This window comes from Sander lucioperca, chromosome 4, assembly GCF_008315115.2.
Source record: "Sander lucioperca isolate FBNREF2018 chromosome 4, SLUC_FBN_1.2, whole genome shotgun sequence".
Taxonomy (NCBI): Eukaryota; Metazoa; Chordata; class Actinopteri; order Perciformes; family Percidae; genus Sander; species Sander lucioperca.
This window is the reverse complement of record NC_050176.1, coordinates 20,202,797-20,346,975: the sequence shown is the minus strand read 5'-3', so window position 1 is coordinate 20,346,975 and position 144,179 is coordinate 20,202,797. Positions and strand designations below refer to the sequence as shown.

The 144,179-nt window shown below is 40.8% G+C and overlaps 4 protein-coding genes across 24 annotated transcripts; 2 read left to right on the top strand and 2 right to left on the bottom strand.

The window, feature by feature from the left end:
• Nucleotides 1-26,193: 26,193 nt before the first annotated feature.
• On the bottom strand, nucleotides 26,194-35,072 carry LOC116051748 (cytochrome P450 4V2). Its single transcript, XM_031302320.2, has 11 exons — nucleotides 34,816-35,072; nucleotides 34,573-34,685; nucleotides 33,662-33,747; nucleotides 31,300-31,490; nucleotides 31,099-31,168; nucleotides 30,873-30,999; nucleotides 30,593-30,766; nucleotides 29,041-29,143; nucleotides 28,170-28,304; nucleotides 26,858-27,037; nucleotides 26,194-26,707 (listed from the first exon to the last, which is right to left on the bottom strand). The coding sequence occupies exons 1-11, from the start codon at nucleotides 35,003-35,005 to the stop codon at nucleotides 26,529-26,531; spliced, it is 1,548 nt and encodes a 515-aa protein (XP_031158180.1). The 5' UTR covers nucleotides 35,006-35,072; the 3' UTR covers nucleotides 26,194-26,528.
• A 3,496-nt stretch (nucleotides 35,073-38,568) lies between these two features.
• On the bottom strand, nucleotides 38,569-45,300 carry tlr3 (toll-like receptor 3). Of its 4 annotated transcripts, XM_031302318.2 has the most exons (6): nucleotides 45,012-45,298; nucleotides 44,737-44,860; nucleotides 41,863-42,327; nucleotides 41,529-41,720; nucleotides 39,524-41,373; nucleotides 38,569-39,312 (listed from the first exon to the last, which is right to left on the bottom strand). In XM_031302318.2, exons 2-6 carry the CDS (start codon nucleotides 44,752-44,754, stop codon nucleotides 39,081-39,083), a joined length of 2,757 nt encoding a protein of 918 aa, XP_031158178.1. In that variant the 5' UTR covers nucleotides 44,755-44,860; nucleotides 45,012-45,298; the 3' UTR covers nucleotides 38,569-39,080. The 4 variants fall into 4 exon arrangements, with proteins under 4 accessions (XP_031158178.1, XP_031158177.1, XP_031158179.1 ...); XM_031302317.2 differs by lacking the exon at nucleotides 44,737-44,860 and having other exon boundaries at nucleotides 45,016-45,300; XM_031302319.2 differs by lacking the exon at nucleotides 44,737-44,860 and having other exon boundaries at nucleotides 45,012-45,299.
• Nucleotides 45,301-50,207: 4,907 nt separating this feature from the next.
• Nucleotides 50,208-117,815, top strand: sorbs2a (sorbin and SH3 domain containing 2a). Of its 18 annotated transcripts, XM_036000951.1 has the most exons (31): nucleotides 51,975-51,988; nucleotides 65,895-66,269; nucleotides 73,164-73,348; nucleotides 85,771-85,826; nucleotides 86,848-86,937; nucleotides 89,103-89,129; nucleotides 89,270-89,394; nucleotides 89,656-90,315; nucleotides 91,054-91,467; nucleotides 93,495-93,615; nucleotides 94,276-94,451; nucleotides 97,258-97,324; nucleotides 98,206-98,256; nucleotides 98,385-98,601; nucleotides 99,834-99,948; nucleotides 102,762-102,833; nucleotides 104,547-104,603; nucleotides 105,290-105,339; nucleotides 106,243-106,418; nucleotides 106,798-108,630; nucleotides 109,642-109,721; nucleotides 110,003-110,100; nucleotides 110,478-110,592; nucleotides 110,719-110,847; nucleotides 111,208-111,402; nucleotides 111,872-112,888; nucleotides 113,824-114,522; nucleotides 115,229-115,309; nucleotides 115,554-115,591; nucleotides 115,909-116,015; nucleotides 116,506-117,815. In XM_036000951.1, exons 4-31 carry the CDS (start codon nucleotides 85,817-85,819, stop codon nucleotides 116,565-116,567), a joined length of 6,882 nt encoding a protein of 2,293 aa, XP_035856844.1. In that variant the 5' UTR covers nucleotides 51,975-51,988; nucleotides 65,895-66,269; nucleotides 73,164-73,348; nucleotides 85,771-85,816; the 3' UTR covers nucleotides 116,568-117,815. The 18 variants fall into 18 exon arrangements, with proteins under 18 accessions (XP_035856845.1, XP_035856844.1, XP_035856848.1 ...); XM_036000952.1 differs by lacking the exons at nucleotides 51,975-51,988; nucleotides 65,895-66,269 and adding an exon at nucleotides 50,208-50,719; XM_036000955.1 differs by lacking the exon at nucleotides 51,975-51,988 and having other exon boundaries at nucleotides 65,743-66,269; nucleotides 110,054-110,100.
• Nucleotides 117,816-122,297: 4,482 nt separating this feature from the next.
• On the top strand, nucleotides 122,298-143,584 carry LOC116051756 (PDZ and LIM domain protein 3). Its single transcript, XM_031302342.2, has 7 exons — nucleotides 122,298-122,559; nucleotides 132,242-132,393; nucleotides 133,663-133,747; nucleotides 133,869-134,056; nucleotides 138,001-138,128; nucleotides 140,743-140,854; nucleotides 143,102-143,584. The coding sequence occupies exons 1-7, from the start codon at nucleotides 122,467-122,469 to the stop codon at nucleotides 143,289-143,291; spliced, it is 948 nt and encodes a 315-aa protein (XP_031158202.1). The 5' UTR covers nucleotides 122,298-122,466; the 3' UTR covers nucleotides 143,292-143,584.
• The last annotated feature ends 595 nt before the right edge of the window (nucleotides 143,585-144,179 follow it).

The window sequence follows — 144,179 nt, the reverse complement described above, 5'->3', positions numbered from 1 at the left end:
TCTTCTTCTGAGGAAAATCATTGCAGTTCAAGGAATGATTGGTTTTGAAACACTGTGTGTGTGTGTGTGTGTGTGTGTGTGTGTGTGTGTGTGTGTGTGTGTGTGTGTGTGTGTGTGTGTGTGTGTGTGTGTGAGTGAGAGAGAGAATCAATGATTAAGCCAGTTTGAATTGCACCTGGGTTGTAGGTCCTCACAAACCAACAAGTTAAATTTAATGCCACAAGAGGGAAACCACAGTTTACACTAAACAAGATCTTGTGGTGCTAAAGAAAGTTGTAGAAAAAAGTAAAAAGCTTTGGTAAAAGAAAATACATATGAAAACCGGGAGAAAATGCAATAAATTAATATATTTAAACAAGCATTTCCAGGCAAAATAGAATAGGAAGAGATGTATGTGTCATTTTGACATAAATACATATTAATAAATGATGATTTTGATGTTTGAAAGTCTAAGTTTTGACATAAATGCAGATATAAATGTAATTTTATTTTTATTATTTATATTTTATTATTAAATATTCTGTAGCCTATTTTGCCGTCAATACTGCCGACGTTGCCTTTGCTGTAATCAAATCAGTCTATATTTATGTTTAACATTAAGTATACTACTGCTTGAGTGCAGTTTATCAATGGGAAACATACATGTGTACAGACAAGGCTAGCAGCAGCAGCTCCGCGTCAGACACGTTTCTGGTGTGAAAAGACAGAAAAATCCACGCAGCCGCCACGCAGCTGACACGCAACAGAAATGCCACGCTCACGCCACGCAGGCAGTGTGAAACGGCCCTTAAAGTCTACAGCCATGCTAGCGGCTCTGTGACGCTGCATGTGCTACATGCTAACATCAGCTTGCTAACTTACTCACAATGACAATGTTAACCTGCTGATATTTAGCAGGTGCTATACAACATTGGCTATGTTCACCATCTTAGTTTGGCGTTTTAGCATTTTGCATAGTAATAAACATAAAACCGTTGAGGCTGATGGGAATGTTACAGGTGTTACAATAGAAGTATTTGACTAATTGGGAACTTAAAAGCCATGGAATTACCAAAGTCATACATCAAATGTTAGCAATGTACATCCAGTTCCCACATGCAGTTCAAAACCAGAATGTCTCATATCAGTATGGCTATTTGAGGGGGGGGGGTCGTCCCCCTGTTTAAAATGAACAAATCGCCTGGTAGGATGTGGTTTAGGTTGAGTCGTTCAATAAACCTGCCGTTCTCAAATCTAATCTCCTGCTTTGAAACACAAGAAAAGATTGATGTGTTTATATTTCTCTCCTTAGCACCTTCCACAGGCATCTCTCACTTTTCCCTGAGGATTTTGTGACCTACTTTGAGAAGAAGGTGTCAAGGCTGTTTTAAATGCCTAGTCTCTGATATGAACACTCACTACCTTCTCCTTTAATCCTACAGGATTTGACATAGTGTCATTCAATAACCATGATTTAAAAAAAAACACAAATAAAAAAAAAAACCATGTCCTAATTTCCCCCAGCATGCTTTCTGTCTGTTCCCTCAGTCATCTCTGCTCCTCAGATAGCTGCCTGTGATGCTCCCACTGTTCCCTGCTTGTTGCCAAATGCACCGGTCCAACATGGCAAGCACAAGCTGTGATACATCTTCCCACACAGTCAGCAAGTACATAAAATGATACAGAAATTCCTCAAACATATTTTTGGATGTATACAATCTTGTATCTTTGCTTTGATCCTTTTTGCCTCTAATAAAAATGAAAATAAATATGCTCTACTGCCACCCTCATTACAGGTAGGTCTTGATAAGAGCAATAGATGCCTGCTAATTAACTGCCTAATTAAAGAAGCCTAATTATCTTAGCTACTACTGCAAAACTGCTGAGTAGAAAAGTATAATGTTTAAAAAAAAACACCGTGTGCAGTTCTCTGGTCTAGTTCATTCTTTTCTGCGGCCTTGACATTGTTGCAGCGCCGTTTTTCAAATTACACACTGACTCTAGTTTACCTTTTCGGAAAAGTTATTTCAACCAAGGAAAAAAAAAAAAAAAAAAAGCGAGTCCGAGCCGAGGAAGGAAATGTGAATAAAACAGAGGAGTGAGGACAAAGTGGAAACTAGAACAGGGACACAAGAGAGAACAGATCAGGAAAGATATGCCACTAGAAAGACTAAAATGTCTCGGAACTAGCAAAGGGTATTTGTCTGTCTGAGTAGTCCAAAGCTCTGAAGGGTGTCCTTTTCAGAAGAAGAGTATGAGCATGTACGTTCCGGACAGCACAGCAACCAACTGACAGGATGTACTGGCAGACGCTGCACATCTGGTGTCTCATTAGTATTAATGACACGTACGTGTGCAGCACTATATGTGCTGTTGTGATATATTGATGTATTTTGCATGCACTCATTGCCTTTATTATTTTGACCTGTCACAATATGTCGTCCTTATAGGACTGAATTCCAATTCTGCTGCTTGAGTAATGGCTGTGGCACTCAAAGGGGCGCTATGCAGTTTTGGCAATTTCTTCGCTGTTTTCTCGCTTTTTGCTCTTTGGAATAGATATTTGGCAACACTGTTGTAAAAACTTGTTGGTGACTCTCCCCCCTCCCATCTTCTCCCTCTGGTCATGTGCATTTGTTTTCAAAGAAGCCGGCGAACGCACGGAGCCATGTCTACTGAGGTAGACAGCTAGTAAGCCCATAACAGACAGCGATCATAATAAAAAACCTTTACAGACAATAGCAAACATCCTGAGGTCACAATAACAAGAAATACAAAGATTAAACAGAGTTTATCCCAAAGATACTTACAAGTGCAACAGCAAGAACGCCAGGTCAGTTTGCCGTTTCCTCTCTGTTCCTCCGACAATGCTTTCCTAGCTTTCTGCTTCTTTTTTGCCGGCTCAGCCATGACGATAGTGTGAAAAACTCAGACTGTATATAAGAATGGACCAACAGATCCCGTTGCTCTGGACGGAGACCAGTCAAGGCCTTTAGAAGCACTTTTCCGGTGAGCGCTGAGCGTTACTGCGCAGCCTCCAACTGAGAGAAACAACGTAAATGTGACGTGAGCAACGTGTCTGAAAGTTGGAAGTCTTCTGGTAGCTGTGCCAAGAGAAATCTCAATCATTCCCAATCTTGCAGAGAAGGAGAGCGTAGGTATATGTAAGGAGATAACATGGACACAGGCTAATTATTGCTAACTAAAATGCTAGTTAACATAAGTAATTAAACAGCTAATGTACAAACTGCCTGCAAGCTTCTCCTGTACTATACGGTAATTCCTCTACTCTGCGACAGTAAGTCGCATGGTTATGACACAATCGTTAACCTATTTTTACAAAAACGTATACTACGGAGCCATAACGTGAGATACAAGGTAATGGAGCCTTTTATACATTGTTGTGTTTCTTTAGAAATAAACAATGGTCAAATAAAGTCTTTAAACGCTTCAGATGTAAAGTTATTCGCTGTCAAAGTGACGTCAAAATGAATGACAGTCAATGGAATGCTAACGGGGGGTGATCGCTTTGTAGCATCAAAATGGCGCCATAGGAGATTTGAGCTCTGAAGCGAAGCTTACCCCCTTGGAAAAACTCCATGGCTACCTTGTTCTTATAGCTAGCCGGTTCCTGAATGGGCGTATGTGTGCAGTGCCGTAAAGCAACTCGTTGCATCGCGATACCTGATATCACGTGATACTTCCTGATGATGAGCAGTGTTGGGCAAGTTACTTCCAAAATGTAATACATTATAGATTACTAGTTACTGTCATTTGAGAGTAATTAGTTATATTACAATATCACTGTCTCTGAATTGTAATGCGTTACACTACTTTTGCATTACTTTTGAGTTACTTTTACCAAAATAACAGGGGAAGTTTGATTTGGCAGCTAGCTTGTTAATTTCACCACCGGATCAATAAAGTCTCCTTTTTATCCACTTTAATACATCAAAGATTATTCATATTTTGTATAATTAATATAAATATGCAAAGTAACTAAATCTATAAAAAAAGTAAAATGTATAATAGGCAAGTAGGAGAAAAATGAAAATACTCAATTAAAAGTACGGCATTGTTGTAAAATGTTTGTTTATAGCACTTGAATAAGAAATTCATGTTTAGTTTAAAACACTAAAGGAAATGTTCAATTATAGTGTGATTAAAACTCACTATTAACATTATTTACAGTACTTCATTTACAGCTGATTTGTGAAAAGGTAGCCTACACAACTTTATTTAACTAAATTTAGTTTTACTGCGAACCGTCAGAGGAAGTGCTTTTATTTTGAAGTAGGCTACACGGAAGTTGTCTGTTGTGTAGCCTACTCTTGCTAGCTTACTGAGATGCAACATGTCCGTCAGGCTCCAGTTGTTCACTTTCTTGTTTGTAAAACTGCAACATATTGAACAGTAAATGGTCACAGTAAAAGACAAGCGCTTTTGGTCGTCATTCGAAGCCATTCCACTAACAGGCATAGTTACTCTCCACGGCTGATAAAATGCAATGATATTTACGTGTAGCAAGCCTCAACATTAATTCCCGACATGTTTATATCTGTCAGCCGCTGATGTACCGTCACCTGTTGGGACATACATGCTGTCTGTACCGTCTCTGGTTCTGACCACGGGAACAGAAACAGGACAGCTCACTTCAACGCAGCGTAATAACTCCTGAAAATAATATCCATCTCGCAAATGTATTTGTCTCTGCAGTCATCTCAACCATCGAATACAGCGACAGGAAAATAATACGGCTTTTTTTTCCTGTGAAGAAATGTGTCGCGGTGTTGGTGAATTCTTAAAAAAAAAACAATGCACCACTAAATGTTGCGTTAAAATGCATTGTAACTCGCGTTACTGAGATTGTAACGAGTATAATATTACCGAAATTTAATTAGTAATGCGTTAAATTACTGCATTACAGCAAAAAGGAATACATTACTGTAATTGTGTTACTTTTGTAACACGTTACTCCCAACACTGATGATGAGGCCAGCAGCTCACCGGCCCAAAGTGGCAAGGGTGGTTTTTCCGCTCACAGGCGCTAGGGCGGAGCGAGACAACCATTCAACCCGAAAAAAGTCAACCATTCCAATGACTCCGAAGCTGTTTAGTTAAGGTAAATTAAGCTAAATAAAACCTGCATAATTCCCCGTTAAAACACGGCAAAGAGTCTAGATTATTGTTGGTTCATTGCTCCAAGCTCTCACTAAATCTAAACTAACTGAATGGAGTAATCCGTGTAACTACTGATAGTTGAGGAATGAGTGTGTCGTTAATCCCAATCAATTACTCAACAAAAACTACATAGGAAGTGATTAATTACATTCAAATTTAAAACCTTGCATAAAAGGAGTACAATGAAAATTAGATGTGATGATCAAACAGTAAACAAACAAGGTTGAATATACCCAAATAAGGTGGATATGTTTCCTTTTTTACATCTGTTTACAGTGTCTTGACACTTTGGAGTGTATTTTTGTATCATAAAATGGATGTTGCCCCAAGCAGCAATATTGTTGTTATGATTACCTGGAAGTTTCATAGATCTGTGCACCACTTTAGAGTGGTGGTTTTACTTAAGCCCCTAGGAACCATGCTGGGCTTTTGTCAAATTGTAGGTCGCACACTGGGCGAAAAATACTTTCCCCCCTGACATAACCATCACAAAAGAAACAGCTGCAAAGACTAATGTCCATAATCTAGGGGCTCAAAAAATCAAACGTCCCAGGATTTAAAAAACAAAAAAACGTTTATGGTACGCGCACACCGAGCAAATGTTATCGGCATAAATCGAGCTCATCTTTGAATGTCCAGTTCTCTTAAGACATCTATGTATTAAACTGTTGACCAGGTTATTGTTTGGGGTGGTCTGTTATATCATTTTAACGTACATCTGCCAGCTAATCAGAAACAAAGTGGTATTCACCATGATATGTCTTTAATAGTCTTTAAACAATGAACAAATGAATGATTTTTTTGTTCAATTGGATCACAAAATACATTCCACAGTAGAATGAATGTTTCCTGCTTTAATGATGGATGTGCTAAAAGGCCAACAGGTTCTCACTCCCATCTTGTAAAATACGGACGCATGGTCAGGTGCCTTTGTCATTGTTATTGACGCTAAAAGTCTCCTTTAGTGTCATATAACACGCTTTAACTAAACGTGCTTGGTCGGGACTATTGGCGTCCCTTTTGACGCAGTTATGTTAAGGAAAAGGTCATGGGTGGGCTTACATTTCCGTGACACGTGGGAATGGGAAGGTTGGGTTTAGGGAAAGGTCGTGGGTGTGCTTACGCTTCTGTGACACGCGGGACTAATGGGATGATTAAAAAAGAAAGCGACTTTAGGAATCGTGACAAGCAGGATACGAACCCTGGTCTCCTGGGTGAAAGTACTGTGTTTGACCCACCTGCCACCCCAACCAACCTCATTATGCAGAATTTCGGCCTTACGTACTACTCACTAAACCCTGTGTAGCTGCCTGCTCTCCCGGTACGTTATACAAACATGCTGAAGGACGCCTTTTTCGTCGCTTCAGGCGCTGACAGCCACTATCCAAACATCCGCATTTTACGAGTTCGGAGTGAGAATGGGTTGAAAAGACGTGTAATTTTGATCCATTATGAGACTGCCATCTAGCATACTGAGAGATAATCATCAGATAATATCTGCAGTTTGTTGTTGGGCAGGGAGCGTACAGTGGGTTTATATGAGCTTTTTAGATGAAAACAGTTGCATACTAAAAACAAAAAATTAGCTAAATGTCAGGGTTGAAGGCTTGGACCCAAATGCAGGAAGGCGAGGAGAGTGCAGCAGTTTGAAATAATAGAAATTAAATGAAAACACAAGGAGACTTACAAACTTATAAGCAGGGCAGGTGAGTAAATCCAGAAACACAGGAACAAGGAAGAAACGGGTAAAAATCCAGGAGCACAAAAACACAGCAGCATACAAAACAGAACTCCACACCAAAGACTGACGACGAAAAGCAAATGACAATCCACCAACAACAGACACAGAAAGCACAGGGACTAAATACACAGGGTAATGAGGAAACGAGGGACAGGTGACAATCACAAGGGCGGGAAAACCAAAAGATAGGAAGTAAATCAGACAAGACTAGGGAGAAAAGACAGACTTCAAATTAAAACAGGAAATGGGAAAACCAACAGAAAACATGAAACCAACTAAACATGAAACCAACTAAACAAAGAAACTTGACACAGGGACTAGACGTGACACTGAAAAAGACACCAAAAATGTCTGGTGATGATTCTCTATGAATTAGTCAGTGTAACCGACACATTTCACATTACACATAGTAATTTATGCCATTGTATAAAAAAATTATTTATATAACAGCATTAACACAGTGACCACTTTTAAACTGAGAGGCTTTTCTTGGGGTTTTATTTCAAAAGTATCAACACAGCCAATGCCCTTTTGTTTTATATTTTTGCTGTACTGAAAACACATAACACACTAGATGGTTAAAATTGTTATGCAAATGTTTGCTGATGTCTAAAAATGCATTTTAAAAGCTTTCTGAAATGGTTCCCACTTAATATTGCTAATTGTTTAAGGATGCGAGAATTGTGATCATAAACCTAACCCCAATTTCCATACTGACTGTGGTTATATCTGTTAATTAGGTGAAGAACAATGTCACATATTTCTGCAAGACCATATTCCCAGTGGTGAAAGGGAATTCACATCAAGGCTGATGTTGTTTGTGACAAGCTTTTTGTAGGTGTGATTTGATACGGGCTAAAATGTGTGGGACTACTTCTACTACAATTAGACTTTTTTTTTTTTTTATTTTTTTTTTTTTTCTCTTGTCTTAGGTTTTGTCCTCACAACTATTCATATTCTAATGCAGTTTAATTTGTAAAAAGAGTTAATCTCATTCCTGAGATACAAAATGTGTTGTGTGTGCAAATATATTTATTTGTTGTCGCATTTGACAGCAACATATATTCCTGGGCCAACCCGTTCTCACTTCAAACTCGTAAAATACGGACGTTTGGGCAGTGGCTGTCAGCGTCAGATACGACGAAAAAAGCGACCTTCAGCATGTGTGTAGAACGAAACGGGGAGCGACCACGGTAGCGAGTAGTATGAAAGGCTGAAAATCCGCGTAGGGAGGTTGGTTGGGGGGGTGGATGGGTCAAACAATACAGGACTTTCACCCAGGAGACTGGGGATCGTGTCCCGCGTGTCACGTTTCCTAAACCCAACCGTCACACATAAACTTTAAATGTTGGACAGCCTCAGGCCCATGAACAGGTGTTTCTGCATCTGAGGAATTTGAAAAGGGAGTGAGAGGAATGTGACTGATCACTTTGTGCACCTTGTTTTTGAGTGTCATGAAGAGGTGGTGGCCGCTAATGATCTTAAATGTTGTGCATTCAGCTCTGTCCAACTTTCTCTCCTGGGTGATTAAATTGCCATAAAACACTAACTGAAAAGGTGAGAACACTGAAAACGAAAAAGTGTGCACAAGCAGTGTAGTGGGGTTCATATTTGCATTAGTTATTTCACTCTACAGCTATTCAAGTCATAACTCCTCCACATAATCCTTTCATGTTATGAAAATTTGCCCATTTCACAAAACATATTCCAATGCAGTCACTGTTTAGTAAAATTAAAAACTTATAAGGAAAGGGTGCTCCGGAACTTCAATGACACAACTCTGTCTTGACTCTCTTTATACAGTACTTTCAAAGGCTTTATTGTTTTTAAAATTCCTCAAACTTTTAAGCAAATCAAAAAGAAAATCCTATCCACACATATGTATGTCAGTACATCTTGAAGCCTGTGCGTTGTTTATGTATTTAGTGCAGGAGAACTGGAGGAGCAATCTGTTGTGTTGCTAATTTTAGGCTCTCCCAAAGTCTCACTTCATCAAAGCACACAGATCAAAGCAGCCAGCTGTCTAATTCACATTTTTTGAATACATTGCTTCTCCATGACTCTCTTCAGAGATTATCGACACTATAAAGTAAGTGCTGAATAACAGCGGTTGAATAGTTTCGTAATCCGGTATCCCATTAGGATTTATTGTTGTTGAGTCTGAGCATCTGTGTTTGCTTAACACTTGCTTTTAATTCTGCGTATGAAACATAATAGTTGTAGTGTGTTCTCAGTATGGGAGGAATGGCTGACCTTGAAGCACAACACTCTGACTGACTGGCTGGCTGGCTGACTGTGGAGATGCGTATCACGTATGATTTCTGTGGGCCCTGCAGTCTTATTGGAAAGTGAGATCATCCTGAGTAAAGATCATCTGCTTCATCAAAACTATTGACTTCCTATGTGGTAAATCACATATGTGCTCATGCATTTAACCCTGAAGTGATCAATGTGGGGTCATGTGACAGCGGCTTGTGTCTCACCTCCCTAGAAAACATTATATTACAACCAGCACATGATGTTATGTACATGTGAGTGCATTTTAATTTCAGGTGCAAATGTGCAATCATTCATTCTACTTATTCAGTCTACTTTCACTTTGCACTTTATATTCTGTCTGTAGTCATATACTGTAAATAACAGAGGCTTAGCAATGCATATCCATGGCACTGTGTACATTAAAACAGCAGTGAACTTGTTTTTCGGTGTTGTCCGTGTTTTAAATCTTGAACTTTGACCCTCTCACTGTGTTTTTCACTCCGTCAAAGTTAAGAGACTTGCTTCAGATGGGTTAAAAATCGTCTACTTTCCCCCTTTAGCGTTAAGCTTAGGGCAGCGCCATGGCAACCATAAACAACGCTGGCTTGGCTGTGTCATCCTCCCCAGCTCCAACCCCCTCATCAAAAATGGTCACATCCGGTTGCAAAAAACCAAGACGGCGACGACCGTATCGCCAAACTCAAGGCTTCAAAATGACTGTTGTTGAATAGGATTGAAGTAGAGCTGGGCGATATGGAGAAAATCAAATATCACGATATTGTAAAACAAATACCTCAATGTCGACATTGTGACGATATTGTAGGGTTGACAAATGGTGCTTTAACAAAATATCCTCACAATTAGATTTAAGATAAATAGCCATCACTAATGTGGACATAATGAATAAGTGGGTAAAGGCAAATAATAGAAAGCTAGAAGTAAAGTCAGAAAATTACATCACTTTACTGTCATGTAGCCTTTAAAAACCAGGAAAAGACAACACTTAAGCCCTATTACGATATTACATTGGGTAAGCAAGGCCCTACTTTTGGATTATCGTATTACAATCGTAATTACGACATCCAAAATCTAAGATGCTATTTAGTCTCAAATCACAATATCAATATAATATCGATATATTGCCCAGCCCTAGATTGAAGTATAGTACCTACGTTCATGGTAACGAAGGAGGTCCTTGGTGTATATTATGTATGTAATGTATATTAAATATCTTTAAAGCAGCCATATTATGCTCATTTTCAGGTTCATAATTGTATTTTAAGGTTGTACCAGAATAGGTTTACATGGTTTAATTTTCAAAAAACACCATATTTTTGTTGTACTGCACCGCTCTCTCTCACTGCTGCAGCTCTTATTTTCAGCTGGTCTCTGTTTTAGCTACAGAGTGAGACCTCTTTTCTTCTTCTTCTTCTGTACTATCTTTGATTGCACTCGCACATGCGCAGTAGCTCAGATGTAGATCATGTCAGCTAGCTAGCTCCATAGACAGTAAAAGAAAGGATGTTTCTACAACTTCGGTCAGTTACAAGGCAGGATTAGCTGGAAGACTTCTAAATGAGGGCGCACATGGAAGTAGTTCTTTTGTAGATTATGGTGAACTTGTGTGTGTTGTAGCAGTGTGCTATTGAAAACGAGGTAGCATGCTAGCGTCAGCATGCTAGCATTAGCGTTAGCATGCTAACGCTACGAGCTAATGGTTGCGGTTAACCTGCTCGTTTTGGCTTGTGACGTCACAAGCCGTGCCGATTTTGAACAGCTCACCCGGAGACTGAAGGCAGGACACATTCAGAAACCGTATCTCACTCTAAACAGCATGGATGGATTTTTTTCAAAGTTTGTATGTGTGTGGAAGCACCAGAGACACAACATAACACCCCAAATCCCAGAAAGTGATTTTTTTCATAATATGGGCACTTTAATTAAGGCAATAGCAAGATCTTAAAGTGGCCATATTATGCTCATTTTCAGGTTCATAATCAGGTTACATCATAATTGTACCAGAATACATTTTCAAAAAACACCATATTTTTGTTGTACTGCACATTGCTGCAGCTCCTCTTTTCACCCTGTGTGTTCAGGTCTCTGTTTTAGCTACAGAGTGAGACATCTCACTGCTGTAACATCTTTGTTGGCAGTCACACATGCGCAGTAGCTAGGTAAGGATCACATCATCTAGCTGTTTGTTTCTACAACTTCAGTAGTACAAGGCAGGATTAGCCAGGAGACTTCTTCTAAACGAGGGCACACTTCCAACTTTGCGTGGAATACCTGCAGAACAGGGACACAGTAAGTAGTTCTTTTGTAGATTATGGTGAACAAGTGTGTGTTGTAGCAGTGTTTTGCCATTCAGAAAGAGCTAGCATGCTAGCACTAGCATGCTACTGTTAGCCACCTCGTTTCGGCTAGTGACGTAGAAAGCCGTGCAGATTTTGAACAGCTCACCCGGAGACTGAAGGCAGGACACATTCAGAAACTCGCATCTCACTCAAAACAGCATGGATGTTTGTATGCGTGTGGAAGCACCAGAGACACAAAATAACACTCCATATCCCAGAAAAAGTGATTTCTTTTCATAATATGGGCACAAAATCTGAAAAGATTATGGAATAATTCTGAGCGTGTCTATGATTAAAGCAGAAGGGCATAAAGAGATTATGCAGTTAAGTAGAGTGGACAAAAACAATCAATGAAAAATATATGGGAGCATTAATGTGTCATGACATAGTTAAATTATGACAGTCAAAAAATCAAAACATAGTCAGGGTGAAATGATTATAATAAATATAAATAGGGGAAGTTCACCATGAAGCCACACTAGGAAGACCGATATATTTAGAATAATAGAATAACTCAAGACTGCACAGAATTAATGGGACATAATGTGGCTTAACATGCATGACTCAGAGTTGGAATTGAATTTTAATAATATCAGGAATACATATGAGGTCAGCATGAGGCTATACTATGATTATAACAGCATAAGGAATGAGTTTAGGTCTTGTGTGATGCGTTTTTAACCTGGTCCCAGCAGGTGAAAAACATCAGTCAAGACACCCTGATCATATTTGACCAAGTAGTATCTTGTGTCCTTCACACATCCTTGTTGTTGGTCTCTTTGTGTGGTTTCTGTTTTGCTGCCACACAGCATTCCGGGATAGGAGAAAAATGTGCAACAGAAAACTCAGATTGGACAGATAGTCGAGCTAGCTGGATTTACCCTGCAGAGATTTGAGGAGCAGTTTACCATAGTCCTCAGAAATCCACCAGTTTAAAATTCCAACACAAATTCAACACAAAAAAAGAGTGAAATCCGGCGGAATTTCCGGCAGCAACGGAGCAGAGCATGTGGGCGGAGTGGAGCAGGAGCGAGCAGGGAGCGCGAGCGGGCGGGTCTTAGACAGAGCGCAGAGCGGCATTTTTAAAAGGACGGAGCGTCGCTTTATTTCACGCTCCAATTTCGCTCCGCTCACACCACGAGTCTGAAGCATGCTCAGTCAAGCCTGACCCAGAATCCATCTGTCTTGTGGTCTAAGCTAAAAGTGATATACATGTAGATTTTTTCCTTTTTTGGAGCGAGCGGGGGGGATTTGAGTGGAGCGCGAAGCAAACTGCATTGAGCGCTGAGCGATTATGAGTGGAGCGGCCTGATGTAGCTTTGAGCGGGGGAGCGGAGGGGTGAACAGTTCCGTGAGCGATGAGCTGAGATTCTCACCGCTCCACTCCGCTCATATGCTCTGCAACGGAGCAATATGAGCAAGTGGAAGGTCTTGGATATATTATAGATTATCTTTTTACATATTGCTCTAGAAAAAAAATGAGTTTGTTCTGAACATTTTGATATGAAACATATGGGGATCATTTATATGCAAATACCTTTAAAAAGGTAAATGAGGTAAAGACCTCAGAGGGTTAATATGTAATAATATGTATAATGAATGACTGTGATTCAGTATAAATTGTTGCCTTTTATAGGAAGGTGGAGCACTGGAGAGCTGGAATGAGAATTGGAGATGGGCATGGGTTAGGAATGGGGTAATTTAACTTAATTTAATTTAATATTTATTTAGTTGGCACATGCAGGATGATGTGTGTGGAGGTTTTACTTACCCGGCTTATCCTTTCAAATACAGGCAAGAAAAACACAATGGATTCAGTGACTTAGTAGAAGTACCACGGAACCTTTCCGAGGTCCAACACAGACTGGCAATAATGTAAGTAAGCTAAACAGACAGTGAAAGAGCTGGAGGACAAGAAGTCTAACATGATGGGAGCGGACCAATTATTCTAATTCAAGCTCTGTGATTAAAGAAAAACAAAGTGCTCGGCAGAAAAACAAAGTCACTGGTTAGAACGACCCTGAAGCTAAAGTTTTAGATATCCATCTTTGGAGAACATATTCATCTTTTGGACAAGAATGTGTTGGAGGGAAGAGGAGTGGAGTTTTTCTTTGTGATACTTGAACGATCACTTCAAGTTTTCCTCATATATGGAGCTGGAGCTGCTAAGGATTGAGTCCTGCTTTAACCTTGGTCCTCTTGTGCGTGTCAAGCCCCGCTAATGATTAGGACACTTTGCTTCTTTGAACTAACTCCCCTGCCCTCAAAATGGTAATTACACAATTGCTCTCCAGTTCAGGGATATTAATGCAGCACTATCCATTTTGCATGCAGTTCATCCCTTTCTTTCCCTCTTTCTTTAGCCTGCTGGGCACCCCGGGGAATTGTGGAGAAGCCAGTCATGCAGAGTTTGATAAGGAGCAGACTTTGGGAAGCATGTACAAACCTTCCCTACTTTACTGGAAGACAGAAACAGACAGAGGTCACTTATCAGATGTCCCTCTGTATTTGTCCTAATCTGTATTCAGCGGAATAGTTGGTTTATCTGATGGCTACACTGAGCTTTTGTAGCACTACTGGGACGACATTTTAAACACAGATCTGATTACTTTTTTTTTTCACATGCCATCGCACAGTTAAACTAGACTTGACATCCCACTAGCAGTCCTGTACATACCTGTACGATAAGCCTGCATTGCGCTGTGGCTGTACACACCATCACATACTGTATAATATACATTTATGTCTAGCAAGAGATGTACAGACAGTTTATTAGCCACCCAACCAGACAGGTGACACAACTGAAACCTGAACAAATGAGCAGAAAATCACAGTGAATGTAGATGTTTCCATACAAGACACGGGGGGGGGGGGGGGTCACTGAATGGTTTGATTAGTATGAAAATGATAGAATCATATGATATGGTCTTCACAGCAAAGGTCTGTCTGTGGGGAGGGGCGTAAAAATGTAGAAGGGCACCAGCTGCACGCAGTGGGGCACCAGCGCACAGAATGTTTTCCAGCATGTCGGGCCGCCTGTGTGTGTGTGTGTGTGTGTGTGTGTGTGTGTGTGTGTGTGTGTGTGTGTGAGAGAGAATGGGAGAATGAGAGGCATAAATTGTAAAGAGCTTTGGATGGATTTGTAGCTTTGCTATCTTGATGTATGCTTTTTCTTTTAACGCTTTGAAAGATTCAGAGCTACTGAGAACTCGAATCAAATTCCTTGTATGGGCATACTGTACTTGCCAAATAAACTTGATTCCGAATCTTCTTTTGGTTCCATGTTTAATCTGAGAATACTGAAATCATGACAGCCGACACCACAGCTCCAGACTTACTAGCTGCTCCATCCTCTTGTAATGTGTCTGTGACTTTAAAAGCAGCAATCGATTCAGTTCAAGTCACAGGAATGGACTTCAGATGTTATCATTGTACACTGCACATCCTTTTCATCAGGAGCTTCAACAAATTGTTTTTACCCCAATCTAACACCTTTGTTTCCCTGCGGCTACTTATAATTGAAAGGTAATACGAAGCATGTCCGGACGCTCTTCTTAATGAGAAACGTCTGTAGAAAAATTATACTGAAGTCAAGGTGCAAGAGGGACTAAGCACTGATATACTGAGCTGTGTCTGCTTTTTAAGTCTTACCCCTACTGTAGTAAAATTGGAGCCACGACCTACATTTCAAACAATTTAGCTGTGAGATTAAGTATCGGTATACTTCAAAGGAAGTGAAGTATGCGTGGCCTTGGCGCCTTGAGCAATGCACACCCTTCCACCTCAAAGTGTGTGGCCAACTGGCTCACATGTTTCTATGGGAACAGTAAGGATGGCAGGCAAATGGGTTTATTTTAACCCTGAGAAATAATTTGTTTGCTGTGACTGTTTATCTTCAGCTGATTTTATAGCTTTTATATTATCTGGTTTGTGTGATCATTGCGTTTCACTGATTCGTCCTTCCTTCAGACTTCGGCTCTCATGCTTTTCACTCCGCCTGATACCCTCATTTGCTTTGCCTCTATCTAATCTCAGTCACTTTCTTTTTGACTCTTTCTTTTTCTATTTCTCCTTCACTCTCTCCATCCACATCTCAATGCCTCCTTCCATATTGGATGACACAATTCTGATTTGAGTTTGGTATCTAATAGGGGCATTAATTTGATGTGAAAATAGACTGAATCAAGGCTGGCGGAGAGAGGAGAGCAAAAGGGAGAGGGGCTCAAAACGAGTGGGCGGTTTAACTAGGAGTGCGTGTATGCATGTGTGCAACCAATAGCAACCAATAGCAACCAATAGAGATAGCAATGTGTTGTGAAGCTCCAGCATGGTGCTCAGTCAGATCCAGAGATACTGTCACATCCTTTCTTCCTCAGCACTGGTCTCTGTGCTCTGTGGGCCAGCGAGGTCTATAAGACATCACAGAGATGTAGATATAAATACTACTGGCCTAACTACACCTTCATCTAGTCTCCTGGGGAAGCTTCCACCTACTCTATTAATCTTAATGGGTCATTAACAGGGATTGTTGGAATATTTATGCTGACAAACAAGACTGGACTTTAAAGAACAATTAAAAAAACATTTATTTTTTGAATAATATACCCTACAAGAAAACACCAGTTTTTTTTTTTTTTGTTGATCAGGTGATATCAGGTATATCATTATAGAGGACTTTCATTTCCGTTTTAAAATTGCCATTTCAAGATATCCATTTGTCATTTCAATATCCAATTCCCAAATATAGCTTAATTATCCCTGCACTACAGTAAATTAATGAATTAGCCTAGTTTTTTCTTTTAAAGGACAAGGCTGGAGTCTTCATTGTCAACAAAATCCCATTAAAAGACCATGTAAAACTAGGGGCGCCTAGGTGGCTCACCTGGTAGAGTGTGCGCCCCATGTACAGAGGCTCAGTCCTCGCCGCAGCGGCTGCAGGTTTATTTCCGACCTGTGGCCCTCTGCTGCATGTCATTTCCCCTCTCTGTCCCCTTTCATGTCTAAGCTGTCCTATCAAATTAAGGCTTAAAATGCAACAACAAAAACGTAATTTCTTCAAATAAATTAGTAGTGAAAGTGAATTAAAACAGCGCCCCATGTGCCCTTTTGACCATAAGTCAAACTATTTCAAACAATCTGTTGCACTTAAAGACCATAAAGTTTGAATATTAGATTTTTTTTTTTTTTTTCAAATTTCTTGTGTCTGTTCATTTCATTTTTTTTTTTTTGTCTTTTCATGGGTTTTCAACAATACAAAAAATTTAGAAAATCACCAGCTTTATCTGATTTGTAATATTTGTATTTGAGTTCGTAGGATGTGAGAAAATAAAACCTTATTTTTATGGGGCATGAATTAATTCTGTAAAGCTTTATTATAAACTTGAGAAAATCTCACAACTTGAAACTGCTGCTGATAACGGGCGAATCTCAACAAAGCTAAAAGTTGACGTCAACTCCTCAACTCCTACCTTATTTGGCTCTACCTTCTATCTTTGTAACGCCCCAAAATTGACATAGGCCACTGACTGATCTGGGACCGGTTTGTTTTGTGAATCTAGATCGCACAGATCTCAGAAATTGTATACATTGTTCGTCTGCTATTTCATCACTAAATTCACTTTATGTGAGAAATCAACTATGTAGAGGTCAAATATGGGCCGTTTTCCGAAAATTGATGGCTAATTGCAAATTTTGTCCGTGTGTGTCGGTGGCCGGAGCTGCCTGGGTTGCTGCCTCGCCGCCCGGCCTGTCCCCCTTCACAGACCCCAGCCCGCTGTGAGCTAGATGGAGCTCCGTCATGGCTGGCAGCCCGCGGCACTCCATACCCGCTCAAAGTCACCGTTTCTGGGTTACTGGACTACTAAATGCAGAGGCCCTGATGAAGCTCCAGGGCCTGCAGCTCGCTGCTCTCCCTCCCCTCCTCCTGCTAAATGGCCGGTGTGTGTGAGTGAGTGCGGTCAGTGAGCTTGTTACGCCCGCAATCTCTTACCACAGGTTCCAGTTAATCTTATAATGGATATGTGTGTTGAGTTATTTAAACAAACGATGGGGGAAATAAGCGCCTCTTGTCCGCGAGTCTCATTGATAGAGTTTGCGGTGAGCTGGATGGAGCTCTATCAATGAGAGCTAGCTAGCCTCCTCCTAACACGACCCCTCAAATTCACAGATTTGCATTGAATTGAAATCGGACAAAAGTGTTAACTTTGTAAGACCTTAGGGTAGCTGTGATATAAATGACGTGACGAAAGGCAGCCGTTGCCGGCCAGCTCCACGGAACTCTGTGGAGCCCCGAGCCCCGGTAGTCCAGTAACCCAGAAACAGTGACTTTGTCCTGGTATGGAGCGCAGCGGCTGCCGCTGTCTCGTCAGACTGTGTGGAGCTCCTGAAGTCCGACACGTCTTACCATATTTGCAATTAGCCATCAATTTTCATAAAACAGCCCATATTTGACCTTTATATAGTTGATTTCTTGCATAAAAAAGTCTCAGAAGTGAATTTCGTAACGAAATAGCAGCCAAACAATGTATAACATTGCAGTGTCTGAAAAATGAGACCTGTAGGCTCTACCACCTGGGCCATTTCCAGCCCAACCAATGTTACATACCCTATTAGGAGACCTTAAGGAACAGTGTGAAATACCCTATATAATCATTCTCTCACCCCTTTAAATTAACCATGTTTAAAGGAACATTGCACATTTATCATGTGTCATTCAAGTGTCAAAACACTGAACATCTAAGACTCACAGGCTATAAACTGTACACATGCTGAATACAGCTGTCACTCACATCAACATGTAGCTGCCGGGCATTCAAACAGAAAAAAAAAAAACTGCAGATATGTTCTGCTGTTTGTGCTGTTCTTCCACCCCCCACACTCACTGTTTAACACACACACACACACACACACACACACACACACACACACACACACACACACACACACACACCCACCCACCCACACACACACACACACACATCCTCTCCTTGCACACATAGAAAAGCATACACTGCTGCCTCTCTCTGGAAATCAGTTTAAACTACACCTTATTTAAAAGCAGAACAGTTTTATTGGTCATTTTATAACCTAGTGCTACTTACTCTCTCGTATGCCAAGACTTTATGGTGTCCTTAGAGCATATGGTTTATTTATTTGTCTCTCTGTGGAGTCACAATATTTCACAATTACAATCAACAACATTTTAATTTTGAAAGTGCAATGGGAAATATATCTTCATTTGACACCTTAAAGTAGTTTCATCTAATTTCATCACAGAGCCCAAGGACGAATGTGTGTCTCGGATGGAACTAGCTGACACCGATTGAAGTCTTTAGCAGAAAAGCAACAGCGGTGGGTGTATGGGTAACACTATTATGACATGAATTTATCTTTGAATTTATCTTTTTTTAAATATTCTTTTACATTTCAATATGTTTTTTTTTCATATGAACCTTACAATTAACAGAACAATAACTGCTTTTATACCATCACTTCACTAAATGAATGATTTAAGCATGAAAAAATATCCAAATTACAAGATTTTTATCTCGGGTGGAGGATCTGCTTGGAATTATGACCTCATTTAAAATATATATATATATATATATATATATATATATATATATATATATATATATATATATATATACTGCATATCTTGGCTAGGAATCAGTCTGTGAGTTTAGTGATTTCCCTTCCCAAACGTTTTCATTTGAATGATTTTAATATGGATATATAGAAAAAACTATTGAGGATTATTCAATAATAAAGTGACAGTTAATGAATTGTTAGTGAATTGTTAGTGAATTGTGACTTTAAAAATAAATGTTGTATGGCAATAATATGTTTGTTTTTCATTTCTTGAAAATCAGCCGATGACCCAGTGGGAACCAGTGCTTCAGTGCTTCATACAGTATTTGTTTTGGAATCTGAAAGTGAACACAGACTTTGAACAGGCTGCAAACTTTCCTTAGCATTCCTGCCAACTGCTAAATCTGCGCTGATTAAAGTGTCACAATTGCAAACGATCTGATGCCTTGTACTATGTTAAACAATTCTCTTTGTGAAATACTATTGTCTTCTTTTTTGTAACTTTAGAAATTATACCAAACAGTTACATAACTGCAATACACAGTAAAATGAAACCGCCAGGCTTGGGAGAGTTGAGGGACCTTCCGCAGACCAATTGGAGCCAGTCTTGTGCACCCTCAGCTTTTTTTTCAATTTGTTGTTTTTTATCCATAAAAAATATTCATAAAACAAACAGTTGACCCTCAAAGATGGCACGCGAGTAAAAACGAAATCCACTGTGTCTACAACATTTGCCAGTCATAAGTGACTGACAAACTACACTAGAAAATAAAAACAATCATTAAATATTTACTCTAAAATGTGGATATTCAACTAACACGGGAAAATAATTCTGGTACCATCCACCATCCACTGTTTTATAGGTAATGTCACTCACTGTCAGATCATTGGCACTATGAACATTTTACTAAGTACTTTGTCGAAATTAATGCTTTATCATTAGAAACTATCTAAGCACATAATGTCCTGAATTTAACCTACTGTAGCCGCAGAATAGGAGCAATTTTTTTATCCGTATTAGAGATCCTCGGATAAATGAACTCTTCCTTCTTCATTTGGAGCTCAGGCGCCTCATTGATTAGAGATGTGCTCGATAATTCAAATAATAGCATTAGAGAAGGGCACCCAACTCATCATCAGTCATGTCATTGTGGGCAATGACCCCTGCAGCCATCCATCCATCCATCCATCCATCTTTGTCCCCTTATCCGGGGTTGGGTCGCAGGGGCAGCAGCTCCATCAGCATTTGTAACTGTGTCATGCTATGATTACTAATTTGCTACAATGGATCCTTCTGACCTCAATGTGATTCAGTGGCTAAATAGTTTTGCTCATTATTATCATAAACCTGAATGGATTCTCATAAGAGTTCCATCCTGCAGGGGGATGAGAGGTCAGTTTTACCAAAAAGTTTTTTTTAAATAAATAAAAGCAATATTTGACAATCATCAGAGTTGTGTGAGTACTTTTGTTCCTTAAACAAACACATCTTTTCGACCTTAAAAGAAATGTTGAATTTCAAACTTGCACTGACGGTGTACTCCAACATTATGATGAAGATCAGAATACTTGTCATGAAGAGAACTACTCGGCCTGTGAAAACGTTTGTACAGTATAATGTCTTTTGTGGCTCTGGAGGAGCCTCATCAAGTCTTAGAAAGTCAAGTCTATATATATATATATATATATATATATATATATATATATATATATATATTAGTGCTGTCAGTTAAACGCGTTATTAACAGCGTTAACGCAAACCCATTTTAACGGCATCAATTTTTTTATCGCGAGATTAACGTTCTTTTTGGCCAAGCAAACTTAGTAGTTCTTTTCACATGGTGTTGCAACAACTACCTCTCCGGGAACCATCACCTTATCGTGGTGGAGAGGTTTGTGTGTCCCTATGAACCTGAGGGCTGTGTTGTCTGGAGCTTTGTGCTCCTGGTAGGGTATCCCAAGGCAAAGTGGTCTCAGGTGAGGGGCCAGAAAAAGAATGGTTCAAAAACCCTATGAAAAAACGAGGAAGAGATAGAGTGACCCTGCCCGGAGGAAGCCCGGGGCCCCCGTCTGAGCCAGGCCCAGATGGAGGGCTCGTCAGCGAGCGCCTGGTGGCCGGGTTTGCCACGGAGCCCAGCCGGGCACAGCCCGAAAAAGCTACGTAGCGCCTATCTCTCCATTCCATGGACCCACCACCTGTGGGAGGAACCGCTGGGGTCGGGTGCGCTGCCACACGGGTAGCAGTGAAGGTCTGGGGCCTCGACGGACCAGACCCGGGCAGCAGACGCTGGCTCTGGGGACGTGGTGCAGGAGGTGGCGCACTACCGGTTAGATCTGGTGGGGCTTACCTCTACACACAGTCTCGGTTCTGGAACCATGCTCGTGGATAGGGGTTGGACTCTTTTCTTCTCCGGAGTTGCCCAGGGTGTGAGGCGCCGGGCGGGTGTGGGGATACTCACAAGCCCCCGGCTGAGCGCCGCTACGTTGGAGTTTACCCCGGTGGACGAGAGGGTCGCCTCCCTACGCCTGCGGGTTGTGGGGGGGGGAAAACTCTGACTGTTGTTTGTGCATATGCACCAAATAAGAGTTCGGCGTATTCGGCCTTCTTGGAGACCGTGAATGGAGTCCTGCATGGGGCTCCAATGGAGGACTCCATAGTCCTGCTGGGGGACTTCAACGCGCACATGGGCAATGATGGACACACATGGAGAGGCGTGATTGGGAGGAACGGCCTCCCTGATCTAAACCAGAGTGGTTGTTTGTTGTTGGACTTCTGTGCTAGTCATGGATTGTCTATAACGAACACCATGTTCGAACATAGGGATGCTCATAAGTGTACTTGGTACCAGAGCACCCTAGGCCAAAGGTCGAATGATCGATTTTATAATTGTTTCATCTGATCTGAGGCCGTATGTTTTGGACACTCGGGTCAAGAGAGGAGCGGAGCTGTCAACCGATCACCATCTGGTAGTGAGTTGGGTCAGGGGGTGGGGGAAGACTTTGGACAGACCTGGTAAGCCCAAACGGGTAGTGCGGGTAAATTGGGAACGTCTGGAGGAGGCCACTGTCCGACAGACTTTCAACTCACACCTCGGCCGGAGCTTTTCGTGCATCCCTGTGGAGGCTGGGGGCATTGAACCCGAGTGGACAATGTTCAAAGTTTCCATTGCTGAAGCTGCAGCGAGGAGCTGTGGTCTTAGGGTCTTAGGTGCCTAAAGGGGCGGTAAACCACGAACACCGTGGTAGACACCAGTGGTCAGGGAAGCTGTCCGACTGAAGAAGGAGTCTTTCCAGGATATGTTATCCCAGAGGACTCCAGAGGCAGTTGCAAGGTACCGAAGGGCCCGAAGGGCTGCAGCCTCTGCCGTGAAAGAGGCAAAGCAGCGGGTGTGGGAGAAGTTTGGAGAAGACATGGAGAAGGACTTTCGGTCAGCACCAAGGTGCTTCTGGAAAACCGTTCGCCACCTCAGGAGGGGGAAGCGGGGAACCACCCGCGCTGTACAGTAAGGATGGGACGCTGTTAGGGCTGAACGATTTTTGAAAATAATCTAATTGCAATTTTTTTCCCAAATATTGCGATTGCAATACGATTTTTTTTTTAAGCTTTGTCTTCTGTATTATTCAACAAAGACAAACAATAAATCATTTTATAGTATGAACAACACACGATTACACACTAGACAGTTAAAAAAGTAAAAATATAGTATATGCACACACACACACACACACACACACACACACACACAAAACAGTAATTTTTTACAGTGCACAGAGAGGATCTGCCTCCAGCCCCTCCCCCTCGTGAAGTTGCGTGCTGCCGTGTGCACTTGCTCAGAGAGGCTATCGTTACGTTAGCTAGTTGCTGGTGTTCTTGCCATGGGATTAACTGTACTAATAAAACCGTTGAAACACCGCGGCCACGCTGCTGTGAAAGCTCCCCGAACGTCATTTATCAGAGTCTGGTTGTTACCCCTCTCAGTGGCAGCTCCTCCACTCCATATCTTTATAACGGAGCTAACCGCTAACCGGAGCTAACAGCTAATCAGAGCTAGTTGCCAACCGAGCCTTCAGTTCTGCGTTCCTGTATCCATTAACTGCACGTATGGACTCGAACCAGAATAAAACCCTTCATTTTATTAAAATGGCTGTAAAAGTTTTAAACTACAACTCAGAGTTGTTTGAATGACAGAAATCAGCTCAAGGTACAGTGTAGCGTTAGCGTGCTAGTTGATGCTTTCTCTGCGGAGTGCAGACTGATTTGCTCTCGCGAGTCATGTGACCAAATCGCAGCCTTTGCGATTAGGAAATCGCGTTTTAACATATCGCGATATTATCGCAAATGCAATTAATCGTTCAGCCCTAGACGCTGTTGACCTCAACTGAGGAGGTAATAGGGCGGTGGAAGGAGCACTTTGAGGAACTCCTGAATCCGACTGATACGCCCTCTATGTTAGAGGCAGACCTGGAGGATGATGGGGGATTGTTGTCAATTTCCCAGGCGGAAGTCACTAATGTAGTCAAACAACTCCACAGTGGCAAAGCCCCAGCGATTGATGAGATCCGTCCAGAAATGCTCAAGGCTCTGGGTGTGGAGGGGCTGTCTTGGTTGACAGGCCTCTTCAACATTGCGTGGAAGTCTGGGACAGTGCCAAAGGAGTGGCAGACTGGGGTGGTGGTTCCCCTTTTCAAAAAGGGGGACCAGAGGGTGTGTGCCAATTATTATTGTGTCCGGGTTCTCGGCAGTAAGTCGGACTCGTTTCAGGTGAGGGTTGGCCTCCACCAGGGCTGCGATTTGTCACCAATCCTGTTTGTAATATTTATGGGCAGGATATCAAGGTGTAGTCGGGGTGGAGAGGGGTTGCAGTTCGGTGGGCTGGGAATCTCATCGCTGCTTTTTGCGGATGATGTGGTCCTGATGGCATCATCGGCCTATGACCTTCAGCACTCACTGGATCGGTTCGCAGCCGAGTGTGAAGCGGCTGGGATGAGGATCAGCACCTCTAAATCTGAGGCCATGGTTCTCAGCAGGAAACCGATGGAGTGCCTTCTCCAGGTAGGGAATGAGTCCTTACCCCAAGTGAAGGATTTCAAATACCTTGGGGTCTTGTTCGCGAGTGAGGGGACAATGGAGCGGGAGATTGGTCTGAGAATCGGCGCAGCGGGTGCGGTATTACATTCAATTTATCGCACTGTTGTGACGAAAAGAGAGCTGAGCCAGAAGGCAAAGCTCTCGATCTACCGGTCAGTTTTCGTTCCTACCCTCACCTATGGTCGTGAAGGCTGGGTCATGACCGAAAGAACGAGATCCAGGGTACAAGCGGCCGAAATGGGTTTCCTCAGGAGGGTGGCTGGCGTCTCCCTTAGAGATAGGGTGAGAAGCTCAGTCATCCGTGAGGAGCTCGGAGTAGAGCCACTGCTCCTTTGCATCGAAAGGAGCCAGTTGAGGTGGTTCGGGCATCTGGTAAGGATGCCCCATGGGCGCCTCCCTAGGGAGGTGTTCCAGGCACGTCCAGCTGGGAGGAGGCCTCGGGGAAGACCCAGGACTAGGTGGAGGGATTATATCTCCAACCTGGCCTGGGATCCCCCAGTCGGAGCTGGTTAATGTTGCTCGGGAAAGGGAAGTTTGGGGTCCCCTGCTGGAGCTGCTCCCCCCGCGACCCAATACCGGATAAGCGGACGAAGATGGATGGATGGATGTTGCAACAACTAGTTAAAAGTTAAAACGTTAGAAAAACTACAACACCACACCGGATCTAACTAGACCGAAAGCAAAACAACAGGCACGCCTGCACTTATTTGGGCTTGTGAGCCGGCCAAAGAGTAGTAGGCTAACGTTATGTTTTGAGTGGATGGCGAGCGCGAGACGCAGAAATGGATGCCAATAACATTCTGAATAGAAAGTTTACTTTTAAAAAGTTGTCGAGGGGGACAGTAGTTTCACGCATACACAACCTGTACGACACGGAGAAAGCAGCCCAACTGGAACTGCTGCAGAGTGCTGCAAACGCTGTCTCATTAACCGGTGATCACTGGACGTCAGTGAGTAATCAACATTATTTAGAAGTTACTGCACACTATATTGACTATGTACATATCAGCATACGGTTTTAGGACTGTGTTGTTTGTATTGTTTTTTGACTGTTTTTGTCATTTGGGACATTGTCCACCCCCTTTTCTGTCCAGGAGAATTGTTACATTCCTTATTAGAAAAATGTAAAGGTTACAAATGTCCTGCTGTGGCAACCGGTTTTTGGACCAATTTGTTTGTACTGTATAAGCAAAGTGTTAGTGTTACTTCTCAGTTAGGTTAGGTACTTGGAGAAATTGTGCAATAATGACTCACACGTTTCTTACAGTAAATAAAAAATAAACAAATACAAATCTTAAAGTCAAGTTCAAAAAGTAACTTTCTTTGCATTAATTTGATTCCCAGTTATGATACACTGGTAAGAATTGCTTTCCATTGTTAATATGTACTTAAAATTGCAAAATAATAGAATTTTATTCATGTGATAAAACATGCGATTAATCGTGATTAACTATAGACATTTGGCGATTAATCGCGATTAAAAAAATGTATCGTTTGACAGCCCTAATATACATATATTTTTGTATATATATATATGTTTTTTTCAACATCACATTCCTTCAGTTACACAAATTGTCCTTCCCAGTTGGACTTACACAAGAAAAAAACAGAGAGATACACAGTACTGTACGTAGATGATCTATCAAACATACATTCATGAGGTCATACTCTACAAACAAAAACTGTAGCTAGATGTTTGAAAATGAACATTCAGAGGAAATTCTGCACAAATGAAAGGCTTGTCTTTCTTGTGGAGTTTGTAACTGTAATGAATACTGTATGTAAAATTGTTTGTTATTAAGCCCTGCTCTGCTCAAAATGTGTCTCATATTCATCCATATACCATACACTCTTTCTTCAAATTAAAAAATAAAACATTTTAAGGCATTGCAATGAATGAAAGTAACACCATTCATGTCACTAATGAGTTTTAAAATGACCAGGTCGTTTTATTAAGCTAACACACACTTACTCTGCAAATGCTATATTTTTAAGGCTTTTTATTTGATACCCAAATGCTATCATTATCGTTTAAAGCATTTCATTACTTAAACTAAATAACATATTTGCACAGTTTATTTCAAAATTCAAAGGATCTCAATTTATTTTCATGTGGTTCAGTTTTTGTAATGATGTTATTATTTTGTAATTATGATCATAATGATGAGTAGATTCTAAAGTTTAAACACCATGGTCACTCACTACTCTCCCTAAGGGTATTTAGAAACATCCACAGTATCCACCACCATTAGAATTGGGCAGGATTTTCTGTAAATAAAGGCCACGAGGGAAGGGGAATTTAGAAAATAGCTTCTATGAACCAGAGCAGCTGCTAGTTTGATGAAGTCGGGGGTTTCCTCTTTTCCAGTTTGATCACGATGCCCTTCTCTGGTCGCAGGATGAGCTCTCCTAACGGCCGCAGCTCTTCACGTGTCTGACAAGCTTCAACGCTAAAGTTACGTAGAATGGACGCCAAGATCACCTTTTCTTCCATAAGTGCAAACCGTTGACCTGTGGCAGATTATACACACACACACACACACACACACACACACACACACACACACAGAGGTTATCTGGAGAGTGTCTTTAAAGAAACTCAGGAAAGTATGCATGGAGACAGATCAGTTAAACTACAAATGAAACCTGTCCCGTTCTCACCGATACAGTTGCGGAGTCCAGCGGAGAAGGGGATATACGCATACGGAGGCCTTCCCACTGAATTCTCAGGCAGGAAGCGTTCAGGCCTGAACTCCTCGGGCTCAGGGAAGTACCGCGGGTCACGGTGGAGAGAGTAGGTAATGATGATGGCATTGGCACCTTTGGGCACCTTGAAACCATCTACAGTTACAAGAAAAAAACAGTTACTGTCAGAAGAAATGGTCTCTGCCCATCACTAAACAGGTTTTGTTTTACATAAAATCATTATGAATTTCACTGCCTCAGCTTAAGCCGTTAGAAAACATGACAGACAGATAGGAGGCGTTCAAGTACTAAAACAAAAGGCTTAATTTTAAGATAATATCTAGTGTATTATACTTTTATCTCTTATTATTGTACTTTGGCCATCATTTCATTATCACAAGGATTCAGATAACATTATAATCACCAAATTATTTGTTGTGGTCTGGGTTAAAGGTGAATCACCACTACAAAGTCCAATGTCCAAAACAATACATGTTTCAGACTCCTGGTACCAAGATACCAAGAACTCACTCAGAGAGTTCACTGTTACGTAATATTTTCTGAATTACAGCCAGAACTATGAAATAACACCTAAGGTGTAATAAACCTGAAATGTCCTTTAATATGATGCTTGTGTTGGACTCAAAATATGTATGCAAAAAGAGTCCCTTTGCTTAGTAAACAAGTACAATTTAGTGTCAATGGTAGTTTTTTCACAAAAACTGCAAATCAACAGCAGCTAGATGTATGGATTAACAAACGCATGGTAGATGCTATTAGCAAGACTAGAAAACATGCTAACACTCATTTCCGCAAAGTTGCTAACTGGCTAAGATTTGATTAGTGTGATTTCAGGTGTCTTTGCTTCACAATTTATTTCCAGAATCCTAATTGCTATACTTTACTCCCACACTAGCTCCCATACTGTACTCCTATTCTAACTCTACTTCTTTTTAAATCAAAAAACTTCTTCTTGGCTTTTTATTACCAGACTTAAGATCATCTCTCGCACAGTGCTATTCACTCTTTTAGCACACAAACTGACTCTCTACCATATATTACAATCCTAAGGGGCCTTGTTTTATCATTTTGAAGACACTCGGGAAAGAGGTGGCTCCAACAACACCCTACAATAAATGTTATATGTTTATATATATTCAAAGGAAAATGACAGAGGAAGCCTGGCCTCCCTTGGCTGCTTATAACAAACACCACTGCCTTGAGGGATTTGCACTTAGCAAAAAAATTTCACACTTCATTCAAGTGTCATCGCTCATCTGTAACTCACTGATGTGGCAGTCTTCACCGATGCTGCGGGCAAAGAAAGGCACAGAGGGAAACAGTCGCAGCGCCTCCTTGATCACACACTCCAGGTATTTGAGCTTCTTCAGGTCCTCGATGTTTACGGGCCGGTCAGATGTACCTTAGCCCATTAAACAGGAAACACTGTTAAACTCTTCAGCACAAAATACAGATGAAGTCAGTTGACAGTTGTTAATGAGATTGTGCTGCAGTTTCCTGCTGTTGCACTTTCACCTACTTCTATATCATTGACATAGTCTCTACTTGGCAACCTCCTATAGTAGATAAGCTTCGGATAGTACTGTATTGTTTAAAAGTGGCACACCCAATGGATGTGTTGCGTGTATTCGTTAAGACATAAGGTCAAGGGTCTATACTGCAATCATTTTAATAGGCGATCAAGAATTAATAAAAAAAATATTAACAGAAGAAATTCATGATTTAACTAGGTGAAGTAAGGTAATGTCATTAAAGATTTCACATTGAAAAGGAAATGCTGAGAGTATATCACAAACTGAATGCTTCTATGCTTAAGGACAAGTTTGGATCCTTAAACCGGTGCAAACTTAGCATGATTCTTAAACCAGTGTAAACTTAGCATGTGTTGTTGCTACAAGGCCATCTAGTTCCATCATGGAAAAAAAAATGCACGGTAAATCCAATAATTCAATTTTTCTCTATGTATTTTGGCAAGGATTTTCACAGCTATTATCCCTGTGTAAGCTCATCTTGGCTTGGAAAGAACAAATGAATCTGAGCAAAAAGATGAGTCTAAAAGGCCTTCGGGCAGCAAAACAAATGATGTCATGAAAGTGAGAAGGCGTGTGGTGACAGGGGAGAGGGCATGTTACAGTTACCGAAGACCTCCTGAAGCTCTTGTTGAACTTTCCTGTGCGCCTCAGGGTGGGAGCCCAGCAGATGTATGGTCCAGTTCATAGAGGCTGCTGTAGTATCATGTCCCTGCATACAGTAACGAGGGCAGTTAAATACAGAAAAACAACACATATTTACAACGGTAAAGCTGCATTAATTGTTATAGGGGTTTTGGGGCCACTTTGGGGCAGAGGAAAAAGCTTCAAACTCAAAAATGAGAGAACGTTATTAAGTTATTATGGTGAATATGCAAATGTTTGCCTATTTGCAATACACATTCAGCAGACACAGAGCAATATTAGCATTGATTTGGTGTTGGGTTTCTGGATACCCAGCAAATGTAAGTCTAATATATTTTGGCCTCCACCAACTCCTGAGAGAAATATCTGGCTCCTTAGCAGTTAAATGCTCCACTATGTTATGTTAAAAATATTGAATAGTGCAGCTTTAAGTATTTTTTTACTCATACACTGCGAGTTGTATTTTTTTTCTTTTTTCTCAGTGTGACATAGTACAAACCGGTGACAAATAGGTGTAACACAATATACAGACATTAACACAAGACATGAAACAGTCAGTTATGATGTAAATATAAAAGTTTTTGTTATTTTTGTTAGTATTGTACAAATTGTATGAAATAGACTGTCCTCCCCACAAAAAAGCCCAATAAGTTGTTTGTTCAACTATCAATAATGACTCACATTTGCTTTTATTGTTAGGCGGCACCCTCTAGTGACCATAGTAATTATGACAGGAACAAGCCAGAAGTATGAGAGCACAAAACTCAGTTTAAGGGGTTGAGGCTTAAAGGGATACAGCTACGACGACGACAGTTAAGTTTAGGCACCAAAATGACTAGTTAGGTTTAGGGTTAGGGTAGTATATATCCACGACGTTCCACTTCCGGGATTGCTCTCGTTCTGCCGGATATTCCGTCGGATGTCACTCTTTTTGAATGTCCGTTTTCGGATGTCCATTACCTTCCACTTTCTTTGTGTTGGCATTCTAAACTAAACGGTCAATTTATGAGGACTATAGTTAACTGCTCCTCAGATCTCTGCAGGGTGTCCAATCTGAGTTTTCTGTTGCACGACTAACAACTAACAACTTTTGAACGTACACATGTTCCACCAAAACAAGTTCCTTCCCGAGGCTATTTTGTAGCAGCACCGTGGCTCCACTTGGTGCTTAGCGCCACCCAAGATGATTGTGATTGGTTTAAAGAAATGCCAATAAACCAGAGCACGTTTTTCTCCCATCCTGGAATGTTGTGTGGACTAGCCAGACCCTCCTCAGCAGCGCTTTGGAGGAAGGGAGGAAGGTCTGGCAAAGAGAGACTAGGGTTAGGGTTACTTAAGTTTAGATATGAGGACGGAAAACGCTCCTGTGGGTCGTATTTCCTGCCACCGCTAGGGGCGCTAATTTATGAAATGCTGCTATGGGTCGTAATACCAGAGGAATGTGCAGGTATGTGTGAGGAGGAGGAGAAATAAATAACTGATTGTGAGTTGTATTTCTACAACTCTCATTACCAACCTCAAACATAAAGGTGTCCACTTCTTCCTGAACGTCCTGATGGCTCATTTTGCTGCCATCCTCATATGTGGTCTTCAAGAGCATGTCCAGAAATGCTCGTCTTTTCTTCGTGTCCTTGTCAGAGTCACTGTCTGATTCATTATAGGAAATGTTCTCCATTCTTTCGTGGATCACCTGAGACGAAAGCAAAGTTAAAGCTGATTGTGGATTCTGCTTCATTTTAATGTAATAAACGCTGAGGACATCCACTGATTTTAAAACCACTGGCTCCTTTACTCACTTTGTATGTAAAGGAGTGCAGGATCTTGAGGGTCTTGTCATGCTTCCGACCCTCACCAAAGTAGCTGTACACAAAGTCAGGCCAAAACCAAGGAGTCCTCTGTCTGCGGCTGACAATGTCACTCATTCTAGGGACAAAAAAAAACAAAACATGAAATAATTGTTCAGATAGTTATTCCGGTATTACTGTATTTGTGTGATTAAAAAAGAAAATTAAAAGAACTCACTTGTACACGCACTTAACATACTCTGAGTCAGAATTACTCTGGGCATAGATTTTTTTCCCCATTGCAGTTTCTGAAAAAACACATTGTTTGTTGGACATCTTTCAATACAGATAAGTTAACATTTGCTATGCCCAAACATGGGTACAGTAAATGGTTCATCCATTCATGCACAAGTTCACATTCAATGGACATAATACTCACCACAGATGATGTCCAGGGCACACAGGGTTATGTGGCTGAAGCAATCAAATGGACCCTTCCCCACCTGCTTCTCCAGCTTCTCCACCAGGATATCTGCCTGCTCGTTCATCACTTCCAAGAAGTCCGTCAGGATGGAGAAGTGGAAGGTGGGTGTCAACATCTTTCGCCGCTGACGCCACTTAAGGCCAGTGCTAACCAAAAGAAGAAGGCATGAAAGAGAGTTAAAGGGTGAGAGAGAACACAAGACCAATGAACATATTCTTCATACGAAATGTAATCACCAATTCTTAATTCAATAATCAGGTCAAGATTTTTCCTTTGACATTTCGGAAACACTTTGGTCCGTAATAAGGTACTTTGCCGGCTAGGGCTGCACAATATATGGGTTTTTTTAATCGTCATCGCAATATTAACTGCCGCAATACACATATAGCGAAAGGCTGCAACATATCGCAAAAGACACTCAGAGAATTTGTATCAGTGGAAAACTGCATTTTAAAATGTAACTGTCATTTTTTTTTACTGTTGCCTTTTGTGTTCAATGTTCAATTTGTTCAATAAAAGAATGTTGGAAATTAAATTCCCTTCATTTGTTTTAAATTCAACAAGCATTTATTATATTTTAGCAGAATACTGAAAGCAGCGGAAATGCAGAACTGAGTATACTTTAACATGTCTATTTATCGCAAGTAATATCGTTATTGCAATATTCAACAACATTTTTTTTCCTCATATTAGGCAGCCCTAGTGCCGGCCCACCCATCTGGGTGGAGACTGGCTGGGTCGTCAGAGCACCTGGCTGCACCTGAGAGGTGGGAGTGGCAAAGGGCACAACAAGGCTGCTCTCCCAGGCTCAGTTCTCTCTGGCTGGGCATCCTCAACATGTCCTCATGGCATCCACACCTTTGCTGTTTAATTTAGGTTTTTACACATGTTACAAACAACCAGCCATACACCACTAACCACTCCCATATCCCCTCACCCCATCTTATTTTTCTTATTAATAAAATACATTAATTTGTCTTTTGAAACCATTGTGTGTGAACTCCCTATTGTTACAAGCCAGTCTATATTGACGACGTTTCATTTCTGGGATTGTTCAGGTGCCGCCGGAGGTTCCGTCGGATGTCCCTCATTTTCGGCCGGATGTCCCTTACCTTCCATTTTCTTTGTGTTGGCATTCTAAACTCCTGCCGATTTATGAGGACTATGGTTAACTGCTCCTCAGATCTCTGCAGGGTAAATCCAGACAGCTAGCTAGACTATCTGTCCAATCTGAGTTTTCTGTTGCACGACTAAAACAACTTTTGAACGTACACATGTTCCACCAAAACAAGTTCCTTCCTGAGGCTATTTTGCAGCGGCACCGTTGCTCCGCCCGGCGCTTAGCACCGCCCAAGACGATTGTGATTGGTTTAAAGAAATACCAATAAACCAGAGCACGTTGTTCTCCCATCCCAGAATGCTGTGTGGACTAGCCAGACCTTCCTCCGCAGCACTGTGGAGGTCTGGCAAAGCGAGTTACAAGCCTGAGCCTAGTTTGTAACAGTATCTTAAAAACCGATTAACAGGTTAAAAGCAAACTAAAGAGCTACCTTTTTAATCTGGCTTTTGTATCTGTATCTGTCTATTTATGCATGTTAGTCTGTTTTACTTATCGGTGTATGTTTTAATATACAATGTTGGAGTTTGTATCTATTTATAATCCTGCTTCTGGTATTTCCTCACTGTAAAGATGAGATGATGAGATTTATGAGAGCGTTTCCTCAGCTACTACTTATTATTTTTTATTTTTAGTGAATGGTGTTATTATTGAGTGTTTTATTAGTTACAAAGCCACGTTATGTGTTGGTGACCCCCAGGCCTTTCCACTGAACTCGTCCATCAGCCCAGTTTTTTCCACTGCAACTGATTGAGAGTTTACTGAACACATCTAAGACCCAGACGGTGATCCCTTTCCTTCTCAGACACTCAGGCGTGCTTTCCTATTCTACCACCTTGAGGTTGAATAAGGAACTGATTGCACAAGATTCCCTGGGAATAAACCATATTGATTGTTATCCACCCTCAGGCCAAAATTTCCACTTGCATGTAAAATACTTAGAAATCAAGCGACATATTACCATGAAATGAATTGTTGCAGTAATTTTTTCAGTGTGAAAATACTACAAACTAGTATGCATCTGGGACATAGCTATGATCTTTTTGTTTGTTTTTTCAAAAAACCCACAGTTGTCTGAGTTTGTATGCCTGGACTATGTTTTTTTTCTTCTTTTTCTCTCGCTTTTAAAAAAAAAAAATCTTTTCAGATCAACACTAACATCCTTTTAAGATTAAGCAGAGGAGAGCAACAAGTAAATACCTAGTAAGAAGGCCAGTTCCAAGCCAAGGGTGGAGGAATTTGTACGCATAGGATTTCTCCATGTGAACAGCGTTGGTCAGAACCGTCTACAAACAATAGCAAAACAAAAATGTACGAAAGAGCCAGCAATTGAACAGCAAAGTTCTAGCTAGAATGGTGACAAGTAATGTAGCAGAACAGTGGCAGTGTGTAAACATGCAATGCACAGGTATCCTAAATACTGCAGGTCACATACTGTAACGAAAAACAAGGTTAAGCAAACTTGAGTTGTTTGGCTAAGTTTAGCTGCAGTGCAGCAGCCTCTGAATCAATGTGTGAGTCGGTTTACATGCATGAAAGTGCTTCAATGCTTGAGTGTTATATCTGTAGCCTACAGACACTTTGACTGTTGAAATTTTTTTTTTTTTTTTTTTTTTACTTCTTTTCGGTTGCTGAGATTACATATTACAAGAAAAGGCATGTGCATACAAGTGTAAGTAAGTAAATGAATCTATTTGGCAGGTTCATACATCAGTGTTTCCAATTCGTTTCAAATAATGCCAAACATATGTTTCCCTATTCATTTTCAGCAACGCACCGCCGTGATGAACAAGTCAGGTGTCTGTGGTTAGTTCACGTGTCTGAAATAACAGCAGGACAGCCGAGCTTCAGTTTTCTAAACTGGTAAAGTCAGTTGAACAGGTGATCCGTCATCTGATCGATTACAAACATGCTCTGTGACGAGCTGCGGAGCTCGTCACAGAGAATATTCGGTTAAAACAAAATGGTGGTTCGGTTCTGCCCTTCATTGTTCTCCGTTCTCTGTGCGTCACTCCACATAAAACACTTCCAAATATATGCTTTAAATTCTTGCCACCACCTGCCGTAATATGGTAATTTAGGAGGTAATGTGTCAGTCACTGTAACGTTACCTCAACTGTTTCAGGATGAAATAGGATCACAAATGGGATTGGTCCAATCCAGAGTTTAAATAGCGGAGCATTCGCGAAGTCACGGGTAAAGTCCATAATTTGCTGAAAGAAATCTGAAACAAAGAAAAGACATCAAAGTAATGCCGCATTAAGTAGACAATACATTCATTCATTCATTTAAGGCATATAAAATGCTCCTGTAGCATAATGTTGGTTGTTGTTTTTTTGTTTGTTTTTTTTTACCTCCTGCATTGTATTTGAACTGGAATGCATTTCCAATAAAGAGATATGTTCCGTCGGCCTGAGGAATAGGCTTCATCGTGAACCATTTGTGCAGGTAACCGCTGAGCAGCTTGTAGGTGATGTAGGTCAGAATAGCTATGAAGATGCTGATTCCAAGTAAAGGTGCGGAGTAACTCCCGAGTACAGCCATGTTTTTGTTGTATGTACAATATCTGTGGGTGCAGCATAGACTGTGCAGTGGCCTACCAGGCTGTCCTTATGAATGGGTGCAGTTTGCTCCTCCTTTGCTCTGCAGTCAATCCAGTGACAGCTTGCTGGGTAAAGGGGCCCACTCTGTTTAGTGTTATTTATTGCTGTTGGGCATGGTATACTAGGAGATCCATAAAAAAGGGGCGATAGGAGACAGATTCACAATTACTGGAATGTGGGGGAAAGGTATTGAGGTAAATGGTATAAATTAGCCTATAGGCTATAATAAATATGTTAAATATTTACCTTATTATATTGACTGAAACTGACTAAGGCCTTATTCTCTCCTTGTCTGGTAATTGTTAACATATTTCATGTCAGCTCCAGTCTGATTGGTTAATAAATAACAGCCTAATCTTTGTGCTGATAAAAACAGGTTTCCCTGTTGTAATGAATGTAAATAATATTGCATACAGTTTAACATAAAGCTCTCTTTGCAGAGGCATTTTGGTCTTGATTTGAATGAGATGACGTTTTTATCTCATGAGGACATTTAGAACATTTATTTTACAGTAAAGTTTTACTATTTCAAATTGTCATTTTATACATTCATCATGAATACTAAATTACTAAATTATTATTTATTTGTAAATTCATTATGTGTGTGCTTTTCATTGTCATTATTTTACAAGCTGATTCTAGTATTTTTGAACACAATACGTTTGAATTTTACGCCAACAAAATATTAAAAATGTCAGCATTCCTTCGCGATAATTATCTCCCTGGCATTGTGGAGAAGACTTTAAAAAAAAATTCAGACATTTATGATGATGAAATTGCTGAATCTGAAAAATGTTCTGAATATGAAAAATGTGTATATTATGACAACGATAGAGAATGTTTTGGCCAGACTCATGATATCAGTATTTTGAAAATCTTGACAAAGATACCTTCAAGGGTGGGGCTCTGACCTTGATCTCTTCTTTATCTTGCAGACTGAGCAGGGTACAGGGAGGCTTTGCCCAATGTTGTAAAACATGGAATATTTTGTAAAATATAGAAACTTTATATTAGGCTACATTTGTGTGGTGTCACTCTGTTGTGTTGTGATTGGTGTGTCTATTTTTCTATTACATTTAAAACACAGGAATGTAAGAAACTGTAAGATACTGTAATCTTAGTAATTAAAGTAGATCTGAGTAATGGAGGCGGAAATGAATTCATAAAATGAATGTTATTCTGATGTGTGTATGCATTTGTCAGCCATAGGCAGTGCTAGGGAGGGGCTTGGGGGTGCTGTATAGCTACCCCTAGGATAGCCATAGCACCCACGAGCACCCCAAGGAAATGTATGTGGTTTATTTATCATTTTTAACGTGTGAATACTATCATTTCTAATTTGAAAAAAAATAATAAATATATTTATTAAACTAACAGATTATTTTTTTACTAACAAACAAAGCCATAACAGGTGATCTGATTCGTCCAAAGGGTGCAGCACACATTGAAATTTGGACCTTTCACTTCCTGTTAGCCAGAGCAAAATGTTTTGGAAACTTAGCATTAACAAAGCATGTGGAGACCATAGGTGGGGACTCAATCCAAACCTGGGCACCAAAGTGATTGTGAACCTTATAGGGTTAATACAGGTGATGTTAATAGGTGTCATGAAGGTGTAGACACAAAGCTAGTCACTGACCAGAACCCCTGGACATGAGGAAGGGGGCCTGCCCATGATTGCTGCTGACGATGCTAGCATTGTAGTAGATTATATTAGCATTGTTTTGTTAAGAATATATCTAACGACAAGTGCATGATGTGTTTTTTTTTCCTGTTGCCTATTAAACATTTAATGCATTTGGTGGTTGAGGGGCACAAATTCTGATTCCTTATAGTTATCTATAACACGATGCTCATTCGTTTAACATTAGGTCTATGGAATGGAATACTGTTGATTCATTAGCCGAGGTGTTGGTATACCTGGTGGCATGAGATTGTGATCTTAGAATGAGGTTGAAATGTGCACAAACGTATCTCTGTTGCTTGCTCCTTGTGTGCAAGCCCTGCCTTTGGCATATTTGTGTGAAATGTTATATGGCAGACTTTTGAACCTTACATCTGTATCTCTTGAGCTGAATGGCTCGCTTTGTGTTTAACACAAAACAGTCTATATCAACGATTTCCGGGATTGTTCAGGTGCCGCCGGAGGTTCTGCCGGATGTGTCTCACGTTCCGCATTCTTTGTGTTGGCATTCTAAACCCCGGTGGATTTATGAGGACTATGGTTAACTGCTCCTCAGATCTCTGCAGGGTAAATCCAGACATCTGTCCAATCTGAGTTTTCTGTTGCACGACTAAAACAATTTTTGAACTTCCCGAGGCTATATTGCAACAGCACTGTGGCTCTGTCCGGCACTAAGCGACCAAGACAATTGTGATTGGTTTAAAGAAATGCCAATAAACCAGAGCATGTTTTTCTCACATCCCAGAAGGCTTTGTGGACTAGCCAGACCCTTCTCCACAGCGCTGTGAAGGAAGGTCTGGTAATGCAAGACTAAACACAGAATGACATTGTAACTGTCACGGAGTGGGTACTGCATATGTGCATGTGTGTACGTGTTAGGGGTGTTGCAGTAGAAATGAAACTGTGGCAACCAGTACAATAATGAGAAACCTTAAATTTCAGAGCACCCTCACTGAAAAGTTGAGCAACCCCATAGCAACAGCAAAAGCAAATCTCTGGTGCCGCCACTTGTTAGGATAATTATTTATCAAAGAATGGACAAAATCACTGGAGTTCTCTCAAAAGTTTACTTGCAGCAAGTAGAGTCAGTTTACAGCACTTCAGCATAAGTACAAAAAGTGACTAATGATAGTCTTTAACAGCAGCTTTTTATAGAGGAAAATGGAGTAGCCTAATATTACAAAGAGATACTGTCTTCTATCTCCGGTCAGGGCCGGCGTCTCCTCCACATGTGCTCTGCCCTCAGGGGCTCTCATGATTATCTCAGACTTCATGTAAATAGTTTAACACTAAAATGAAGCAACGACTATAGCAAACATAACTTTTCTAACACCACTGGTGTCAAAAAGGTCTGGACAGGCTTGAGTCAGTGTAAAGCCTTAAGAAAACTAGAAGCACATGGCTTAACTTCAGACGACAACAAGTTGCTCACTGATATTCAGAAGCTTAGAAAAGCAAATGTGTAACAAATTGTCTATATGCTTTTTAAGAATATCTATCTGACAATTGTGACCAAATAAAATACTAAAAATATTCTACTTCATTATGTGCACATGGTCAGATCACTAATGGAAGATGTGTTTAGTATTTGAAGCATATAAATGGTGTAGTTCATTACTATAACCACTAGATGACATGATGACACAAATTATCATTTTATTTTTCAAAACTGATTTATGCAATAATATGATCACTATACATAGAAATAGACTAATAATTGCAACATGTTTTTTTTTTTTTTTAGCTAAATTATACATTTAAAAGTCATGGTCTGCTATTACATATCAAGACAGATATATAACCTCAAATAATGTTAAAACTGCACTTAAAATAGCTTTCTTTTTAATTTTAGATATTTTATACTGTACATTACAAAACATACAGAGTAAATGACTAAATAAGAAGTGTCAAAATGTAACAGTTCAGCTGGAGTTTGTTTAAAACAACATCGGAGAACATGATGAGTTTTCTACCTTGTAGGACTTGTAGCGAAATGAAAAGAAATCACACAAAACATAAGATAGCTAGCTAGATAGCGATCTGTGTATGCAGAAACACGCACACAATCACTCATTACCATTAGAAAAAAACAGACCTTTGTTGTTTTATTGGAATTTTTGTTGACGTAAAGCTGCAATGCAATGTAAATACAATATGACAGGTCAGTATACAGTGTGTGTGTGTGTGTGTGTGTGTGTGTGTATATAGTAAGCATGACATTCACACAGAGAGCAAAATAATCTGCAATTGGTTGCAATTAGTAAAAATGGAACATACATTGGAAGTTATTACACAGGAAATTCCCCCATTACTACCAATGGGATAGGGTTACTCAATTTTGCAAACGATTAGTCATGCCAAGTGCTATGAGGAGTTTCTGGTGAAAGGCCGGCACCCTCTCCTTATGGACAGGCCAGTCCAGGATGCAGCAAGGACGCAACATGCCCCTGCGGAGTAAGAGTGAGTGAGATAACTTGTAGTCGTGAACGTCCTGCAGGAAGACCAGAACCACAGAGTCCCTGCTGGCTTCAATGACCTGGTGAAGTGCATGATGGGCTTTAAATCTGGATAAGGAGAGAGATAAGGGTAGGAGGGTTGAGAGACAACTGTGAGAACTCACTCTGTCACACATATATAACACAAGTACCTACAGTATGTAACCCTGACTAAATATACTATACCTCACAAAATTCTAAATGACATATTTTGATTTTTACTTAACCTGATGTAGAATCTATAATAATGTTTAAATGAAGCAGTGTATGTTTGATTTACCGTCTACACCAGGGATCTTTGAGAAGAGTTTCAGTGACGACAAACAAGATTTTTCTGGAATTTCTCATATTTTCCACAATGGATTGAAGCTGTGACGTGCCAGGGACTGCATCTCGATCCTCCAAACAAAACTTGCACTGGTCATTCTCTAAGGGGACCATCCTTCTTTCCACCCAGCTGCTGTCTTCCTCTGCATGTATGATGTAAGCATCATACTCAAATTCCCTGCCCTCTTCAACTGTGGCGTCGCTGAATCCTAATGTGCGATTGATCAATATGTTCCAATAAAACTGGATCCTCCAGCCTTGGAACCGCACCAGAAGCGCAGTTACTATGAGCGTGATGACAGCTGTGCTGCTTAGTATGTAAAGAGCCTGAAATGGGGTCATATCTTTGCAAGAAAGGCCGTCAAAATCCATGATGGAGCGGTTGAAATACCCTAGTGGAGTGTTGCACATGTACTGGTCCCTGAGACCTGGCACACTGGTCACATTTGTGTCATTCAACCATGTCACGAACCACAGCATGCTCTCACACGTGCAGTCAAATGGATTTTTGTCTATGACAAGCAGCCTGAGGTTGCTTAGAGGAGTTTTGAACACCTCAGGCCTCACAGCCGTAATCAGATTCTTCTGCAAATTTAAAACCTGCAGTGAGTTCAGGTCATCAAAAATTGAGTCCTTAAGCCTATTGATGAGGTTGTTGGCCAGGCTGAGTTGACGAAGGTCACTCAACCCTCTCAGAGCCTCTGCTGGGATCTCATCCAGCCCGTTACTATCCATCTCTAAGGTTGTCAACCTCAGTGTGTGTTTGAGAAACAACACCGGCCCACCAAGGTTGGCACTCTTCCACAAACGGGCAAAGTTGTTGTGTTGGAGCTTCAGCACCTTCAGGTTCACAAGCCCCTCCAACATATTCTCTCTGATGTTAGCAATATTGTTGTTGCTGAGATCCAGGAAGGTGAGGTTGGGCAGGGGACGGAATGGAGAGGGATTCAGGTTCACGGCTTCGGCTCTAAGACTTCTTGCCAAAGTCAGGAACCTAAGTTTGGGCACATTAACGAACGACATGGAGCCTAGATTGACTGTCTGGTGGTTATTGGACATGTGAATCTCTTCAACCTGGCCCAGGCCTTCAAACTCTTTGCCAGTGATATTTTGCTTGATAAAGTTGAAATCTAGAAGAAGAGTGGTGAGATTTCTCAAAACGGAGAAGCATCCAGGATTAATCTGTGCTATAGCTGTTCCTGTTAGATTTAGCTTTCTGAGAGGTGATCCCGCGAGTGAGACTAAGGTCTTTTTGGTGATGTTTCTGAGTGAGTCATATCTACTCCAGCTCATATCGAGTTCTTTAAGACTTGTCAAGCCTGTAAATGTGTACTCTGTGATTGCATGAACTGCAGTTCTCTGTAATATCAAACTTTCCAGAGCACTTAATGGTTGGAAGGAGAAATCCTTGATAACTGGTGTGGGATGACCGCCCACAAGAGCTTTTGTCAATTGGAGTTTTTTCAAACTTTTGAGCCCCTGAAATGTGTCCATGGTCAGGAGCTTGATGTTGTTGTCTGTCAAAATTAGAGTCAGAAGTCTGGACAGCCACTGAAATGAGCCTGGTTCAATTGTAACCATGCCATTACGGGACAGATCCAGAAAGGTTAGATTTGTTTTCTGTAGCCCTTTGAAGGTGTTGTTTGAGAGCGTGATCAGCTTCATCTTCCGAAGAAACAGAACATCAATGGATGACCCTGACAGCTCCGAGCAGAGTTTAGAAATAACCAGTGTGCCCATATTGCTTCCATCCATGATCAAAGTACGGAGGCTTGAAATGGGCGTAAAGCAACCAGGCTCCAACTGCAACAAAACATCACAAAGAGGCCTTGCAGTAAGACAAAAAAAGGGGAACGAAATAGACAACTGAAAGCAAGGTGCCATTTTAGATATGTTCTAGCGTTGGTTCCAATTGTGACAGTGTCATTTCATTTCCCATTTCTAGGTTAGTTTCTTACCGTTTTTAGGGGCACAGATGACATGTTGAGGACTTGTAGAAACGATTGGTTAAGAAATGAAAAGTCATCTTTCTTGAGAGTGGTGAAGACATTGAATGCCAGACTGAGGCTCACGAGGCTGGGCAGCTGAGGCTGAGAACTGAGCTTAGCTGACTGCAGTTTGTTCATGGAAACATCAAGAACTTTCAGGCTCTGTGAATGATGAAAGGAGAATAAAAAGAATGCAATGCACTAGAGGCATATCAAACAATTGTGGGTAAAATGAAGGGGGGGGGCATCAGTTTCTTGCCAGCTAATTACAAATTCAACTCATCGGTGTAACTGACATCTGTACCTGTAGTGCAGAGAAGGGCTCTCCTTGTAGCTTTAGCTTATTACTAGCCATAATCAACCGTGTTAGATTAGTGCAATGGCTCATGTCCTCCGTCTTCAGCACATACACTTGATTGTGCTCCATGTTCAGTGTCTGCAGCAGGGGCAGAGTCTGGCACAAACCCGGGTCCAGCTTGGTGATACTGTTGTACCCGATATTGAGGTGGAGTAGTCCTGGGTATGGGGTTAGTGTCGCAGGGGGGATCCCCTTTAATCGGTTGTGAGACATATCCAGGCTGGTGATGTTCCTGGGAAGGTCTGGAGGGACCGCACTGAGGCTGAGGTGGCGACAGTCAGCTCTGCCGTCTTGCACATAGCAAGAAGTCTTCTTCGGGATTGCCACGCAATTGTGCGGTCCCGCCATTAAATAACATATGGTGATCACCACCGGGAGAAGGGAACAAGGGGCACGCATCATTTCAAAAACCTTTAAAAAAAGAGAGACAGATTCAAATTAACCCTTGAAACTTTTTTGGGCAACTTGGGGGCAGCACAACAAGAATGACACTGACATATCATATTCTAAAGGTAATATGGCAAACACGTTTGCAAACAGTTACACATTCTACAGGAAAAAAGCAACAATAGGAAATATTTCGAGTTGTGTTTCTAACAAAATGCAAGTCCAATATTATAATAGTGTCTGTTGTAGACTCGACCAACTGCTGAAGGGATTCAAATGTCTGGCTGTTCAGCCACTAAATGCTCCATATTTGCATCAGCTAGTTGCTAGCTTTGTCTGTCTGCTGTTTGGTGCTGTCTGTTAGTTGCCACTATGGAATGCCATTTTATTCAATATTGAATCAATTAAAAAATACTTTGATACATATGCCTATGAAATCCAACCTGAAATAAATAAATGAGGAAACAAATATGTAAATATATAAATAAATGTGAAAGCGATCTTTTCAGTTAAACAGCAGAGAAAAGGTGACAAGCCGGGTTCAAAGCACCGTGAGGTCCCAGTCTTTTCAGCTGCCGTTGTAGTTGAGTTTCGCCAACAGAAGGTGACTGTCAGCCAGGCACCGAGCACCATGAGGTCACTTCATTTTAGAGGTCACTGCAGTTAAATTTAGCCGACAAAAGGCGACAGTCCTGCGGCGACAATGTCACATTATGAAATAAAAGTGCCCTGAAATAAATAAATGTGTACTTATAATATAAAAGTCCCCTGAAATAAATAAAAGTAAAACCTATTTATTTATTGAACTATATTGACTACCTTATAAATTTATATTTACATTTATTTATTTATTGCCTCATTAATCTATTTCAGGAAGTATTTCATAGTAGTGCTGGGCGATATGGAAAAAATCTAATATCACGATATTGTTGACCAAATACCTCAATATCGATATTGTGGTGATATTGTAGGGTTGACAATTGGTGCTTACAAAAAAAATTTACACAATGAGATTTTTGATAAATAATCATCATTAATGTGTATACAATAACTAAGTGGGTAAAGGCAAATAATAGAAAATCTAGAACAGTCTGGTAAATTCAAAAAATGACATCACTTTACTGTAATCCAGCCATTCAAACCAGGGACAGACAACACTCGTGTCATATCACGATATTATGATATCCAAAATCTAAGACAATATCCAGTCTCATATCACGATATCGATATAATATCGATATATTGCCCAGCCCTATTTAATAGGCATATTTATTTATCTATGTATTCATTTATTTATTTAATGTTGAATAAAATGGCATTCCATATCGTGCTGCTACTAAGAGTGAATCCTAGCAGTAAAATGGGGGAACAACAATGAGCTTAAATCATCATATGAGCATATTTTACCTTGACCGTCAATTGCTTTATTGTTAATTTAAAATATTGATTAGTGCTTAGAGCTGGGCGATATGGAAAAAAATCAAATATCACAATATCTTTTACAAAATACCTCAATGTCGATATTGTGGCGATAGTGTAGTGTGTAGTGTGACTATTGATGCTTTCACAAAATATTAACACAATGAGTTTTGATAAATAATCACCAGATAATGTGGATACAATGACTAAGTGGGTAAAGGCAAATAATAGAAAAGTTAGAACAGTCTAGTAAGTTCAGAAAATGACATCACTTTACTGTAATGCAGCCTCTAAAACAAGGAAAAGACCACTTGTGTCATATCACGATATTACGATATCCAAAATGTAAGACAACATCTAGTGCAGGGGTCACCAACACGGGCACCAGGTAGCCCCCAAGGACCACATGAGTAGCCCTCAGGCCTGTTCTAAAAATGAAAATTGAATATTGATATTATCTGTTTCCCACCTTGTTAAGTCATTGCTGGTAATATTGATAATGAGAAATCATTAACGTGATCAGTGTCTTCACATAGATGAGTATCATTAATCATTAATAATCATATATAACTAAAGGCAAACTGAGCAAATTAGTTATTTCAGAAGAGCGTATCAAACTGGTAGCCCTTTGTATGACTCAGTACCCATGAGGTAGCTCTCAGTTTCTAAAAGGTTGGTGACCCCTGGTCTAGTGTCATATATCAATGTGATATAATATTGATATATTGCCCAGCCCTATTAGTGCTGCTTTAATATACAGATATTGCCACATTACTAAATAGTGAGGAAAAAAAATTCGAATTACGTTCTATTCCTGACATTACAACAGTATATTCAGAAACAGAAATTTTGAAAGTGTCTACAGAAATCTCTCTTCCAAAAACATACAGATTTGTTATTAGGCTAGGCTACTATCAACAATTGTATGATAATCATAGCACTGAGTGTCACATTGACAATCCACACACCCCAAGAAGGCTAATATTTGGGATATAAAACTTGCAGAGCTCTTACCAGAGTTTGCCTTTGCATATTATCTTTTGCATCTAGACGTCAACTTTAAACCGAAGGCGATCACTTCCAGCACCATATCTGTTCTTCGTCTCAGTATACGCTTATGAAGCGCACACTGACAAAGCTAGATATTAAGGAAATGAGAGGCGGCAACTCCGGTTTCACTTCCACATCACTGTCTAGATCCACAACAGAATTTAACTGTTTCATGCAGGTGGATAAACACAAGTAGGTTAGGTAGCCTATTGGAAAGTTTGAATGAAATTCAAACTTACTTACTTCAAAGACTGGACCCAGTGTGAAGGACTTGAGATTACTAAACATTCACAGTGGCTGATGTAGGCTAATATAACCAGGCTCAAGAAACCGATAACGCTTAAATTGTTTAGTAAGGTGTGGCGTAAACAAACAGGCCAAGTCGTGTTTTCGTTGTCACGCACAGTCTGACATGGGTTAGTGACGTTACCTAAAAAGAAAAACCCTGTTTCTACGCCGTAATGTAGGCTTTGAGGCTCGGTTGTTAATCGCGTGTAAAAAAAAACTAATCTTTAAATCTGTTTTAGCAACTAGCTTATATAAAAGATTAGTTTACGACATGAATTCTATTCTATTCTATCTACAAGGTCACATTCGTGTTGATTTGAGAAAGTGATGGAAGAACTGTTGCGACACTCACCACTGTGTGGGATACATACCGTAAGTAAATGAGTAGACGTGCAAGACAACTATTGTGGAGGAGCGAAGCTGCAAGCTTGCTGTAAATTGTGTTAGCTATAAAGCCTCTGATAAGTTTGAAAGAACACGTTTAAGATATCTGTGTATATGTATGTGCTGTCTGATAGACTACATGTATTGTAGGCTATTTTTAGATTTGTATGAAATTATTTCAAACTTTTCAGGCGATGAATCATTTGAAAACAGAGCATGATCCACACCTACAGCACTGTATTGCATTGTCACTGTAGATGACAATGCTTAAACTTGTCTACAGTCCATGATGTGTCACCCTTTCTGGAAAACCAGTCTTGTTCTGGAATGCCAGATACTACCTCCAATCCACTTATCAAACATTATATTTGAAATATGATCAGATATTTCCAGGACTGAATTCAAATAAGTAAATACATGTGTAAATTGCACAAAAGATATTTGGCTCTGTAACTGAAATGAATTAACAGCTCAACAGCTACCTTATTCAGGATCGGTACGTGCAATTATGGTTTCATTTTATTTGTTAAGCCCAAAGTTCAACTATGAGATGACACTGATAATACACACCCTTGCAATCATGCATGAGCAGCTGAACAATCCAAAAAAAGTGTGACCAAATAAATGCATGTTTCTCTTCTCAGAACAGCTACTGCCCAAAAACAACAATATAGCTCATTATTTTTTTCCCTAGCAAATGGAAGTGAGTGATTCTCTCACCTGCGGCATGAAGTTCCCTAAAATAGATTCTGCAACAGCAAAGATGCAGAAGTAAGACAACCCCGTAGAAACCATAGTAAACACTGCAGTACTTATTGAATACCACTTTAGGTTAGTAGGCTACACCTTAAAAGAATACAAGATAAAATGTTATTTTTGTCCCAGTTGTGCATATCATTTACAATCACAGATTATATTTCCGCATTTGCCCTGGGGCAGAAACACTGCATTAAAATCTATAACATATTGTAAAAAATAGAATCAATAGACCTAGGGTGCATTTTTTAACCTTTATACACCAAGGGTATGTGTGCTGAGCAAAAGTACTCTCTTTCATCATAAGCACAGTCACACACACAAACTGGAAGCTGCCAGTGGCAACACACTCTCAAGGGCACTTTAAAAGTGCTGATGCAGGGGGTGGGTGTTATCCGTTCTACTCCTTTGGGCCAACCACTGAGTCGAAAAACAGAAATCTTTCTAGTCATATGATAATGTTTTATTCTTCATAGTTTTATTACATTAGCCTACATAACTTTGAACGCCCTCATTCAGAACACCAGAGAAGTGAAACTTAAACTGGACAAATAAACACAAGGTTAGTTTGAAAGAACCACTAGAGGGCAGTAAAATACTGTTATTGAGCAGCTCTACTTGTCTTCCTTGTAGGTATGCAGCATGTTTCAAGCTTTGTTACAAAATAATACAACAGATACTCTTTCTCTGATAGTGTATATGCAAACTGTAGCATATGATCTGTTGTTGCTCACCTGCAACAAGTTTCTCTGCCTTTGTTTCTCTTGTTGCAGTGTGGCTAATCATTTCTGTATTTTTGGGGATTGTGGGATTTGGCATTTATACGTGACTTTTTGGGATTCTTATTTTATTGGGAATTGCCCAACAGCCTGAGCCCTAATGAACACTATGGCCTGAGTCGGTGAGTGACAAAATGAGTTATCAATGTTTTTTGGGGTCTAATAAGACACGAAAATAGGCCATTATATGATGGCAGATGGTAGAGACGTGACAGGAAACAAGGGGACTCCTCTCTGTTGCATGTCACCCTCCTCTGGTGACATAAAGTCCTGTTAGTATAAGATCCCACACTGCCAGAATTCAGATTGTTATCATAACTGTACAATATGGGCATACATGTAAAATGAATAATTCATGTTGGGTGTCCTGGCCTATAGGGGTCTGACTGCGTAATCACAATGTTCCCAGTTCAGGTCCAGCGAGGACCTTTCTTACATGTCTCCCCTCTTTGGGTGACTCAAACCAGGTAGCTCCAACATAGCTATACTTGCAAAACTATGAAAACATCACCCAGGGTCAACAAATCTTGTTAATCAGTTTGTTTGCATTTATTTTGAGCTTTTTTTGCTAAATTGATCTGGGTCATCTAGGACTGTTAATCATTTATTTCTAACACATTATTTTTTCATTTCTTTTTTTGTTTAACCCTCTGAGGTTTAAAGGCATTTTTACACACATATATATATATTAGGGCTGTCAGCATTAACGCGTTAATCGCGATGCGATTAAGGGCCGCTGCGATGCGATTCATTTTTTTAAATCGCATTAATTGCATTAATCGCAGAAATTCAGAGAAATTAAAAGAAATTAATCGTTTGACAGCCCTATTTAGGAGTTACTAAACACTATATTGACTGTGATAAGGATAGGGATTTTTAGTTTTTTAGTTAGGTACTTGGAGGAATTGTGCAATAATGACAGATTCACACATTTTTCTTTTGTTTACAGTAAATAAATAATTACAAATCTTAAAATCAAGTTCATAAAGTAACTTTCTTTGCATTCATTTGATTCCCAGTCAAGATACACTGGTAAGAATTGCTTTCGATTGTTAATATGTACTTAAAAACTGTTCTGAAATGCAAAATAATAGAATTTTAATCATGTGATAAAATATGCGATTAATCGAGATTAACTACAGACCTTCAGCGATTAATCGCAATTAAAAAAAATTAATCGTTTGACAGCCCTAATATATATATATATATATATTCACATTTTAAGGGTATTTGTATATAACCTGATCCCCATGTGTTTCATGTCAATATGTTCAGAACAAACTCAGCTTTCTGTAAAGTGAGGCCCAAATTAGTTCCAGAGCAATGTGTAAAGAGATAATTTGGTCCTAAAGCTGAAAAGTTGATGGTCGCGTTTTAAATTTTCTCAAATCTCTTGTGAAAACAAACCTACACTCAATTATTTTGGTGCTTGAAATGAATAAACAAAAGTCTTGGGTTCGCAAAAGTAGCGTAATATATGAATCAAATAGTAAATACATATCTAAAATGATAGATGATCGCTTATTGAATACGAGTGTTGTTAAACATCGCTTGGACTCGCTGATTTGTCCTCAGAGGGTTAAAATGATGAGTTAGTTATTAAAAAGTGTGACTCTTAAATGAAATACATTTCCCCCCAAGATATACATTGCAGTAAATGGAGTGAAACCAATTTATTGAACAGTATATTATATCACAACAGCTCTAGGCTGCAAGTAATTGCATTACTGAGACAGTCCAAGTAGCAATAACTCTGGAGATAACCACATGGCCAAACCCATTTTAAAAGGTCAGCAGTTATGTAAAAGCAGATGTGACCTGCTGCTGGTGCTAGATGAGTCACAAATTGGAACCACAGATGATCAACAAACTCTGCACTACTGAAAGAAAAATCTATTAGCATCTTGTAATTGATGGGTAAGTGATGTGTCATTGCGTCCTTCAAAGTCAGTCTTTTCATTTATAAGTGAATTTCACTTCAAACTGAAATAGTTATTTTTTAAATAATTGCTTTAACATCCTGTTGACAGTACGCTCCAACACTGTGAATATCTTTCACTGGAATATCCGCTGTGGTATTTAAAATCTTTAATCATACCAACAGCCACTTTGAACCACACTGTGTTAATTAGCTTGACATCAGCTGTCTTGCAACAGAGCACATGTCCCATCATTCCCAAGTATGCCATTAATCCAAACCAACACTGGCATGGTTCAAAGCCACACTGTGTGTCAAATGGCTGCTTAAATTAATCACTTATTTCACTGACATACATAATTAACTTTGATAAGAAGAATTTCTAGCCTTCTTTTAAATTCATGTTCAGATGTTATCAGATACTCTACACAGGATAATGTGAAAACCATAGATATAAAACGGTTTTATATCTATGGTTTGAAAATCTCTTTTTAGCCAAGCTAGCAGCTTTAGGGATGGCGATGTTGCTTTGTTGGTCGACCACTTCAGTCCAGACTGATATATCTCAACACATGTAATATTGGATGGATTGCCATGAAATTTGGTATAGACATTCATGGTCTCCAGAGGATAATTCTTCATGACTTTGGCGATCCCCTAAATTTTCCTCCAGAATCACCATAAGTGTTCCATTGTGGTTCAAGGTGAAATACCTTTACAACTATTGGATATATTTGTATGACATTTGCTACAGATATGTAAGGCCCCAGGAAGTGTTGATCCCCTGATTATCCCTCTGGATTTCCGAGAAATTTGGTACAAGCATTCTTGGTCCCAGATTATTGATTATGTGGAGATTTATGAAGGGAGGACACTGACCCTGTGGCCTTTTCTTCACATTTCTGTCTCTCTCTCAGATTGTGGATGAGAGCAATAGTGTTGCATATATTTGTTGTAATTCCACAATGTGCAAAGCAGGAAAACTTGCCCGAAGAAAAACAAAACTGCAATAAACTCCCCCCTCAGCTTCCATAGTCACACAGACGAATACATACATGCACCTTTCTATCCCCTCTCTTTTCCTCTTCATCCTTTCTTCAGATAAATAAAGCAGGTCCTTTCGGGATAGGCCTCAGGCCACCTGATTGGTTTAGCCCAGTGCTTAGCCCTACTGTAGGCAGCTTACAGGGCTTTGTGCCAATGGCTGGATTGCTGAAGACCTGTAAAAAGTGGAGAGAGCTAGCATGGTCAGGGTGGTGGTGGTCAAGTTAGGAATTGGATTTAAAAAAAAAGAGAGACATTGAGTCGTCTTCTGCAGAAAACACAGCTATTAAAATAAACCAAAGCAAAAGGCACATGGGGATAGGAAGGGCTGTGATGAGAACCAGAGCAAATGATGCAGCAGGGAATTGTTACAGCCCCGTTCTGTTTTAATACGGGCTAAATCATGAAGTGCACTGACAACAGCTCAGGAGGGGAAGGAGGCAAACACAGGCACAATAAGCTGACAGGAATTACATTCACATCAGATTCTCTCAGGAGAAACAACTTGACACTGGAATGAGGGATTAAAGAAAGGAGAAACACCCCCTACTGAACTGTGGACTGAGTGACAGGCATTGCTGTACATGTTTCACTTAGCCCGAGTGTGGCTAGTGCGTGTCATGCGAACGTGTGATTGAATCCACTCATGCAAGAGGGATAATTGCTCCATCAATGGGCGCGTGTGTGCCACATTCTTCATCTTACCGGCTCGGGTAAATCTCCTCTCCCTCATTTGCAGACTGAATCTCCGGAGTGTTGGAATGCCTCGAAACCAAAGGTGAGTTTCCTCTCTCGGCTATTCACTGCTATTATACATGGGGGATGGTAACCTATGTTATGTAATCCTGTACATTACCTTACACAGTAACGTCATTATCAACGTGTTCAAATCCTCACTCCACACTGATATACACCAGAAAGATTGTGCACTGTACGCTCTCATATTGTGTGCCTGTGCCTGTGTATTTACTCCACGAACCTCATAAAGTAGCTAATGGAGTTAATTGCAGTCTCACAGCAGTGCATTGTAATTGTCTGACGTAATGGGCATCTACTGTATAGCTCAAGTGAGTGAAACAAAAACAAGAGCAAGGATTCCTAAAAAGCAAATGTCTTTGTTAGCTTGACTTTGCACTGATATTTTAAGAAAAAAAGGGATAAATAAGCTGCTTCATCTTCACATGAGCCATGGTAAAGACGAAACAGCAAAAAAAGGCTAAGTGAGATGAAGAGATTTTAGATGTGGAAGAGGGAAAGGGCAATGTCATACAAGGAGCGGTGCAGGCATGCAGCAGCAGCAGCTATGTTGTAGTATGTTCTCTCTGCCCTCTGCAGAAAAAAGACACTGCAGCATATATCTCCCCCTCCCCAGTTTGCTGACCAATGATGTATGGAGGTTAGATTCCCAGCTCTGCGACTGGTGTCAGCCACTTCAGGGGAAGGAAGGGGCATATGGTTAAGAGCAATGTATGTGCATTTTAATTTCAATCTCATGCTGGAAAGAATACAGAACATGGATGATTACTCTTTGTGTTCCTCATCAGATTTCTCCCTTTATTAAGCACTTGGACACACACATTACATGGATGACTCCACAACATGTCACACTGCACATACGATGACAGTTGTGAACAGATGTAGCATCTTAAGGATTATGGGAGCTTTTATCCCTGATTGTGATCAATGAAACCCACACGACAGCAAAACAAACAGACTTGCTACGCTACTGAAAATGATAGGATTTCTTCACCTCAGCGAAAATGTACACGGTCAGCTGTAACTGTTGTGCAATTATCGACACATTCATTGTATTTTTTTAATTTTTTTTATTTGTGCATTAGCTGATGGTATGTGCTTCTTATCACTGGCTAGTGCTCACTAAGTGCTGACTTGGGTCTCTTCTCACTATAAGTGGTCCCCAGGGGTGACAGGACATCAATAGCAAACTGGAATCAGCAGCGTGGATCTACTACTGTGCTGTTAACTCTCTGCAGTGCAGCTAAGTAAAATGCAAGAAGAGACAATTTAGTGTGTGTGTGTGTGTGGGGTGGGGGGGGGGAGCGCAGCTGGAAATATGGCAGATACAATGAAAACCATATTAGGGCTATAACTTTTTTTCTCAGCCTTAAAAGTCCCTTTTCTTTTTCAGAAATAGTTAAAAATGACATGTATTCACTTTTAACAATTACTTGAAACAGAGCGAGGCAAGGAAATCTTCACATGAAGCTATAACCACTACATTAGGCGTATCATTTGTTTCAGCAGTACAACTTTTTGTTATTATAGCTACTGCATATGTATGATGTGTACAGTATAAACATATACAGTACAGGAACCAGAGATTTAAACCTGCATTAACAGATTTTTCAGCCATGTGGGGTAAACAGAAACCCGCTGTAAACACAACATTTAAATTGTTAGCAAACTGTTAACTATTTACACATCCAGAAGATACAGAGTAACATCTCTGGGCAAAATGCACAATATTTTCTCTATTTTTAGCTCTGTTTTTGGTCTCCACCAACTGAAAATCTGCAAAATGCTCCACTGTGTTCATCAGCTAGTTGCTAATTTTGTTTGTCTGCTGTTGGTGCTGAGCAGGTAGTGTGCTGTGGGTTTATCAAACAGACTATACAGTCTTTGGTTTATCAGAGCTTTTTCATTGACAGCTGATAAGAGCAGTGGGCATGAACCAAAACAGTAAAGCAGTGAAACAGGCTAAAACGCACAGTAGAGCTGGGGGGATAACTCTCTGTGGGTTCATCACTACGAGTTAACATGTATCACATTAGCTCATGTGTCATCACTTCCGGGATTGCTCCTTTGCCAATGGAAATTCCGCCGGATTTCACTGTTTTCTATACTAACTATGGTTAACTGCTCCTCAGATCTCTGCAGGGTAAATCCAGACAGCTAGCTAGACTATCTGTTCAATCTGAGTTTTCTGTTGCACGACTAAAACAACTTTTGAACGTACACATGTTCCACCAAAACAAGTTCCTTCCTGAGGCTATTTTGCAGCGGCACCGTGGCTCTGTCCGGTGCTTAGCACCGCTCATGACGATTGTGATTGGTTTAAAGAAATGCCAATGAACCAGAGCACGTTTTTCTCCCATCCCGGAATGCTGTGTGGACGAGCCAGACCTTCCTCCATGGAGGAAGATCTGACAAAGCGAGACTAGTTTCAATCTGAATCATGAATAGGCTGCAAAATTGATGTCTTTGAAGGGCTATGTGATGAGAAATGTGTGCCTGACAGTGCCTTGAGCATTGTCCACCTGTTTTGCAGGGACATCTTAGTTGTGTGAGGAGTTGACACTGCGAGGCTTTGACCATGTGCTAAAAGCTGTGAGACAAGTGGCCTATTCAGAGGGAGATTACACTCTTCTAACACCAAACTAAGTGTGTGAAAGGCAGGCAGAGCTTTGTGCCAGTACCTTAAGCTACAACAGTCTGGTACCAACAACCCAGCCTGTCAGTGATAGTTAGCAGATGGGACTTATTGCCTTCTTGATTAAAGAAGCCATGTTGTGTGAGGGATTGTTTAAGGTGTAATGGTTCCATTGGGTATATAAAATAGGATATCATAATAGAGAACTTTAGCAGACCATCAGAAGTTCTCAAAGTCAAGTATACATTAGCTGTCTTTCATTATCCTCATTTAGGAGGGCCATTATGTTGCAGGACGCTCAGACATATTATTTTAACAAGTGGCTGCAGATCTTTTACTCTATTTTCTCACATGATTTTTAAGTGCTGGTTGAATATCACCATTTCCCAACAGAGCACAGTATACCGAATCAAACAAGGAAGGAAACAAACTAAAAAGACCAGAAAAAGTAGATGTGACAAAAAGCAAAAAAAAAGCAATAAGATGTACTATTCTGATAGGATTTTGTGGAGATTTCATGAATAAATAAATATATAAACATTCATGACATTTTTCTTCCGTTCACTAATAAGTTCATCCCTCTTTGGCTAAAAACACAAATATTTCTCTGGGTCATGTGGTCAAAAGTGATTTAGCGATTAAGTCTCTTTTGATGTAGCGGAGCAGCGCTGTTACCAAAGAAGGAAGAAGGAGATTCATGGGTCACATTCCACATCCTAAAAAAAATCTCAGCCTGAACAGATTGCTTTGCCCCACAGACAGCAGGACAATTTGCTACTTGTACATTAGCATTATTCCCATGTCCTTTAAAATGTCTGTGCTAAAAATGTACTGGCTGTGACACAACATACTGGAACTTAATGTGCTGTGATAGCTTTTGTGACAGAGATAGCAGTCATTTTCTCTGCTGCTTATCCTGTATAGAGTAAAGTGAAAAGAAAATAGTACATTGTTAATTTTTTAGTCAATCCCATTTCTTCCCGCAACTTTTCAATTATTCTGTATCAACATTTTTTTTTTTTTTTAATACAAATATCTTGCTTGTTCAGATCTCCTTACACAGACTCGGACAGGATTTTTATTCATGTATTTACATTTTTAAACTGGTGCCTATAGAACATTTTAAGTGTTTGAAAATTAATTTTCTAATGAAGTTTGCTATTTAATTTTAAAATGAGTAGAAATTGCATTATGATTTTAGTTGTGACCTACATATTGCTTGTTTAAATGGAAGATTAGGCTGCATTGTTTATATTGCATTTACATTTAATATTGTCCACTCTACAGCATTTTAAGTCTTTGAAAATGAAAAGTAAAATGGAATTTGAATTTAAATTCTCATATTGTTATCAAAATGCATTATCATTTTAATATAGCCATAAAATGCCCATACAAGGATATGTAAATGAAAATTGGATTATTGCATTAAAATGATATATATATATATATATATATATATATATATATATATATATATATATATATATATATATATATATATATATAATATTGTGGAATTAAATTTTAATTTTCACATTTACATTATCATTTGAATTAAGTCCCCCATAGGCTTCCATAGCTGCAATTGTTTGCACCATCATGTGCACAATTGTGTACCACTTCTATTGTAGGTTTGGTCTGGATTAATCCCCTCCTGTTGCCTCCTAATGAATGTCCCTGCTATCCCTCGCAGTGCAGGTCTGATAGGATTAATTGAGCCATTACTTAATTACAGGCCAGAAAAAAAAGCTGAAAATCTATGAAGAGGATTTACAGCTTTAAAAATAAATCAAGGACAGAATTCTGAAGCTGATCTTTTCTTCTTTTTTTGCATAAATACTTTCCCCTAACAGGCTCATTAGCAAGTAAATGATGGAAAGAGCTGGTAATGCGGTTAATTCTGCCAACTCTGTTTAAGCAACCACAGCTGTTTTCTCTACTGCTGATATGGAACATCACAATAATTACTCAGTATGTGAACATGGTGTGTGCAGAGATGGGCAAAAGGACATCAATATATGTGCAGTTGTTAATTGCAAATCTTTTGCAAAAATTAGATGAAATAAATGTCCAATGATTTGTGTTAAGAACTGTGTTTAATTCCAATATTTGTACATTGCAAAGAAATACTGCTTTAAAGCTATTAGTTCCACCATGGTTTTGACATTTTCATTTCTGTATGAAATTTCACAAACATTAAAATAGGCCTTTTTCATGGCAGATATTTTAAATTATCTCGGCATTTAAAGCACAAGTGTAAATAATAAGATTAGTGATGGCTGACTTCCATTTAGCAGCACACCCATAGATATTAAACAATATTTTATATATATCCATATCTATGAGCACACCCACATATAGGCATATGCGGTATGAAAGTGCAGATGGGTCTTAAAGGATAGAAACCTTGGGCCAAAGATAGTTTTGGCTTTTACTGTAACTGTATTCAAGTGTGGAAGTCCTTCTGTACATTTTTTTAATGTCCAGGGTGTCTCTCAGCCCTACAATAGGAGTAATAGAATATGAAAAGTCTAACAAATGGATGGATAGATCAATAGAGATGATGCCCTCTATTGGCTGCCTTCAGAACAACTAGAAACTCCATCTACTTTAAGGATGGAAATGTGTTTGAAAACACAACAATGGCGAATGGATACATATCCCAGAATTTGACCTAACAGTACAAATTCAGCTGCAATAGCTGGGAGCGCTAACACCTGAGCATCTCAAGTGACACATCAAGCACACAGCTCGTCCAAAACTGTCAGTACTCTCTGTACTCTGTGTTCTCGCCAAGATAAACAAGCATGATATCCACCAGAATACAATGATCACCATGTTATGCTCCCATGTTTGCTTGTTTTTTTTGGTTTGTTTAGGTGTCCCTAGTTGGTTGTGTGGAAGCTATGGGAAAGAGCATTCCCACCTTTAGGTAAAATCTGAATTTGGCAATATTTCAGCTTTTTATTGGGGTATCTAGGTTCGCATAATGTTCATGTAGAATTTATGTATTGTAGATTTTTCTGTTATAACCTTTTATAGAATGAACTACTGTATGTTTCATTCACAGCTCCTGCGTAATGATGCCTGAAGACATTATAGTTGACTATGGACCATAACTTCAGGTGAATTTAGTGGGACAGTTGATACTGGACTGAATTGTCATTGGGATTCATGGATCATGCTTGTAGGGTACTTCTAAACATATTGTGTTTGAGACAGATACAATAAAGGACTAATCGTCGATTTGTTTTCACAAAACTATGTCAGACAGATGTTTATTCAAATTCATTCATTCATTTTTTAAGATATAGTTTGTGGTATTGTTTTACTGTCGTTGATTTATATGGTAAATGTGTTGCTCTTAGTAGTGTATCCACCTCCTCTACTTTTGTTGTCTTGGGATATTTACTTGGGACATTTAGTTCAAACTAAGAGAACAATTTCTTTGAAAAGGTTAGATGAATTGCAAGGTGTAGTCAAAAAGACAACAACGAAATAAATAATTGACAAAGAAACGAAGAACAATTATTATAAGAAGACACTGTTACATGATAACAACCTGATTCTTTGAATACAACGTCAAGACTCCACATGTGTGTATTTTCTCACAGAACACCTGATAGTGTTAACCTCAAAGGTTCAAAGACATTTTCATGTGACACAGTCTGAGCCAGCTGGCATATCCACTAGTTGACTGGCATCACATCCTCTTGATGATGCTCTTACTCTCGGTCATGTCACTTTTCATTGTTCCCTACATACTCTTTGCCTCTGTACACACTCTCATTTCACTCTCTCATCCATTGTGTTCTTGTTCAGTTTTCTTCTCTCACCAGCTGTTTTTCCTCGTCTTTATGTTTATATATATATATATATATATGTATATATAATTTTTTCTACATTGGTTATGATTCATCTTCCCTTCTGCTCTTCTGGTGAGCATTCTGGCAGACATCGCATCAGCATCCAGCTACGCAACATTTCATCAGCCACAACACCACTTATCAATCCACTCAGCAGTCACACAGGAGAGGCCTGGTTTACCAACATCAGTAAAGGGTATTGAGATGGATGAAGTGCCGAGTAATATTAGAAATGTGTTTCAAAGAGAGTACTATCAGCAATTGTGTTTGGAAGACACACGTGGGAAACACTTTGCATACCAAGTGTAAGTCGCTCTGCCTTCGCTCCATGCCCCGATAAGGAAAAGCAGAGAGGTGTATGAGGTTATGAGCTCCAAGAGTCAGATTAGATGTTTCAATATCAGGGTTGCGTTATTAATGGATCATACTTTATGTAGTATGAATACTCAATAAAGCCTAGTGGAAACAACAGCCATAGCAGCTCTATGAGGCTGTACTAGGGCATATATGTGCTACTATATAAGCTAAATGCAGGTATGATGTTTACCATCTTAGTTTAGTGTGTTAGCATGCTTACATTTTCTAATTAGCTTGGACACAACGTAAAGCTGAGGATGTTGAGAATGTCATACATTTTTGCAACTATTTGGTCATAAAATAAAGTATTGGACACATTAAAATTTTGGCCTTGATGATTATTAGTTGTCGCAGTTGTTACAGTTCATCCTGAAAGGGGCATGACTGTCTCAACCAAATTTCATGGCAATCCATACAGGAATTGTTGAGACATTTCACATAAAACCGAATGGAGGCACCAGAGGAAAAGTCATGGGATCATCAACGTTATTAGACTTCATCCTCTGGGAAACATGAATGTCTGTACCAAATGTAAAGGCAATCCAGTATTTGTTGAGATATGTCTGTATGCAACAGTGTGTATCCCTAATATATTGGGGAGGTTTAAAAGCATGTGTGGAATGTTGTAAAAGATTACATCTGGCAGACAGTAAAATGTTTGGTTATACATTTTTTTTTATCAAGCATACAATTTGAATTTATTGCAAGACGGATTTCATTTTAAATGAAAATATAATTGGCACGTAAGAGTCCTTGAGCCTGACACATTTGCTGTTTCAGAAAATTAAGTTTTATCACCTAGTGTAGCTTCACACTACAGGAAATTACACAAGAGTGAGATAGGCAGAGAAATTAGCACTCTGGTTGCCTAAAAGCATCCTCATCTCCCGCTGATGTAATTACAGTGTTTGCCTCATTATACAACTACAGCCTCTGTTGGTGTGAGCTGCCCCTGAATGTGCGACAGCTGCTGACTTCTCACTTGAAGGGAGAAAAACAGCAAGGCATGCCATACTGTGCTGTGCAGATGTGCTGAATGTGAAATATTGTCACTAGTTATGTCAGCTTGAAAACCTATTTTACATAGACAACAAAGTCTGTGTCTGCTTTACATGCAAGTGGTTTTAGCTATGCCACTTAGTTTCTGTTTTTTTGGACATGACTTTGAGAAGTTTTTAATTTTGTGTCTGCATGCATTAATGATTTTTGGCCACTTGAGGGCAGAAATAATCTGAAAAATACAAATCCCACATACTATCACTCTGTTTTGGTGAGAGAAATATGTCTCGCTAGCTGTTTACCTTTCTTCATCAGCTACTTTGTCTGTCTGTACATTGGTGCTGGGCAGGTGGGCATATTAGAGTTTTTTCAGCAAAAAACAGCTGGCAGCTGTGCCTGTTGTCACTGGAAACAGGGATTTATGAGAATGGAATTTGGGGCATATAAAACCAAAACAATGAGCTAAAAGGCGCTAAAAGGCTCTGTAGCACTGCAGAGTCTGGTGATAATTCTCTCTAACTTTGTCACTATGAGCGACCATTTATATATTGCACATGTAATCTGATACATTGTTATTATAGACAATATTGATGAGTGGAGCTTTAAAACAACCACTTCAGGCAGACCACTGGTAGACTCTGTCAGTAACATTTATACAATACAATACAGACAAATAGATGTATGACAAATATTACAGAAGACTGATTTGCCTCCTTTCTTTGCCCCCAGTCTCACCCTTTCAAACATCCTCAGCACTATTGAATTACCAGTAATTGAAAGGTATTACAAAACAGTGGTTGCCTTAAACACACATTTACAGTAGAGTACATAAAGTTACATCATTTATTAGATGATATTAATGGTTGTTTGAGTCTGTCATCCATCAGTTGGTCTTTTTCAGACTGCTGTTGCAAAACGTTATTTACATTTCAGTTAATTCAAGTGATAAGAAGTATAGAAATAACCACACCAGTAGGATTCATGGCCAGCATTTCATCTCAATATACTTGTCATTCATATTGTGTTGCTGTTATGCAGCTTTGGTTTATCCTCTGTCAGCTACAGATGTTACAGACATAAACAGGAAACGAACAGTTTAATTAATTTTTGGAACTATCTTCATTTTGAAAGACTCACTGAAGTCATAATATGCATTGTCACGCAGTGAAGATTCCCATGAGGTAATCATGTCTAGACAGGTAATGATGATGTCAACATGTATAAGCTACAGGAGAATTTAGCCTATGACTCTTATCTTGCATCTCTGCTATTCTATGTCCTTCACTGTCATTTATTATTCTGTTATCCTTCATCTTCTCTCTTCCACCATTTGTATCTGTTCTGTCATGTCAGCTTTTCCCCAACATCCATCATAACAATGCAGTGCCAGCTTTTATGTACAAAATGAAGATCCATGAGTGACACTGGCACTTTCACTCAGCTATGTTGTTTCTTTTTGATTGATAGAGCACAGCAGGACAGGCAGAGGCCAGGGCAAGTTTTGGGTTAGATGAACTGCAATTTGTATTTTAGTGGTTGAGTGATGGTTGGTTGACAGAATTCAGCATTTTGTACTTTTCACTCCATTGTAATGTAGTGATTGACCCTTGCATGAGCCAATGATACTTATCATGATCATAGACGTCTGACTAACAGGAATGAATGCAGTGAAAAAGAGTCTAATAGAAAATCTAACACTACATCACTACTATACTACTACATCAGCAGCTTTATTTTTCTCACAGATTTGCTTAGGCATTTCACCTGGTCAGCTCTCAGACATCAAAGCAAGGCTGAAATATAAGTGAAAGTGGCATGATGTCATTGCCAGACAATGTCCTCATGCACTCATATGCCATCCACTCATTCAGCACCACTGTGCCACTTTAACATTGGCCAGACGAGTGAACCTCAGTATCAGCTGTTCCAAATGTAGATCTCTTTGGAAAGCATCAGTGGAAAGATGTGAGCGAGTGCCACTGCTCAGATAAAAGAGTTATTTTCTCACAAGATCCATGTGCCAGCCTGCGCTCCTTTTATTATGGGCTATTCTAAGTGAAGGCAGGAGGGGTGGTGGTTATATATGTTAAGGTTTGGATATTAGATAATTGCAGGCATGATGTGGATGAGGATAAGAAGCCGTGGCCATAAAAGCTTGACACATGCTTGATTATGTCACGCCCTCTAAGATAAGGTTCATGTTGCCATCCTAAAAGGGAAATACTAAAGTATAATGGAAAGCATTATTGCACATTTGCATCTGAAGGTCTGGCACAGATAGAGATACTTTGTAAGGATTGCAATGTAGTGCTTTCTTGACCATGGCCAGCTTCAGTATAGCTTTTATCCGAGGCCAGCTTTCGGATCTTCAACTCACGTCAACACTTGACTCCGCTAGATGAATTGTGCACACTGGTGGCTCCTCTACTACCTATGCTTAAAGCCCATTCTGGGCTCTCAGAGGGGGTTGGTACAAATTCCTGTGACTATATGTAGTGACACAGTCCAGGAGTCCTTGCTATCTTGGTTGTCTATTTAGCTACACAAGTGGCATGGCTCTATGGATGTTAATGTTAATGTCAGTGTTCAGTCAGTTGGTCTGTTGTTTGTTCTTCACTTTGGTCCAGACTGAATTATTTAACTATTGGATGGTTTTACCATTATATTTTATAAAGACATTCATGGCCCAGAGAGGTTGAAGCCTAATTACTTCTGTCCCCTTACTTTTACTCTAGCGCCACCATGAGGGTAACATTGTTTTTTTCTTTAATGTCTTTGCAATCAGGGGTGGATATAGTATTTTTCTAAATCAGGCGCCCTACTTTCCACAGTAGCACTCCCCACCACCACCACCAACCCCTAAGGGAAATTTGACTATAAACACGTAATTTCCTGACTTTTTATGCATGTAAATAAACCCCAACACCTTCCCAACAGCAAATCAAATTAGAACAAAATTGTCTTGAAAAGGTGAATACAAAATTCCAGCGCTAGACAACAATGGTATTTATTTGGGAAGACAAGTCCAAAAAGTACAACATTTTGGTGAGTCCTTAACTTTTCAATACTTTCATTAATGACTAAATACCAACAAGTCATCCAAACCATATGACCACATAGGTCGTTTGATCCTACCCTCTAATACGACCCATAGGAGTTTAATAAGTCAGCGCCCCTAGTGGTGGAAGGAAATGCGACCCACAGGAGCCATTTATGTCCTCATACCTAAACGTAACAGCCGCGGTTTTGAACATTGTGAAACAATCGCAGTTTGGTTAGGTTTAGGCTACAAAACTGCTTAGTTAAGTTTAGAAAAAGGTTGTGGTTTGGGTTAAAATCAGTACATTTGTTACTTCACCTTTCGGAGGAGTCTCCTAAATACCGGCAAAATGAATGTAATTCTTATCAGCCATAGCTGTACATTGTGTTATGTGATAATTAGCAAATGTTAGCATAACTGGCATGAACTTGCAGTAGTAAACATTAACCTGCTTATTATCAGCATGTTAGCATTGTCATTGTGAGCATGTTAGCATGCTGCCTAAGTAAAGCCTCCCAGAGAAGCATGCATGGCTGTATACACTTTCACTCAGCCGAATACACAATCACTGTTGTTACACGCAGAAGAAAATAGACTTAAGTGTAAAAATGACGCAGGTTCTGGTTACGCGCATATATAGCGCAGTGAAATGCAAGCTGTTACACAGCCTATGTAGACAGCTGTATTGATGAAAATAGAAGCAAATCTATTCGGTGTGTGAGATGGATGATGGAAAAACACGGCTGAAACACCTCCCGTGTGGACATGCCATTAGTCTTGTTCTGTAATGCGTCGTAACGTCTTAAGCTCCACCCTAGCAAGCCTGCACCTGTATAACCAATGGACCACTGCATACCAGACATAATGTATTGTCATCATCCTCCCTGGACCCGTCAGAATGGCTTGCTAAGAGTATTCCTGTGGATAACATACCACCTATTAAAAGGCACCTACTTGACAACAGTAAGATTCAGTAAGGGCTGCCTATGAGCTAGTGGTAAAAGACGAAACACATGCATGCACGCGTTTACACACACACACACACACACACACACACACACACACACACACACACACACACACACACACACACACACACACACACACACACAGATGTGGTCTCGCTGACACTTCAGAAAGGTCAGCTATCAATAACAGTCTAAATTTGTACACCTTTAATGTTGACAGAAGAAAGGGCTGGTAACACTTTACAATAAGGTACACAAAAAAATAGGTAGTTACTGTTTTTGAAAGGGTAGTTACTGTTTTTCAGAAGGGTAGTTACCCTTTTTCAGCCCTTCTGAAAAACAGTAACTACCCTTCTGAAAAAGGGTAACTACCCTTCTGAAAAACAGTAACTACCCTTCTGAAAAACAGTAACTACCCTTCTGAAAAAGGGTAACTACCCTTCTGAAAAACAGTAACTACCCTTCTGAAAAAGGGTAACTAATCATTCGTTACCCTTCTGAAAAAGGGTAACTACCTTTCTGAAAAATTGTAACTACCCTTTCAAAAACAGTAACTACCTATTTTTTTGTGTACCTTATTGTAAAGTGTTACCAAAGGGCTCTTTATGCATGTGTGGACAACAAAATAACACTGCAGCTTTAAAAACGGTTGATTAGTTATTTGTTGTCAATGGAACTTAAAGTATTATTCATATCCAAAAGGACATGTTAATAAGTCACACTAAGTTCCCTCACCTTGCAGCAATAAAGTAAAACGTGGTCAGTAAAATTCACTGTACTAAATCAACTGACAGGAAAATCAATTAGAAACATAATTAGAGTGAAGGGTTTTTACACATAAAACCAGGTAATCTACAGATCTAAAAGCACTACATCAAATATTTTTTCAGCAAACAATGTTGTTCATCAATTTAATTCCGTGCAAGTGGTTTCATTATTAGGATTTACATAAAGCAATGCAAGTGATGCTGCTGTTTAGTTGATGATACGAACTAGCTTTGCATAATCGCAAAGCTATTAGGAACACGAATAGGTGAACAAGAGGTGACACTATTGCGAAAGCTCAAAAGGGATTGTATTTGTCAGACTTATTTACATAAGAATGGATGCATTCCTTATGTGACATTTTCATACAGTGAAAGGGTCACATCTTTGCTCTGTGTATGATTCCATATCAACTCACTAGACCAGTGGTTCCCAACCTTTTTTCCTTGGTGCCCCCCCTACTCATGTCTAAGAAAAGTTGAGCCCCCCCTGAAACCGAAGTTGAGGTAACTCTAGAGATAGAGCCTTACTTTCTTTTTTGATATAGAGGAGTTATCAGCACTTTTACGTTTCTCCGCCATGTTTCATTCATAAAATAGTGATGCCGTGGCGGCAGGAAAAACGAGAATGATAGCAGCTAGCAGCTGACCTGATGACAGCAAGGGTCACAGGTTAAGAGGTCTCGGAGGTTTGGCCTACTAAGTAGCCTACCTACAATTTTAAGCGAGAACAAAAATATATAGTTTTTATGCAGACTTTTGTATTAATTATATATTCTAGTGTATTATCCTAATTTGGATATTTTTATTTTATTTTTATTTTTTATTTAATTTTTTTTTTTTTTTTTACCTCAACCTCAAACCAGATAAAGACTTGCGCCCCCCCCTGTGATCTTTGCCGCCCCCCTAAGGGGTGCCCGGACCCCAGGTTGGGAACCACTGCACTAGACCATTAACAGCCCTTAAGGTTTTAAGAACTCATGAGCAATAGGGCTATTGCTTTTTTTTCTCCAAATCTACAGATCTATGTCTCTGATGTTGCACTGAGACTTCACATTTGTATTAATAACTGCAAAATGGATAGATATATTTTGTTTCTGTTTCTGCTACACCAAAATCGACACAGATGACTGATACAATTTCATTTGAAACATGCAAAACAATGCATTGAATGTAAAAGGCCATGTTTTCTACCATGGTCACAGGATACCCAGCATTGACTATAAAGGGCTACCATCCCGTCTGTAAATAATTTAACAGCTTGGCGTGTTTGTGTGTGTGACAGAGAGGGAGAATTCCTCAGTTAAGCCATCAAAAATCAAGACACGGTCCAGTTGCTTTGCTTAATGAAGACAGAGTTGAAACAAATAGAGTATTGTTACAGGGCAACACTTAAAGAGACAAAACCATAATTCAACTTCTGGTGTTTACCCAGCAAGGGCTGAAGCAAAAATGTCAGTTTTAATTTAAAATGTGTGTTTAAAACCAACACCTTGCCAGTGATGATATACATCCACACCTATCAGAGTTTAACACGTTCCGATCATTGCAGGTTTTCGCTGCCACAAAATGATGTCAGCTCTCTGTCAACAACTGAAAAATCAACACTTGCATTGTTAACACTGAAACATTTGTTGTGTACATGCATCACAATGATTAATGGTTGGTACTAAGCTAACTAGAGAAACTAATTTATCCAAAATACCTCACAGCATTGTAGTTGTAGGCTACTGCAATGTTTAATCCTATCCTATTATTAAATCATATGATAATTCTGCAAAAATCTGCAAGGAACTCAAGCAATAACTTACCTTCGACAAACAAAATAAACTTTAGTAGTAGCTGTGGCTGTATTCTTGTTTAACCTAAATAAACTCTAGATAATCTCTAATCGGTTAGCCTACATTTTCATTATCTTCATGCACTGTAGAAGTGCCAGCTATGTGTATGCTTAATTTGGCCCATATGCAGATTTACTTGAGGTTTCTGTTTTCCAATTCTTTGCAAGAATTTGTAATCCAATCCACAAAACACAGGCCTACGTCAAACGGACGTCAAGCTATAACTTACTTGTCATTTATTAATAGCTCAACATATGTCTTCAAACGTTTTGATGACAACATGGTATGCTGCCAGGGAAACTATACATATTTTGGCACACATTTAGCTTTATTTCCAGCATGGGTCGGTGGATGACTTACTAATCCTGACTGTATTATGATCATGTTCTAGCCATTAACACACAGCATGTAGCCTCCATAAACTTTCTACTGCAAGTAGAAGATAAAGCAAAGTGGCACTTTACTGTTAGCAGTGAACTGCACAGGCAGGCCTCCAGTGTGTCCTCTGCCAGCACTGATTGAACCGCGGGCGTTGCCATGGCTACACGACGACCCAATGAGAAGCTCGCGGTAGACTGTTGCTGAATGAAAATAACAGAGGCCATTTTGCGCACGAAGCTACGGTATCATTCAATAATAATAAAAGTGGAAACAGGAGGAGGCAGGTTCAGTCCATTTTTGGATAGACGCGAGTGCTGGAGAGCCGGTAGAGTTGTGTAGAGTAGAGTTCGCGGTGCGAGTGCGACTGGCGCTTGTAGATAAAGAGAAGACATGCCGCGTCGCCTCTTCCTTAGATGTTTGTGTCGTGAAGAAAGGGGACAGACAGGGCAGCTTCACCGCATTGCTATCTGAGCCTGTGACCCCCGAGAGAGGGAGTTGCCTTTAGTTAGCTGACCGACACCGGCAACATCCATGCGCGTTGAAAACAGGTGTACAGTTTCATCACACGGACACCGCACTAGCTTCCGAGCCGCTGTAGCTCACTGCGTTTGTGTTTGTGTGTGGCTACTCCGATAAGGACTTCAGTCATTAGCACATGGAAGAGGCTGATAACCTGACGATATGTTGCGAATTAGTCGAATGAGGCGACACTCGTTTTAAGGTAGGTACACCGTATCAGCAGTGTTGTTGTCAAGGGACTATTATCTTACCCTCCGCGCCGCTTTTAGCAGCTGCAGAGGATCCAACCCAGAGCTATATTTTGTGCTTTGATGAGTTAAGCAGGCTAGTTTTAGTGTTTTACCGTGCGTTACAAGCATCAATAAACATGTAGTTGTAATCGGCGAGACTAGGACAAATAAATTCAGCTCATAGGATGCGGTAAGGTCGACTAAAGTGCATTCCAGTGGATTGCTTTTTTCCAGTGCATTAAAGGGAGATGCGGCCAGGGGTGGGAGGATGTTAAAGAAACCACAAACCACAACATTTAAGCTGTAGAAATATAGCTTTATATTAGTAAAAGCCTAAAGACCGTCAGCACGAGAGACGTAGGATATAATAACACACACGCTGCTTGATAGCAATAAGCATGAATTGAGATATCCATATTTAACCTACATCCCAAATGCTTAGGATAATCTCTATTGTTTGCTTGCACTTCTACAGCGCAGTACAGATTTTTTTGTGTAATAATGAAAACACTTATTTGTACAGTGACCTTAGTTTGGTCCGTTTATCTTCACCAATTAGACAACAGGACTCTGAGTTTTGTATTGGACCCTGTGGAGTTACTTATTTATCAAAACTAACCCACCATTACATCTGAACTAAGTTTACATCTGCTTGTTGCATTCACCTGCCATTAAATGTTTAAATCAGTCAGTCTCTTATCGAGAGTGCTTGGATGAATAGTCCTGAATAGTAGTGGCAGCAGTGTATTTTATGTCACATTTTAAGGCAGAGGTGTTGCCCATGTCATATCCTAGATTTGACAGAAAGCAGTAAGGAATAGTCAGCCCCTGTGTTTCTTTGGCGCTGCTTGCTAACTGATATAAAGGGATGATGTAATGAGGAAAAGAAAAAAGGGCAGCAGCATTGGATGGCAGCTGTGAGTCCAATTTGAATGCTGGGTGAACATTGTAACACTATCACTCCGGGAACCTCATACCACTCCCAGTGTGGCCTACCTGGCCTGTGTGTGTGAGTATTAGTGTGTAGGCTTCACTGGATGGTATCTTTGATGTAGTATTCTATGTATTTTTATGACTGCATACTTGTGTTTAGGGGAGAGGAAGCGGCACAGATGGAATATGACGAGCAACAGTTGGCTGCTTTCTGTCTCATGAGGGCCCGCTGCGCCAATAAACAGCCTCTCATAGAAGCTTAAATATACACACCTAATGGGGCGATCATAGCTTTTTGACTTGATTGATGGCCAATGAGCCAGAAAGTATGTCTCTGTTACATCTGCCAGTTTAGTTTTGTGTGTGTGTGTGTGTGTGTGTGTGTGTGTGTGTGTGTGTGTGTGGGGGTGGGTGTGTGTGTGTGTGTGGGAGAGAGGCTGAGAGAAGGAAAGGGGATCAAGGTAGGCCATTAGGGAATAGGAGACTGATACATTTTCTCCTGAAAGTACGGAATGTAACAGGGGGTTACTGTTATAGTTCACTTTATTTCTCTCGTGATCTCTTTCTGTCTCACACACGCGTACACACTCCTTTTAATTTTTCTTTGCCTGTTTATTTCTTTGTTTTGATGCCCTCTATTTTTGTGTCTTCATCATCCTTTTTCCCCTCTCTCTGCCCTTCTTCAGAGGCTGATGTCATGGCTCAAGTGGTGTGTGAAAAGCTTGCCTAATTCTTAGTCTCACTGATAATAGGGGCCGCTTGCAGGACATGCTTGTTCCCTGAGCTTTCTCATTGAACAAATATGTGCCTCTCATGTGCCACACAGTCTGGATTAGATGGACACACTGTACTGTGCACACATTTACAATGATCAGATGTGGAGGAATAACTGTTTTAGTGGCGGAGAAAGGAAAAAAGTATACACTGAAGAAAGTGCATATTATCATAAGCACATTGTTTGTGTGCACTTTCATTTAAAATATGTTTTAAAATTCAAAAAGAAATTATTTTAGACAACCAAAATCTCCTAAAGTGTGTAAGTTATACTGAAATGTTTGCAAAACGTGCCAAAAATAGCCATGTAGTACTATAGAATTTAGTTTGATATCTTAAACTCAAAAATATATAATTAATAAAATATGTAATGTAAAAAAAAATTTACTGGTGCATAAGGGGTGCAAGATATATGGACTCAATATCGTTATCGCAATATATCGAAAGTGTTGCAATAAGTATGCAATATTTAGTTTATTTTGTGGAGCGCTGCGTCCCGTCCATTGGCTGTGTGGCTTAGTTGTGTTTGATTTAGAGCTCGCTTCAAACAATGTAATGATATTGTTCCATTGGCCAGTTACCGTGCCACTTGCACGTTAGTGCACGTCAGCGCACGGGTCCACTACGTGACAAACTCTATGTAGCGTACCACGTGTGTGCATATTTCAACAAAGTGACAGTGAAAGTGAAGAAATAGATCATAGATTCAACGAATCAGAGAAGCGAAAGAAAAGTTGTGTCCTGTTCTCTTTATTTATTTTATACTGTACAACCAGTAAAACATGTCCTGTTCTGTAGACATGCTCGTTATTTATTTATTCATGTTGGACCAGTCTGTCATGACTGTCAGTTAAAATAAACCTTGTGTTGTAAGAAAACTTGTTGAATTTGGTATGAATCTATTTTGATGCGTTTTCCCGTAACTTTTGTAATTTTACATATATTTAAAACTATCGAAATAAATATCAATATCGCAATACATAATCGATATCGCAATATCACATTTTGTCAATATCGTGCAACCCTAATCTTTACGTTGACCTGTCATTCTCAGCCAGGCAGTTTCTTTATTTAGCCTGGCATGTAGGGCTGAACGATTTTTGAAAATAATCTAATTGAGTGTTTTTTTTTACAGTGCACAGAGAGGATCTGCCTCCAGCCCCTCCCCCTCGTGAAGTTGCGTGCTGCCGTGTGCACTTGTTCAGAGAGGCTATCGTTACGTTAGCATGCTGCTGGTGTCCTTGCCGTGGGATTAACTGTACTAATAAAACTGTTGAAACCCCGCGGCCACGCTGCTGTGAAAGCTCCCCGAACGTCATTTATCAGTCTGATTGTTACCCCTCTCAGTGGCACCTCCTCCACTCATATCTTTATAGCGGAGCTAGCTAACTGCTAACCGAAGCTAACCGAAGCTAACCGCTAATCAGAGCTAATCGTTGCCTACCGAGCTTTGAGTTCTGTGTGCCTGTTTTCACTGCATGTATGGACTCAAGCCCGAATAAAACCCTTAATTCTATTAAAATGGCTGTAAAAGTTTTAAACTACAACTCAGAGTTGTTTGAATGACAGAAATCTGCTCAAGGTACGACGTAGCGTTAGCATGCTAAGCTGATGCTTTCTCTGCGGAGTGCAGACTGATTTGCTCTCGCGTGTCATGTGACCAAATCGCAGCCTTTGCGATTAGGAAATCGCATTTTAACATCGCGATATTATCGCAAATGCAATTAATCGTTCAGCCCTACTGGCATGTAAACACTATTTACAGCCCGTGGATTTTAATGTATCCTTTTCAGTGGTCGTAAGAACAAACGCACAAGATAAAAAAGGATGAATTTTAGGATGAAGGCTCTAAGCAGTCAAGTATTAAAACATGCTTAAAACTACGCCTAATTAGCAACTCAACGCAAATGTATTAAGTAGTCCATCCTGCTATGGGAAAGGGTTAGACCTTGAGTACAGGTAGGTCAAATTTGCAAATGCAGTCTGCTCAGCTTTAGTCTAGATGATGTTAGACAAATGTTTAATGGAGAAACATGCATCATTCTAACCATATCATTTTTATCACTTCTGTGTATTTTAAACAAGACATGCAGCACAACGTTGTTTTTGCTGCTGTACTATGCAGCCCATCATAGATCAAACAATGGCTATTCTGGAAAGTCTTGATTAAAGCTTTAAGCATCTTTATAGTAGGAGTTGACTACAACAAGTAAAAAGGTATGAATACTTAAAATATTTAATGAGATTAAGTCAAATGTGTTACTTTGTGTGTTGTGCTGCAGAGCTTTAAGAGAGTTTCTGTGGGAATTTTCTTACTCAATGACTATGTATTTATTTTTTTTTTTTTATAAACCGTACTCTGTCAGGAATAAGATGCTCCTGTTTGACAACAGAGGCTTAAACCTTTCGAGATTATGGTTTGAAATGTATTATAAATTCATTCCATATTCATAATTGACATCTAAAAATTGTATCAGCGTGTAGCTCATGTTCTTCTGCTTCGTGTGCCGTTCCAAAGCAACCAAACGGTGGTACTGTCTCTATTGAGCAATATATTTGTGGATATATATTTTTCCTTTTTAGATCTGCTCCCAGGTTTAAGTGTTTTTGAGTAAGTGACACTTACTAATGTGTACATGTACAGTTCTCCTGCTTTTTATAACCTGCCGCTTACTTAACGGGGTATGGCAGAAGCTGATAATGAATTAGGTGTTGAAACTGTACGGGCGAGACCATGTCGACACGGCCACTGTAGTCCAGAGTGGCTCATAGGTCAAAGTGTCGGTGTGTTTGACTGTGAGTGTGTGTCAGTCGCTATAAAAATAGTTTGCTCTGGTACTTTAATGAGATCATTCCTAAGCTGCTGCTGTGTCATGTTGGTTTCAATTGTTTATTATAAATCATTCCTGCACATGCACAACTTCATAGGAGATGCTAATCAAAGTCACATTTTGTGTTGTCTTCCTGTCAACCTTGAAAAAAAAATCATCGTTTTTGACGCCAATTTTTTCAGTTTGTTTTTGCTTTTTCTGATGTTTTAAATTATAGAATTTTTCTTCTACACATTTTCAGCGCTTATCTCTACGGCCCATATTTTCTGATATAAAACAAAAATTAAAAACGGGGTCAATTTGACCCAAAGTCAACACAAGGGTTACGAGGGATCATCCAGAAGGGATCCAGAACTGTTAAATCACATCCATCAAACCTTTGGCGATGTTCGTTCAGGCGTTGATGGAGATCCTGTCTGTCACCTTTCGTCTCATGTGGGTTAAAGGATAACGTATGAAGTAAATAGATAATAAAAACCAGTACTTTATTGGTCTCCTGGGACTTTCCTGATTCTGGCCCCGAGGTTACGTCATTAGCACCTGTCAGTTGTCACCTTCTCACCATACCTCCGTGATCCTTGGCACGTGATCAGAAATGTCTGGGGGCCAGCTGCTGTTTGATCAAGTCTGCTGTCACACCAATCACCGTAGTGTGCCGAAACCACAAGGTCTGAAGCTCGGGGGTTTTGGATGGACACAGTTTGGGCTTTTTACATTACCACTTCATCATTGGCACGATGACAGTGGACATAGATAGTGTTGATCCAGGACATCTCAACTTAGGCAATCCACGTTTGATTTAAAGGTTGGCAACACGTTGACACTTGACTTGAGCGTGTTCATGAGTTTAGTATTTTACATTTGTTGATGTATATGTGATTTGCTTAAAACACTTGACCTAGCTAAACTAACACATTGTTTTTGTATACTCGCAATAATGGGTTTATTTAAGATGTAGACCGACACAAGCGATTGTTTGTTTTTAGTTATTGGCATGCCATCCTAAGAAATGCTTTGGACTAAGTAAGCTGATGTCACCTTACTGCTTCATCTAGGTAAATTGAAATTAGGCAGGGAAAACTCAACAGGAGGCAACATCACTAACTGTAATAGTCATAGTTGGAATATCTGTTTTTGTAGAGAAAAATAAGTCAGCAATCATATAAGCATTCCCTTGCTACCCATGGCGCTACATTACCATTTCTTTTGTAGTGAGTGCTGAACTCTTCCTGAACCCTACTACACAGCAATCTGTTAGATGCAGATTTTTGTGCCTGCTTTGTTTATTGTCGTATGGGTGTGTAGGGAGTAGGTGGAAGTGATCCAAATAGCATATTGCACAGTAGCTGCCTGGTTGGTTTTAGGTATCCAGGCTCCAAATATGAGATGCTAATAGCAGTAGTTACATCATCATTCTAGGAATAGCGGGGAGTCTGGGGTCTGGAGGTGCCTCTGGTTGACCTCTCTGCGGTGTATATTCAGCCTGTGTGTGTACGTGTGTGGTCATTTCCAAATATACATTCCCATATGGATTACACAGCAGTTTGATTATTAATGACACAGGTGAGTGGACACATAATTAGTCTGTATATATTTACAGCCTGATATGACACTGACTGCACATGGTTATTAGTGATAAAAACGAGCCAGTGTGTCTGCTTCTCCATGTTTCTGCGTGTGCATTTGCAAATCTCTGAGCGATTCCTCGCAGGCAATGAAAGTGTCAGCAACAGAAAATGAACGAAAGTCTCATGTGAGAACAATTTGACACCCCTGTCCATTTCCGTGTGGAGTAGTCCACTTGACATAGCCCCGCACTGACGACATTGGCTTCTGTGTGACATTAAAGCCCTGGAGGAGAGATGGGCGAGTGGAGGCTCTCTAACGCCCCTTTATGTCTGCTCACTCCTACTGACCTCCTAATCCTAGTTCATTCAACCATGCATATCTAGTCACAGGTGTACCTACCTGATGCATTCTAAACCATACAGTTACAATGTGCATGGCTGTGTTGGTGTTTTTACAGTATGCGAATGCGTGTATCGTTATAGTGAGTCTTTGTGTGCATATGTGTGTGTGCACACTGTGTGGTATGCATGCATGCAAACGTGTGCGTGTGGTAAAATAGAGATAAGTCAACCCTGTCACTTAGCCCCCACCGATCTACACTTGGGGGTAACTTTCCAGTCTCATAGACAAGCATGCCTGAGTCTGAAAATAGCCGTATCTGATCACTGCTTCACCCAAACAGGGAACTCTCTTTCCCTGTCACTCCCACTCTTTGGCTCTCTAACTTTCTCCTCGTTCTGTTGTCTCTGTGTTTCCCAGGCATTAAACGGGGGTACGATCTGGGAATAAAGCTCAACCGGGAGGAGAGACTTATGCCGAGCGGAGGGCAGAAGACGAAAAAGCAAATCCGAATATAAGAAGAGAAAGAGGGCAGGCACTTGGGCTCACGCCTCACCTATACCTGACTCTTCTTAGCAAGTCTCCAGTCTTTTGGTTTTATGACGGTAAGAGTTGAATTTCCTCTGCTTGATGGACTGTTGCACCTGCTCTCTGCCGGTTGAGAGGTCAGGCTTTTGGTAAATGTCACAAAAGATATTCAGACGAAAGGGTTGCGTTCCAACGGGAAATAATGTGCTCATGTGCATTTTCATGCCAAAACACACTATTTATTAAATTCCAGTTTTTGAAAATAGATTGAAGATTTAAATAATGGATTGACATATACAGGTTTAATTTACCTTCCTCGCTCCTGAAAGAGATTTTACTATGTTTCAATGCACATACAAACAGATCACATATTGCTGTCTACTCCTTTGTGATAATATGTCTACATTCCAAAACACAAAAACACACATTGATGCTTTAAAGGGATTGCAAATTAAAGAGGTCTGAATAGATTTTACAACCCAAACACCGAAAGGGAATTGTTTTTTTTATCTGCTCTGCCAAAACCACCAATTATAGACCGAGAGTAGAACATTTTTTCTTTTGTGACAGTGGACAGGGGAAGTGGTGTCAAGTAAAACGGTGGTTGCTACCGCTGTCACCTCAGAAATAGCATCAGCAAATAACTTAGATTACAGCTTTGTGGATAGAAAAGTTGTATACATCAACCCTAGATGGATTAATTTAGAACATGAATTAAATTAAAAGTGACTTTTTTTCAAGGAAAAATGAAATGTATACAACAGAAATTCACACGTTCAACTAAATCTTACATTTTTGTGTTTTGATAGACTAAATGTGGAGAAAAAGTCGTGATTTGATCCCCAAAAACTTCCTGTCCTCTTTCCCTTTACCTCTTACCTTCCATTTATTTGGCCCCGGAATCGTATTTTCTTCCCTCTGTCCCTTTTACATACTTCCATCTCTTGTTACACCCTTTTTCATGGTCTCTTCTTTCCCACTCAACAAAAGCCATGCTCCAATCCCTCCATTAGGCCAGTCTCAGAGGTGTTGTGGAATGTCACCTTGACCCTTGGGTACACAGTAAGGGGTGGTTCCCAGCCTCTATTCGTAGCACTGGTTCGCTTGGTTCCCTTTCTGCCCGACCTGACATACAGGGAGGCACTTTGTCTGTTCCCTGTATTGGCACAGGGCACTCAATTTTTCCATGGTAAATGTGACATTGTTAATACACAAATAATGATTAATTCCAGTCCCACTAAAGCCTTATTTGTTTGCATAACTACAGCGCTCCCGTAAAACCTTTTGGTTAGACATAAGCTACATTATTTGGGACAGAGATGGCTTGATTGCTTATTGATTATTGATCTGTATAACCTGTGATGTGGGTCTGGAAAGTAGTTACTCTGTTGGAGAGAGACCAAAATAATTCAGGTTTGGCACATTTATTTATTTATTTATTCATATATCTACAATAAAGTACAGAATGTTTTGAGGTATGTGTCCTACAAATCCGGGAGCTTACCAGAGCTGTACAGAAATACTATTATTTCATTTTCAGCGGCTTGAAAAAATTTAATTCCCTTGTTACTGTCACTCTGTTTTGCCCTCCGTATTCTCATTCCTTCCTTATACTGGGTATTTGTTTAAACCTGATGTATAAAAGGACAAAAATATTCAAAAATTGCATTGACAGAATGACTGCAAACACAAGACTCTTGAATTACAGTCTCATGTGAATGTGTGATGCTCTCAGTAAACGGGCATCTTTCTTTCTCCGTCTGAAATGAAAACTACCTTTTAAAGATGACTAGGTATTTATACAAATATTTGAGAATATTTTGACTCATACTTATCATTAGTTGCAGTATTGCCCGTTCTCATTAACATCAACAAAGCTGTGTCAGTGGAAAGAGGTTTTTGCTGCTACAATAATTGCAGTGTTGTTCAATGGCCATCATGGAAATAGAAGCATTACAGAAGCCAAACAAAGAGTCTCAACATTTTGAATGTCTTGCATAGCGACTGAGATGTTATAACTCACAAACCTACGATGACTTAATTTAAACATATAAACTGTCATCTCTCTGAGATACTTCCTGTGTATCCAGTTGTGATGGTGAAGTTTATCATTTCTCTTTAACCACCTGGTGAATTGTAGGAATAAAAAATGTAAAATGACAATATTTCCTCATGCCTTTCACCCAGAGGACATAAATATTCCTCCGATGGATTTTCACGATGATCCGGACCACCTTAGAGGGTAAAAGGTCCTGCCTAATAGTAAATATAGCATCGCTGCTAATCAAGTTTCTCTTATCTTCATGCTCGACACTTAACACTGGTACCTGGGGAATCCAGACTATGTATGGGGGGAATGTAATCTTAGCCGCAGCTGATGGCCATTCTGCTTTAGTGTACCCCTTGCGTCAAATGACTATTTTCAAAATGTTTGTTTGTTTTCGTCATTAGATTTAGAAAATGTTATACAAAATAGCATACATAATCTTTAACAAACTGGGAAAATGTGCATGTAATTTACAGCTCATTCTTTCTCTAAGCTATCAAATCTGTTTACAAGATGGTTATATTGTTCTTCAGGCACCCATTCCTTTTTCTGTTGAGCTGCATTTTGCACAGAACTAATTTCCTCACTAGAGTGATTAATAATAAGCAGTGTTTACCTCCTTTATTCTCTAGATAGTAGTGTTTGTTTACTATCTGCAGCTAATTCCTGCATTCTCCTGAATATCTCTTCTCCATTAGGCCTCTCACAACACATTAGACAGGGCTCTTGAATGCCAGATAGTGCCACATTCAGTCAATATCTTAGGCCTTATGAATTGGTACCAGATTGGATTCAAATTGACGACTAAAAGACAATTCTTAAAATTATTCTGACTTTGTAAAGGGACTATCATTTAATTAAAGCATTCAGTTATGCTGGACTGGCTTATACTGTAGGGCAGTTAAATCAATTTTTGTCATGACAATTATTTCTCAAAGGTATGAACCTGTAGCCTAGAAATCTAGACGCACCCTAGCGGCAGCAAATGTAATTTTCAGCCAGGGTCAGTCTAGCAACTCTCTGTTGGCTTGCAAGCTGGAAAAAACAAACTCTGGCCGGGCCAATCACATCGTGTATAGATTCGGTGGGCGGGCTTATGGCTGCTGCTGCTGGCAAAAAGCGGTCTTTCGAATTGGCTTTGGCCGCGACTCTGGAAGACTTGGAGTTAACGTTTTCTTTGAGAAAAGAACAAAGAACGGCACTGAAGTAATTCTTAAAAAATGAAGATGTGTTCGGAGTTTTGCCGACCGGCTACGGCAAAAGTTTAATCTATCAACTAGCTCCGCTACCTTTTTCGTTGCTCTGATTGGTTATAGCGCTGTCTATTGCGTGCAGAGGGAATTTGAAAGACAACCGTTTATCCCGTCCCTCGGATTGAGCCCTGCCAATAGTGTGTTCCCAGACCCAACATCTTGATGTGGGTCTGGCTTGTCAGGCTAATGAACCTAATTTGGAAAACTCAAATTAAACAGCCGACCTATTCGGTGTCATCTCCAACCTCTTCGCTGTCTTTTATGACCTTCTCTATGCTATGCTACCTACTTACTGTAGATCCTTTAGTCACTCGCTTTAGGTGGTGGTTGTGGCATTTACGTACTTACCATGGATCCCACCGCCATCCCTCTAGCATTTTAGGAAATTACTTAATTTGTTGCTTTGATGGAGCCTGTGCTCACTATTTTGTGAGCAGTGTAAAATGTAGGGGTGTAAGAAAAAATCGATACACTTGAGTATCGCGATATTTTATTTAGCAATACTGTATTGATTTTCCAAAAACACAATATCGATAAAAAAAAATAAAATAAGTTTAGGTGCAAAAATATTCATGTAAGACAGTGGTTCACCTTTATGTTGTGTTTAAACCCCCTACTGCTAGATGGCTATGCTGAGACGCACCACTATTGTCCTTGCCTAACAGTGCCTAGCAGTGCCTGACTTTTTGCTAGAAGCCAACAATGTAACTATGGCTGAACTTTGGCGTACTTTAGCATATAAAAATTAGCTCACTAAGAACCTGTGAACCACAGTCCCAAACTGGCAGTTTGATTTTCTGTGTACTGAATTGTTTACTTAAAGTAAACGTCTTTGACTTTTATGCACATCATGTCTTTTTTTAATTAGTTTTTCTAAAAATATTTTTAAAAAATCCCAATATATCGCCTTACGCACAGTATCGAAATATGAAATATTGCAATATATTGAATCGTGACCCATGTATCGTGATACGTATCGTATCGCATGATTCTTGCCAGTACACAGCCCTAGTAAAATGTAGTGGTTTGGTTTATCGTCAACTGAGAGCATTACAGGAAAAACATCGCATTTTAAACTGAAAGTGTTTGGGATTCTGAGGTGACAAACAGTTGTCCCTTCACTACACCATGTGAAAAAGCTGAAGCCGTAAGTGGGGTCTGGCTATAACACTAAGTCAAAATGTCTAGTCAGGAAAAGCTTAAGCTTCATCTTCGTAATTGCTTTGGCATTCAGCACGATGTAACACCATGTCCCTCCATTTGCATATCCTGTCATTTCATTGTAACTCTGATATATATTACTCTGTTGTGATTGTCTCAGTTTGTAGCCTGGGGTTATATGGTGTTATAATCACTAGTCTTATCACGGAGCTCTACATGGAGTGTACACATCTTGCAGAGGAGGAGATAAAACAGTGGCAGGTCTAGAGTTGTTATGTACCGGCGATGCTGTGTCCCCAGACGACTTTAGCCAGACAGCTTACATGCTAATATTGGCTCCTTTCTGTTTTCACTCCGTTTTTGCTTCTTCAGACTTATTCCTTTTGGTAATCTCTCATCCTCTCTGCGATCTTTATCTTTTTCTGTGTGCTTCTCTTTTTTTTTTTTTTTTTTTTTTTTTTTTTTTTAATTTGCCATTTTTTTTCTATGCTTGTCCATCATATCTTTTTTTTCTATCTCTCTCTTCCTCCTCTGTGAACATCAGAGCAGTATACAGTGAATGCATCTTCTGTAAAGAAATGGTAAAATAACAAACCCACGAATTGTCACATCCAATTCATTCTTCTCCCCCCCCCCCCCATAGCCCCAACCCACAGTACCGGGCCCTGTGTTGCATAATTGCATTAGTGCTCTCAGGCCGATGGCTCTGCTCGTTAGTGGGGTTGTGATGCAATCTGCAGAACACACGGGCCTCTGTTGTTAGCCGTATGGGCAGTGAGTGGGCACGCAGGGTCAGTGTATTGACCTCCCCTATCCATTCATACAGCCAGAGGGGGGTCTGCTAATGAAAGGCAAGGTTGAACAAACAAGGCTGATAGGAGAGAGACTGTTGGACGTGGTTGTTGTTCAACTAGTGTCAGTAATGTGGTGGTAGAACAGTAACAGGGAGCTGATATATTATTCCTTATAAAATGGCCCGCATCGCAGGAAGTAGCTTTGCATTTGTGAGAAAGAGATGGTTTAAAACTGTGCATGAAGGCTTATTTGATTTGAACTATTAGTTCTTCACTAAGCTGTCAGAAAAGATGTGTTTCTCATGTTGTAGTAATGCATTACACATATGTATAGTATTGGTTTGGATTTAAACCATGGTTTGGCTAAATACTCACCGTCTTTCTGACTGGCTGGAGAGCGTGGCCTAAACTGTTGAGTAGTCAGGGTTATTTGCTGTTCTAAATTCAAATGCAGGCTACAAAGTTCCACGTAACCATGGCAGTATGCTGAAACAATACTGCAGCAACTCAATCATAAGAAAGCTAACTTTTATTTTCATAACCTTTCGCAAAACATGTCCAAAACAATCATCCAAAAATGTGGGAATGTTCTTGTTTAACATTTTTGACAAGTGGCCATTGTATAAGCAGGATAATCATTCTGATGTGTGCATTGAAGGATTTTAACACTGAAACCAAGAAGTAGCCTCAGCAAGGATTTTGACACCTGCCTCCGTGTTGTTTAAGTCCTTAAAAACACCTTGACGTGGATTAGAACTGAATTTCAAATTCTCACATTTTTATCACATTTTTTGAGCTGAATGATGAGCCCATCATGGTGGAAATTAGTTTTCTTGTTGACCTTTCCAGGGTAGGAATCGGTGTGACTTTTTTTGGGCCTTTATGCCAAGGTAGACGAAACGAAACCGAGAAAATAACTTGGTTTAATTGATTTTCTTGCTTGTATGGAAATACAGATTCAGATGCTGAAATGGTCCTACATTGCCTCGCTTGTATGCAATATCAACCTTCGCTCTTTCTGAAGTTACTACAGCTTTGAGAAAAATCAGAATAGCCTCATTATTTATTAATGTATCGAGATGAAAAGGTCCACTGCGCCATAAAGCTACACTCCAGTAGGTTGGTTGGCTGTCGAGCCAATATTATTTTATTAACTTGTCCCAAAGGAGGTTTGGGAATGGGGGACAACAAGTGACAAGTTGTCTTTCTTGCTCTACTGCTACTGCAGGGTTTACAAAAAGTATCAAGTTTCTTCTGCTTGTAGTGGCTTAAGTAAAGCATTATTTTCATCAAGACTGTCAGCGTTCGATGATTCCCTTTGATCCAAACTTAAAAATGTTAAAAATAAATTACATTCATATTCTTGAATGTAATTTACTTTAAGTTCACTGTTGAACATAATCAAACGGCTAAAGTATTAGTGATCATTCTTCTGTACTGTGGTATTAATGCACTGAATAATATACTGTTAAAATGTTAACTTGTTTTACTTGTTTGGCTGATGTCGAACACAAATACTTGAGTACTAGAGATACCTGAAGCTGTGAAATACAATGTTCACTTAAAGCACAATTTCTTGTATAGCTAGACTCCTATTTTGATTCCCAAGCCTTTTTTTCTTACCACAACCCTGCACTCTTAACATTTTTACCACAAAAATGCAACACTAAAATAACTTGGCTCCAATTCGTCAATTCTGACGAATTCTGCCTTTTTTTGGAGGGGACATTCTTTTTGTCAGTTTGGTTTCAGGCTAGCTATGTCTTGACTGAGATTTATGTTAGATCTCCCGGGACATTCTGTTGCTTTGTTTAAGAGGTATTTGTTTTCTCTTTATATAATCAAATTGAATGTTTCGCATTGATATTGCACCTAGTTTATTAAAACTTCTGGCATCGTATGTATTATTAAGCTTTCAACAGCTGATAATCTTGGTTTATAGAACAGCTGAACAGAAAATGTCTATCTGATGACTTTTGGGTCCGGTCTTTAAATAGATTTGCTAAGGAGCTTAATCTGTTGACATCCTCTAAGTATGTCTCAGTCTGAGTGACCACTTCAGGGTCGAGACCTTTGAGGCCATAGTCGGCTTATCTCCAGTGATTGTTCACTCTCTCCTGCTATCCTCACACACGCACACACGCACACACACACACACACGCACACACACACACACACACACACACACACACACACACACACACACACACACACACACACACACACACACAATTATCTTTAAAAGCTCTGTTAACATGCCATTCTGAAATTAAATTCATTAAATGGAAACATGGCATTTTTTTTCATGGCAGGATGGTGAGGCATTTGTTTTTAGACACTTGTTTTGTCTATTGACTAATGGCATCCTGGCCAGTGCTCTTTGAGGACATTGTTTGTGTTTTTCTTTCCTTCCTTTTGTGTTTCCATTACACTGTCTGGGTTACATTTTTCTTCATGTTGTTTTTTTTCAGGACATTCCTTTTAGGAGAAAGGCCTAGCCAAATGACCCTTCTTTTGTTAATAAGGCCAAAGATAGTGATTCATGTAATTTTATGATATGCTTGAACCTCATTCTCTAGTGACATTGCTTAAGTTCTGCTTTGTCATAGGCTAAGTGCTGTCTACACACTGATTTTATGAGATCGTTGAAATAGCCCACACAGAGACATATTACTCCTTGTACTCATACTCATGCAACGTAGCTTATGTCTTTAATATTGAATTTGTGTCTACAAAAAATAAACAAACAAACAAGTGTCTTGTCGAGGTCAACTATATTAAAACTCTCCCGGTGTGGAAAATTCCCATGTTGTTGAGGGGAGCAAAATGGCCATTCCATTATAAAAACAGTTTCTGGTGATGAGCTCAAATCAATGGTAATGTTCTTCTAAAAATGAAACAATGGAGGACGATCTTCCTGCCGTAGTTACCACAGTGTCTTATGTTTCAAAAGGTTTCAAAGCTCAGAACCTTTTAGTCCACAGATATGAACCCAATGTGTCCCAGTAGGTCACTCAGCAGACTAATGAGACTTGACGGGCTTGTGGTGTTGGACATCACTGCTTTCTGTGTATAGCTCTTGGGTATTTGCAGTCCCACAGCTATTACACTCAGTAATTATACACACACTCGTCTCCAGAGCGGCCTACCAATGCCTAAATTACAGTCGGTGGATAAACCACGGCAAAGTGAGAAAACAAAATGACTAGAAAGAAACTTAACACACCAGCAAAACTAGGACAAGAATGTATAACAACTCTTTGGAAATTAAGGTCTCTTGTTTGTTATCCATTTATTTTGCGCATAATGATCCATCACAGGTTTTAGAGAGAGCTGCACATTTTGCAATTTAAAAGCTTAAAAAGGTCTGAACAGAGAGTGAGAGTTGTTGGAGGTGTAGATCCTGGCGGGTTTCCTTCAAGTGTCCAGCCATAACATTACACCATGGCCACAGCTGCTGTGTCGCCGCTGATCTGTCCCCAAGAAACATGATCCTGTTTATAATCTGACCATCATTTGGACGGCGACTGCCCGCGACGCCAGACACATGATTTACCCTAGTGCGTGCGTGCGTGCGTGCGTGTGTGTGTGTGTGTGTGTGTGTGTGTGTGTGTGTGTTTTTCAGAGATAGATTTACGAGGATACTGTATGAGGGTGAGGGTTAGGTCTTCAGGGGCTAAACGTATCCCACGGTACATGGCTTCATGTAGTCCCACAAGTTGTAATATTTCCTCCTCACCAGCGCTAACTGTGTTAGGAAACCCTCACATGGTGGCAACAGTGTAGTTGTATGTGGGTAAATTTGATGATTATTAACAACTTAATATAAGAGGATGATATACGGATATGCAGTACTATCAAGTTACACTTGTTGCCGAATAGCTCTTGTTGTAATTGTAATGTAAAGATTTGCTAAAAAGACAGATTGAATTCATCGTGTTTTGCCTGAGAGAAATTGTCCTGAAGGTACTCATGTCACTGCTTTGGCAAAACGAAAGCCTACAACATAATTGATGGCAAATGACACACACGACCCCTTTATTAAAAAAAAAGCTAGCTAGGTAAGTGTTTGCTACTAATGTGAACCAATGTTCCTAAGGCATTGTCCCTCAAGGTATTGTGTCAGCATGGAGACAAAGTGACGTGACATACATTACGGCCCTTTTTATGTTCTAATTATAGGCCCCTTTATACTGGATTTATGAGGCAGATACTGATATAGATATCTGGGAGTTTAAAAAAAATCCAATAATATATCAGCCCATATCTATGATTTTTACATAAAAACATAACATACAACCCTCTTTATACACATGCCTTAGATTTTTTTTTTAAAGTTTCATGACCATATCAAATGGTTAACATCAAATGTTTTTTTTCTTTCTTTTTTTAAGAAAGCCCTTAAATTATTCTCTTTTATTCTATTTAAGTTAATCTGAGATAACCATTCTTTATTTTTCCTTATATTTTATTATTGATTTTTTTATATTATATATATATATAAATATAATATATATGAATATATTATATTCAGTTATGCACAGCTTTCTATGCCCACCCAGCCCCCACCCTCCACCCTATGATGCTCAAAGCAAACACACACAAAAAAGGATATCTGTATACACACACACACACACACACACACACACACACACATACATACATATACTAATACATAAACATATACGTACCATACACACATACATACCTGCACATGCATCTAAAAATTAAGTAAAGGGGAAAAAAGAAATGAAAAAAAAGTTTATATACATACATGTACACATACATACACACACATGCACATACACACACAGACTTTTAACAGTAGGTCTTATCATATTGCAATTTACACTGTAGTGCCTGGCCTCAGACAAGACATGCATTGAGACATTGACATTTTACAACAGGACATTTTACAGTTGAAATGTATACCTGTCATTTCTCTCTGGTGGACAATCTGCCTAGCCGCATTATTGGTTTAGCTAGTTCTAATGCTAATGAGAAACATTGTCCTGATGTACTGTAGTTTTAAACTGTTTTTATTAATTGTGTGGGAATGTAGAGATGCCACGGAATATGTTATAATGAGAATATTTACTATGAGTCTTAATCAGTTGTTATAATGGGAAAGTGATCTCAGAAAAGACTGCTCTCATATCTGGATGCCTGTACAATTTTCAGCGTGGTCAAATACATGTCAATGTTATGCCATCCATCTAGTGCCACTCATCACCAGAGCCAACGCGAAGTCAGTTTACACATTCATGTCAGAATATGGTCACATACCTTTACCAAAATAAGCCCCAGTCAATGATAGCCAAGTAAAGTGAGATTGACAAGTAAAGTGATGATTGGACTTTATTTGTCAATGTGCAATGAGGCCCAGAGTTGTCAAGTGTTGAAGGAGCTGGGACAAATGCTAAAAAGTATTCAACATGAGTTCAAGCACAAACAGCAATCAGTATGTGCTCTCATCATTACATAGCTTTTTGTGTCTAGGGGAGATCCCTACTCACAGGTATACAAACACATATTTTTTGTAGTGTCACGATATTTGTACATGTTACCTACTTGGTGGCCCAGCCACAACATATGTGCATTTTACTCCTATGTGCTGAACAGATAAACAAAATAAATAGAATTAAAAAGAGCATTCTGATTAATTCGGGTGTGCAAACTCCTCTCAGGTTATTAGGATACTAAAAGTCATAATGTTTCAGAAGAGTTAAAGAGTTCTGGAGCCATCTACACTAACATTTAAACAACAGCTACTGTACATCACAATGCCAAAACTTCACAACAATATCTACATTTGTGTAAGGCAAAGTTAGCCTTGTGAGTGTCACAGTAATTTACATACCAGACATGTATGATCCCTACTGCAGCCACTGTAGGCCGTCACTTGTAATATCTGTCATACACACTAAGTCCCATGATGACACACGTGCATGTTTTTACGCAGCGATGCAACAGTCTGTGTTGCGCCTTTGGCTTTTGATGTGCGCCCTCTTTATATCAATCATGAACCCTACTGGAACAGTTCCAAGAAAATGTCTCCATATAGCAAGAAGCAGGCATCATCACTTATGGGTACAGTTAAGTAAAAATGGCATCATTTATCATGTACGTTATTTATGTTTCATCTATGTGCTATAGAGCATTCGCTAAGGTCATGAAGTAAGTCAGTTGGAGGAATTTATGTTCCCACATTTGGATTCCATGGGTTTAGGCCTTGGCTTTAACATCTTTTTGAACATGACAGGCAGTATGTGTTGATTTCATTTAAACGTTTACCTTTTTTGTACAGTGCTGCATAGTAATGGAAGTAAACTTGACAGATCTTTTTTAGCTGCATCAAATCACAAACAGTTGAAGTATATTTCTGTTTACCTTGATAACACTTGTGTATAAAACAAGACATACATTTTACATTTGAGATGTCCATTCAATATTCTTTGTCTTGTTTTTAAAGCAGTTAATCAGAAATAGTCTCATAATCCTTCTGAGGCATTCCTAATCATCTGGATCAGTATCTGTTTATATCTATACCACATTATCCATGTATCAATTTTCTAGCCCTCCTAATCTATTCAGGGTGGCTGGGGAGCCTATTCCAGCACACTTTGGCATCCCCTTATATTGACAGTTAATCACAGGTCTGTCCCATCTTAGCCTGGTATTCAGACTGAATTGCCATTTCAGTTGACTTTATAGTAATCAGTGCACAAATCAGAGATTCAGGTGCCTGGAAATTCAAAAGTGCAGTTCATCCCTAGGTTTGTCACTTTTCATGTCCAGGAAGTCTTGAAGCCTTCAGTCCAGGTTTTCTCAAGATTAGAAAAATGAAATGTGTGAGTTAAAATCGAGCTGACGCGCAGTCAATTGCAGTATGTCAGCACGCGGCATTCCTACTCCTAAACATCGTTAATATCTCCAGACTTTTCCTGCACAGAGATGTTGGCTCTTTAAGTAGTGTGATTTGAATCAAAGTGAACCTAATGCCCGAGTGGGCAGTAGGAAACTGGCGTATTTCCAAAATAAATGCTTATATTTGAGATTTTGATCCAAAACAGTTTACACAGAAAAATGAGGTTGGCTTATAGTTGCAATAACTCAATTATTTATTTTAGCAGTCTCAGGAAGATCAGTTTGTAAATGCAAATCCCTTTGCTCTGTTTTTAGAGGCTCAGTCAGCTGGTCTAGAAGACATTTCTTTGTCTGAAATACTTTGTTTTGTTTTACAGGAAAGTGTGTCCCCCTGCAGTGGACCAGTAAGAAGTTCTCTTCAATATGAATACAGGTATTCAAACCAAACACTGTATGCGATTGTTGGGGAATCATCCATCCAGTCCATGTCCATTATTTCTGTTTGGCAAAGCTGATTAATTATGTTTAAATCATTTTTGCCATCTATCTTGTATTTCCTGTATCACAAAGTAACTGAACATACAACTATTGTTCACATTTGATACCTTACAATAAAAAATCAATATATTTCCACATTTCAGACCACATAGATATTTTAAAAGCTGCTATGTGTGCTAGTTTTGCTCTACTACAGGCATAAGTCTATAATTCTAACCTTGACCCTGCTTCACCACTTTGGGGATTGTCCATTTTGGGCCTGGTTTATTGTGACTGAAAGCATCAATAAGTATAGTAAGCCTGTTGCTTTTAACCACTGTGACGTATCCCTCCCTCAATACATTCCCAAAGCTTTGTCCTAAAATTGGCAGTCATCCCGAGCTAAAGTGTGTATTGCAGCTGGAGAACCAATGACAAATAATCCCTCTTTCAGCCTTCTCCACACACCAGCACTCTGTGTGGCTGCCAGTGGTAGCTTGACTCATCTTGATTTTTTTGCCTGTGTTTACAATATAGACAACACAAAAATAGCTTTGTCAGTGAAGATAATCAATAAAACTACCACAATTAGACCACAGTTTGACATACAGATTTTAAACTACCTGTATTGTAACGGCTTAAATTGTAAAGAACCGATCTAAGCATTTGCTACGGAAGTGCTGCTTTTCTCAACATTATCTGTGTAGTGTAAACTAATGCAATACAAGGTCTTCAAACTTGTACTTTACAATTACATTTTGCAATTGTGCTGTACACCAGCTTCATCACATACTGTATCCTGAGCTCATGCAGTAAAAATCAGGCTCTTTAAATGCATGTACTTTGCCTCATGCTTATTTGCGTTATGTTTCTGCCTGGACGCATTGGTGTGTGTTTATTGTTTTATATGCATGTGCATGTGTGTGTGTGCTGCTGCTTCTGCCTCTGTGATCACCTGCCTGGCTGTGACTTCTCAGATAGCGGAGGATGCTCTCGCAAAAGTGTGGCCTTGTCACTCATGCTCTCTCCCATGAAGAGGGTCCAGAGCTCACCAAATCTAGGCTCAGGTACTAACACTCAAAACACACTACAAATTAACACTTTTGAATCAGACTTTTTAGTTACATAAGTAGCTAAAATACAGGCCACTCCAGGTATTGACTGAACTAAACTCTCGAAGCATGAGGTAAGTCTTTAAAAAGTGGCTTGTTGTTTTTCAAAAGCAGGTTTGGCCTTCAACAATATGATATGGCTTGAGCATATTTGAAATGCTTTCATGCTGCCTCCGTATGCTTAAGCAATGTTTGGACTGTGGGATGCTATTTTTTATTTTTTTTTTTTTCCGAATAAGTTCATCGTATAATCATTTTATTTCCTTTTGTTTAGTTTCTCCCGTCTTGGGCTTGTTTTTGCTTCCTAAATCAGTGATAAATTATACTGTACCTACCTGTTGTTGAATCTTCCTTCCTTTTGACATGCTCCCATATGTCATGCTCTCACACTGCTCCATGCCATCTCCCTGTCTTTATGGGTAGATTATTCTACTCTTCCGATCTAAGTCCAAGTCTAAGTTTTCTACTTCTCCTTTTCCTCTGTCAGCAATGAGTGGTTAGACATGGCACAGCTCCCTTGACCCTGAGCTCTTGCACAATGTGGAAATGTTCTTGGACGGTCTTGTGTTTTGACTAAAATGGCACCACTCTGCTTAATTCTTCCTGATTGTTTTCCATTTCATATAAGCAACTTACAGTAGATCTTCTGTATGTATAAACCACTTCACTGTAAAACCGTTGCCTATTTCTTTTCACACATAATTTGAAATTACAGTTCAAGTCAAGATTAATAACGAAGAAAACAAAGGCTGGGCTACATGTATAACTGGTCGTTTCAAGCTGTATATTCCTTTACTGTGCTGAAAAAACAGTGTTTGTGCCTGGACCTTGTCAGCATCTAGGTTAACGGCTGCACCTATGTTGGCATTCTAGCACTGTCAGCTTATTTTTAACAAAAATAGGGCACTGTCTGAAAGCTGATGTCAGATATATAAGGTTTAAGAGCATGGTAGGACTGATCAAAGCACCACTCAGGGTGTTAGGATCCTATGCCTAGCCACTAGAGCATTATTATGAAGGAGACATGTAGGCGTCAGCTTCTGACTGACCCTCAGCCTTGGCAGGGGTGTATAGTACACTCACCATTTCTGTTTAGCATACTGTTATACTTGGAGTCTACACTCCAAAATATGCAATGCTGGTCCCTCCAAAAAACAGAAAGTACCCTACAGGATTGTTCCAACTGTATACGAGGGAATGGACGTTAAGGAGCCAGTTCAGTTTTGTGTGCTGTGGAGTAAACCATCTCAGCTTGAGCCATCTGCACTCGTAAAACTAGCTGTTTTTCATTGCAGTGAGCTGGCTAACATAACCAGCCATGTGGAATTAATCGACAGAGACATACATATTCGTAATCAGAAAAATGATGAAGTATGAAGTAGTGATAAGTTTGCTCGACCCATAGAGCCACAATAGCCACATTTATTGGAAATATGCCAGGTTGAAATTAAAGCTTGGCTCCTTGCACAGTGGTCATTCTGCTGTGTAGTTTTTAAAATTATGTTCAATAATGGGGCTCACATTAGTGTGCTCTGGAGGATTTTCCCTTTATTAGTCTTGGGAGTGAATTGGTCTATCAAGTACTCTTCTCCACCTCTTCTCTTTCTACTGTAAACAGTCTGTACTCATAAACATAAAAAGCAACCTTCTGAGGAAAGCCCGCTCTCATACAAATACTCTATTGATATATCTTTGACTGAAACTGGTAATGCTGTGTGAGTTTTGACTTTAGAAATCTGTAATGTCTGTGGCAACATTTTAAACCCTTAATCCTAACCAATTTTTAGTTTGCCCTGTGAATTTGTGTAGTTTTCCGTCTTCGAAAGATGACGGGAACAGCGGGTGAAATTGTGTATCTCATCAGGATAAGTCATGCAAGCCTGATGTTTCTGTGGTTTGCTTTTTCCTCTTCAGTTTGTGTCTTTTCAGAGCTCCGTCTACTCCCTTAGCCCTACCAGCGAGTTTCTCTTTCTCACACTAAACATTCTCAAGCGTTTTGTGAGATGATAACTACTTTAGAAATAACCCTATACACTAGTATTGACAATTGTTGTAGTGATGAATGTGACCATGCATCCACTCGTGTCACTTATTGTTGCTGTGTCTTCTCTGTTCCCCAGGGAATGATTCTCACTCATCGGACTTGGGTAAGTCTCTGTTCCTTGTGGTGAATTGGAGTTGAGACTCTTTGGAAAAAAATGAACTAGGAAACGCCCCATAGGAGCCCAGCAAACTTAAAGAAAACACTGCTGTGTGTGATGTTAATGTCATTAACTTCATCTTTTAGATTCTTGGAGGTCACACAGTGCAACAGAAGGCTTTAAAAATGGAGACGCCAGCAGCTCATCTCTTGCTGCCAAAGGCTTTCGCAGTGTCAAACCCAACCTACAGGACAAAAAGTCACCAACACAGGTAAAATGTCTCACACGTCACACTGACAGATGTTTGCATTTGTGTGTGTTTTTTAATGCTATTTATAGTTTAATCAAAACATTGATCTGTGTGAAAAGTGTATTCTACTATTCTATTTTAATTTAAACAGAACCATGCAGTATTTCTAAGTATGTTTTTCAGAACAACTTGATGATTTGTACCAAGCTTTGCACTGATGATTTTTCTTTGTTGTTGTTGTTTGAACTTACATTGGTTGTTGCTTTCTAATTGCCCAATAAGGATATCAATCACGTGCCATTGCCACCCCCCAGGAGAGAGAGTTTTCACTTCTCACCCACAGGCACTAATCCGCCAGACTACAGCTCCCTTGTTGCCCTGGCTAATGATTTTAGCCCTGGATCGCTAACACTCACGCAGAATGAGAAAGCAGTTTTGAAAGAGTCATACACTGTTAGTAGCACATCTTCTTACTCTTACTCAGAGACCAATGCAAACTCAGTCCAACAGGCACACCAGTCCACTGTCCTGAATGACATTAGCAACTGTAGTGCACCTGCCACCACTAATACACAGGTCCAGGAGCGTAAGGTGTCTTCCCTCAAACTAACCCCTGTCACCGTCCCTGACCCCCCGGCTCACTGCAACTCTTTCCTTGACCCCCAACCTAAGACCCAGACCACAGGTTCCCCTCCACCTACTTCCCCGCCTCCACAAAAGGGTCCCACTTTGTCTCAGCCCCTGACACAGGCAGCCTCTGTCCTTGTCCACTTGGGCCCCGAGAATCTGAAACATCCAGACCATCAGCCTTCAAACAGCACAGCAGGGCTCAAGGTCCCAAATCGAGCCCCAAATCAAACCCAAAGTCCAGCTCCATCCCAGGCGGAGATATTGAAGGCTCCTCCTGCAGTTCCACCAAGACCATCTCCTGCAGAACTGTTGGTACATAACTGACTACATACTGTAACAGCAGAACAAAAGAAAGCAATTAGTTCGCTGGGTTTTTGTCTTGGTGACATCAAGAGTGATGAAAGGGTAACACACAGTCTGCATCACATCATGTGATGCCAATACACACTCTCAACGCGCGATACAAACAGAAGAAGTAGTCAAGATACTGTAGCCGGGATAATCCAAATTCAGAGGCCAAAAGTGAGAAATCTGCTGCTTATGCATACACACACTGGGCAGTCAGTGACAGTGGTGTTCCTTGAAGCCACTAGTGTTTGACCTTACATACAAAAACAAGAAGCGCAGGTGTTTTTTTGCATGTCATATGTTGCTTGTGTGTGTTTCCCCTTAGTTTTTTAGTATTGGTGCTGCCATCCAACCAACCAAACTAATTGTGGTTCTACATACGTAGGTCTGAACTCATACTGTGTGCGTAATAACCAACTGTTAAATTTATTTTATACCACTGTTACTGTCTGTATACTGTATTTGCTGCCTTCCACAGAGTTTGAACTAACAGAGCCTCTTCAATTCACAGCATTAATCATGTTTCAGAAGATGATGCTGCAGCCTCATGCCACTTCAGTGTGGTTTCACAGCAGCATTTCACCTTCTGTTAGGCTCACGTGTTACTTCCACACATCCTTTGTGACAACGTGGCTAATGAGTGGTATCACTAAGCACTCCTTTCCTCCTTTTCCAATCAACTCCCTCTCCCTCCAACACCAGGGGCCTCCCTCCCCTGACCCCACAGCACGGCACTCCCCCTATCGCTGCCACAGCTCAGAATCACTCGACTACCTGTCAGGCCTAATGCCCAAGGCTCTGTCACCCGCCCCGTATTTTCCTAGTGGAGCTGGTACAGTCAGCAGGCCGAGCTTTACCACAGTCAGCAGTGCGGGCATTGGTGGCTGCGTGTCACCCTCGGCTTCCCCTGTGACGGTGTCCGCTCTCAGCCACTACTCGTCATCCACGGCGGGTCTGCTGGAAGAGCTGCAGATCTGTAGCCTGGACTCACCTGGCGCCTCACCCACGCCATCGCCCACCCTCAGCCATGCCTCTACCTACACAACCACTGCTGGCCCTGACGATGTGCTAACAACCTTTGTGGCCTCCACTGCTGCAGCAGCCTCTGTCACTAACGTAATTATCCCAACAAGTCACTGCTGTAACACACATCATTACCAAAAGCAAATGGTTCCCTCCCTACCCCTCACTCATTTGGATGGCTGAACCAAACTTTCACAAAATGTGCTATTGCTACCGATTTTTTACATTTCACTAACCTTCAACTACAACGTAATGTTCCCTTATCATGTTAATGTGTCTGCTCTCATGAGAACTCTATTTCTATGTGCTTGTCTATGTTTTTCTGTTATGTCTTTTTTGCAATCGAATGCATTCATATTGTCTCTTAAGGCCAGTCCATATCAGAAATTCACAACGAGACAAAACCATTTTAAGAGAAGTTGTAGCAGGGTGAAGTTGGAAGCTGTCGGCTGCTGGTTTTATAATGTAAGCTACGTTAGGACTGTAGTTATGTTTCCTGTCAGCTCATTATATTGCAGTGGGGATAGACTTAAGGGACCCTGCTACAGAATGGTACATCTTTATGACATACATTTCCATGTGCACCTTGTCTTCCCAGTTCTAATAACAACTGATAATGAGACCTGCCATTTTCTTAGGGCTACATTATTCAGTCTGACATTGGTAACTTGTTAGCCAAGCAGTTAGCTTGGTGCCTATCATCATGTCAATCAAAGTTGCATTGCATTGTCACTGTTTACTCCAAGCCTTGTGGCTTGCATCCACCATCAGTGCAGTCAGGTGAGAAATATCTTCACTGCATCGTGGTGTTCTACTGTACCACAGATACCATTCCCAACCTTCGTTCCACCTACAAAGGTGCTGATGGCTCGGATGCTTCTCTAACCAAGAAGTGATAATGGCCAGCTTCAAACCCTTGGTAAACCCTTGGTTTGAATTGGTTAGCTGTGGCATTATAATCACAGTATCAGCGGTAGGGATTTGCTCACTGTAATTAAATGATCCATGTTGCTCTATGCCCAAGTACTGAACAAGGAAGAAGTTAGAAAGAGGACTAAAACTGTCTACACAGGAGGCTTAGCATGAACAGCACGTTACCAGAGCAGCAGCTTCAGTGCTCCCTCTGTGTCTACACAGGATGTGTTCAGGCACATTATTGAGTGTAGGTCACCCGTGTTTTGGCAGTGCTTAAGCACAACACACACTGTATTGATGTGAGTGAAACGGAAGAAAATTGACTTGAAGTATCAAAATCTGCTTTGGCTCGCAGTTACGCACATACAGTGCGAGTAAAACGTAAGTTGTTACACTGCCTGTGCAGACAGCTGGATTGTTTAAAATAGAAGCGTATCTGTTTTGTCAGATTAGATGGATGACTGAAAAACACGTCTGACACGCCTTCAGTGTAGAAACACTGGCAGTAAGTGTTGTCAACACAGTGTTTGTGTGTTGCTTTAATATGAATTTACTGCATTGGGATTTGTTGCGAGTTAGTCATTGGTTTTAGAGCGATCATGAATCTTTGATTGATACACACTGGCCTTAAAATAAAAGTACTGTGTTTTTATCCTTTGTCAGATGAGAATACATGTTCCTAAGTCACGATGAATGGGAGCGCATTCTTCAGAAGAGCATCCCATTGTAATTGTATTGTGTCTGTTGTCTTGTGTGTCACAACTAATTTATGATGAAATGTATGTGAATCTGAGTTTTGTAATCTGAGTTTTGCTTACTGTTACTGTTTCAATCTCTTCTGTCTGTTTTGAGGTTAAGTGATTCCATAAGTGCCCCTTCCCCTCACTAACTGTTCTTACATTGTACAGTCCCTTCAGATTCAGCAAATACTGAATCACATCAGCCCAATAGTTGTCTGCATATACATTCATTTCCATAATAGGTTCCTCTACCCCTTTAAAAAGTTTTATAGCAATATGATAACTAATAATGGCTTTACAAAACTATATATATATATATATATATATATATATGCACTTGTTATCTAATGTTGTAGGGCAGAACAGCAACATTCCCCACTATAAATGGAAATGTGTACATTTTGCTGCCATTTGTGATCGGTAGTGACTGATGATCTCTGTTTCTGGCTTGTGGATCACTCCTAGGGCCAGGTCCTCTCTCACGCTATGAATGGAAGTGCTCCACAGAGGCCTCTCTCTCCTCCATCCTATCCTCCTCCCCCCACCTCACTCCACACTGGGTTCCAGAGACAGAGCAGGAGTTCAGGTGAGTCACAGGTCTTTGTCCCTTTGGACATCACATATTTTCATAGCAATTCTTTTAAAAATATCACTGCTCACTATATGACATGGGGAAATTATCCACATGCATGATTAGGGAAGTCATTATGCTTTGTCAAGTACAAGTGCTTGACAAGTACTATTTCACTACATATTTAATTCAGAATGGCCTGCTCTGTCAAGAACAATTGCAAACATGCAAAAAAACACAATACCTCCAAATAAATTGTATATCGTATTAATATAGCCTGCTCTGAAATAGTTGAAGTGCTAAGAATCTCGAAAACTGTAAATCTTGTAAAGGACCCATAAAGGGATCTTTGTGAATTGTTGTCCTAATCAGTATCCATATTAATTAAATAGTTAATGGTAAATGTATGTGTTACAAGCCCAGGATACGATATGTGTATACCTATTAGTAGAAGATAGAACCATTTAGCTGCGGAGCACAGTATGAAATTAGTACAACAGAGATAAAGACAGTGGTTGTTCTTGTACTGCTCAATCTGGAGGCATACAAAAAAGTAATTAATGTTAGGATGATTCAGTGATTGCTTGTTCAGCTGGTGTTGGTGCCCGAACTTGGCTTTCTATTTGATTACGATATGTATTTGATTTCTATTTTCTCTCCTCTCTTTGAATCCAGAGGGCAGCGAGTCAGTTACCAGAGAGTCTGTGGCGTTGGGCCACACTAGCAGCAGCAGCACTGTGCCCATCGCCCGCTTCTCAGAAGAAGAGAAAAAGGTGTCCGTTATTAAAGCCCCTCATTATGAAGGCATCGGCCCCGTGGACGACTCTGGCATCCCTATCGCCATCCGTACGGTGAGGTCAAACGTACACAGGGCTAAACACATTGGTGTGCACCAGGCATACATTAGGTACTGTAGTGTTGCACAGGAATGTCGGAGAGACCCATTTCCGTTGTCTTGATATGCGATCAGGCTCACGAGAGAGGATTACTTTGAGCTGTCAGCAGCTTTTGACCCCATGTTAAAATCTCTCTCTCTCTCTCTCTCTCTCTCTCTCTCTCTCTCTCTCTCTCTCTCTCTCTCTCTCTCTCTCTCTCTCTCACCATCTATCTATTTTACTCTCCCTCTGTGTGCTAGTTATAAAGATGAGCTCAGTGAAGGTCTTTGCTTTAGCAAGGTCATCACTGCTTACTTGTCTAAGTGCATGTCTGTGTGTTATCTCTGTTAAGGCTTTTCTCATATTAACACTTCACTCAGTTATCTATTTCTTGAAGAGCGGCCTTTAAAGGAGGACATGTTCAACCATAGAATGAGTGAGCCATAGAAAGCCACAGGAAGAATTTGAGACAGGCAATAAAAGCAAGGAAAAAAGGTGAAAAGAGAAAAAAAAGAAGCTGGATAAAAGAAAAACAGATGCTCCTTGTTGTGAGCAGACAAACATTTTTGTGGGCACTTTATTTGGTAACCATGGAGAGTGGAGTGGTAATTGGTCCGTCTCTTGGCCGTGCCAATGCTACATGCTCGGTCACACACACTACTTCACTGTGGAGCCAAACTGCCTCTTCTCTGACCAGAGTCCAGACACGGTGTTTAGCGCTACTGAATAAAGGGAGGATTAAGTCTCTCAGCCATTTGATAGCACTTTTTTGAAGTGGCTGTTAGATCTATACTGTATACACAAAGACACACATACCAGGGTTTCTCCTGGATTTTCCAGGCAGAGCACCAGGAGTTCCCACTTTGGAAATGTAGCGACATGGCTTCTGTATCCTCTATGCTGCGAAACCAAACCTGCTGACATTGATTTCTGAAAGCAGGCACAATCGCGCTTACATGCACACCCAAACTTGTACCAAAACAAACTGCAATATTAGTTTATCAAGTTTCTGATAGCACTGTTGAGTCTTTTTCTGGCTATGTTAGCTATACAGCATGTTTGGATATTGTGGCGATTTTTATAGTGAGTATTGTTTAAAAGCTGAAATAGCCACTGTACACACATGAAGATTATTTTCAATGATGATAAAGCATCCTGTTTCTTTCACTTCAGTGTTGTTAAGAAACTATAAAATAGCTAAAGAAATTGCAACATCTGTATTTCTCTGTAGTCCTAGTGAAACAGAAGTCTGAGAGTCTTTATCTTCTGTACTGTGACCTTTTTCCAAGCCAAACGGGATATGTAGATGAGGTAATAATTGCGAGAGGGACTGAAATCACCGCCAATAGGTTTGTTTGGATTGCTTAAAAGTGGGAATGGTCTAGAAAATATGAAGCAATTTGGAGCTGCATAGGACTGTAATGGCCGTTTTACAGTAGCGCAGCCAAGCTGGCTCACGCCATTGTGACGTCAAAATGACATAGATCTTGCCGGCGCGCCCGGATTTATAGCGCGCGAGCGCAGGTCACACACCACTCTTTTTTTTTTTTTTTTTTTTTTTTTTCAGCAGCGGAAAAGCGGAAACAGAAAGCATGAACAAGCTCCTGGGCAACCGGATGCCAGGACTCTCAGAGTGACTGCAAGTCTCTCTTGTAAACTTACTGGGTTAAGATGAGTTCTTTTATGGTGAATGAAAGGCTTGATCCGACGAAGTAGGTCATCGAATCAAATCGAAGCATTGACGGCAATGCTGCTGCCAGTTCTGCCGTTGTTTACTTTTTTCTTCTTCTTCTAGTCCGTAGAAAGAGCAAAGTTGGTAGCCTTTCCTCATTAGCGCCACCTCTGTTCAGGAGAAGACTATAACTAGTGTTGCGACCACCACGCGGGTATAAATAGTTACGGCGATTCAATGATGTCACATTTGCATGTGCCAGCTGGGCTGCGGCTACTGTATAATGCCCTTTAGCCTCCACCTACACCTCCCTCACCTGCGTTGATCAGGAGGAGGAGAAGGGAGAAATGTATAAATTAGACATCAACCACATTCTTTGGAAATGTTCTTTGCCAGCTGATATCCAAACACATTCTACAATGGCATGTCACTCTGCTAGCTACTACAACCCACGATCTAACACTCGTCGCCTCGTAGCTCGTCGCCCCAAATCACCTCTGATTGGATGCATTCATGTATACGTCCCCGAGTTCCAAGATGAGTCATCAAGATGTTTTCAATGTTGTACAGGAAGAGAAAGTAGAGAAGAGTAGAGAAGAATAAAATAATCTTTGCTACATACATATTTAATAAGAGATGAGGGAACAATTAACCCAGAGAGAGACACAGGGAAATGTATTTTTTAATTCACTTGGAAAATGTATTTTTCACATCACTGTATCTTCAATAGATTTCTTGGATGTGATTGTGACAAGCATGTCATTTACTTTTCAGACTTGTTTCTTGTTAAATGGTCTGATGCAATTGATTCCTGACACGATTATGTATGGTGTATAGGTAAAAAAGGAGATTTAGTCACCCTCAAGTCGTATGGAGAGTGTCTCAAACGATTAATCTTTATAAATAATGTATTCATGTCTCAGTATAAGTTAAATTATCTGTGAGTGAAATATGGATCTCTAGAAAGGCTGAGAGTGTGGCTTTTCTCTACTCAGTAAGTACTCTGTCCCATAAAACTGTGGGAACCCTTTTTACTTTCTAACTTCAGCTATCCAGATTCTGTTGCATTTCGCGGCACATAAATCTTGATGGTTGTTTCTCTCTCCACAGACGGTGGATAGGCCTAAGGATTGGTACAAAACTATGTTCAAGCAGATCCACAAGGTTCACAAAGCAGGTACGTCTGTACTGAATCACACTGAAAGGCAGGACTTTCCCATGATTTGAATGTGATTTGATCATCAGACATTATGAGAGGAATTGGCCATGCTTGCATGCTGTGCACGCCTGAATATGTGTGTATTTTCGTGTGTCTGCGCATGCCGTTTTTTTGTTAAACCAAAAGAGAAGAGAACCTCAGAGCCAGAACTCATTAGATGAGAGCAAGAGAATCTGTAGAGGAGGAGGAATTTGAGAGCAACCTCTAATAGACGCAGAGCTGTCCTGGGAAATATGCTGTAATTTTATGGGCTTGATGGTATCACATAGTCAGTTCCGAGCTTGTTTGTTATAAACTGCAAAAACATCTACAGGCCTGTGATTATCTTTTTGATGCATCTTAGAGAGTTCCCATGACTCTCTGAATATTCACATATTCTCAGTGAATTTATAAAGCAATTCTCCAGTCCGACCAAAGTCTGTCTTTTGTGTAACCCCCTGTAGACTTAAAGAGTCGAACAAATGTGCAGTTCCCTCGTTTGCAGAAACGTAGCAGCTTTGAATTCAGCCAGAATCAAATACTCATAGGTATGACAAAATATGGTTAATACACTGCTACTGTTAAAAAAAAATTAAAATAAAGATATATTGGAAATAGTTTGAGACATGCTGAGCTTGTGGATTAACAGAGGGGAAGTAGTTTCTGCTGCTTGGGTGGTTTTGATACTTCTCTCCGCTGTGAAAAATGGTCACTATTGGAAACTACTTTGTAACTGACTGTGTTCAGTCTGACTTAAGGTGCTGTTCTCCCAGGAGAGGAAACTACACACTTGTACCCTCTGTACCATAAATGATGTTTGTGCATTTATCCCAAGCACTCTTTGTTCCTTTTCTTTTTAGACGACGACTATTCTGACACATACAATGCAACATATGCGGTCATAAACAATGGTGAGAGATGTTTTATATATAACTAAAGTTGTCACACAATAAGTCATTTCTTCCCAACCCATTTGTCTCGTCCCGCTTGCTCTGCCTCAATACTTCTCCCTCCAATGTCTCCTCTGTCCTGTCAACAGATGACTACAGCCTGTCATCTAACACCACCTTGGCCCACCCTGCTCCCCGGACACACACGTACAGGCCACTCGCCAAAAGCCCCTCGGACAACGGAGGGCATCTGGGCCCTCGGGAGCCTTCGCCGTCCCCTGTACCCCCACCACCACCTCCACCCATGCCATCTCTCCTCCAGCTCAGGGCCAGAGACAGCGACCGCGAGAGAGACTCCCCTGACACGTAAGACGAGCTTTGTCTCATCTCTTTCGTTTAATTAAGCTTGGCGTCAGTTCATGCAGGACACGGAAGTCATACGCCCGCTGATTGAATTATCATTCCTGTCAGACGCACACCAATCACAGCCGTTCTCACATCAAGGTGGTCCTTTTAAATGTGACTCCCTCCTCACTGAACCCTGCTTCACTCACTTACTGCTGCTGATGGCAACGCTTGGCCTCCACCACCCCATGCTCCACCTTCCTGGTTCAGAGTCCTAACATGACTCAAAGTTTAAAATGGTTTTCAGTGTCTTTCTTTTGGCTCACTCTTTTTTTTTTACCCACGGGGGTTTCTGCATGGTGCTCCCTGTTTGAGCTTAGCATGCTGCTTGGCTGGTCCAGGGAGCATTATCAAGAGCGGAGTAGGGGTGCAAGATATATCGACTCAGTATCGTTATCGCAATGTTATATCGAAAGTGTCGTGATAAGTATGCAATATTTAGTTTATTTTGTGGAGCACTGCGTCCCGTCCGTTGGCTGTGTGGCTTAGTTGTGTTTGATTTAGAGCCCGCTTGAAACGCTGTAATGATCATGTTTCATTGGCCAGTTACCGTGCCACTTGCACATGTTAGTCCACGTCAGCGCACCACGTGTGTGCATATTTCGACAGAGTGCATTGTCTACTGACAGTTGAAATAAACCTTGTGTTGTAAGAAAACATTTAATTTGTTAAGAATCTATTTTTATGCGTTTTCCGTAACTTTTGTAATTTTACATGTTTAAAAATATCGAAATGAATATCGATATTGCAATATTCATAATTGATATCACAATATTCATAATCAATATCGCAATATCACATTTTGTCAATATCGTGCAACCCTAGAGCGGAGCCATCAGCGCCAAGCATAACTCTATTTCCATTTCTTGCAATAAATGGTTACGATCTATGACAAGGGTGTTCCTGACTGAATTACACCTTATTAGTTATGAAATACTGGCATTCAATTATGGTTGTATAAGCAATCAAAAAGACATTGAAATCTCCACCACTTGTTATGTACGTGAACTAATAAATGGCATGGAGTATATATTTATTATAGTAGTTTATGTGCATTTTGTGAATTTTCTTTTTTGGAGCCCCCTTAAATTAAATTAATTTTAAAATTGTGCTAAAAGATATCATTGACGGATTCATTAACTCAGGGTCTGGCTGTTTTCTAAGAAACATGTTTTGGTTTTTTCTTGCACCAGGAATGAATGGGGTCCTCCCAACAGGAAAGTGGACACACGAAAGTACCGCGCAGAGCCTAAGAGTATTTTTGAGTATGAGCCTGGAAAGTCCTCCATTTTGGAGCATGAAAGACCAGTGAGTATATTTAAAAATGTTCTTTCATTCGATTATAATGAACTCTGACATTGTCCTGTTAAAATCCACTGAAAGGTTGGTAGCCATCATCACAGTACTGCCCTCCTTTACATTTGAATAACCTGTGAGGCCTGGAGCCTGGAGCCAATCTGGAATCAGCTCAGGCTGTAAAATGTATTCTTTATAACATTCAGAAGACGTGATGCGTGCTTCTATTTTTATTACTTTGACAGTGAAGGGGTTTCTGTTACTACTGTTGCTTGTTATTGTTCAGTAAAAGATTAATTCTGTTGCTGCTCTGTTTCACTTTGGAGCTAAATAGAAAGTCCATTTCTTTACCGTTCTTACTTAATGCATTTTCACATTATGGGCTTTTACATGGACTTTTTTTCCATCAGACACAGTGTGGGCGTTAAAAAAGCGAAGGTTTCCAGTGCTGCATCCTCTAGTGACTGTACTTGCTGTTCACTCTGTGTGGGGTGAATGACAAAGCAGACAGCAGAGATAATTACTGCGTAGAGAGAGGGCAAAAATAATCGACATAAGGTATCTGAGATAAAGAACAGGATAATGGAGAATGTGTTATAGATGAGGAGTCTGTTATGTGGGAAAAGATTTAAAAAAAAAAAAAAAAAAAAAAAAAAGGTTTCACAGATGTGATGACTGCAGAGAGCTCTCAGGGCAATAATGCATGAGTCAGTTCCTGAAAAGGCAATTAAAGGAGAAAGCTATAGAGAATAGAAGTGAACCCACGCTGGCTGTCTCAGGCTCTTTATAAATGTTGTCTGTTCAGAAGCTTTTTTATTCTCCACTCTTCAAGGTAAGAAATGGCACCCAAACATCCTTTTCAGTGGTGAGGTGTCCATTTGGTATCCAATTATGAGCCATAGCAAACAGAAATGTTGTTCTGGCAATCTGTTTAATTTCTTTTTTTTTCTGTATGGGTCCACAGTACTTGCGTCATTGGCAGTCTGCTCTAGGCTATCACTTTTTTTACAGGGTGACTCATTTATCTTGAAGCGGAATTCTCTTTTTCGCAAGAGAGATGTAACACCACAACACCTACAAAACGTCTCCTGGCAGCGTTTCATTTGCCGTAAAAACTCTATTTCCACGTGGGAATGGGGTTAGGAAGAGCAGACAGAGTAGTAAACCAATGCATCATCTCCACAGTTAAAATGACAGTAAACTGAATAAGCCTCTTGACTCTCTTGACTACAGGGCACGGTGAAGTGTGTAAAAGAGAGAAAGCTGTTGGTTTAAACATGCAACAGAAAAGAGTAGATGATTAATTTGCCACACAGAAGTAAACTGTGTCTAACTGTGTTGCATTTAAATATTTACATCCCATCTGGCACGGTTTATTGCAGGTTGATTTAATATGAAAATCTATCTCTCTGTGATACAAAGGAAGTGTTTGGCGGTCTATTGCATCATGTCACATCAGCAGAGATAAACTTCTGCTTCCTGAAGGGGAATCTGTCCATCGTTTAAATGCCATGCAAATGCAAAACGCAGTGGAGAATAGAACGTGTTTTTTCAGCCAATAACATTTAGCAAATTGTAAAATTGGATGGCAGCCGTCGAGCCTAAATATGAAAGATACATCTCAGTCCTGAGCTCTAAATGTAAATATTTGTAAACCCGCCTTTAAAACTGTCTACATTTTTAGACATGAAGGGGTCAGGTGTGCTGATGGGGATAACTTACAGAGGGAGAATGTGGCAGATTTGTTTGATGGCAAGACAAACTTAAATATAAATATATAAACTTTATTTGTTTAGCCTTTTAACAACAAGGCAATTCACGGTGCTTTACATATGACATAAAAAAGGCATTAAGACAGGATATAAAAGAAACAAAGTAATATAAAAAAACGCATAAATCGGATTTAAAAAGAGTACAATAAAATATGGTAATTTCCTTATTTAGAAATATGAACTGCTAGGCCAGTTTCGTGGGTTATAGCACTGTCCTCGCTGATGTTTTACCTGTTAATCAAAAAAAGCACACAATAACAGAATTTTAACTCTCTTTAGGTATACAAGTGGGCAGCACTTGGCTCAGTTGGTTGGCTGGCTGACTGTGATACCATACTGCAATGTAGAAGGGAAATGTACTGTACACCCATGTGAATAACCCCTCATGTATTTTCCAAACAGTTCTTCAATATATGTCCTGTCCACTTCTTCTTAACTATAATGAGCACCTCTGGTGAGAATGTGGCCTTTCCCTGCCACTCTGCCATACTGCATTTAGTATTCTATGCACTGAGAGCCTACACAAAGGTGTGGATAATGAGATTGGGGGTTAAATATGTAATGCTCAAAGTAACGTGCTGATTTTCATTATCTGTCACTATGGCCGAGAATAAAGCAGTGGTAATGAGATTCTGTCATGGGATTTACAAAATTGTCTGCCTCTTCAGTCCTCAATGGTGACAAGAGTTAGACTTAGCTTATTTAGTGTATACAAGCTTAACTACTATATATACTATACTATAATATGGCACTATTGTACACTGCCTATGCCTACCAAATAGTTTGGTTTCCCTCATGTTTTGTGATTACTGTCAAAGTAATTAAAGTAGTGAAGCAAAACATTCTCAGTAGGATTTGTCAATAATAAATAGTTCATCAGCTGCTTTCGTCCCCATGAGCCAGTCTAAATCTTCATCCTGTGCCCATCTCCCTGTGCCACCTTTGTCCATTCCTAACCATGAGGTCCATGTCTCTCTTTGTGTGTGACTTCTTTCCACACTATCTTTCTTCTGTCTTTCTTCTATCTCCTCTCTCACTGTCATGATTTCCCAGACCTATGATGACATAGATTTAGAGAACGAGCCTTGGTATAAGTTCTTTTCCGAGCTGGAGTTTGGGCGGCCGGTAAGTCAGGGCCATAGCTACTCCCTCAACCACAACCCTGCCGTAGGCATACACACACTTTCTCCACTCATGATTTTTTTTTTTTTAATGCCTCCACCAATAGACTGGGTGGCGCTAGTTGTTTGGGCATGTGGTACTTGTTGGGTGCTGTGACCCCCTTCTCCCCCCCACCCTTGTGACAGGCTGTGTTATGTCTCTGCGTTGCTGGGTTTTTCGGTCTTGTGGCTAGCAGGCACTGAAATGTTCACGCACAGACCTGGATCATTTTATTTCAGGTCGGTGTTGCATCTTGCCCGAAAAAAAAAAATCAGGAAAATAGGTTAAAAGGCAATGTGCTCCAGATGCTTTAGATGGCTGACTTTTTGGCTGGTAGAGCTGCACAGAACAGTCCATCAATCAATCATAACATTGCCATATGCAATATATAGGCCAGTTTAATAAACGGTAACTAATTTCCTTTTGTTCTGCATAACAGTCTGAGTCTGTGCAGTTTCTTCAACATCTCTTGCACATGCTAACATCAATCAATCAGCCTTTTATTTACCCCGTTTATTCATTTGCTTATTTATTCGTGTCTGCTTTTGTTTATGTTCACTTTCCCTGGAGCAATGCGCTGCATAATTACAAGCTAAATGCTGTAGTGCCCTCTGCTGGATGTAGGTGGTAATAACGTCCCAGTGGCTCAGGGCAGGGTTTGCCTCTAGCCACAGATCTGGGATCAAATTACCCCAAGCTGACTGATTTACAACGTGTCATGCCTCTGTGCTTGCCAGGGCATGACATGAGGTGATGATTTGTTGGGCTTATTCAAAATGTTCAGGTGAAAATGTCACATCTGGAGCTGGCATGACTTCCCAGAGTCATGTTGGGCTGTGTGTTGAGATTTCTACCTGCAATATTTAGAATGTTTCACACCACTGAATAAGCCCTTAGAGTGTAGATGGTTTGGTTTTGCTACATGCACTGACTGGTCCAGCTAGGACAGAATCTCACGGTAAGTTCATTGTCTGCGTGTATATTTTGCTGACAAGTCGCAAGGAGTGTTGACCGACTGAGTGAATAATAGTTTATCTGCATTAGTAAACCAGCACTAAATCACAACATTTGAGAGTGCAATCCATTGCACTCTCAAATAAACACAACACTGCAGCTTGTGCTTCACTCGGCTTTCTGCTTCACAGCTTGCTCCCACACTCTGCATGTGTGTGTGGTACATGGGCACATTTCTGTGTGTGTGTGTGTGTGTGTGTGTGTGTGCGTGTGTGTGCGTGCAGCATGCGTGTGTGGTATAAAGGTTGGTGTAGTAGGCCTAATTTATTATAGCATTGATATACTGTAGTTTTTTTTAGATTAGCCTAGAATTAAAGCATCAATAGATTAGAATGTGCATAAGAATGAATGTGTATAACATGTAGGTGTGTGTGTGTGTGTGTGTGTGTGTGTGTGTGTGTGTGTGTGTGTTAGTGTGTATTGAGTGTATGTAGATGTGTGCATTGTACATTCAAAGCAGATGTGCAACGTTTGTGAACTAGTCCATCTGTGGTTACTCGGATTCTCTAACGGGTGTCACTCTTACCACATGTTTCTTGTTTTTTTTGTTTCTCCCCATGATGTCACCACTGCTTCTCCTACTTCACCTCATTTTCACCTTCTTCCTATTCCTCCTCCTCCTCTCCTCTTCCTGCTGCTCACTGCTGCTGCTTGGGGCTCAAGCCTCCTAAAAAACGGCTGGATTATAATCCAGACATCTCCGCTCGCCAGCGCATTGAGGTAATCTCACATTTATGAGTGTTCCAGTAGTGTTGTTAATCTCACAATTTCTAACCAATCATAGGAATTTAAATCTATATTGTTAAGAATGTGAGATATGATTGCTTAAAATTAGTGTAATGTAGTGTAGCACCATGTCAGTGCCATCTCATGTCACCATATCAGCCATCCACCGCAAAATGAGTATTATGTTGCTTTGTGAAGGCTGTTGAACATATAGCTTTGAAATGCTGTTCTTTTCTTTGCTTCTGATTCTATTGTGTACTTTACTGGAACACGTGTTGCTGTATCCAACATTATTGTGTGATGGTATTTGATGGTTAGCGTATCCTCAGAGAGACCTTTGCAGTTAAAGACCCATTCCAGCTGATCCATGCCAGATTTTGCAGGGCAGCATTTGCCCCCTGAGCTCAGCTCATAACATCCTTTGCTATATCACCTTTGCCATCATCCTCCATAGCAGCCCAAGAGAGAGCAGGAATTTATCTTCACAGCTTACACCGGTAGGCCTCTTCTTGCTCAGGTGTGCCATGTGGAACCAGCATCCATCGCACCTAACGCTGGGGGAGCGTTTTGAGTGTGGCACAGCAACAACCGCATGCAGGCTCTGCATTAGGAGCTGTTCTGCCTTGAGTCTTTGTTCTTCCGGACCTGACTTTTCTCTTTTGTTGTCTGTCCTATTTCAGACATCCCTGCACATCGCTCCTGCTGACAAGGCTCCGGAGAGACCTGCGAGGTAACCTCTGTTCCTTTTATTTTCCTCTGCATCACCACCCTTCCCCCTCCCCCATCCTCTCAACAGCCGTGGTCCTTGTTGTGAAACAGCAGGGAATCAAAACTGCTCTTTCTTGCCTTGACTCTGGTGCAAAAAGCTAATGTGTCTGTAATTAATGACGATTCTGCAAGGATTAGTGTTTGTCTTTATTTGCTTTTGCCACTGAAGCAGGGCACTTTGCATCTCCCTTTCACTAACTGAGCCAGAATAAATTAACGCAGCCAACCTATTGATTCTGCCCTTCAACTCCTATCCTTAGCCTCAACCCCCCCCCTTCCTCCCTTTCGTCCTACTCCCATTCACCAATGGCCTGCTTATTCAGTTGCATTTTCTGCGGTTAAGAAAGGGCAGAAATGGGACGAGATGAATAGGCCATGCAATTTATGTAAGTGACATTGAGTGTGTTTGTTTTGAACAGAAAGCCCATTGGGGATTTAGACATTTAGTATAAGACAAGTTACAGCAACTCTGTTGTCTCATCTTTTCTTACACACGGATAATAGCCAAGTTCTTTAGTAGGATGAGCTTGAATAATACTTAAAAATGAGTACACAAATGACCATGAAAAAGATGACATGATATATAGTTAATTTGTCTCTTATTGGTTTGGAAAAAAGATTTTTTTTTTTTTTACTGTTTTTACACAGTTCACGAAGGTGATTTCAGGTGTTAAACACCATTAACTTGTTTATCCTAAATAAAATACATTTAAATTAAACTTATTATATTTTGGTCTATACATTGTTTGTATACTGATATCCTGATAATACAGGAAATATAGTAAATAGAATGTACAAGACATTGATAGTACCTGAATTCAATGTGCCTATTGCAAACTCTTTGATGTCTGTGACTGTGTTGCAGTGCTGCCAGTGACTACAGGAAGAGAAGGAAGTCTGAGCCGTCAAGTTCCCAAGTGAATGTCCAGTCTCAGAGCAGAGCTGTAACTTCCCCTAAACCAGTGGATGCCTACAGACCCAGCAGCAGCTTAAAGAGACCTGTGGTTCGTTCCTCACCAGCCTCACCCTCCAGAGCCAAAGGTACACACATATACACACAAACCCTTCCTTTTCACTTTTTTTTTTTTTTTTCTCTTTGTATTTCTCTTTTCCCTTCTCTTCCCCAGACTGTCATCATATGGGTGTACTGTACTTACCACATCACCAGAAAATCAAAGATTTGTTGTCATTTGTTGTGTTTTTCACAATATAATGTCTGTCTGATGTGGTCATAAGTTTCCTTGATTTGTATTGGTGGAAGTCTGAAGAAAAAACATCAAATCATCTTTTTTTCCACCCTTATTTCTCCTAATTTTTCTCCCTGTCCCCAGCTCTTCAACCCTTTAATGGGTATATTTGCTTAATATGCTTTCCTCCTTCTTCTCTTTCACCACGCTGCTTTCTATTGGACATCTGAAAGGTGGGGACGCATGCAACATGTATCCAAACAGTTTAAACTCCCCAGGTTCTTATCAGCGCCCCTATCTGCCCCCCGTCCCCTCTGACCCTGTCCATTGCCATGAGGATTCCAGCCAGGAAGGCAGCTCCTCCTCCAAGCAGTCTGTCTGTTGTAAGAACAGTTGGCCGATAAAATGCCAGGATGCAGAGGCATGGAGCAGTGTGGAGGAGGTACCGCCCATCCCCGGCAAGCTCAAGTCACGCAGCTGTGATGACTTACTAAACGATGGGCATTCTGGCTCAGGCGGGCGCAACGCCACCCGCTCAGAAAGTGCTGGGTCACTGGTTTGTGATGGGAATCCCTCAGGTTCGACCGGATCCATCTCCACTCGCTCACTGCCTCGACTCCACCGGCGACGGGCACACGATTCACCGGGCTTTCTCCAGCTCTATCGAAAGATGCACCAGATCGACCGAGCTCAGCTCATCCCATCTGAAGTAATTCGCTCGGTTCGCACTCGCATCCTGGAGCTGGAGCGCCAACCTCACCTGCATCGGCATCGCCTCTCTCCTTGGACACCCTCTTGGGGCATGGAGGTGCCACGCGATATGGTGCCAACCCGCATTTCTGCATATGAGCGCCTTATTCAGAAGTCCAAATCCATGCCAAACTTGGGTGATAGTGAGGTGCCTTCAGGCACTACCACGCCAGGTGGCTCGTCATCTCGAGCCAGCAGTGGTGGCGGTGGCACACCCAGTTTTCCAAAACGCCGTTTTTCAATAGAATCTTTACTAGAGGAAGACAATAATAACAATAATGGCAACAGTGGAACAGTACCTCACACCATGGCTCACTTGCATCGACCTCGTAGCCCACCTGAGGGCCAGCCTCGTGTTGGACCGGAGCCCGGTCGCGGGCGGGCCTTTCCTGCTCCTCCTGTTCCCCAAGGCCCACAAGCCAACCAAGACTACTCTGACAGTGAACAAGACGCTGTTGCGTCAGACCTCAGTGACTTCATCCAGGTGGAGGGCTCCTCATTTTGCAGTGAGAGTGACTTTGACCATTGCTCACTAACCTCCTCTGAGAGCTTGTACGGCTCTTCCACCCTTCACCACCACCACCACCTCCGTCATCACCACCACCATCACCACCACCACCCTGGTCACCAAAGTCTAGGCCAGAGCCAGGGCTACCAACACCGCCACCTCATCAGCTCTTGCAAAGGGCGCTGCCCGGCCTCTTATACCCGTTTCACAACCATGCTGCGCCATGAGAGAGAGAGAGCGCGCCTGGAGCTCCAGAGGCCTTCGCAGCAGAGCCACAGCAGCAGCCATTCCCAAATCCAAAGCTCACAGTCCCAGCAAGCGATGTCCAAGCTGGCCTTCCTGGTCAGTCCAGTGCCTTTCCGCAGGAAAAAGGGCTCACCACCTACCTCTAGAAGAACCAGTGGTGGCGGAGATGGAGGTAGCAGACCCAAGTCCAAACAGGCCATTTATGATGCACTAGACGCAGCCTTGAGAGACATATACGAGCACATTCAAGCAGAGAGAGGCCACAGAGGAACTAGGGCACCTGATGATAGCATTCTGAGGAGAATACTGGCCGAACTGCTGCCAAATGTGCCTGAACGAAGCTCGTCATTGCGGGGGAGGAGGGGGTGTTGGCATGGGGGTCAGTCCTCTGCATCTTTGTACCCAGATGGGAGCCCCAGTGGGTATGCCTCACATAGAGAGGGTCCCTCCACACCACGGCTGCAGTCACCAATCAGTGCCTGTTACGGACGCCACACAGACACCTCAAACAATAATGAATATGGAGAGGAGCAGGGAAATGGGAATGGTCTCTGTTATTCAGGTGGAGATAATACACATGTCACACCTCAAATATGCACATGTACACTTTGTCAAACCTGCACATAGTTTGTTTCTGCATAAACATACACACATATACATGCATGCATACTCCACACCTCAATATCTCTTTCAGTATTGCATGGGCTCGCCCTATTCCTCTCATTGGTCAGCGGATACATCCATAACTGTGCTTTTCTATATATTTGTATGACATTCAGTAAGACCTGTTTACTGTAAATTCTCAAGTAAAACCAGGTGTTAAAATAATGGCCCTATTTTGCTAGTGTCAGCGACTAAACACTTGTTCCTGCTGAAGTTTCACATTAAAGGTCTGCTACTAAAATGGGAGGATATGCCCTTTGTGCTACTGGAAGCCTAATTTGAAAAACAAATGCTGTCTCTGCTTGACAGTAGCTTAATGCTGAAAAAAAATTGGCAGTTGGAGTTGCAGTAGGAAAAATTGGAATTAAATGAGTTAGAAAGAGAAAATCACAGTGCAGTCTGTAATTGAGGTAAAGAAATATTTGAGAATTTACAGTATTACCCTGGTTGGAGTAAATAAATGTGAATATTCATCTGTTTGTTTATAATTATATTATTGTTTTGGTTGTAACATTTATCTGTTTTGCAGATTTATTTATGGAGTCGTTTTATAATCCCACAATCGTATTCAAGCCATTTGCTCTTATGTTCATGTTTATAAATGGTTTTATCATATTTAGTCATTTTTGGGCTGTATTCCCCTTTGTTTCATTTTGCGTTGCAGATCTTTTTGACTGCATGTGTCATACTGTGGGTATCGCAATCACCTTGTTTTTTCCAAAATAATGGAAATAAAACACACTTTTTGACCCTGAGCTTTTATTCCCTCACTTACCTGTTGGAATGGCGTCATCACTGTACCATCCAGAACGTTCCCAGAGCATGTTTTTGTATTGTGAGCATGCATGGGACATGATTGTGTTTATTATGGTAACTCCTATGACCTTTCTTATGTCTCTGCTAATCACAGACCAGGATGTCTCCAGGTGTTATTCCACCATGGATGGACGCCACACACCCCAGAGTAGAAGACCTACTCCTGACAGAGAGGTACAACACTGAAGCTGATTTCTAGAATTCTCAACACCAACGTGCACTTCATTAGGAGCACTAAATAGGCCATTTATTTCTTTAAAATAATTTGAAAAAAACACCTGGTATGTTTGGCACCGTAAAAGTAAAAAGTTCAGATTGAACCTCAACAGGCTACTTTGTTTTTTGTCTTTAGCATCACAATACCACGGCACAGTTACATTTTCTCCACAAATATAAAAAAAAAAGCTGCATTTTATGTTTTGCCCAGCTTTCTTTCTCTCACTCTCATCTCCTAGGTCTCCCATAAACAGATGACACAACTTATTCTGTTCTCTCTCCTCCATCAGAAACAGCCTGCGAGAGCCATTTATGATTTTAAGGCACAATCAGCTAAGTGAGTACAGTAAATGCACAGTGCTTGGACAAGGAAGCCAAGCTTTAAAGCACGAATGCCTAACCGCTTATCACATCTCGACTCATTGCATTCAATGTTATGATTTCAGATACTTGTGCATTTCACAAAGTCAAAGTTTCTTTTGCTTTCTAAGATAACTTTATCGTCACATCCTAACCACCACACCTGGATGGCTTCCGCTGATTTATTTTATGCAGTCTTTAAATATATGCATGAATAAAGCTAATTTTTGCTGTACTTGGTCTTATTTCATTCTGGCTGATGTTTACATGAAATAATTGTGCTGGTTGAAATGGTCAGTTCATGTCTTCTTCACACCTGTGTGCTGGCACTTTGATGACATGAATGTGTTGCAGGGAGCTGACATTTAAGAAGGGTGATGCATTGAACATCATCCGGCAAATAGACAACAACTGGTATGAAGGGGAGCACTACGGACGAGTTGGGATATTACCTATATCGTATGTAGAAGTAAGTGTGCAACTGATAAACTGTATGCGAGGACCGTAGACGTGCACCATTTTGTGTCTTATATGTCATTTGGCTCTTTGATTTCTCTCCTTCGACACACATTTACACTAATGCACACACAAACAGAAGATGCCATCCTCAGAGAAGCAGCAGCCGATTCGTCCTCCTCCGCCAGCACATGTCAGAGAGATCGGAGAGGGAATAGCTCGCTACAACTTCAATGCTGATACGAACGTGGAGCTGTCTCTCAGAAAGGTAGCCTGTTTATTGTTTGGGTGTAAATGAAAAGCTGCAACAATTTAACTGGTTTTGTAATGGATTATAATTAGGAGGAACTCTACTGTTTGGAGTTTATCTACTGGACTTTGAAGTGATTGTAGAAACTCTAAAGATGCAAAATCTCTTCAAATTATAAAAAAAAACAATCCAGATGTAGTTACACGGTTCCCACCAGGCAGCGATGATATGTTTGATGTGGTTAAAGCTACTGTGTAGAATTTGAGAATATCCTGCCTTCATTAAAAAACAATACAGTGATAGAAGGCAATACATGTGACAAAAAAAGTCCATACAGTGGCTCTAAGTGTGTGTGTGTCTGTGTGTGTCTGTGTGTAGGGTGAGAGACTTATTGTGATAAGGCAGGTGGACCAGAACTGGTACGAGGGAAAGATCCCAGACACAACCAAACAGGGCATCTTTCCTGTGTCATACGTTGACATCGTCAAGCGCTCCCCGGCCAAGAGCTCGGCCCACCATGTAGACTCACATAGTTACCCTGGCAACAGGACACCAAGCTCTACACCCATCAAGGTAGGAAAATCACTACAACAATGTGACAATAGAATACAATATACCAATACAATAGAGTAACACAATTCTAACCAGCAGTTTGTTTTAAAGTGCTGGTTAGAATAAAGCACGTTGAGCTACTTTTATAAATTAATTGACTCATAATTTGTGGGTATTTATTTATGTGAACGTGAGTATTGGTTATTGACTAACATCACAAATGCTAACAAATATTTTACATTCTCAAAAAGTAACATGTAAAAAAACAGTTTGTTAATATATTTAAATAAATACGTAAATATAATCTGCATAAGGGAGTCAATACAGCCTTTAAGCTCTGTTTAGCCCTCAAATGACACACACACACACACACACACACACACACACACACACACACACACATACACACACACATACAAAACACAGTGTACTCTGTGTTCCAGTTTTATAAATTACACTGTTCCTTCTTTTTCACTTCACTTTCATGGAGCCTTTCTACCATCTACCTCCATCCTCCACTACTCGTGACCTGCCCTCCCCTCACCCCCTGTTGAGAAGGCTTGACCTGCAAGCTATCACCAACGAGTGGCTGTCTCTCACGTTGGACCCATCAGGGTCTACCCCAGCTTGCTCCCTCTCAACCACCCCTGTACCGCCCACACCACCCCCTCCCCCCCTCCCCACTGACCTTACACCTTTCCTAAAGGCTCAGGAGCCCAATGCGCCGTCACAAAGAGGCTTCGCCATGCTGCCCCAGAGGTTTCCCATAACTCCTCCTTTTAAAGAAGGGAGACACAGTTTAGGTCACACCCCCCCTGCCGTGCCATTCTCTCAACCACCTCCACCTCCTCCTCCTCCCCTTCCTCATTCCTCATTTACCTCTCCATTGCCTGTCTCTTCACTGCGATACAACAGTGGCAAAGGAATAGCCCAAGCATTACACATTTTTAAGCCAGAGGTTTTGTCCTGCACAGTGCCAGAGCCAATAAAGTCACCCACACAGGTTCCACCACGGCACAAGTCAAATGTGGAAGTACACAAAAGCAGCATAATCCCTGAAGTTGAGCTGCAAGTAAAAGACCCTTATGACGAGCTGTTGTCCATGGTTCTGGATGGTTCTACCAGTAAAGACGATGCTTACTTTTCAAGATTGTCTTTGGTAGATTCCCCACCAGCTACGCTGACCGATGAATCCCAGAACAGGTTTACGCTAAAAGTAGAAGGATCCCATCAGCCAGCAGTGAAACCCGCAGCAGTCACTCCAGCCAGCGACTCGGCAGGCAGCGTTCGGTTAGAGGGGCAGTTTCACAAGCCTATGACTATGGAGCCACTACCCATCACTTGGGGAGGGCATTCAAAAACTCTGAACGAGCAACCAGTCGAGCCTCAGAGACCACCATCGGTGACAGGAAGGGGATATACTGAGTTGTTCATTGAGGAAGAGGATGAAGCTAGAGAGGACAGAGAGGAGGACATTAAAGGTTTAAATGAGAGACTCAGTCCACAGGTAGAGCATGGTGTGAGCTTTGAGAGAAACACTACAGGGCCCTGGAAGGGAGATGGAGGGAAGTGTTTTAAATCCGAGAAAAAATAGAACTACTTTTGCCTTCTTTTAAAAGGTTTGACACAAAGGTCAATGTACTTGTGTCACGCAGCCACAAGTCTGGATGCATTTACAGGGAAGTAATATGTTATATAACTAAAATGTTTAATGATCAAGGCATCTATGGTGACAGATGTTTCCTAACAATACTGGAGATTGAGGAGTGTGTTAGATTACCTGTTTTATACCCTCATCTACAGCAGTGCATGTGACTTTGTGCAGAGTGAAACAGTCTTTGTGTTCCATAGGCCTTTTTTTTTCACAGAAGACATTTTGACGTGTCACAGTAGGAAAGTGTAAATTGTCAAATTAATATTTGCTGATTTCCATTTAGCTGCTTCAGTTTTAAGGTCCTGGCTCACTGTCACACTTCCATGGCTTATTGGGACACATGAACATTCTGTTCATGTGCCATCGATAATGTTTTTAATAACGCCTGCGCTTTTCCTACTATGACACAACTGCTGTGAAAATAACCTATATGTTTATTAAATCATTTTTGATGCTGCTATATAGTGGGTCTATTTCACACCCACAACGGTGAACAATTAGAGTAGTGCCCCACATGGTAAACAGGGAGTGATCTCAAATGTAAGCGTAAGGATAAAGTACTTTACATGAGAGAGGGAATTTTTTACATTTTATTCGTGCATTAACAATCAAAGAGGAATTGCATGGACACTCAAGTCTTAAAATATCACTATTGCACAGCAAACTGTTGTTTTTTAAAAGCATGCATTTAAAATATTTTTCTCCACGTCCTTTCCTGGGCTCAGTAAAAATCCTCAGCATTTAGCTTCTGTGACTCAGAATTGATGTGTGTGTCATTACCTCTATAGGCTGATGTCTCTCCTTCCACTTTGACACGGTTTCCTCCCCCCGGCCTCCCCTCACCCTCCATACCACCACCTCTGACATCCTTACCTGCCCCTTCCTCTTCTTCGACTTCTGCTTTCACTCCTTCTTCATCTTCTACTTCTGCTTTCACACCTTTATCTTCTACTTCTTTAACTCCTTCATCTACTTCTACTTTCACACCTTCATCTTCCATTTCTTCCTTTACTCCTTCGTCGTCTTCTATTTCTTCGTTTTCTCCATCATCTTCTTCTTTTACTCCTTCATCTTCTACTTCTTTTACTCCTTCATCTTCTATTTCTTCTTTTACTCCTTTGTCTTCTTTCTCCCGGTCACAACAGCAGGATCGTAACACCATCCCTCCCTCTCCCCCTGTCTCCCCTCGGCCCCCATCCCTGCCTCACCTCATGACATCGCCGCTCCCTTCAGTCTCTCCCTCTCCGCTCGTCTCCCCATCTCCTTTTCACTCCTCTCACCCCTCTCCAAACGTTCCCTCACAGCGCTCTGTCTGTCACCCCCCAAGCTCTGTCTGTCTGTCTCATCTGGTCACATCCTGCCCCAACTCAGAGTCGCCTATTCCCCTTCCCACCCTGACTCCCACTAAACCCGCCTCTCCTCCCCTCGCCACTCCACGCTCTTCCCCAACTGTACCCCATCCAGGATGTAGGTCTCCCAAGGTGAAGGTAAAGCTGGAATGTGGAGATGATGGCGTTGATGTAGATTGTGCTTGTGGTGCCAAGGATTATGAGAAGAACTCATCTGATGATACCTTTCTCTAACTTTTGTGTCGTTGACATTACTGAGACTGAGACTATGGTTGAAGTGATTAGGCAACTAATCAATTGACAGAAAATGAATGGACAACACGTTTTCAAATCTGATTAATCGTTTGTTATTTATGCGAGGAAAATTATGTGACAATTTGATGCGTTTTTGTTTTATATCATTCTAAATTGAGGTTTTGGACCGTTTGTTGGACAAAAATACAATCTGGTAAATTGTGATGGGCATTTCTCACTATTTTTGCTATGTTTAGTAACTAAACGATTAATCAAAATGTGTCAACAGATTAACAGATATGGAAAATAATAGTTTTTTTGCAGCCATAGCTGAAACTACTACGTCGTTTGCACCCTAACATACATTGTGCACTATCCTGTAAGTGATATAGTGATGATTTATGGACAACGGAAACATTCTTGTTCTTGCTCGTGTTGGTTGTACTGTGGTGTGTTTAGGAGGATTGGCATTGGCATGCTGATGGATTATGTTTTAGAGCACGTCATTAGCCTTTGTGCTTGTGTGTTCAGCTCACAGTGAAGGCTGCTGACTCGTTTACTGTTGAAGATTATCGGTGTGTTGCTTCTGGTCTTTCTGCCTGTTAAGCAGGATCCAGTTGTTGGCGGTAAACCTCCTCGTAGCCCCATCTTGTTCCGGAGGTCCTATCTGTCCCCCGTTAGAGGGCGAAGGGTAGGGGGGCATGTCTTCATTCAACCATGCTCATACTGTACACTAGTATTTCTGCTTTGAGTGTTTGGTTGGTCTATTCATGTTTGTTTTTAAAGGATTTTGGTCAAAATTGAAATTATACCTTATTCGTCATAAGCGACAACATTGGACAAGTCTTACCCTTTGACCTCCTCAAACCCTAAACAAAAGCCTCACAAATACCAGATTTTAACTTTCTGTCTGTCTATTTCTGTCTTTGTCACAGCGATTAGTTCAGGATGCACTCCGTGGTGGAGGAGACCCGTAAGTTATACATTTTATTATTCCACTGATTCGCTGTTATCCAAGGGGGAAAAAAAAGATATCTCTTAGTGCTAAACTGAAGGCTTAGCAAGGTATACAATATGTTTAAATTGTTAAAAATATGTTAAAAGTTTAACTTTTTAAAGTTTTTTTTACATTTGCTTCATTGGTTTAACATTTAAACACAAACAGATGGAGAAAATACTGGATAAAGGAGAAAAAAATGATCATATTAAAAAAAAAAAAAAAAAAAAAGTGTAACATTACTGTAGAATATCAAGAAGAATGTCAGTTCACCATGAGTTTTTCTAACACAGGTACCAGGCCGTGTACAACTACGGGCCTCGCAACGAGGACGAGCTGGAGCTGAAGGAGGGCGACATTGTAGATGTGATGGAGAAGTGTGATGATGGCTGGTTTGTTGGTAAGAGGAGGGACTGCAGGGTTGTGTAGTTATGATACTAGATACATTTATCTTACAGAACAGCTGGGCAACAGTTGTACACTATGAACAGATACAGTAGGTCAGATAGACGCTGTAACTGTATATCCTGGGTTTGTGGTCTGGTTGGCACAATGATGTAGGGGTATTGAGCAAATATCAACAAACCGAGGCCACTAGGTGGCACTGTGATCCCACCACATATTTACAACATGACGCTCAAGTCAACATTATCCTGCACAGCTGAGTAAGTCTGATGGCCCTGAGAATCTGCTGCCGTGTAAATCTTTACATTCTTTTAGGAAGAACTTGCCCTTTGAAGGTGTTTTCATGCGATTCAGTTTGATCTCTAGGTTTGGCTGGTTTCCAGACTGCAGTGAGCTGGAATAAGATCAGTGACTGCTGCTGCCAAGTTTCAGCCAGAGTTTGGAAGCACTGACAATCTCATTTTATTGCTCTTTGTTTTTGAAAGGAACCTCCCGAAGGAGCAAGTTGTTTGGAACCTTCCCAGGGAACTACGTGAAGCAGCTATAATGATGATTCCAGACTTCCCTCCGCCCCGCTCTGGCTCCGCCCCTTTCTGTGACACATCCGTCGCCCACAGCACCCGCAGGACACCACCTCCCAACACTGGTCGCCGCCCCAAGACCTGTCGCAGTTGTGTGTTTGCGTGTATGTGTGGCTCTTCAGCTTCACACAGACAGAACATTTAGCTCTAACTAGCCATCTTTAATGGAAGACTTCTATGAAATAACGTTTTTTTTAATCTTATCTTTTTATCCTTATTTTTCTATCATGGAGAACCCAAACGTTCGTGCTCCGGTCAGTGACCTTTAACTTTTGACTGTAATGGAAGGATATCGAAGGAACTACGCAAACGGTCAATGATAGGAAAAAGGGCACCGCAGTGATGCTTTTCTTTCTGTTAAAGGGCAGTTAGATCACCACGATCACCTTTTTCTTTTTTTCTTTTTTTCTGCAGTATCTCAAACTTACCATTTCATTTCAGTGTTCAATTACAGATATCCCCAAAGACATTCAGTGCAGAGAGTGTTGTAAAAACAGCATTCCATCAGCAGACGAGACGTGTTGAAGGGATTGCAGCCGACTTACACGTGGAAAAGAGTGTGTGCATGTGTCAATGTGTTGTCTAAGGTATTGATTGGTTGATAAGAATTTGGGGATATGAAAGACTATCATTAATCATTATTAAGCCACCATTTCAAATATTGCAAATGTGGAAGTGTGAAAAATATTGATACTGTTGCACTTGCTGTCTAAATCTGATACATTAGATTTAAAGTATTAGATTAGAGAACACAAAAATATTTCCGACTTCTCGGTTCTTCATCGTCACACTAGGATTGATGCACTTTAATGGAACTTGAACACAATTTTGTGTTTGTTTTATCTCAAATTTCACTTCAGATTTTACACACTAGACGTTAATATGTCTGTCGGGGCTTTTGCTGTGTATTGGTCATGTTTGGAAAGTGTATGCAAAAAGGTTACCGACCTTTTTAGGTATTATATTTATTAGAGGACAAGTGCTGGTCGAACTATGACGATTTCAGAAAGGAAGGAACAACAGGATGTTTTTCTAATATTTTTCAACAGCAGCAAACCCACATTTGAAGGATTGTTATTGTATTGTATCATTGTCCAGATAGATGCTGAGTGACCGAATACACAATAGTTCATGGGCTATAATTATGCCATAAGTCATGATGTTTTATGTTGAATTATTTAAGTCAGATGCAGGATTAGATAGCATTTTATCAAAAACCTTCAGTCATTTAACCGCAGACTTCGGTGGCATCTTTTAACCCTGTTGTCAAAGTAAGCAGCTTGCTGTTTCATGTTATATACCATTTGGAATTATGGGCAGTTTCCATCTTAGTCATGCTCAGTGAATATGATTTATGTTTGTTTTTTTCTCACAACAAAACAATTGTTAAAGCACCTTAAGATATATTTTGTTTTATCATTCATTGTCCTTCACGTCACCCCGTGTCATCCACTACTTCAGCTGGTGTGAGAACACTGTGTGTGTGTGTGTGTGTGTGTGTGTGTGTGTGTGTTTGTGTGTGCGTGCGTGCGCTTTTTGTAAGCCTTTTGTATGAGAGCTGTAAAATGGCCAACATCCACTTGCTTTATAAAGTCCGCTTTTTCTCACCCACCATCAAATTTGGTTTCCTCTCCTTCTTTCTTCACATTATTCATCAGTGGTGCTAATTTCCACTTTTTCAAAGTTAATATGGTAGCCAGGCATGTAGGGCTTTTTTTCTCTCCAGTGCTTTGTTGTTTTAAAAGTGAGTGACGTATTTAAACTCAAGTTACTGTAGTTAGAGTGAGTACAGTTGGTGATTGCTGCCTTACATCCAACTCACTAATTTAATAGCCATGTATATGTAAACCTTCTGTGATGCAAACAATTAATTTATGCATATATAGTCTAGAAACCATCAGGAAAGTGTGCACAGAATGATCACAAACTACAGTGTTGAGACATACAGTAAACCTTTAGTCTGCCTTTGATACATTAGGAACACATTTAGATTGAAGACATGAATTTGACCCCTGATATGTTTATACATGTAATGAAAGTGTTAATCCTATACGTTATTCATGTTAATATCAAATTCAATGCACACTCTTGGACCTAAGTATTTCTACAATATCTTAGCATTTGTTGGATGATTTTATGGGGCTGTATTGCTAATAAAATCCAGCTGGTAGATGAAATATTCCCAATTTATTTTTTTTCCTTTCACCGTAACAGAAGAGACAACATCATTTGTTGATGACTGAAAAGGAAATCTCATTTATGATGTTCAAAGGTTGCAGAGTTTTTAACCTCTTCCCTACCATTTGATTCTAAGCACTGATTATACATTATTATTCTCCCGGTTTCACGCAATTCCACATATGGACAGTTGGTGGCGGTAAGGCAACAAGGCTTTGCAGGTGTAAACGCACAATGCTTTGGGTGAGAAATGTTAAATGTAAACAACCATTTGTTGGGGACTATAAATTAATAAATACTAATAACTCTTATAAATTAGGTGCTATTTAAGGCATTTCTTACTGCTACCTTCCTACTGGAAGGTAGCAGTAAGAAAAAGAAAATAAACCACTGTGCCCATGTTCATAGTAATTAAGGAACATGTTACCTAGTGAAACAGCGTGGCTCATTAAAGTATTTTTAATAGTTTTTGGATAACAGTGCTCTATGGTACAGAGAAATAAACTATAGGGCATATCAGCCTTTGACAATACAGACAGTGCTCAATTATTAATTGTTAATAGGATCAGTTAATTGTTAGTTTGGGTCTTTTTCATTGAAATGGTTGATGATAACAGAAATATAAAATTTTACCAAACTTGTTTAACTTATCAGCATCCAACAGTAATGTATAAGTGTACTCCAGGGTGTGTCAGTATAGCGTGACATCATTGTTGGGCATGGTTACAGGTGCAACACACTTGGAACTTGGACTGTAAAGATAACGGACGAGGCTTCCGGGTCTGACAAGTGAAGCCAATGCGGAAGTGACTTAAATCTGCATTCTATCTAATTTCCAGCAGGGGGCGACTCCACTGGCTCCAAAAAGAAGTTGTTATTTTTAAAAGTCAATGGGAAAATGACCCTACTTCTTACTTGATTTATTACCTCAGTAAACATTTTCATAATAAGTTTATGGTCTCAAATGCTAGTTTCAAATCTTCAATACAGTGTGGTGTTCATTTAGTAAATTATGGTCCCATTTATTTTAAAAATGGCAAGAATGGCAGGGGATGCTTTAGGACCTGTCAATCATGACAGAGCTAACCATGGCTCTTTGTACATTAAAGGTCCTATGACTTGCTGCTTTTTGGATGCTTTTTTATAGGCCTTAGTGGTCCCCTAATACTGTATCTGAAGTCTTTTTCCCGAAATTCAGCCTTGGTGCAGAATTACAGCCACTAGAGCCAGTCCCACAATGAGCTTTCCTTATGATGTGCCATTTCTGTGTCTGTAGCTTTAAATGCTATTGAGGAGGAGAGAGGGGGGGGCAAGGTGGAGGGTGGGGGTGTGGCCTTGACCAACTGCCATGCTTCGCTTGTTTGCAAGCCATGATGTCTCTCTTTCTCATGGGCGGGCCAAATTCTCTGGGCGGGCAAAGCAGAGAAAGTGGAGGTAACCTTTCCCCTTATGACGTCATAAGGGGAAGATTCCAGATCGGCCCATCTGAGCTTTCATTTTCTCAAAGGCAGAGCAGGATACCCAGGGCTGGGTTTACACCTATCACCATTTCTAGCCACTGGGGGACCATAGGCAGGCTGGGGGAACTCATATTAATGTTAAAAAACCTCCATAAAGTGAAATGTTCATGCCATGGGACCTTTAAAATAGCCGTGAACTTGTTTTTGGACGTTGTCCGTGTTTTCATTTTAAACGTTGAACCTCTCACTGTGTGTTTTCACTTCATCAAAGTTAATTGGAACATTTTTGTTGCATAAAAATGTCAAGTTCAGCATTCTGCCAACCAAGCTAGCTAGCTAGCTACCATTAGAGTTAGCTGGTAACTAAAGGGAATTTGTTTGCCGAATGGCGGCAGTACCTGGAGGTCCGCGTTTCCCAGCCAGAAAATCTCCACTGGATGACTCGCGTCAGAAGGGTTGAAAATCGCTACCTTTCCCTCTTTAGCGTTTAGCTTAGAGCAGAGCTTTTGCAACCATAAACAACACTGGGATGGCCGCGTCGTCCTCCCCTGCGCCACCCTCTCGTCAAAAATCATCTTGTCCGGTTTCAAAAAACCAAGATGGTGAAATTGACAAACACGAGGTTTCAAAACAGCAGTCCACTACGTCGACTATTTTTACAATCTATGACTTAATTTTAACCTATTTGAGGTTTTAGCATTTTTTTTGCACAATTTGATAAATGAATAAAAGTTAGTTTAGTTACAAATTCATGTAAAACTTAAACTTGACTTAAACTTTACAGCCTAATCTCAGAAGTATGTTTAATGATGTTTGTAAAATACCAAAATAGGCCTTGCAGTGTAAATAGGCCTTTAATGTACATGTCTTTCACAGGTTTAGCATAATATTATTATTACAGTACATGCTTAGGCACTGTATGCAATATATGTTCACCTCATGTTGTTGCAGGTGTGAATAAGTCGCAGAGAGAAAGAGTGTATGAATAAGAACCGAGACATGTCTCTTACATGTCTGCAAAGAGCCAGAGAAAGTTTGAGAATGAATACATCAACTTCCCCTTTTTGTCAGGGAGTTATGTTATTGCCATGGTAACTGCAGAAACAAACAATGACTCTAGTCCACGTTAAAATACTTGCCTCTAATGACATTTTCAATGCTCTACGCAGTTGACAGATTTTGTGGTGTGATTCTTAAACTGTTTTAACTGGCACTGTGAGTCATTAACATGATGGAAAAACTCTGAGCGAACGCGTAGGCCTATCAGTGCAGACATAGATTAACAAGCCTCAGTCACACTTTGTTGATAGAGTGCTCTTGTCGCCACATAAAGCCTTTGGTGTTTTTATAATTTTGGATATAATGCAGACATGAAGGGCATGTGGAAACACATGCCCTCCTCAGCTGGCTGTAATAAAACACTGTGATCATAAACAAAGAGCACATAAACAAGGTTTTTGTAGGCTAGAGGAAATCTTTTGAGAAACATAAAATAAGTTATATTTAACAGACACGACCGAGACAGTTGTTTGGTATAAACACAGGAAAAGTGAGATGCTGTGTCGAAAAAACTGTGTTGAAACTGGATTGTTGACAAGCTCAGGGGTGAGAGTCCTGGGTCCCATCCAGATCAATAGTGGCTGGAATGTGCCTGTGGGACCTCCAGGGCCTCAGAGTGGAGCTGCGCCTCCAGACCAAATAAGGACAGGAGCAGCAAGGCCTGTCAACCAGAGCCAGACGTGGCCAGCCAAACTGTGAGCTGCCCAGGGATGAGAAGCGAAGAAGAGGGGGGGGGGGGGCTGGTTTACATCCTCACTCTGTCTACAAGAGTCCATGTAGGTACTCGCAGACTTGGAGCCAAAACTGGATTTGTTTAGGACGAGTGGTGCTTTGGTAGCACCAGATTTAAGAGGCAAAACATTTCTTTCTATTTGGAGAGAGAAGTAGTAAAAGAGAAAAAAAAAAGGAAATAAGAAAAAGTGCTCCACAAATAAGGAAAACTGGTGAGCAAGTGCTGGTAGAACAGTCCAGGAGCCAGTTTCCAAAATCTGACCAATTACTTCACTCCTGGGGTGGGGTCTGTCCATTCTCCTCCCCCTGCTCCAACCCACATGGGTCAAAATCTCCATCACTTTGATATTCCTTTGCTCTTTGACTTTGTTCCCCGTAGCGTGCAGTTTACCGTCTGTGCTGTTGTTATCTAACAGCGGAGAGACATTAAAGGCTCATGGCACTCAATGTCGTGTTGAATGGTCCGGCCCCCTGGGGGTTTCGCCTGACAGGAGGAAAGGACTTTAACCAGCCCCTGACCATCTCCAGGGTGAGTGAGTGACAGGATGTCTCTATTATAAGAACTGTACATAAGTAGTAAAGGATTCAAAATATTTTTTTCTCTTAATAACGTGATCAAAAACTTTTCAACCCGCTTGTACTGTCTTTACTGTTGGTTGATCATTTGATTAAGTTAGTTGGTTAGTTATAGTGTCAACATTGTGTTTCCAGGAGGGTTGGTTCTAGAAAGAGTCTGTCTGGCCTGGCATGGGGCTTGCACCTGTGCTACAGGAAATGCAAGAGGCTTAGATACAAATAGCAACTTACATTGTACTCTGACATGTGCACACACACACACACACACACACACACACACACACACACACACACACACACACACAAATGTGTCATTATGTGGATTTCAGACTGGAGAATGTCTGAGCACAGTAAGGTTACGACTTTATTCCTAAACAGTCCTACAGAGTGTTTTAATTAATTCTGACTAAAACCTGATTTTTATTTTTTTTTTAAATTGGAAGAAAAAGAAAGGTAGAATCCTCCAGATGTAGATAATCCACTTATCTTTAAATCCTCCACACATTCAGGACATTTCGTGCTGACAGTTGAGTCAGAACATAGAAGAATGAATTTGACAGTTATTGGAGAAGATGAGCACAGTGTTATGTCATTATGATAGGTCCAGTATAACGGTGCAGCTGTTCATGAGCTAGGGAACGTCAGCTTGAGGTCAACACGCAGCATCACGCAGCTTGTCATTATTGTAGACTGAGAGCACAGGCAGAGCTGGGAGATGACACATTGACTAAAGAGCTACAAACTAAAAATAACCGTACTTTATTAAAGTAAACTCACAGTAACCAAATCACAGATACTTTGGATGAACAAATGATTTATTGGACAGATACTTGGTTTAGAAAGAAAATGTTTAGAAGGTTGTGGCTGCTGATTCAGATTGGTAAATCTGTTGATGAAAATGATGATTTCCTGAAACTAATAGGGCATTTCCTGTTTACACAAAGTACAACAAGCAACTGAATCACATGAAAATAACTTTTTTTTTTTTCACTTAAAGGAGACGCTTAACACGTTTATTTGCCTTCTCTAGGTGAGATGAGAAAATCACTACCACTCTGATGTCTGTATGGTATATATGTAGCAGCTGGTTAGCTTAGCTTAGCACAAAGTCTGGAAGCAAGAGGAAACAACTAGCCTGGCTCTGTCCAAAGGCAGTCTCACATTGCCAGACCTTCCTCCACAGCGCTGTGGAGGAGGGTCTGGCTAGTCCACACACCATTCCGGGATGGGAGAGAAACGTGCTCTGGTTTATTGGCATTTCTTTAAACCAATCACAATTTTCTTGGGTGCTGCTAAGCGCCGGACAAAGCAACAGTCCCTCTGCAAAATGGCCTCGGTAAAAGGAACTTGTTTTGGTGGAACGTGCACGTTCAAAGGTTGTTTTAGTCGTGCAACAGAAAACTCAGATTGGACAGATGGTCTAGCTAGCTGTCTGGATTTACCCTGCAGAGATCTGAGGAGTCCTCAGAGTACCAGAGTTTAAAATGCTAACACAAAGAAAGTGGAAGGTAATGGACATCCAGCCGAAAAGAAGGACGTCCAGAGAAATTTCTGGTGGCACCGGAGTCCAAAGGTAACAAAATCCCCCAACCGGTACCCCTAAAGCTCACTTATTCACACTAATTAATATACACTACACTATACACTAATAAAGGAAAGACAGAAGAGAGGATTAAATAAATAGTTAGGGGAAAAAACAACAAAGGTCAGTACAGTTAAATGCATAGCCTACATACAAGTAAACATGCTGAATATGAACAGTGACGTCTTCATCAGCAGCCAGACTCTGTGTGCTGTATCCCCTGATGTCACACTGGATCAGATGTGAGGAGACCCAGTAATCCCGCTCTGTCAGGGTTATGTGCGTCTATATTTCTATATTTAGGGGAGGACCTTAGGAACTACTGACTGAAAGCATAGTTCGGTCTCCAAACCACTGGCTCTGTCCAATAACCCTACACCTGTTGTGTTAGTGGACACTGTGATGAGAGAGGACTGGGATGGACGAGGAAGGAGAGGAATAAAAGAGAGAGAGAGAGAGAGAGAGAGAGAGAGGAATCTGGGAGGGTAAACGATATGTGAGCAGTAATACATGAAGTGATGTGTTAAAGTGTACTTGTATAGGAAAGGCTTGTTAAATAAAAGAGAGTGAAAAGCTTTGATAAAACTTCTCAGTACATTCAATGTCTATGAGACAAATTGAAGGCATTGTCGCTGCAATGAACCCTGAGGCTTCAATTAAACACAAGTGTCTCCCTTCACTGCCATTTTTGGTCCGGAACATCCTCCTCCTCCTCTTTATGACCTGCCAGTGTTCCCAGCTGGCCTAGGAAAGTAAACACAAGTGATAATCATCTTTTTCTTCAGCAGACAGCAGCCTTAAAGGGGCACGTCGCCGAGTTCACACATCGAGATCAGTTTACATGGTCTTTATGTCATGGGGGGTATACTTCAGGGCCTTTGGAGCCATGGAGGAGCTTCTGTCTGTGAGAAAATAACCCTGGTGATGTCATCAGGGTTAACTTAGCTGGAGCGTGGAGACAAATTTATAGCAGTCAGCCTGTGTTAAAAACTTCATCGGTAGCATCAGTAGTTTTCCAGGCAAGGATGATCTAATGAAAGACACTATTGAGTTGCACTATGGGAAGCATAGGATCCAGCACTGTTGGAGCTTGACCCAGACGATGGACAAAGTCAGGGTATCTTAGCCTCTGCTGCATAATTTTTGGCTATTTTTTGTTTCTAATCTGTCATGTATCCAACTTTTATACCTACATTAAATTATTTTGTTCACTTGGGGGCAGTGCAACATGCTGTAAACACAATGTTAGTAACTTCTTGCCCATGAAGACATTCAGCAAACTCATTCATCTGGAGTTGTGTTTCTGGGCTCGATGGTGTTTTTTTTCCCTCCAACGGCGCCTTCCAGGTAGCTAACCCTAACCTTAACCCTAAACATAACCATTGCTGTGCTGCCTGGGAGGAGACGTTGGGGGCAAAAAACACCAAAGACCTGTTTCTGGGCACCCAACTCCAATTTTGTTCTCTTGCTCTGTTTTTGTCTTCAACAACTCCTGAGGGAAATATGTGGCTCTTTAGCAAGTAAATGCTCCACTATGTTCACAAGCTAGTTGCTAACTTAGTCTGGCTGCAGAGTCGGGTGACAATAACCTCCGCTAAGTAGATTATGTTTTCGGTTCGGTTTGTTTGTGTGTTTGTCAGCAAGATTACAGAAAACGTATTGGCCCGATTTTTATTAAACTTGGTGGAAGGTTGTAGCAAGGGCCAAGAAAGAACACATTACATTTTGGAGCTGATCTGAATCACGACGTGGGGATTCAAATTATTTTCAATTTTGTTAACATTGCGAGAGCATAGCCTTGGCGGAGGTCTGTGCTCCACGAGTGCTCTTCTAGTTCTAGTTCTGTGGATTTGTCAATCAGAGCGACCCCTTTTTACTTTACACAGTCATTTGATCCATTTTTGATACAAACATTGATTAGTGCAGCTTTAAGTCTACTACTGGATAGCTGGAATACTCCTTCTAGTGACAAGGATTTCAACCCGTCAGATTGGCTTCCCCAGTGCTGTACTTCTTGGAAAGCGTAATACTGTAACTGGATTCTCTCGTTCCTTTTTTGGTTCCTCACTTCATTCATTCTTACATTGCATTGCATTACTCTTTCTACTTACCTAAATGTTAAAGGTCCAGTGTGTAACATGTTTAGTTGTTCATTATCAAAATCTGTGTTGCCCGTTCACAAACTTGTCCTCTTTCATGAATATTTACCACCACCATCAATTCCAAGTATTCCTTTTGGCTTGAAACTTTACATTTGCATTTGCATGAACTGGGGTAGACGCTCCATATGCATGCGCCATCTTGAAATACATTAGCCGGGAAGGGACATACAGGACATACTGCTCTGCCTTTCGCGTTTTCGCTGTCACATGATAAACTCACAGGTGCCGCTAACTGATGATATTGAAAAGAGCAAGAGACCGGCTTTTTGAAGCGTGAAGGCTACCGTAGCTGTAATATGTACTTTGAACTGCGTAGTGCAAGAGAGTTGATTGCGATATATGATCTCAACGCTAGATGGGAGAAATTCCTACACATTGGACCTTTAAGTATCCAAAGTAACAGTACTCACAGGGACGAACAGAATAATTTAGTTTTTAAGTTTGTTCGTTTGCTTCTTCAGTTTTGGGGATGTTCATGCTTGCAGATCAGTTGCAGTTGGAAAAGAAGAAAGGAAAGACAGAAGAAGAAAAAAGGATGCCAGGGGAAAAGTAAATAAATAAGGATAGAGGAAGCAGCAAAGAACATAGGAAGAGAAAAGGAAAGTTGGATGAAAGGAAGCATGAAAGAAAACAGACAGAAAGAAAAAAGGAAAAGATGGCTGAAATTTAAACATAGACAAATGTTTGACATGACGACTGAGCTGCATGGAAACAAAAGAATCCAATGCAATCCAAAAAGCACAGTTGTGCCACAGATTCAGGTAACAGAATTCAGAGCAGTAAAACATACAGTCAGACAGCAGCGCTCCAACAAATGCTCCACTGTAAATTACTGCTCCCTCTTTGGCAGCATGAGACATCCCCTCAGCACTTTCATCCACAGTTATTTATAGGCAGATGCCCTAATTCAAGTTTCAAGCAACAACCCAGTGTATGAGTTTCCTATGTCCCGTAATGCAATATGGCTGAGCATAGGTCATGACCTATGTGAATGTACGGTTGGGATTGAAGCTGCCTCCTCAGGTATTTTCTGTGACCCTGATGGCTCTCTTCTTATTAATCTTGATCACTTCCTGGCCAGCAGAATATATGTTCCATCTGGATGCTGTCATTTAGTGGAAAGCAGCGCATGTTTACTTTATCTCCATGACAAGGGACGGGCAGTTTACACACATGCATACCAACCAGGCCAACCTCAGCTCAGAGAGCAATTTGTGTTTCAGAGTGCATGTGGTGCAACATTTGCAGATTTAGGTCATGAATGGCCGGAGTTTTTTTTTTCTGTTATGAGTTTGACTGTCTGTGTTTTGTGTTTCGCAGGAGTATTTAGGCCAGGTGAGACTCAGAGAAAGGAAAAAAAAAATCAAATAAAGCTGGGATCCCGGCAGGGGAACATGAACCAGGGGCCTCACGGTTGAGTTGTGTATTAAGAGATGAAGTGCCAGTGATGGAGAACAGACCTAAACTTTTCACAAGGCTACCCACCTGTACATACTGGACTTGACTGCTGGAATGGGATTTATAGAAAGATAGAAAGTGAAAAGGCAGAGCTTTTTGTTTTCTGGCTGACCACATTAGAATATATAGCTTTGGGATTCATCCAAATGTCAATAATGTGTTATAAGAACAGTATCCATCCATCCATCTTCTTCCGCTTATCCGGTAACGGGTCGCGGGGGTAGCAGCTCCAGCAGGGGACCCCAAACTTCTCTTTCCCGAGCCACATTAACCAGCTCCGACTGGGGGATCCCGAGGCGTTCCCAGGCCAGGTTGGAGATATAATCCCTCCACCTAGTCCTGGGTCTTCCCCGAGGCCTCCTCCCAGCTGGACGTGCCTGGAAAACCTCCCTAGGGAGGCGCCCAGGGGGCATCCTTACCAGATGCCCGAACCACCTCAACTGGCTCCTTTCGACGCGAAGGAGCAGCGGCTCTACTCCGAGCTCCTCACGGATGACTGAGCTTCTCACCCTATCTCTAAGGGAGACGCCAGCCACCCTCCTGAGGAAACCCATTTCGGCCGCTTGTACCCTGGATCTCGTTCTTTCGGTCATGACCCAGCCTTCATGACCATAGGTGAGGGTAGGAACGAAAACTGACCGGTAGATTGAGAGCTTTGCCTTCTGGCTCAGCTCTCTTTTCGTCACAACGGTGCGATAAATTGAGTGTAATACCGCACCCGCTGCGCCGATTCTCCGACCAATCTCCCGCTCCATTGTTCCCTCACTCGCGAACAAGACTCCAAGGTACTTGAACTCCTTCACTTGGGGTAAAGACTCATTCCCTACCTGGAGAAGGCACTCCATCGGTTTCCTGCTGAGAACCATGGCCTCAGATTTAGAGGTGCTGATCCTCATCCCAGCCGCTTCACACTCGGCTGCGAACCGATCCAGTGAGTGCTGAAGGTCACAGGCCGACGATGCCATCAGGACCACATCATCTGCAAAAAGCAGCGATGAGATCCCCAGCTCACCAAACTGCAACCCCTCTCCACCCCGACTACGCCTCGATATCCTGTCCATAAATACTACAAACAGGATTGGTGACAAAGCGCAGCCCTGACGGAGGCCAACCCTCACCTGAAACGAGTCCGACTTACTGCCGAGAACCCGGACACAGCTCTCGCTTTGGTCGTACAGAGATTGGATGGCCCTGAGAAGGGACCCCCTCACCCCGTACTCCCGCAGCACCTCCCACAGTGTCTCCCGGGGGACACGGTCATACGCCTTCTCCAGATCCACAAAGCACATGTAGACCGGTTGGGCATACTCCCAGGCTCCCTCCAGGATCCTTGCGAGAGTAAAGATCTGGTCCATTGTTCCACGACCAGGACGGAATCCGCATTGTTCCTCTTCAACCTGAGGTTCGACTATCGACCGAACCCTCCTTTCCAGCACCTTGGAGTAGACTTTACCGGGGAGGCTGAGAAGTGTGATACCCCTGTAATTGGCACACACCCTCTGGTCCCCCTTTTTGAAAAGGGGAACCACCACCCCGGTCTGCCACTCCTTAGGCACCGTCCCCGACTTCCACGCAATGTTGAAGAGGCGTGTCAACCAAGACAACCCCTCCACACCCAGAGCTTTAAGCATTTCTGGACGGATCTCATCAATCCCTGGGGCTTTGCCACTGTGGAGTTGTTTAACTACCTCAGCAACTTCCACCAGGGAAATTGACGACAATCCCCCATCATCCTCCAGCTCTGCCTCTACCATGCTCCTTCCACCGCCCTATTACCTCCTCAGTTGAGGTCAGCAGCGTCCCATCCTTACTGTACACAGCTTGGATGGTTCCCCGCTTCCCCCTCCTGAGGTGGCGAACGGTTTTCCAGAAGCACCTTGGTGCCGACCGAAAGTCCTTCTCCATGTCTTCTCCGAACTTCTCCCACACCCGCTGCTTTGCCTCTTTCACGGCAGAGGCTGCAGCCCTTCGGGCCCTTCGGTACCTTGCAACTGCCTCCGGAGTCCCCTGGGATAACATATCCCAGAAAGACTCCTTCTTCAGTCGGACGGCTTCCCTGACCACCGGTGTCCACCACGGTGTTCGTGGGTTGCCGCCCCTTGAGGCACCTAAGACCCTAAGACCACAGCTCCCCGCCACAGCTTCAGCAATGGAAACTTTGAACATTGTCCACTCGGGTTCAATGCCCCCAGCCTCCACAGGGATGCACGAAAAGCTCCGCTGGAGGTGTGAGTTGAAAGTCTGTCGGACAGGGGCCTCCTCCAGACGTTCCCAGTTCACCCGCACTACCCGTTTGGGTTTACCAGGTCTGTCCAGAGTCTTCCCCCACCCTCTGACCCAACTCACCACCAGATGGTGATCAGTTGACAGCTCTGCCCCTCTCTTCACCCGAGTGTCCAAAACATACGGCCTCAGATCAGATGAAACGATTATAAAATCGATCATTGACCTTTGGCCTAGGGTGCTCTGGTACCAAGTACACTTATGAGCATCCCTATGTTCGAACATGGTGTTCGTTATAGACAATCCATGACTAGCACAGAAGTCCAACAACAAACAACCACTCTGGTTTAGATCAGGGAGGCCGTTCCTCCCAATCACGCCTCTCCATGTGTCTCCATCATTGCCCACGTGCGCGTTGAAGTCCCCCAGCAGAACTATGGAGTCCCCTACTGGAGCCCCATACAGGACTCCATTCAGGGTCTCCAAGAAGGCCGAATACTCCGAGCTCTTGTTTGGTGCATACGCACAAACAACAGTCAGAGTTTTCCCCCCCACAACCCGCAGGCGTAGGGAGGCAACCCTCTCGTCCACCGGGGTAAACTCCAACGTAGCGGCGCTCAGCCGGGGACTTGTGAGTATCCCCACACCCGCCCGGCGCCTCACACCCTGGGCAACTCCGGAGAAGAAAAGAGTCCAACCCCTATCCAGGAGTATGGTTCCAGAACCGAGACTGTGCGTAGAGGTAAGCCCCACCAGATCCAACTGGTAGCGCTCCACCTCCCGCACAAGTTCCGGTTCCTTCCCCCACAGAGAGGTGACGTTCCACGTCCCCAGAGCCAGCGTCTGCTGCCCGGGTCTGGTCCGTCGAGGCCCCTGACCTTCCCTGCCACCCATGTGGCAGCGCACCCGACCCCAGCGGTTCCTCCCACAGGTGGTGGGCCCATGGGTTGGAGAGAGAGGTGCCACGTAGCTTTTTCGGGCTATGCCCGGCCGGGCTCCATGGCAAACCCGGCCACCAGGCGCTCGCTGACGGGCCCTCCATCTGGGCCTGGCTCCAGACGGGGGCCCCGGGCTTCCTCCGGGCAGGGTCACATCATCTCTACCTCGTTTTTTATATAAGTTTTTGTATAAGAACAGTATAATCTCTTTATTATTTTGTATATCTGTAGTATTGGACCCTTTATAAATTGAAAAAAAAAAATAATAGAAGAACTTAACAATAACTTAATCTTCCAACCTGCAACATCTCTGCCTCAATTGAAATACAAGGAACCCTTATTGCTAGAAGACTTGTACTAGTTAAAGGGCAAGATATAAACCTCCAACATTTGGTCTGTGGAATAAAAACTGAATGAACTACTTGACACTTGAGAAAATCAGATATGTATGCCAGTTTCACACACCATGGTGTAGCAGGAGTGGGGGTTAGTTTGTAGTGTCGGGGGAATTTTTCCCCCAGGAAAGTTGAAAAACTGAGTTTTAGCCACTTTGAGATTCAAAGAGGTCACACAGGTTAGAGAAAAACATGATAAGAGACGTGATTCCAAAGAAGTACATATAAATTGTATAAACAATATTCCTCTTTAAAATGACAGACAGGTAAGTCACTATTAAAATACAATTGAGCACTGCAACCAGTTAACTCACATATTGCACAATACAATTATTATTATTTTGGAATTATGTCTCTAATCAAGTGTTTTCCAACCTGTGTGACCTTTTTGAGTCTCAAAGTGGCTTCTTGGTGTTGTCGGCAGGATGAAAGGAGGAATTTTATCTGGCAACCGAACATTATGTGTTTATATGTCTAATACAAAACTAACAGGATCAAAATAACTTTAATACCTTTTCTGCCCTATGATTCTGTTTTTAGGTCCCAAACTTCTCACGACCCACATCAGTCATCAAATTTGAGCAAGGCATATTTTTGTTTATGGTTCAAACTCAAAATGAATTATACAAATTTAGAAAAATATTTCTCTATAGTTTTATTTTTCAAGGGATTAAACTAATATTCAGTAATGTAAAAAAGGGGAGGGGGGGGCGGGTGTTCAAGCAAATCAAGAGAACTGGCTTATCTGCTCTTTTTCTTTTTTGTTGAAATCATCAGTTCCTCTGCTTTCTTAATGTACAAATGGGTAATAAATTAGCAAAGGAATCAAAATAAAATGTCTGCATTTCTGTTATGTATTCCTTTTCCTCACTTCCAGGTCACCCCCGGCAGTAAGGCCGCTATAGCCAACTTGTGTGCCGGTGACGTCATCCTGGCCATCGAGGGAGTCCCAGCCACAGACATGCTGCACTGTGAAGCCCAGAACAAGATAAAAGAGGCCAGCAACCGGCTCGGTCTTACTGTTGAAAGGTTACATGCAGACACAAAAAGCATGCACAAACAGGTGGTGGACACAGTAGAGGCAACACCTGCACAGTAAAATGAAATGTAATACATTAGCCTTGCAATAGTCTCGCTTTGCCAGACCTTCCTCCACAGCACTGCCAAGGAGGGTCTGGCTAGTCCACACAGCATTCCGGGATGGGAGAAAAACATGCTCTGGTTTATTGGCATTTCTTTAAACCAATCACAATCGTTTTGGGGGTAAGCACCGGACAGAGCCCCGGTGCGGCTGCAAAATAGCCTCGGGAAGGAACTTGTTTTGGTGGAACATGTGTACGTTCAAAAGTTATTTTAGTCGTGTGAGAGAAAACTCAGATTGGACAGATAGTCTAGCTAGCTAGGAACAGTTAACCATAGTCCTCAGAAATCCACCAGAGTTTAGAATGCCGACACAAAGAAAGTGGAAGGTGACGGACATTGGGCCGAAAAGAGTGAAACCCGGCAGAATATCCGGGGCGGACGGAGCAATCCCAGAAGTGGAATGTCGTGGATAAAGACTAGCCTTGCAATAATGACCAATATTGTTCCATTTTTGTTTCAGACAGCTGTTGATTCAATTCTACGACAGCGCGAGTTGTATTGGATTAAATATTGTACTGTTGTTGCTTTTACTGTGTCCAGTAGGCCCATATCCAAGTGTCAATAAATGTGTCCTGATACCATAATACATACTGATACTGTACAGCAGCAGTTCCCAACCGTTTTGGCTTGTAATCCTTAAAACAAAGTATTGTCGACTTGTAATCACTACTGTAGTCGCTAGTTAAATCGTCGTCACCGGAGTGTTTTCTTTTTGTGAGCGTTTTATGTACATACTTTTTGGAGGTGTAAAATGGTCCAGTAATTAATTTACATACTGTACTGCTGTACAGTATGAACAACATCCTAATCTTCATGTTACTATGGAAGCCTATAGAGGACTTAATTCAAATGATAATGTAAATGTGAAAATGAAAATGTAATTCCACAATATGTAGCTTTACCTCCACCACCTGAATTTAGTTTAAAACTACTTTTGTGATTTGCATTATGGGACAGTATTCAAAAGCACACCCATAAAATCAGGTGAATTTGGTTTGGCTTATGACTCTGGCATAGTTTTTTCACCTTTTCAGTTTGGATATGGGATTATACAACTCACACACACTCACAGACTCAAAAAAAGACTCATTCAACAGTCAGTTCATCAGTCATGTTGTGGTGACCTTCTCACCAGGATCTGTTCTCTATTTCCAGGAATGAATCAAGACTGTGGTCCCCACGAGCTGTGCAGGACGGTAAAGTTCACCCATATAAAATCAACCTGGAAGCAGAACATCAGGTTCGTAAGAGAGTTTGAGAAATGACTTCACGTTTTTTGAAGATTATGGTAGATATCTTTTTTCACATGATTATCAAACGATTGTCTCAATAATGTCCTTGCTTCCTTCTTCTCTCTACAGGAATATAAACCTATTGGCATTGCTCACAACCGGAAAGCTCAGCCGTTTGTTGCAGCAGCGAACATCGATGACACGCATCAGGTGGTCAGTTCAGCCTACAACACCCCCATAGGCCTCTACTCCTCAGGCAACATCCAGGACGCCATGGAGGGCCAGATCCGAGGCCTGGTTCTACCCAAGCCTGAGAGGTGACGCTTCTCACTTTATCTACAGCTAAAACATGGCAGTCAGGTTCTTTTCAAAGCCCTGCACCATACAGCAACTAACAGCTTGTGAGTTGTTATACACTGATTATGCTAATAGTCATGCTAGCAATAGCAATATGGCTTGAGAGATGTTACTTAGTCATTCAGCCTGTTCAATTGTCTGCGTGTTGGTCTCAGATACATGCAGGGGCGTAGCACAAAATTCTGGGCCCTGTAGAAAGGCATTTTCTATGGGTCCCTCCCCGCATCCACAGCTATTCATTCTAGCATCTTTTTGGGTCCTCCTCACATGAGGGCCCTGGGTACTCAGTCCCCTTTTTCCCCCCAGTCCAACACCCCTGGGTACATGAAATTTGCCCTCAGGAACAGCGCTAGGCTTTGCATTCATTCTGCCGTAGTGGACACAACTGGAATTGCAAGTCATCTGACGCACATGGGCCCAAAATGACATTTTGCCATACACAATTATTACAAAAGAAATAGCTGATGGATATTGTTTGTCACAAAACCAGCCTGTTCTCATGAACCATTCGTTCAAAAAGCTACCAAAAGTTAAGCACTGTAATTTGTAACGTTGGTAGTCCCCAGAGAAGAAGTTGGTAATTCCATGGCGCAGATTAGAACCCAAATTGAAACGTAAGCAACTAAAATTGCTGAATGTTAGAACATTGTGTCAAATTGGTCGTTATTACTGAGACTTATAAAGTGTCAGTTTTAGTTCCATCATAGTGTTAATAGTGTCAAACAATGTTAGCTGACGTTGTTCAGTAGTTAGCTCAGAGATTATCAGATAATGAAATTACTGATTTAGCAGGGTTTGTTGTGTGTGTGTGTGTGTGTGTGTGTGTGTGTGTGTGTGTGTGTGTGTGTGTGTATGTGTGTGTGTGTGTGGGGGGGGTGATACAATGGAGGTCTGTAGCCAGCGTCACAAAGCTCTGTAGCAGCAACTAGCAACTGCCGCTCGGCGTCATGGAGCTCATAGCCAGCCGGCGTCGCGGACCAGCCGGCGTGGCGGACTAGCCGGCGTGGCGGACTAGCCAGCAGTCTCCTAATTTTGTAGGATATCATACGTTTTGGTGTGCATACATTTTTGTACGATATCATACGGACCCGTTCATGAGAATGTGTTGCACAAAACACTGCAAAACTACTCTTTGTATTATCAGTGTTTGAACCAGTAGGTTAAAATAAAAATATCTCAAAGAGCCAAATGAGTCTATTTTTTGCCAGACATGTGCAGGGAGTCAGCTGGCTCAAAGGTCTGGGCCCAAATATGCAGAAGATTGAATATCTTTTTTTTTGATAAGTGCCCAGTGAGGAACTTTCATTGGAATGGTGTTTCCCCTGACTTTTCATCTAACCATGACCAATTTATATATTTACAATTATCTTATACTTCTAAGATTTACTAGCAAGCATGCTAACATTTGTCATCATGCTAACGACTAACATTGCTCACATGTTGAATATAATAAGCGTTTTAGCATGCTACTACATTAGTTGGCCTTAGGGCAGAAGCACATTTTTTTCTCATTATGATTTCTTTTTCAAGTCAATGATTAGTTTTTTATAAAAAATTATTGAGAATAGTAGAATAAAATAATTTAGTTTGTTTTGTCTGACAAAATCTCTGAAAAAGAGTTGATCCAAGTTTACAATATTCTATCACTAAACTACTCATTAATTGCCTAACTGTTTTAACAGAAATAGCTTTTTAACTAGTGCCACCCTTAGAATCAGAATCAGAAAAGCGTTTATTGCCACGGTAAGTTACACTCACGTGGAATTTGCCTTGGTATTTGGTGCATGCATAAACAAACAAACATATTAAACATTAATAAGAATAAACAATAATACAGAAACAGAAACAAATATATACAAAATAGCTGAAAAAGGAGGCTGAATGTTTTTCCCTAATAATGGTAAAGATCTTAGAATAGCAGTGTATCCAGTTGTGTTTTCTGGTGTATAACTAATGATCATTACAGCCTGAAAGGGCTACTAACACACATTCACTGAAGTCCACCTGTTCCTCCTGAATCTCCCAGTCACTCTTTTTGTTGTTTGAATGTGTCAGCTGAGTAGCTTAACACAGCCACAGATGCACTACAGTATGTTAGCTTTCAGCCGTCCCCTCATGTGGATTTCATTAGGGTACCTGATATATGGTGTGTCACACTGAGAATATATTAACACAGCCCACAGGAATGAATCTGTCCATGGCATAACCACACATTCTGAATAAACCATACATCACACCTATAAGTCATGTCGGCCGATACAAAATAGACTCACTCTGCATCACTTCTAGGCTGCTTTACATGGAAAAGTAAAGATGTATTTGTAATGTATTCATAACCACAAGAAGCCGCAAACCAGAACATGATTATGAAAAAATATATTACAATTTGCATAAAAAGGGCATGTTGTAGAATCAGCATGCTGTAAAACTCAGCTAAAATCTTCCTCTTTCCTTTCTCATTTTCCTACTTGTGGTTCAGCTCATGAACCTTCTTCCTCATCCCACATTTAGCATCTAAGCATTTTTCTCCTTTTAAGGTTGACTCGCTATGTTGTAGCTCTGTAATCTCCAGCTGGTTGTTCTCACCTGCTCTGCTTCACCACAAGTTTTAAAAAAAAAAAAACCTCAGGGTAATGCAGTTAAGATTGCAATACATCATTTCTGCCACTAGCATGAATGAATAAAATTGACTTAGGAAGGTCTGGGAAAAAGAAGTCATTAAGTATGGCAACCTATAGACCAAAGCAGTGCTGTGTCATAGTTAGTGACAGTGGTGGAATGGAACTAAGTACATTTACGTAAGTACTTGAGTATTTCCATTTGACGCAACTTTATACTTCTACTCTTGTCTGACTGCTTTAATTACTAAATATTTTTCAGATTACAATTTTTCATACCCTTCCTGTCCCATGGAAACCACATATCTTTGGTGATTAAAATGTGGTGTATATTCTCCTACTTCATAAGAAAATGAAATAGTAATGATATAATAAAGTATAATTTATAAAATATAAATGCGTTTTTTCTGAGCTCATGAAAAGGTAACTTTTTTTTAAAGAGATATGCGATTCTCACAGGACAGCAACGCTACAAATATATGGTGATCTTATAGAATATGATGCATTAGATTAAACAACCCAACAGAATATAAAGGAGTTAAAATTAGCACAACCTTAAACATCTACAGAAGTAAAAAGCAACACACACACACATGCAGCAGTAATATTAAAGGTGCTCTAAACGATGTGACGAGTTTTTTAGGCTACAACATTTTTTTGTCACATACAGCAAACATCTCCTCACTATCTGCGAAATGCCTGTCCCCTGAACACACTGTAAAAAAAAACGTGGTCTCTGTAGACAGCCCAGGCTCCACAAACACCAAAAAAAACAAACTGGCCAACCTGCACCACCAAACATAACAAAAAGTGTTCCAGCAAATAACCGACAAGAAGGATTTGGGGGTGGGGGTTGGGGGGTTAGTGTGCGGAAGGGAGGGAGACGGGATGGGATGAGGAGGAGGGAGGGGCGAGCTAGCCTCGTTTTATTTGAAAATACTTTGAACGTCAACAAGAAGTGACATCACCCAACATCGCTTAGAGCACCTTTAATCCAAAAACATCATTTGAGCACCATTGTTCTGCAGAGTACTTTGACTTTTAATACTTTAAGTAAATTTGGCTGATAATACTCACATACCTTGACTTAAATAAGGTTTTGAATGCAATGTTTTTACTTGTAGTGGAGTATCTTTCACAGTGTGCTATGAGTACTTTTACTTAAGTGAAGGGTGTGAATACTTCTTCCACCACGGATAGTAGAATGTGCATTTGTGTTTGTATCCTGACCAGGTATTGTACTGTGTGTGTGTGTGTGTGTGTGTGTGTCTGAATGTGCTGCTCAGCCACAGGACTTTGACCAGCATCGAGGATTCTGACGTGTACCAGATGTTACAGAACGACCAGGCGGAGCCCCAGGAGCCTCGGCAGTCTGGCTCCTTCAAAGCCCTGCAGGAATTTATTGACAGTGATGGTGAGCTCTTCATCTTTCCCAGACGATACCTCCACTACACAAAAACATGTTAGGGGTTGAAATGATTACCAGTGCAGAGAAGTACTTGTAATTTTATTGTCAGCCAAAAAAGACGCAACACCTCATCATGGAAACACACAGATGTTTTAAAGGCCTTGAGAACTCATTTTCTAAATCAGCTTTTTACTGTGAGTTATGGGGTTCTGCATGAACACATCCTCATACCTAAACGACTTTATTGGTTGATTCAAAGACTCCCAAAGCAACACAATATGCCGTTTGATTTACTGCTGCATGGTGGCAGTTTAATCATGGGACTGTAATCATATGACCATTCTATTTAACATGACGGGCGCAGTTTTAAACACGTAGTAAATGTTGTGAAACAAAACTAAGTTTAGGCAACCAAAAATACTTAAGTGAATTAGTAAAACATCAGGGATTGGCTTAAATTTGTCACGTAAAACTACTAAAATAAGTAAGGAACGCGATATCACGGACAGTGACGGACTGGCCATCAGGAATTTGGGCAAATGCCAGAAGGGCCACCCCCCAATGGACCCCTATGGGCCACTACTGATAATATGTCTTTGGTTAATTGTTTTTTGCAGCCACAGATATTCAAGATTGTACTGCGGCGAGGTGCATGGAAAGATTCACTTGGAAGGCAGAGTTACTATTTTCCAAGCTAGGTTATTGACAAAAATAGGGCCGGTGTGTTACAAATTAGAGGATGGATACCCGAACCGAGCCCGTCGGGACACGTCGGGACACGTCGGGACACGTCGGGACCCGATGGGCCAGGCCGGGTTCGGACAAATATTTAGAAACAGTCAGGCTCGGTCACATTAGCGTGATAAGGCACTGAACATTTTAAATTTAAAAAAGCTTATTATGTAGGTGCGCGCCTGTGTTAACATGTGCTTGTTGCCCCGTGTGCGCTGATGCGCTCATCTGTTGACATTTCCAAATGCCTTCCTACAGTTGCTTAATAAAAGCGGGCTTTCCACACAAACAAACGTATGTGTCAGGCTCGGGTCGGGCTCGGACATAAATATCTTAATGCCTGTCGTGCTTGGGCCGGGTTCGGTTACTGCTCTGTCGGACGTGGGCCAGGCTCGGACAGAAAAATGCGGCCTGATCCGCACTCTATTGCAAATGCCAGGGCCGTTTTTTGATCCCAGTCCGTCACTGATCACGGCTGTTTAGCGTCACAGGTCTGTAAAACTCAAGTTATTTTAAAATGACAGTTGACTTTTGGTTTCACATGGGGCACGAACCTTTGTCTTCTGAGTGAAAGTCCTGTGCTCGTTTGACTCATCCACCACCTCACTTCCTTGTTTGCTCTCGCGGTTATCACTACAGCCAGGAGAGGTCGCCGCCTAACTATAAACATAAATGTGGTTCCTTATGAGCTGCATGCAGAATCAACCCATACAGTCGTTGTCTGGGAGAGGGCAGGCTGCTTTTATCAGTTCACAGAGATTTTTTAATTCATTTTTTTTCTCTGAACTCTTCTCAGGGGTTTGAAGAGAGCGGTTGTGTTGGGAGAAAAAGTTGATTTCACATAATACCTAAATATGTTTTTTTTTTTTACTTTGTTGCATATTTACTAATGACTATTTAATGTGATAAGATTTGAAGAAAAGTTTTCAGGGTCTTTAAAACTATTTTGCAATACTACTGCAATTGTCTCATCATGAGATGCAGTTTATTTTGTTTTAGGAATATCATTGTTGCCGTATTTAAAGATTCAGTTAAATTATACTACATTACATTAGGAGTTATTAGGGCTGGAGTAGATAGTTGTAGTTAGAGCTGTTTAATAAGGTGCAGCAGCAAATGTTTTTAAATTCTTCATCACTTTTCTTCAAAGCGACTTCTATTTTTACCTCCCATACACACATCAGGAACAATTTTGTGGCTTCAGTGTGTTGCTCAAAGAAACTTTGACATGTGGACAAGAGGAACCCTATGACCAACCTGCTGTAACTCTTACACTACAGCTGAATTTACTGAATGACATTTGTTGACCTACTAACTGTGGCATAAACAATTAATCCAGTAAATTCCATTCATAAGCTTAAAGAGAACAAATATGAAAATAACATCATTGAAATCATTTATGCAATTCCTTTGACCCTGTATGACTAACCGGTCTTATAACTTACACAACATGCTACACAATATGTAATTAAGCCACACCCCCTTTTCCCTTATTCAACTTGTGTTAACACAATACATCATTACAAAATCACTCCTCCGTGTGTTTTTGACATACGACGATATCTGGAAATGGATGATGGAGATGCTCACAGATGACGAATCCGATTATTTCAGATTATATGCAGCTTTATTCAATATTGAACAATTTCTCTCATGAGGGAGATGTACTGTTGCATACAGTTTTCTTTATTACTTGTGTTATAAAAATGAGTCGTGATAGAGTTGAAGTTATGAAATATGCTTATACCCTATAAGGAAGCATTCATTTAGGATTAAAGAGGCTACAAGTGTCCCTGCCTCATTTCTCTTGAGTGTTTTGTTTTTATTCATGTGCTCGTGTATATCTACAGCATTGTTTTGTTGAGTGGTCTCTCTCCCATGTGGGCAGGCACTCGTCCCATTGTGACAAGGACAGTAAAAGCTCCCACAACCAGGCCAACTCCACCCACAGGAAACCTGCAGAAACTGCCCGTGTGCGACAAGTGTGGGAATGGGATTGTGTGAGTAAAAATAGCAAGAAATCATCTGTGATTCACATTTAGAGCATCCATGAGTCAATACAAAAAAAGGGTGGAGAACAGTATAGGAACAATACAGTCCACAACAACAACAACAACAACACAAACTATAGCTTGTATACAAATTAATTAACACCCCTTTTTTTCTGAACATAAATAAGCATTAAGCTTCATAAAGTACTGCTTATTGCAGGGCTACTGCAAATAATTGCACTGTTATAACACGCCCATTCCATAAATCAGAACATGTTATGCCTTTATGCAGATACATTGTTTTACAAATATAGCAATCATTTTTTTCATTGACCGCATAAACCTAAATCAAATCCTGATATCAAATAAATAAACTAAAAGAGCTTTTTAGTTACTCTCCCAGGCATTTTCCAAGTCCTAACTAATGTAAATTTAAAAAAGTATTGCCACATAACTTAAATCATATGCATTCACAATCATCTGTAATCAGCCTGTGAATTACTGTACATGGGTATTAATAGTTAAGACGTGTATTAATGTAATCATACATAATGTAATTATATACAGTGGCACTCATAAGTTTAGGAACCCATGCTAAAGTTGACTAAAAAGAGGAATAAAGAAATCATCGTTTGGAAATTGATCTTAATGCCTTAATTAAAAGAAATGAGGAAAAATCCAACCTTTAAGGACACCAATTTTCTTTGTGAATGAATAATGTATCGTAAATACATAAATGTTCTTCCTTAAAATACAGGGGGCATAAGTAAGTACACCCCTATGTTAAATTCCCATAGAGGAAAGCAGATTTTTATTTTTAAAGGCCAGTTATTTCATGGATCCAGGATACTATGCATCCTGATAAAGTTCCCTTGGCCTTTGGAATTAAAATAGCCCCACATCATCACATACCCTTCACCATACCTAGAGATTGGCATGGGGTACTTTCCAAAAGATGATTTTTTTATTCCTCTTTAGTATGGGTTCATAAACTTATGAGTGCCACTGTATAATAGCCTATATTTATGAGTTATTGTGTTATCAAGTATTCATTAAAGTAACTGTTTATACACCAGTTATAGTCATAGGCATTATCATGATTGACTAATACATTAATAAACACTTCAAAAGTGTCATTATGGGCGCCCGGATAGCTCCGTTAGTAGAGCAGGCGCCTATATAAAGAGGTTTACTCCTCGACGCAGCGGCCAGGGTTCGACTCCGACCTGCGGCCCTCTGCTGCATGTCATTCCCCGCTGTCCCTCCCCTTTCATGTCTTCAGCTGTCCTGTCAATAAAGGCCTAAAAATGCCCTAAAAATAATCTTTAAAAAATTATTAGTGTGTTATAAAACATTTATTAGGTTGTTCTAAATGCAATATAATAGGGTAATAAAGAGCTACTGTAACAGTTTTGTATGTAAGTAGACAGTTCAGTTTCTGTGCATTGTTGTTTAATAAATCTGATTCTTCTTTACCTTCCTTAACGCCACTATGTGTTGAATTTGTATTGTTATTTACTATGGTATCATTCAAATTATTGTGACAGCACAGGTTTTTGTCTGTTGAAAAATGAGACAATCCCATTGAAAATCGGTGCAGTCTATGTGCTGCTTTCAGGTCACTTATGTCAGTGACCCATTAGGGAGTGTGTATTATTATCACGGCTTTAAATTGACACACGCCAACCCGCCAAATACGGGTAAAAATTAACTTTGGTGGGTAACATTGTAAAGTTACTAGCCCATTTGGCTGGTGATGAATGAAGCAAATAACTCTGCAGTAACAATGCGACAAGTCAGTGTTTGCAGATTGGTTTGTTTTCCTGCCAAGAAATTGTGGCGGTTTTGTGTGTGTTTGGCTAGGAAACGCAATGTTTATCTGGCAATACTGCTTGTAATACTAATCCTACATTTCTCATGAACACTATGTTGTGATGTGTCGTACAACCATCCATTGGCTACGTGCCAAATTACCAGCTACACTGAAACGAAGAAGACAAACTTAATGAATTAAAATTAAGTAGTAATGTCATTTTAAATTTAGTTATTTAAAATTAGTAAAAATTTGGCTCGTGAAAAAATCTGACTGGTTGGTAACTTTAAAAATCTACTAGCCGTTTTGGCTGGTGATCAAAAAAGTTAATTTAAAGCCCTGATTATTATAGTATAATATACTAACTTAACTATTACTACAGCACTACACACATAGACTATTCTTTGCTTTTGACATCTCCCTCTCTGTCTTTTCTGCTACAGCGGGACGGTGGTGAAAGCACGAGACAAATATCGTCACCCTGGTTGCTTTGTGTGCTCCGACTGTGATGTCAACCTCAAACAGAAGGGCTATTTCTTTGTGGAGGGGCAGCTGTACTGTGAGACTCACGCTCGCGCTAGAATGAGACCACCGGAGGGACACGACCTCATCACAACTTTCCCTTCTGCATAGATTCACAACAAACACTCAGACACGCATACAAACAGACACTCCTATGTCCTACATCTGTTCTATGTGTTATCTGCACTTGTTTATCTGATGTTGTCTCTGTGTAAAATAATATTTCGATAAGAAGAATAGACTTCAATCGCTGAATGTAACAGTATGATGTTTTCTCCGCTTGGTTGTTTAAAGAGCCCATCAGCACTGACTACAAAACACACTGAGACTTGCCACTTTCATCTTGCCAGTTTCTACACAATTCGATAGCCTATATTTCCAATAAAGGCCTCTGCTAATACTGACTCATGGCATCTATATTTTAAGTCTTGAGATGAAAGCAACATATACCTGTAGGTATAACAGAAATTAGCATTTATATGGCAATCTATTGAGAAATAGCCTGTTCCAAAAAAAAAGCAGAATAACCCAGCCTAAGTATAGTATTAGCATGCAAATAGCCATAAGAAGAAATAAAAGGGAGAGGGATCGCATGTTTACAAGTGGATGTGCAGCTGTCTTGATTAGTTTACACATTTGTCCTTCGAAGCACATCAAAGAGACAACATATATGAACCTTTTCAATTCTGACATTTCAGCTTGGTCCGGACTGAAATATCTCAACTGTTGGATGGATTGCAATGAATTTTCGTACAGACCCCCTCAGGATGCCTTGTAATAACTTTGGTGATCCCTTGACCCTCGTCGCATGCCATCATCAGGCCACAATTTCAATTTGTCCATTACTTTGGTTTATGACCAAATTATTTAAAAACGAATGACAATCCCCGTCAGTTAGCATGCTAAACTAAAATGGTGAGCATGGTAGGCTTTATACTGTAAACATCAGCACGAGAGCGTCATTATGAGCATAATAGCATGCTGATGTTATCATTTAGC

What these genes read in the sequence shown, in the direction of transcription:
- LOC116051748 (XM_031302320.2), bottom strand. Translation starts at nt 35,005, where the DNA reads ATGGCTGTACTCGGGAGTTACTCCGCACCTTTACTTGGAATCAGCATC. An exon ending in GGAACTGGCCTTCTTACTAG is followed by an intron (nt 31,491 to 33,661) that starts GTATTTACTTGT and finishes TCTTTTGGTTAG; the next exon opens with CACTGGCCTTAAGTGGCGTC. An exon ending in TGGACACCTTTATGTTTGAG is followed by an intron (nt 29,144 to 30,592) that starts GTTGGTAATGAG and finishes TACTGTATGCAG; the next exon opens with GGACATGATACTACAGCAGC.
- tlr3 (XM_031302317.2), bottom strand. Translation starts at nt 45,060, where the DNA reads ATGTTTAGTAATCTCAAGTCCTTCACACTGGGTCCAGTCTTTGAA. An exon ending in CACTGGGTCCAGTCTTTGAA is followed by an intron (nt 42,328 to 45,015) that starts GTAAGTAAGTTT and finishes CTTTTTTTAAAG; the next exon opens with GTTTTTGAAATGATGCGTGC. An exon ending in AAAGATCCCTGGTGTAGACG is followed by an intron (nt 39,313 to 39,523) that starts GTAAATCAAACA and finishes CTCCTTATCCAG; the next exon opens with ATTTAAAGCCCATCATGCAC.
- sorbs2a (XM_036000952.1), top strand. An exon ending in ACAAAAAGTCACCAACACAG is followed by an intron (nt 89,395 to 89,655) that starts GTAAAATGTCTC and finishes TTGCCCAATAAG; the next exon opens with GATATCAATCACGTGCCATT. An exon ending in TACCTATATCGTATGTAGAA is followed by an intron (nt 110,593 to 110,718) that starts GTAAGTGTGCAA and finishes ACACACAAACAG; the next exon opens with AAGATGCCATCCTCAGAGAA.
- LOC116051756 (XM_031302342.2), top strand. Translation starts at nt 122,467, where the DNA reads ATGGCACTCAATGTCGTGTTGAATGGTCCGGCCCCCTGGGGGTTTCGC. An exon ending in ACCTGGAAGCAGAACATCAG is followed by an intron (nt 133,748 to 133,868) that starts GTTCGTAAGAGA and finishes TTCTCTCTACAG; the next exon opens with GAATATAAACCTATTGGCAT. An exon ending in GTTCTACCCAAGCCTGAGAG is followed by an intron (nt 134,057 to 138,000) that starts GTGACGCTTCTC and finishes TGTGCTGCTCAG; the next exon opens with CCACAGGACTTTGACCAGCA.